At 43.5% G+C, this 144,179-nt stretch overlaps 1 protein-coding gene across 1 annotated transcript; it reads left to right on the forward strand.

Annotated features, from left to right (window-relative positions):
* Positions 1 to 56,434: 56,434 nt before the first annotated feature.
* BARX2 (BARX homeobox 2) lies at positions 56,435 to 107,521 on the forward strand. Its single transcript, XM_032229831.1, is given in 5 exon segments — positions 56,435 to 56,473; positions 56,476 to 56,623; positions 93,632 to 93,929; positions 104,683 to 104,767; positions 106,404 to 107,521. Coding segments are annotated over 5 exon segments (819 nt in total). The 3' UTR covers positions 106,653 to 107,521.
* Positions 107,522 to 144,179: the final 36,658 nt, after the last annotated feature.

Consider the following 144,179-nt stretch of genomic DNA (forward strand, 5'->3'; position numbering starts at 1 on the left):
GATTCCGCCATCCCTGATATCCTTCTGGGAGTCCCTTAAAACAGGGGTCTCCAACAGAGATGGTATTCAGCAGGTTCTGACCAGTTCCGGTAGTGGGAATTTGGAGTAGTTCAGAGAACCGGTAAATACCACCTCTGACTGGCCCCGTTGGCGCTCAGCCTTTCTTATGGTCCAACTTTCACAGCCATACAGTGCAACTGGCAAAACCATAACCTTGACTATACGCACTTTTGTGTGCAGGGCGATGGTATGCTGTCTAGATTTGCCATAGCTTTCCTCCCCAGGAGCAAGTGTCTTAATTTCTTGGCCGGACATAACTTAGCAAACTGAAATACATTGTATAATGAGAATAGAATATGGCTATTTTAAAGTAGAATAAAATATGGATTTGTATCCTTGATAAGACGCTGAGCGCCAATGAATGGAGGCCTTTGAACTATGGTGCTGGAGAAGACTTATGTGAGTCCTTTGGACTGCAAGGCAATCAAACCAGTCAGTCCTAGAGGAGATCAACCCTGGCTGCTCTTTAGAAGGCCAGATCCTGAAGATGAAACTCAAATACTTTGGCCACCTAATGGGAAGTAAGGACTCACTGGAGAAGAGCCTCATGCTGGGAACGATTGAGGGCAAAAGAAGAAGGGGATGGCAGAGAAGGAGATAGCTTGATGGAGTCACCGAAGCAGTCGGTGTGAACTTAAATGGACTCCAGAGGATGGTAGAAGACAGGAAGGCATGGAGGAATGTTGTCCATGGGGTTGCGATGGGTCGGACACGACTTCACAACAACAACTTGCACACATTTTATGCATTTAATCCTCTTACTTTCCTGCAAGATTTCCGGGATATCAAATATGAAATAGCCATATTTTATTTTCATTGTACTCTGTATTTCAGGTTGCTAAGTTATATCAGGACTTTGCCCCAGAAGCCGAAATAATAGGCCTGACATTCCTGTGGCTTTTCTTTTGTGTTTCTGCTAACACCAGTTCTGGATAAGGCCAAGGAAATATTTGGCACTGGTTCGCCAATACTGAGTTTTCAAATCAATTGAGGCAAACTGCTGTATACATCCACTGAACTATGAAGGGAAACATGAAGGCTCCTTCTAGTGTAATATCTTCATTTCCGTCCCTATTATAACTCTTGATGGGTTTCGCTACAGCTTGACTTAATGCTCTTCCTACAGCAACTTTGGAGACAGGTTCAACAAAATTCCATATGTATTTTTTACAGAGGCTTTGCTGCTTTGAATTAGGAGAAAATTGAATGTTTTTGCTAGGCCTATCTAAGCCAAAAACTGCTTTGGCTGCTTTTGAAAATAAAAATGCTTAGTCAATCAGAGGAATTGTGCTTTAGAGAAGACCCAGATCCCACATTTACCTACTGAGTCGCCAAATCACGCTACTTAGCAACAAGGGCGCACCATCAAAAAGGCACCATTGTAGGACAAGAAGATGACTAATCTGGATTTATTTATAACCGAGTCTGTATTAAAAAGACAAAGTTTATGTCTCTGCAAGGCTGTCTGATTTTGATCTATGACTAGAATAGTTTTGCTGCTGATTATGAGCATTCCTCTCTCTCTCTCTCTCTCTCTCTCTCTCTCTCTCTCTCAACAATCAGCCTGTGGTGGAAGTTGGGCTAAGAGAAAATGAGAATGCAGAGTAACAGAGCTGGAAGGGACCTTGGAGGTCTTCTAGTCCAACCCCCTGCTCAGGCAGGAAACCCTATAAACCATTTCAGACAGTTGGTTGTCTAATCCCTTCTTAAAAGCTTCCAGTGTTGGAGCATTTACAGCTTCTGTTGTGAATGAGAAATGCTAATACAATGGGTGATGTTGTGGCCCGCAAACAGCCAGCAGAGCTGGCAGCGGATTCGGAGGAGGTTGGGGAGGAACATGGGCCAGTCCTGGAGTCTGGGGAAGGCTCTGATGAGGGCTCTGTGTCGGAGGCAGAGAGGGGGCCAGAGCCATATGCCAGTTATCAGCTGCCTTCAGAGTCAGAGATCAGTGAGGCAGATGAACAGCTGGAGCCTGTTCCCAGTGTGCACATGCACAGAGTTGCCAGACGAAGGGAACAGCTAAGGAACAGGGGTTGGCTTGGGAGTAAGGCCACAGGTGGACAATTAATGGCCCCTCCCAGAGGAAATAAAAGAGGAGCGAAAGGGGAGTGGAGTTTGCAGGAGACAATTAATTTGCTTAATTGATTTGTGTACTCGCTGAGACTCCTTGCCAAGTTTTGCAGATGCTGGCAGCTCTCCAAGCCAGAGAAGGTCTGTGAGTGTAAATCCTCCCTTGAAAGACTTTGCTGGATGTGAATGAGCAGAATTCACAGTCAATTAATAAAAGGGGTTTTTGTCGAGACAAGGAGTTCGCTTCATGCTCTTGGGAAGCCCAGGTCAGAACAGGTGAAAGTAGACTTGAACCTGGGTCTTCCCAAACCTAGTCCATCATTCCAACCGCCACATCATACAGGTAAGTTCTTGACTTATGTCCAGTTTGCTTTCTTGAAGACTACCTACCGTGATTCACCCATGTTTGGGAATCTAGATAGGGGAAGATGAGGTCTTAGAATTGAGCTCAACTGGGACGATATGGACATTGGTTTTTCCCCCCAAGTCCAATACTCTATGAATAGAAGAATAGAATATAACTTTATTATGATTATAGACCAGCAATAGACATCATTTTTTTACAATATATGAAAAAAAAATAGTACTGACATTAATAGTGGATAATAACATCCCTATTAAGAAAATATATGTTCTCAAACTATTTGAGTCACCCCTTAGCTTACCTGAGTGAATAGCTGACAAATATGTGAGTAAATATAATGTTCCAAAAATTGTTAGCAATACGTCCAAAAAATTGGTACAAGTTGACAGCTATAATTCTGTAATCAATTTTTTTTCTTGTTGATGTTGCAATATCACCAGTTCTAACCTCTTCTATAGAAGAGGTTCCACAAATCTACAGTGCCATTTAGAACCGATTCCAGCTCCCTCCCCCCGCCCATCCGCACATCATCAAGATGAAGAGCGAGAATAGGAATTCTGGGAGCTGACATCCACAAGTCTGAAAGCTGTCAAGTTTGAACACCCCTGGGGGTTTTATTCTAAAGGGTTAGGGGTGCAAGAGTCTTGTAACTTGACTATTCAATTAATGCCTGTTGAATGTTTCAACAGCACTGAAAAAAGTGTCCTTACAATTGTCACAGCACTTTACCACGTTATAATGCCTTGTGTAAGGCCACACTTGGAATACTGCATTCAGTTTTGGTTGCCACAATGTAAAAAAAGATGTTGAGACTCTAGAAAGGGTGCAGAGAAGAGCAACAAAGAGGATTAGGGGACTGGAGGATAAAACATACGAAGAATGGTTGTAGGAACTGGGTATGTCTAGTTTGGTGAAAAGAAGGACCAGGGGAGACGTAATAGCAGTCTTCCTATATCTTAGGGGCTGCCCCAAACAAGAGGGAATCAAGCTATTCTCCAAGGTACCTGAAGATAGAACAATAAGCAGTGGGTGGAAACTAATCAAGGAGAGAAACAACTTAGAACTAAGGAGGAATTTCCGGACAGAACAATTACTCAGTGGAACAACTTGCCTCCAGAAGTTGTGAATGCCCCAACACTGGAAGTCTTTAAGAAGATGTTGGATAGCCATTTGTCTGAAACAGTATAGGGTTTCCTGCTTAGGCAGGGGGTTGGGCTAGAAGACCTCCAAGATCCCTTCCTACTCTGTTATTCTATTACTCTATTTCCCCCCACCCCAAAGTCATCTAATCAAAATTTGTTCACTTGGCAAATGGCATGTATTTTAAATCCCTGGGCTCATGTAATCACCATTTGTGACTTTCCCAACTGGCTTCCAACAAGTCAATGGGGAAAGACAGATTTGCTTAACAATTGCAATGATTCATTTAACAGGCATAGCAAAAGGAGTGGGTGGGGTATAATATCAAGGACATAACCACCAGGCTTAGCAATGGAAATTCTGCTCCCAATTGTGGTCATAAATCAAGGAATTTTTTTTGTTTCTTTTTTAAAAAATTTTTAAAAACACAAATAATACAAACAGTACATATACAACTGAATGCCAAAAAAAAAAAAAGACAAAAGAAAAAATCTACATATTACAAACCTACCCCCACCCCCTGGAGACCTTTCTCGCCTTATGTCTCTGAGATATACAATATATTCCAATTGTGCCCTTATACCTTCCAAAACAACATATATTCTTGAGTAGGTTTATTCCCTTTGCCTTCCATCTACACTGATTTTATAAAATCTCCCCATATTTCATTATAATTGTTTGCTTTAGTCATCCCTTTTTAAACTTTAATTTCTGTTGTTAATTTATTATTTGTTGCCATACCCCAAATTTCATCATACCACTCATTTCTTTGAATAACTCAATTTTGTCCCCAATATTTAGCCATCACTAATCTTGCTGCCTTTATCAAATTTACAATCAATTCCCTTTTTCTTTCATTTATATCCCGTTTTTGCACCAGCAACAAGAATGCAACCCTTGGTGACATCTCTAGATTTACATTCAACAGTGTTCTGATTTCTCTCAACACGATGTCCCATAATCCCACCACATATGTTTATATGTTCCAACCTCTTTCTTGCACTTCCAACAAATATTTGTATATTTACCATCTATTTGATTTAATTTACGTGGTGTTTTGTTGGAAGAAACGTCCTTCTGGTTTCAGTTCCAAGTGGGGAAAAAGACACTGGAAACATGGAGGCTGCTTGGTTTAATGGTGGACAGGATCACATGGCTTGAGCTCCTGAACAGAAAAGGGGGATCACAGGCTTCCAGATGTTGGGTGAAGAAGAAAAAGAGAGCGAGATGTTGAAAGTTCCTGGCTTTATGTCCTCTCTGGCCTTTAATCTTGATCTTGTATTCTGATTGGTCGTCACATTCCCTTGGGACCATGCAGGGGCAACTCTGTAGGCTGTGTTTTAAGTTGAAGTTTGGTTGAGCATTGCTTCTTCCCAGGTGCCCTGTGGTGAGATGGGTAAAGGGCTAATACTATCATGCCTTAATCCCATCACCCTGGGGGGGAGGTGTTTGTTATGTAGAATAGACTGGCTCAGGCCTTTTAATGGTCCATTGACAAAGGTGGGGGCTATTAACAGCGATTCTGTTTCCTGCCTAAAAACATGTTTCTCCATTTCTTATCCTGGGAAATATAATATTCTGCCTTTTCAATATTTCCCAGGATATTTCATTTTTTCTAAGAGAAGGGTGGGTTTTAACTTCCTACAGTTAGGTACCACCTCCGTATCAAGGATTAGAGGCAAATCCTCCATTTTGATGCTTCGGTGTGCCCAGCTAAGGAATGCTGACAATTTTTTTTGTCATAGGTTTTAGCAATAGCAATAGCAGTTAGACTCTTATATACAGCTTCATGGGGCTTTCAGCCCTCTCTAAGCGGTTTGCAGAGTCAGCATATCGCCTCCCACAGTCTGGGTCCTCATTCACCCACCTCGGAAGGATGGAAGGCTGAGTCAACCTTGAGCCGGTGAGATTTGAACCGCTGAACTGCAGATAGCAGTTCAGCTGAAGTGGCCTGCTGTACTGCACTATAACCACTGCGCCACCTCGGTTTTGAAGCCCTGTATTCTCTCCCTGCAACTCGGATCTCAAAAGCCCTTGGCTCTGCTTTATCAAGTGTCCTTTCACACTTATGGAGCTGTCAGATAAATTTAAATGAGATGTGGACATCCTTAAACAGAGGCTTTAAGTGCCTGGCTGAGTGTCCCTCTAAATAACAATCAGAAACTTTCAATTCCTTTCTTAATAACTGTTCCAAGCCAAAACAGATAGAAATGCTGACTGCGATTGTTGGCAATGTTCAGAGCCAAAGCTTAGTGTATTGAAAAAGCTTTGATTGGAAACATATTTTATCTGTTGATGCATTGCTACCAGGTCACTTAATATTCGGAATAAACTGTGGGGGTATGTCCGTTTCTCTATTTTTATTTTTATTTTTTTTAAATGCTCCATCCCTTGCAGGAGAGGCTTGCTCCACAGCCAGGGAAGATTTCTGCTGCTGTCATCAGATTTCATAATGGCCACCAATTTAGCCTTAAAAAAACAGGATTCTGTCGATAGCTGATCATCGAGCAATCAGTGGCTTTTAATCTTAACACCTGTTTATTACCTGCTAATTCCCAGGCGCTGTATCTTAAGTCCCAATTACTGGGGACTGATAGTGGAAGGGGGCGATTGCTTGTGAATGCCCTGATTGCATCTCACCAGCCATCAAAAGGACCCAGAATTCTGGACTAGATAAGTCCTTGGCCTTATCAGAGTTCTGCTTTCATTCATCAATCTGTAAGGCGTGCTGCATTTTTTTTTAAAAGCACGTTTTGAGAGCAAGGTCTGATTCTCTTCTCTTCTGCGAGCTTATTTTGTTTATGACTAGAAAAAAATCCACCAGGCATTTACACATTCCAGATGTTCCTTCCCAATAATAGCTGCCGATGCTTGTATGGACTTGAAAGACCAAGTGATTTATGGCTGTCGTGTCTTCTTTCACAGACGTAGCTGCTTGTCTTATCAGATGGCAGGACACGCAAAGCTGCAATAGCAATAGCAATAGCCCTATGGAACAATCTACCCCCTGACATCCGGACCCTCCCTACTCTCTCGGCCTTCCGAAAGCCTGTTAAGACCTGGCTGTTCCGGCAGGCCTGGGGCTGCTGATCTCTGATTGAGCTTCAGCCCCATTAACATCGAGTGTATGTTGTGTCCTTTTTTTTAATCCGCTGTTTTGTATTTTAACATTTTTAACATTTTGTTTTTAAACTGTTTTTATGTAAGCCGTCCGGAGTCCTTCGGGATTGGGCGGCATACAAATCTATTAAAACTAAACTAAACTAACGAAACAATAGCAGTTAGACTGATATACCGCTTCATAGGGCTTTCAGCCCTCTCTAAGCAGTTTACAGAGTCAGCCTCTTGCCCCCAACAACAATCTGGGTCCTCATTTTACCCACCTCGGAAGGATGGAAGGCTGAGTCAACCTTGAGCCGGTGAGATTTGAACCGCCAAACTGCAGCTAACAGTCAGCTGAAGTGGCCTGCAGTGCTGCACTCTCACCACTGCGCCACCTTGGCTCTTAATTTTGCAATAATTATTTCTGCAATAATTTTAGGTGCGAGGCTGACACACTCGTGTAAAATAAATGCGTGGACATGTAAAATAAAACGGAAGCTTTGTAAAGCATGAGAGATGTCACTTGTGTGACTCCCATCACGACCTGAGGACAGGGTGGTTCTGCCTGTAACATCGTGCTTAAGGATGCAGAATACTAGATTGACTAGATCACTGCAGTTGTAAAGTGAATCGGGGGGTCTCCAACCATGGCAACTCTTAAGAGTTGTGGACTTCAGCTCCCAGAATTCCTCAGCCAACAAAGCTGGCTGAAGAATTCTGGGAGTTCACAAGTCTTAAAGTTGCAAAGGTTGGAGACTCCTGAAGTAAATCATGCGGTCATTAAGTAAATCCGGCTTCCCCCATTGAATTTGCTTGTCGGAAGCCAGCTGCGAAGGTCACAAATGGGGATCATGTTACCCTAGGGTGCAGAAATCAGTGGTCAATCCACGCCTGTGGCTAAGCACCTGAATTTTGATCATATGATAGGGGGGACACTGAGAAAATCACAAGGGAGAAGTACTGGCCTAAATTCCTCCTTTCTTCAGCGCTTCAAATGGATGCTAAATGAATGATGCTACATTGAGAACTACCTGTAGTAGTTCAGACATCTATCATAGGTGATAAATGATTACTTCTGTGTTTAAAGGCTCATGGAGTACAGATATAAAGGCTATAAATGAACTAATTGTCTCCTGCAAAATCCACTTCCTTTCCCTCCTCTTTTATTCCCTAAGGGAGGGGCCATTCACCGTCCACCTGTGGCCTTACTCCCAAGTCAACCCCTGTTCTTTAGCTGTTCCCTTCATCTGGCAACTCTGTGCATGTGCACACTGGGAACAGGCTCCAGCTGTTTGTCTGCCTCACTGATGTCTGACTCCGAAGGCAGCTGATAACTGTCAGACGGCCCTGGTCCCTTCTCTGCCTCTGACACAGAGCCCTCATCAGAGCCTTCCCCAGCCTCCAGGACTGGCCCATGTTCCTCCCCAACCTCCTCACTGTCTGAATCTGCTGCTCCACTTTGCTGGTGGGTCACAACAGACTACCTGTATTAATTTCCTGCTACTAATTTCAAATACGTTTTTTTAAAAAAAGCATTGGTTATGAATTGACTTGCTTTCTGATTTATTCTGGACTCCGGAGTGTCATTTTCCACCGCCTCCATTCCAGAAAAAGCTTCTTCTCAAAAGACTTTTTTCGTAATTCCAAAGAGGAAAGAAAGGCCTTTTCTCTCTGTTCCCAACCCCCCTCTGGCAAATTGAGATAATTCTCCTAATCTACAAGAAGGAGCAACCACGGAGTGTAATAGTCAAAAGATAAAAGGAAACTGTGCAAATCCTTCAGTCCCGCACCTTTCAGGATGTCAGAAACTATTTTAATTTACGGGACTGCCGTCGGCAGCCAGACTTGGCTGTAAGACCAATAAAGACACATATTCTCTCTTTCTCTTCCGTGATCTTGGAGGGAAGAGCCGCAGTGACAGAGGGAAGCTTGCTGTGTGTTTCTGTGATGCCGGAGAAACTCGGAGAAAATAGCTAACACAGCCCTAACACTCAAAGAAAGCAGCAGCTTTATGCATCAGTGATCAGAGGGAGTGCATAACCCGGACCATTAAGAAAGATGGAGTTAATAAATAATTCCACATCAAATTGGCATAATGGGGTCTATTGTCTGGAGGAGCAGGAGAGGAAATGGAAGCTCCGTGGCTGTATTCTCTTTTTCTTCTTAACCGTTTCAAATTCATTTCCAGATTCATTTTGGACAGAAGATAAAGAAATTTACAAATCTGTTTGATGCAGAATAGGATAGAATAGAATAGAATAATATAGCGAGCTAGCTGATAACCCGGCATTGCCGACATATTTATTTATAGGGGGAAATGTCTGGACCAAACGTAATTTCTAATGTTGGATTTTCCCCCTTACTAGAGGGAGCCCCCTTGTGGAGTACTGTGAAGCCGTTACCATGGCAATTGCACTGCGCTGCACAGTAGAAGTCATTTTACGGCAGTACAGCAGAAGCCCTTTTAAGGCACAACAGGCTGTATCTTAACAGAACACCCCCCCCCCCGAAGGGTGTTAGGGGTGTCTTACCCCCACAGTATTTTTTTCCAGACAGTAAGTCATCTATGCACCAGGTTTGGTTGAAATTGCTTGAGACCTCTTTTCAGACTTCACTGCAGGGAACTTGCTTATGAATAGAGCTATCTATCTCTTTATCTCTTAAGTGCTGGCATCTGCTGTGGGCTTTTAAAAAAGGTGGGGACTGCTTTCTGAGAGCATCTTCTTCCATTTCCCATCCAGGGAAATATAATATTCTGCCTTTTTCATATTTCTCAAAATATTTCATTCTTCTAGGAGAGGGGCAGGTGCTAGCTTTCTACAACAGGGGACTTCACTCCGCGTCAGGCATGTTCAAAAAACCCGAAAGCATTTAAAAAGTTTTGTTTGTGATTAAGACTCTGATAGCCCCCAGTGAGTTAATACCTCTTGAAATGTATACCTTGGTGTGATCATCCCTTGGCAAACCTCCTGCATTGGTGATCTTCCCAAAGTAAACATTTCTATAGGTTCACATATACATTCACGTCCAACTGCAGCGTCGTCCAAACTCAGCATCTTCACGTGATGATGGGCCCTTCTTTCTCATCGCTGAAAGCCAAGGGCCTGATTCCAAACAGCTGTTTCCAAGTCTTTTTTGGAAGATCGAGCTCCCGATGTTTAGCCAAGCAAGAATTTTCCATCCCCTGGAAAATTTTGTGCGGAATATTTTGGACCCATTTTAACAACAAATTGGATCGTATGGTCCTCCATTTCTAATGCCCGTGATAGATACATCCAGTTTTATTGTTTCATTTTTTAAAAACCTGTCCTTTCAGATTCTGTTTTGTCTGTTTTTTTGGCAAAGAACAGTCCAGTCAGCTGAGAAAATGCTCCTAGTGCATATTCTCTCCCCCCCCCCCCATGCAAACTCACTGGGATCTCCGAGTAAGATTTGTAATTCAAAGAAACCAGAGAGTACTGAATTTTTTTACTTGCTCATTCTGTGAGGGCTTCTGGAAATAGTTTTTTTTTTAAAAAAATCTAGAACTGTGGGTGTAGAGATGAGGTTTTTTTTTTTTTTTCATTTTATTTATATGCCGCCCTATTCCCTGCGGGACTCAGGGCGGCGCACAAACCCAAGGAGGGGAAGGGAAAAACACAAAAACTACAAAAATACAGGGCATTTAAAAACAACCAACAGCCACACGATTCGAGAGGGGAAGGGAACTCATCGACCCCAGGCTTGCCAACACAGCCAGGTTTTAACGGCTTTTCGGAAGGCCTGGAGAGAGGTGAGGGTCCGAATCTCTGCGGGGAGCTCGTTCCAAGGGCCGGAGCCGCCACTGAGAAGGCCCTCCCCCGGGTAGTAGCCAGATGACATTGGCTGGTAGACGGAACCGGAGGAGGCCTGCTCTGTGTGATCTAATGGGTCTTTGGGAGGTAATTGGCAGCAGGCGGTCTCTCAAGTACCCAGGTCCAATACCATGAAGGGCTTTATAAGTGACGACTAGCACCTTGAAGTGTATCCGGAGACCAATCGGTAACCAGTGCAGCTCGTGGAGGATAGGTGTAACGTGGGTGTACCAAGGTGCACCCACAATCGCTTGCGCGGCTGCATTCTGGACAGGTATAGGTTCTCCTCGCACATATTTGCTAGCTGTTCCCAACTCTAGGGGGCGATGCTCATCTCCGTTTCAAAGCTGAAGAGCCAGCCCTGTCCGAAGACATCTCCATGGTCATGTGGCTGGCATGACTAAACACCGAAGGCGCCCAGAATGCTGTTACCTTCCCACCAAAGGTGGTTCTTATTTTTCTACTTGCATTTTTTTACATGCTTTCGAACTGCTAAGTTGGCAGAAGCTGGAACAAGTAAGGGGAGCTCACTCTGTTATGCGGCACCGCCGAACTGCTGACCTTTCCGATCGACAAGCTCAGCGTCTTAGCCACTGAGCCACCACGTCCCTGAGGTATGGGTAGGGGAGTGGAATTAATTTCATTTCTTTCATTTTTTTTAATTCAGCTGTAATCAAGATTTGGGAGGAGGAGTATTTTTTATTATTATTATTCTTACAATGGATGATCCAGCCAGACTCCTATTGTTGCCTTTTATCTTTCTGTCCAATGTGGATTGAAATTCGCAGGCGTTCTCTTTCCCCTCCCGGCTTCCAGATCTGCCAAATTTCAGGCACATTGGACAAAGAGCTTGTCCTGTAGATAAGAGTAAAAATTCCTCCAAGTGTTTGAGAGTCTCCCAAGCGGCCCCATTTCTCTTTCTTCCTCTGCCTCTGAGAACTAAGCCCGCTTTAACTAAAGAAAGAAAAAGGAGAGGTGAAAAATAAAACTTCTCTGAATGCAAACAATGAGATAAATGGATTGCATAAAGCAAGAAAGTCCACAGGGTATGGATCCCAAAAGTGATGGCCAAAGAGTGCCATGAAAACCCCACTTAGGTTTTATGTGCATTGCATGTTGCAATGCACATAAAGATTAAGGAAAACTTCAGTCCCGCCATTGGAGCCTCTCTCTTTGTCTTTCCCTGCAGACACCTCTGCAATAAAGTCTACTTTTCATCCATTTATCAAATGGGGGTGCTTGATTGGCTTCCTGCTGACTCTGAAGCAGGGGTGAGTTCCTGCCAGTTCTAAGCTCTTTTATAGAAGAGGTTCCACAAATCTACAGTGCCGTTTAGAACCGGTTCCAGCTCCCTCCCCCCGCCCGTCCTCACATCACCAAGATGAAGAGCGAGAGAAGGAATTCTGGGAGTTGAAGTCCACAAGTCTTAAAGCTGTCAAGTTTGAACACCCCTGGGGTTTTTTTCTAAAGGGTTAGGGGTGCAAGGGTCTTGACAGCTTTAAGACTTGCGTGCTTCAATGCCAGAGTTCCTGAGCCAACATTTTGGTTGCTAAGCAAGAGCGTTGTTAAGTGAGTTTCACCACATTTTACAAGTTGGCCACACCCACCCAGTCACATGGCTGGCAAGCCACTCCCACCTGGTCACATGGCTGGCAAGCCACTCCCACAAAGCAGGCCACACCTATAGAAGAAGTTCTAAAAATTTTTGAAAGCCACCACTGGGCCACACCTCACACGACAGCCAATCTGACCCTAGGCGAATCAGTTGTTAAATTATTTGAATCCCACCACTGCATATGTCCATTGCCCATGCCGGCTGTGGAGGATGAGAATCAGAACTCTGGTGAACTCTCTGATTTGAGATGGACTTTTGTATCTGATTTGAGATGGACGTTTGTGAGATTGACTCAGTCAATCTCTCTACATGCCTCAAATTGCTCCTGACAAGTAGCAGCCTGAAACAGCTGATGATTGGGTGGCTTGCTTAAACTGAAAATGAAACTTGCCGTTTGTTCCAGGAGGCAAATTGCTGGGAGGCAGAGGCAGATTTTTTTCTCTCGTGCTAATCAGGCTGTTTGCTGCAAGAAAGTAAGTCAATAACTATAAATGCCTATAGAATGTGTTCAAATTATTAGACATCTTTTAAAGATAAATTTTATTTATTTAAAGACTGTTCTAGGCATCTTAACAAAATGAAGAAGCTTTTTAAAATAAATGCTTGACCTGAAGAGTACTATTGTATCTTCTTTTAAATAGCAGAGAATAACGTATACTTCCAGAAAGCACATCAATGTTAACAGCCTCTGTACAAGTATAGTGTGAAATGTGACCCTACAAACAGTGCATATTGTCTGTACTGTTTGCTGTTTGTTGCAAGGAGGCAAATTGCTGTGAGGCAGAAGCAGATTTTTCCCCTTGTTTTCCTCCTCAAAAGCTAGGTGTGTCTTATACTTTGGAGCGTCTTATACTCTGAAAAATACAGTTGTTTATCCATCATGATGGCCGTTCATCACATTGTGTTCAAGAGTCTGCATGAGGTTCTCTCTCCATCTTCCCAGCATTGCTCATATCAATACAATGGGGTTCCTATCCCTACATTTTTGTGGTTGTTGGCTTGGGCCAATTGGAAATAGACTTCTCTCTTTCTCCTGGCTGCCACCCATAACGTTCTAATATTTCCTGCTGCAGCTGCAGAATCTATAAACTTCTCTGCGTCCTAACGTGAACTATTAAGGCACGGTGGGATTTGTTATGTGGCTATTTATCCCTGCTCTCCCCACCACCACCACCACCACTCCTCCCCAGCCGGTTTTCCATTCTCCCCCAAATGTACGGTGGAAACAATTGTGACGAAGTTATTTTTTGCCAACTCAGGACTAACGTATCTTTCAATATTCCTGAACTTGTTTTGCTTTTTGAAAACATCTTAGACAAGCTGGTCTGAAAAGAGATCTTATTCTCTTTGGTGAAACTTTGCAGAGATTCTCAGTCATCCAGGTCATGGTTGTCCCAAAGGTGCTTTTTCAGGAGGCAACTGGACTTCCTTGTTTTTTCTTTGAAGCTTCTTCAGCTCTGACCGGATAGTGGCGAATGGAAAGATTTGTATTCCTTGCAGATAGCTGGTCATTTGCATCCTTTTAGAGCAGCAATGATGAACCTTTTAGGTACAGGGTGCCCAAACTGAAAGGCACATGGGTGCCAGAGTGCCAGAAACCCGACAGGAAGAAAGAAAGAAAAAATTGGGAGGGAGGGAGGAAGGAAGGAAAAAGAAGCAGAGAGAGATAGAAGGGAGGGAGGAAGAGAAGGAAGGGAGGGAGGAAGAGAGGGAGAGAAGGAAGGAAGGAAAAAGAGGAGGGAGGGAGAGAAGGGAGGGAGGGACGAAGGAAGGAAAAAGAAGGAGGGGAGGGAGAGAAGGGAGGGAGGGAAGGAGGGGGAGGGAGAGAAGGAAGGAAGGAAGAAAGAAAAAATTGGGAGGGACTCTGAGAGTTGAAGTCCACAGGTCTTAAAGTTGCCAAGGTTGGAGACCACTGCTTTAGATGACCTATATAAGTGAACTGAACCAATCTCTAAAGAAGAACTTCTGGCTTTGCCCCATGATTGGTGCCATCCTCCTTAACATCCCACCCTATCCCAGAAAGCACTCCGTCCAAAATCAAAGTAATTCTGTCTGTGTGACCGCCCATTCACCTTCGCTTTCTGTATCCCAATCTCAACTAGTCTTGACCTGCTCAATGGGGCAGGAAGGATTCCAAATTAAGGACTAGTTAACCGAGGCATTTTAAAAAGCAACTGCTTTTGCTGTTATTTTTCTTTCTTTTTAACCAAAGCAGCTATGAATAAAAATAATAAAGATGCATATAAATGATCGCCGGCAATAAAAAACGGGGACACATTTTAGCTTCGGAGCCAAGCACCGAAGCAAGAGACAACCTCCTCCGAGAATAATTTCAAACGCTCAAACGCCTGGCGTCTGCCTCGTGTTGTGTACTCATATTTAATTGAAATGCTGCCTCGATTCCTTCTTCGCCTGCAATCAAAGGGTGGCTCTGACTTCAAGATGGTGCAGTCGGCGTAGAGAAGGAGATGCCCGTGTTGACGGGTCTTTGGGAAATTCGGAGTGCCTGTTTTTGAAATGGGGAAGAATTCCCATCTGGTTTAACGGATAGGCAGAAACCCACACGCACATCATCTGTTAAAAACGAAGAGGCTTTGCTCCTTTGCAAACCTCGGTTCTTTTTGGCCCCAATCTGAAAAACAAAACATCGGTTAACATCATAATAAGAAATGTAACTTTGATATTCCACAACTCTCGGTGAAACATCTCGTTTTTCATCTGCGTCCTATTTCAATTTCAGTTAAGGATTCTAGGCCATTAAGCAAACACACACACACACACACACAGACAGACAGAGAGACAGAAAGAGAGAGAGACACACACAGAGTACAGAGACACACACAGAGAGAGAGACAGAGAGACAGAAAGAAAGAGAGTCAGAAAGAGAGAGAAAAAGACAGACAGATAGACAGACAGAGAAACAGAGACAGGGACAGAGACAGGGACAGAGAGAGAGAGAGAGAGAGAGAGACAGAGACAGAGAGACACACAAACACACAGAGACACAGAGACACAGAAAGAGAGAGAGACAGAAAGAAAGAAAGAAAGAAAGATAGAAAGAAAGAAAGAAAGACAGTCAGACAGACAGACCGAAAGAGACAGACAGACAGACAAAGAGACAGAGAGAAAGAGAAACAGAGAAAGAGATAGAGACAGAAAGAAAAAAAGAGAGAGAGAGACAGAGACACACACATACACACACACACACAGACAGAAAGAAAGAGAGACAGAAAGAGACAGACAGACAGACAAAGAGAGAGAGAGAGAGAAAAACAGAGAAAGAGATAGAGACAGAAAGAAAGAAAGAGAGAGACAGAGACACACACATACACACACACAGAGAGAGACAGAAGGAAAGAGAGACAGAAAGAGACAGACAGACAGACAGACAGACAGAGACAGAGAGAGAGAGCGAAAGAGAGAGAAAGAGAAACAGAGAAAGAGATAGTGACAGAAAGAGAGAGAGAGAGACTATATATATAGACACACCATAAGCAGCTAAACAAAGAATTCCATGTGATTTTTATTTTATTTTATTATAACTTCAGGAAAATTGAATCAAAGCCCCAGATAATCTTGCTCCTGGAATTCATGCAACCCAAAAGGCCTGGGCTTTTTAATTCATGAATAAAAAAAGGCTCTCCTCCTTCTTCTAACTTGTTTGTTGAGAATTGCATCACAGGGTGAGGTCCTTTCCCAGGTCCAAGAAGGGAGCCTTGAGTGACAGGGGGAGAGAGGGAGAGAGAGGGAGAGAGACTCACAAGGGTGAGGGAGAATATGAAGGAGGAAGAACAGAGGGAATTAGTCCTGCTTTATGAACCAGGCCATGGACCTGCGTTGCTTATTTCCCTGGTTACAGCCCTCCAGGTCCAAAGGATGTGGACCAGCCTACTAATCAGCTCCGTGGGCAGCACAGCTTGCTTCCCCTTAGACGCTTCCTTTTTCTGCCGAAAGAAAGGGCAAAAACACCAGGGCTGTTCTCACCTGGCAGAGAAGAAAAAGCTGAGTCACTCTCAACTACCCTCACAGTGACTCAATAGCTGTGGCTGCACCGGCTTAGAAACGATGAACCGGAGGAGGAAGGCTGACAGGCCTTCAGCTTCACCTAATTTCAAAAGGGATGGAGGAAGGAAGGAAGGAAAGAAAAATTGGGAGGGAAGGAAGGAAAAAGAAGGAGGGGGAGGGAGAGAAGGAAGGGAGGGAGGGAGGGAGAGAAGGAAAAATTGGAAGGGTAGGAAGAAAAGGGTAGGAAGAAAAAAGGAGGAGGAAAGGAGGGAAAGAAGGGATGGAGGGGGGAAGGAAAAAAAGGAGGGGGAGGGAGAGAAGGGAGGGAGGAAAGGAGGGAGAGGGAGAGAAGGAAGGAAGGAAGAAAGAAAAAATTGGGAGGGAGGGAGGGAAGAAGGAAGGAAAAAGAAGCAGGGAGAGAGAGAAGGGAGGAAGGGAGAGAAGGAAGGGAGGGAGGAAGGAAGGAAAAAGAAGGAGGGAGAGGGAGAGAAGGAAGGAAGAAAGAAAGAAAAAATTGGGAGGGAGGGAGGAAGGAAGGAAAAAGAAGCAGAGAGAGAGAGAAGGGAGGGACGGAGAGAAGGAAGGGAGGGAGGAAGAGAGGGAGAGAAGGAAGGAAGGAAAAAGAGGAGGGAGGGAGAGAAGGGAGGGAGGGAAGAAGGGGGAGGGAGAGAAGGAAGGAAGGAAGAAAGAAAAAATTGGGAGGGAGGGAGGAAGGAAGGAAAAAGAAGCAGGGAGAGAGAGAAGGAAGGGAGGGAGGAAGAGAAGGAGAGAAGGAAATAAGGAAAAATTGGAAGGGTAGGAATGAAAAAGGAGGAGGGAGGGAGGGAAAAGAAGGAGGGGGAGGGAGAAAAGGAAGGGAGGAAGGAAGAGAAGGAGAGAAGGAAGGAAAGAAACATTGGAAGGATAGGAAGGAAAAAGGAGGAGGGAGGGAGGGAAAGAAGGGAGCGAGGGAGGAAGGAAAAAGGAGGGGAGGGAGAGAAGGGAGGGAGGAAGAAAGAAAGAAAAAAATTGGGAGAGAGGGAGGAAGGAAGGAAAAAGAAGCAGGGAGAGAGAGAAGGGAGGGAGGGGGAGGAAGGAAGGAAGGAAAAATTGGGAGGGAAGGAAAAATGACATTTTTTGTAAAGGAATCTTCCTGGATTCTTTGCAATGTCTGTTTTTGCTTCCTATCTTCAGCATTTCAATTAAATCTGAGTACACAATGGGTCAGTCATGAAGAGCTGATTGCAGGGTCCAGGGGAGCAGAATGTCCTCTGCCTTCACTCCTGGGTCAATCACCAGGATGACTTGCTCTTACGTCTAATGGACTCTCCCCTCCACCCATTTTCGAAATTCAGCCTCAGCAAACAACCCATTAATTTACCACCGATAAATTAGGAAGGAATACCGCTAGAAAAAGTTGAAAGGACCACGTACCTCGGTTCTAATTTACATGAAAGTTGAGAAACAACCCCTGAATTAAAGACAAGGATAGAGAAAGCCTGAAGAGTGTTCTTCAAAATGAAAAAGGTCTTCTACAGTCACGATTTAAGCCTAAGACTGAAAACCAAGCTTGTCAGATGTTAGATCTTTTCTATCCTGCTCTACGGAGTGGAGAATTGGTCTTGACGGAAAACCACTTGAAGAAACTAGAAGCATTGGAAATGTGGATTTACAGGTGGCTGTTGACAAAATCATGAATGAGGACATGATAAGTCTCCTGGGAAAGCCAAGGGAAATCATCAAAACCACAAAAAAATGCGAAAGTTAGAATATTTCGGACATGGGATGTGACACCCAGAAAAATGCGGCATACCTCACTTAACCCTCCTGGGAAAGATTGAAGGCAAATGAGGTCCAGGCAGAAGAGGAACATCATTGTTCTGACCTAAGCTTCCTGAGACAATAAAAATCACACGCTTAGTCCCAAAAGCCTTCTTTTTATTTAAACGGCTGTGAATTATGTTCATTCGCAGCCAGTAATGAGTCACAAACAGTTTGTGAAGTCTGACAGAAGTCTGCCACAGTCTTTCAGGGTACGGCTGATAAGCACCCACCTTTATCTCCCTTGAAACGCTGCCGAAGACCTAATTGCCAATTAGTTTTGCAAGGCCAAACGGACAGAGCACAGAGTTCAAACAGAGCATCAGAGTTTAAACCGACCAGAATGAACAAAATTGCTTCCTGCAAAGGCTCACGTCCCATTTGCTCCTCCTTTATGTCTTATGGGAGGGGCCAATCATCTCCAAGCCTTACTCCCAAATTGCCCCTTTTGTCTTAACTGTTTCTGGCACTTCTGCTCATGTTAAGATTAAGATTTAATTTATTTGTATGCCGCCCTTCTCCGGGAGGGACTCAGGGCGGCGTACAACTCAAAAGGGGAAAGGGGATACAAACACAATACACGTAATTAAAATACACAAGAGTCATACAGCCATACAAGTCGAGAGGGGAGGGGAACTCATCAACCCCAGGCCTGCCGGCACAGCCAGGTTTTGATGGCTTTCCGGAAGGCCTGGAGAGAGGTGAGGGTCCGAATCTCCATGGGGAGTTCATTCCAAAGGGCCGGAGCTGCAACAGAGAAGGCCCTCCCCCGGGTAGTAGCCAGATGGCATTGGCTGGTAGACGGAACCCGGAGGAGGCCGACCCTGTGCGATCTAATGGGTCTGTGGGAGGTAATTGGCAGCAGGTGGTCTCTCAAGTACCCAGGTCCAATACCATGAAGGGCTTTATAAGTTACGACTAGCACTTTGAAGCGTATCCGGAGACCAATCGGTAGCCAGTGCAGCTCGCGGAGGATAGGTGTAATGTGGGTGTTCCTCTGCCTCGCTGATGTCAGACTCTGGAGGCTCCGGAGGCAGCACACTACCAGATGGCCCTGGCCCCCTCTCTGCCTCTGATGCAGAGCCCTTGTCTGAGCCTTCCCCAGACTCCAGGACTCGCCTATGATCCTCCCTAACCTCCTCACTGTCCGACTCTGCTGCCAGCTCCACAGACCACCATGGCTTCAAAATCTAAGGGATTGGTTTGGACAAAACTCAGCAGCCCTTTTTCATGCGTCTGTTGATCAAAATAGGATTGCCAACATGATCGCCAACGTCTGATGATGTGGCACAACAACAACAAGAAGAAGAAGCCTCAGACAGCTGGCTATTCCAATTCCCACTGTTGAAGGATCCAGACGTTTGCCATGTAGGTTGCCTCCAGTCGTGACCCATCAAAACCGCGCTCAACTAAGCCGCGCCCGATTAAACCGCGTCGCTGACGTCATCAACAGGGCAACAACAGCCAGCGCGGAGAAAGAAGGGCGCTTTAAATAGCGCTTTGAAAGCAAGCCGATTCAACTTAAGGTAAGGGTTAGGTTAAGGGTTAGGGTTAGGGTTAGGGTTAGGTTAAGGGTTAGGGTTAGGGTTAGGGTTAGGGTTAGGGTTAGGGTTAGGGTTAGGGTTAGGGTTAGGGTTAGGGTTAGGGTTAGGGTTAGGGTTAGGGTTAGGTTAAGGGTTAGGGTTAGGGTTAGGGTTAGGGTTAGGGTTAGGGTTAGGGTTAGGGTTAGGTTAAGGGTTAGGTTTAGGGTTAGGTTTAGGGTTAGGTTTAGGGTTAGGTTTAGGGTTAGGGTTAGGTTTAGGGTTAGGTTTAGGGGGGTTAGGTTTAGGTTTAGGGGTTAATTTTAGGTTTAGCGTTTACAGCATGCTTCTGTCTCCATGCTGTTGTCGCCCTGTTGATGACATCAGCTGCGCGGTTTAGTGGTGGAACCACCTCCAGTTTAAAAAACAAACCCTTCTCATTTTCCTATTCTCTGGTAGCTTTACAGATATCCAGCCCTTGCAAATTGGTGGCAGTTTCCAAATCCTCGTTGCTAGTCGGCATGCCAGTACAAGTAATATGAGGTCAACACATCTACCTCCACTTTCCTCCAAGGAGATGAGATGAGCTAACTTTTCTCGGTTCTACTCTATATTCTAATCCCCACTTCTACTACCCCCTTCTCGTGATTATCATCATAAAGCCTTAAATCAACTATCAAGGCCTCATAATTATAGCTGGAGGACATTTTGACTTCAGCAACTTAAGTCTCTGTAGAGCAGTGTTTCTCAACCTTGACAACTTGAAGTCCTGTGGACTTCAACTCCCAGAATTCCCCAGCCAGCTATGCTGGCTGGGGGATTCTGGGAGTTGAAGTCCACAGGACTTCAAGTTGCCAAGGTTGAGAAACACTGCTGTAGAGGCTTCTTAGTTCCCTTGAAGGATTCCTCTTATTATTGGCCAACACATCTATCCTTTTCCCAGGCTCCAAAAAATTCTTCCATTGTTATACTGCCATCTGGTGGTTGGGAAACAACTTCACAGGCTGCAGCACTTCTGAGAAGAAAAAAAAACCATTTGTTCCTGCAGGGGGCAGAAAGGTAATTTGTCTCTATATACTCAACTTGTGAAGACAGGAAGAAGGTGTAATTTGTCTCTCACGCAAAAGTGTGCATACCATTTCAGGACTTCCTCAGAAAGGCCAGATGTAGCTTCCCTAACTCCTGCCTCTGAGCATACGAAGCATCCATTTTTGACAATTTCTAGCTCCGTGTTGCTACTGAGGATTATAGGGTGTGAGTAGAAGATTTGTGTTCTGACCTAGGCTTCCCAAGAGCAGGAAGCAAACTCATTGTCCCAACAAAAACCTCTTATTAATTTACTGTGAATTCTGCTTATTCACACCCAGCAAAGTCTTTCAAGGGAGGATTTACAGTCACAGACCTTATCTGGCTTGGGGAGCTGCCAGGCCGATATCTGCAAAACTTGGCAAGGAGTCTCGGAGAGTCACGAACCAATTAAGCAAACTAATTGTCTCCTGAAAACCCCACTCCCCTTTTGCTCCTCTTTTATTTCCTCTTGGAGGGCCCGTTCATCAGCCACCTGTGACCTTACTCCCAAGTCAACCCCTGTTCTTTAGCTGTTCCCTTCGTCTGGCAACTCTGCGCATGCGCACACTGGGAACAGGCTCCAGCTGTTCCTCTGCCTCACTGATGTCTGCCTCTGAATGCAGCTGATAACTGTCGGACTGTCCTGGCCCCATTTCTGCCTCTGACTCAGAGCCCTCATCAGAGCCTTCCCCAGACTCCAGGACTGGCCCATGTTCCTCCCCAACCTCCTCACTGTCCGAATCTGCTGCCAGATCTGCCACAACAAGTTGGTTCTTTGTAATCTATTCACCCATCTCATCTGAGCAACTGGGCAGCTCATGACAAACTGGTTGCTAATTCAGTTGACTTCTATACACAGAACTGAGGCTGGATGTTCAGCAGGATTATTAATTACACAATGATGGAGAAACCTTGGAACAACCCCAATACAGGAATATTGTAAAGATGGCAGAATTAGCAAAAATGACAAAAATGACCTGTCTGGTTAACACAAAAAGTATTTTTTGCAAAAGACTGGCAACCTTTTATGGACTTTTGTGAAAAAGTCACATGACAATTCCTGGATGGATTGACTGAGAAAAAGGTTAAATATGGGGTAGAAGGAACTTCTATTATATTATTTTAAAATAAGAGAAGGGATAATCCTCCGCGAGCTGCACTGGCTGCCTATTGGTCTCCGGATACGCTTCAAGGCGCTAGTCGTCACTTATAAACCCCTTCATGGTATTGGACCTGGGTACTTGAGAGACCGCCTGCTGCCAATTACCTCCACCAGACCGATTAGATCCCACAGAGTAGGCCTCCTCTGAATTCCATCCGCTGGCCAGTGTCGACTGGCGACTACCCGGAGGAGGGCCTTCTCTGTGGCTGCTCCGACCCTCTGGAACGAACTCCCCGTGGAGATTCGCACCCTCACCACCCTCCAGGCCTTCCGCAAAGCCCTTAAAACCTGGCTGTTCCGACAGGCCTGGGGCTAAACAACCGTTGCCCCTATCTCGAATGGTATGATTGTTGCGCTTTTAAATTATGTATTGTTTTGTGTTGGTGTCAAACTGTCTGTATCCCCTTTCCCTTGCTCAACTTGTGAGCCGCCCTGAGTCCCCCTCGGGGAAAAGGGCGGCATACAAATGAAATAAATGAATGAAAATGAATGAATAATACATTTGCTTGTAACAGCTGTAAATAGGATCAGGGGTTGTATCTTTAATGGTTCACTGACAAAAGGGCGAATGACAAAACTGCGCCAGACTAAACCGCAGTGACAAAACCGCGTGTTCTAAAGCGCTCCGACGAATGAGCGCTGAATCGCTCTGACAACAGCACGGCGACAGAAGCGTGCTGTAAAACTAAACCTAACCCTAATCCTAAACCTAATCCTAACCCTAACCCTAACCCTAACCCTAACCCTAACCCTAACCCTAACCCTAAACCTAACCCTAAACCTAACCCTAAACCTAACCCTAAACCTAACCCTAAACTTAATGCTAACCCTAACCCTAAATGAAACGCTAACCCTAACCCTAAACATAACGCTAAACATAACACTAACCCTAAAACTAACCCTAACCCTAAACCTAACCCTAACCCTAACCCTAACCCTAAACCTAAACCTAAACCTAAACCTAAACCTAAACCTAAACCTAAACCTAACCCTAAACCTAACCCTTACCTTAAGTTAAATCGGCTTTCTGTCGACGCGCTGTTGTAAAGTGCCCTTCTGTCTCCGCGCTGTTGTCACCGCACTGTTGTCGGCGCGTTGATGATGTCGTGGTTTTAGCAACGTGGTTTAGTCGGGCACGGATTTGTCGTTCGCCCTTTTGTTGGGTCACGATCTTTAATTATCTTTCATTTTTTTAATTTGCTTTCTGCAGTTTTTCTTTTATCTTGTTCCTTCCTCTAACTTTTTAAATATATTTTTTTACATTTATCTTTTATCTATGTAGAGTCACTTTGGGTAGTGAGATATGTGGCATACGAATTTAATAAGTAAAAAAGAAGCAAACAGACAGACACATCAGTGGTGGGATTCAATTTTTTTTACAACCGGTTCTGTGGGCGTGGCTTGGTGGGCGTGGCATGAAGAATACTGCAAAATCCCCATTCCCTCCCAATCAGCTGGGACTTGGGAGGCAGATAATAGATGGGGGCGGGACCAGTTAGAGGTGGTATTTACCGGTCAGGGGTGGGTTCCTGCCAGTTCTAACCTCTTCTATAGAAGAGGTTCCACAAATCTACTGTGCCATTTAGAACCGGTTCCAGCTCTCTCCCTCCACCCATCCGCACATCATCAAGATAAAGAGCGAGAGGAGGAATTCTGGGAGTTGAAGCCCACAAGTCTTAAAGCTGTCAAGTTTGAACACCCCTGGGTTTTTTTCTAAAGGGTTAGGGGTGCAAGGGTCTTGTAACTTGACAACTTTAAGACTTGCATGCTTCAAATGTCAGAGTTTCTGAGCCAACATTTTGGTTGCTAAGCAAGAGCTTTGTTAAGTGAGTTTCACCACATTTTACAAGTTGGCCACACCCACCCAGTCACATGGCTGCCAAGCCACTCCCACCCACTCCCACCTGGTCACATGTCCAGCAAGCCACTCCCACAAAGCAGGCCACACCTACAGAAGAGGTTCTAAAAAGTTTTGAAACCCACTACTGTTACCGGTTCTCCAAACTACTCCAAATTTCCACTACCGGTTCTCCAGAACTGTTCAGAACCTGTTAAATACCACCTCTGAGATATAATATATATTATATACATACACATACATACGTGTATGTGTGTGTGTGTTGATATTACACACACACATACATATAATTGAAGCTGGAGGCATTGTGTTTTATGCCTGAGGAAAACAATTTGTTTCAACATCATGAATCTCTTCCACCTCCATGAAATTAATGTTAGGAAATCAGTGAAGAAATCAAACAGAAATGAGATTGGGCTTGACTATTAAGAATCACACTTTTTGTAAATTCAAGTTTTGGTGACATTTTCTTTCCAGAACACAATGCGGCTGTTTAACCATTAAATCAGCAGAGGGAGCTATGACTCTATTTCAATTGCAGAATGGACCCCTCTGTTTGTGCAGAAATTCAGGGCGCTTTCCACTTTCCCATGAATGTGTGCACATATCTGTGAATAAGGCAGTTCCAGCTGTGCTCACCACCATAGTGAGTGGGCATTTCTTAGATGTTCTACTGCCCTGTGGAACTCAGTTTCAAAGCTTTGATTTAAAGTTGAATTACAGTAATGACTTTGTCTGTTCGAAATGGAATCTTCCAACAGACTCAAACCAGCCCAAGACAGGTGGTTTTTGGCACATACCAGACCATACTTTTGTTGAACTAATGGAATTGATCGAACATTTGACTTGCCCCTTGAAAGTAAATTGCAAATTCAAATCCAACCAACAATTTCAGTCTAATTGCAAATTCAAATTATATCTTGCTTGAACTTCCATAATACACAAATGAAGATATATTTCATGCTTATCTGCATCAGTCCGTTGCAATGTATGGCTGTGAAAGTTGGACTATAAGAAAAGCTAAGCGCCAAAGAACTGAGGCCTATGAACTCTGGTGCTGGAGAAGACTCCTGCGAGTCCCTTGGACAGCAAGATGATCAAACCAGTCAGTCCTAGAGGAGATCAACCCTGACTGCTCTTTAGAAGGCCAGATCGTGAAGAGGAAACTCAAATACTTTGGCCACCTAATGAGAAGGAAGGACTTCCTGGAGAAGAGCCTCATGCTGGGAAAGACAGAGGGCAAAAGAAGAAGGGGACGACAGAGAAGGAGGTGGATGGATGGAGTCACCGAAGCGGTAGGCGTGAGCTTAAATGGACTCCAGAGGATGGTAGAGGACAGGAAGGCCTGGAGGAATGTTGTCTATGAGGTCATCATGGGTTGGACACGACTTCACAACTAACAACAACAATGGCAAATTAAAAAACCACTTTCCAGGGCTACAGAAGAGAGTCTGAAGTGAGTGTGGATGAGCCATTATAGCATCAACTGCTTTTTAAAGGTGTCGCTTAACACATGGGGTTAACCAAGTCATTGAAAACCACAATTTGCAACTTATCGTCTCTTAGAATCCTAACTATTGTGGTTAACTCAACAAACCAGGATTAGATCACATCTTGGTTTACAGAATGTGTGGACCAAGGCTGCACAGAATTGAAAATTCTGACATTCAGTATAATTGTCATTCTTGGCTAAGTGTCTCCAACCTTAATCTGCAGTTAGGTGCAAATCCATTTGTAAGATAATTACAAGTGCAAATCCACTTGTACAAGTGTTTACAAAGTAGTTTTCCTACCTCCGCAAGAAATTAGATCACTGCAAATCCTCCAAGGATTTGCGTTGCTTTGACCAAACCTTCAGCAATGCTGATCTTCCTCTGCCAACCAAAGAAAATCCTATAAAATATTATTTATTGCATGTAAAATATGTTCCCTCCCCCCACTCCTTCCTGTATACAATTAAAATAATCTGCTTCTCTGACAGATGTAACTTCAGAAAGAATTAAGGATGCAGAGAAATGTGAAGGGGAGGGGAGAGGAGAGAGGGATGGGGAAGAGAGGAGAGGAAGGGAATAGAGAGAGAGAGGAGAGAGGGATGGGGAAGAGAGGGGAGGAGAGAGAGTAATAGAAGGGGAAAAGAGGAAAAGGAAAGGATCTTTCTGATTAGCCAGGAGAGGAATGAAAAGCAGAAGTTGGGCAGTTCTTAAGAGCTTTAGTAGATTATATACTTTTGAGTAGGATCTTAATCTCTATCTCTATCTCTATCTCTATCTCTATCTCTATCTCTATCTCTCTATCTCTATCTCTATCTCTATCTCTATCTCTATCTCTATCTCTATCTCTATCTCTATCTATCTATCTATCCATCCATCCATCCATCCATCCATCCATCCATCCATCCATCCATCCATCCATCTATCTATCTATCTATCTATCTATCTATCTATCTATCTATCTATCTATCTATCCTATCAACCCAACAGTAAACCAAATACGATGAATTAAAAACACTTTCATTTCCCTTCAAGTCCAAAGTGAAACAGAGCTTTGTATTTCTGTTTTTGATAGTAACTCTGAATCACAATAAAACAAAACCATTTAATCTCGTGTATGTTTAGTCATATGCCATATTATTTTGTTGTGATGTTTATAACTTGTTTTTTTATTTATTGAGTCATATAGTTGAACAAACAAACAAACAAAACCTTTCCTGAACTCCTTTCTGATTCATTCAAGAATTTTCGTAACAATACATGAAAAAATATATCTCCAGAGTTGTGGCCCTGAGGGGAACAAGTGTGTCCTTGGAGAGCAAATGATGGGGTTGTCCCTCATTCCCGAACTCTGCTAAGTCATAAACCAGGGATTACAAAGGGCTTGTACAACACACGAAGGCAAAACAACCTCCATTGTGGATTACCAACGAACTCAGCATTTGTGATTTGACAACAGTGACGGTAATGTAATTTTATTATAATTTTGCTCAATGAATGATCTTATTTTGACCCCTTTTGTTAATAAAAAAGTTTTTTTATTTTTCATTTTTCAACATATAAACATTTCATCTTTGCTTAAACAGTGTGTCATAAGGGTACAAATCAGAGGTGGTATTCAGCAGGTTCTGGCCACTTCTGGAGAACCGGTAGCAGAAATTTTGAGTAGTTCAGAGAACCAGTAAATTCCACCTCTGACTGGTCCCGCCCCTATCGATTCTCAGCCTCCCGAGTCCCAGCTGATCGGGAGGGAATGGAGATTTTACAGTATCCTTCCCCTGCCACGCCCACCAAGCCACGCCCATAGAACAGGTAGTAAAAAAAAAATTGAATCCCACCACTGGTACAAATATCTCAACAGCTTTCAGCTTTTACAACATCATTCACATTAATATTAATTCTCTCCTTAAAATTGCAGTATATTAAATAATTGAAGATTTATTAACCTATTCTCTTAACATATCTTCTAATAAAAATACAATAATAACATTAAGCATAATTATCTTCCTCATCATAAAACTGACAGTTATCCTTATTTATACCTCTACCTTCACATGCTTTCTGTTCTTCTTTAATCTCCTTCTTTTATTTCCAATTTCCGTATTTTTTCTTCTAACCATCGATAAAATACTTCCCATACCATATAATATTCAGTTTGTTCTTTCTCTTTAATTATTAGTGTTAATCCATTCATTTCTGCGCATTGTAATATTTTCCTTATTTTGATCCCTAAAGCAAGAGTTTACCATTAACTGGTATTATTCTCTGCCTATTGCACAAGGGAACCAACTGGGAGAAATTAAAGCCATGTAGGAGGTTTGTGGAGAAGCTGAGAGTCACAGCAGAGACCTGATTCATAATAGGATCAAGTTTTTTATTCACTCCTTTAGAAAGTTATAACCCACCCCTCTCCTAGAAAAATGAAATACCCTGGGACATATTGAAAAAGCAGAATATTATATTTCCCTGGATAAGAAATGGAGAAACGTGTTTTTAGGCAGGAAACAGACTCACTGTTAATAGCCCCCACCTTTGTCAATGGACCATTAAAAGGCCTGAGCCAGTCTATTTTATATAACAAAGATCTCCCCACTTCAGCTCCAGGGTAATGGGATTAAGGCATGATAGCATTAGCTCTTTACCCATCTCTCCACAGGGCACTTGGGAAGAAGCAATGCTCAACCAAACTTGGACTCAAAACACAGCCTAGAGAGTTGCCCCTGCATGGTCCCATGGGAGTCTGACAACCAATCAGAATACAAGATCAAGATCAAAGCCCAGAGAGGGCATAAAACCAGCACCTCTGGTTCTTTTTCTTTTTCACCCAACATCTGGAAGCATGTGATTCCCCTTTTCTGTTCAGGAGCTCAAGCCATGTGATCGTGTCCACCATTAAACCATCTTTCCAAGCAGTCTCCATGTTTCCATGGCTTAGGACCCGGATATCTACGAGACCATCTTCTGCCACATACCTCCCAGCGTCCGGTAAGATCACACAGGATGGGCCTTCTCCAGGTGCCGTCGACTAGACAATGTCGTCTGGCGGCTCCTCGGAGGAGGGCCTTCTCTGTAGCTGCCCCGGCCCTATGGAACTATCTACCCCCAGAGATCCGGACCCTGCCCACTCTCTCAGCCTTCCGTAAGTCTACTAAGATCTGGCTATTCCGGCAGGCCTGGGGCTGTTGACCTCATGACTGAGGTCCAGCCCCTCTAAGACTGAGTGCATGATGTGTTTTTAACTTGCTTTCTTCTCTATTTTATATTTTTTGTATTCTTTTAGAGTTGATTTTATGTAAGCTGCCCGGAGTCCTTCGGGATTGGGCAGCATGTAAATTTACAATTTACAATTTAATTCCAGTGTCTTTTTCCCGAACTTGAACCCAGAAGGACATTTCTTCCAACAATTTGACACCCAAAGAAATATAATATTCTGCCTTTTCAATATTTCCCAGGATATTTCATTTTTCTAGGAGTGGGGTGGGTTTTAACTTCCTACGCTCCCTAACTCATTTATATGTTTGGGTACTTGAGAGACCGCCTGCTGCCAATTACCTCCCATAGACCCGTTAGATCGCACAGGGTCGGCCTTCTCCGGGTTCCGTCTACCAGCCAATGCCATGTGGCTACCACCCGGGGGAGGGCCTTCTCTGTAGCAGCTCCGGCCCTTTGGAATGAACTCCCCGTGGAGATTCGGACCCTCACCTCTCTCCAGGCCTTCTGGAAAGCCGTCAAAACCTGGCTGTGCCGGCAGGCCTGGGGTTGATGACTTCCCCTCCCCCCTCGACTTGTATGGCTGTATGACTCTTGTGTATTTTAATCACGTGTATTGTGTTTGTATCCCCTTTTCCCCTTTTGAGTTGTTCGCTGCCCTGAGTCCCTCCCGGAGAAGGGCGGCATACAAATAAACTAAATCTTAAATCTTATCTATCTGCCTCTTCCTTCTATCACTGTCTCTGATCCCAACAGCAGCACTCCAGCTCAAATGCAATGGAAACATTTACTAATGCATGAGCCTTCATTGCAACCATTACAAGGAAATGCTTAATTCACAGTAGCCATCGGATAACTGGGTTTAATTAATAAATCTGGGTGGCGTCTCCTAAACCACGGGAAAGGATTACCGGGATTAATGCATCTGTCTGCTGGATTTTTAGGCAACAGTTTTCGCTGCCTGCCTCTCCGTAATGAAAAATTGGCACTCCCCATTTTAACAAATGGGGGCAGGGGAGTCAGCTGGAAATGAAAGCACAGGATGTCCTTTGAAATATTTTAATTTGGGCTCTGCGGAGTATTAAGGGATAGGAAAGGCCAGGAATAAGGCAGATTTCCTGACTCGTCAAACAGAATATGGTCAACGCTTGTTCAGATAGATACAGCTTTATTCCTTAAATAATAGTAGGGGTTGTAATTTTTTTTTAAGTATTCAACAAATCCATCATTTTAAATGTCTTTTTCCTGATTCAGCGCATATTGGAATGGACTAGAGTAGAGTAGACTAGACAAGACTAGACTAGGGAATGGAATGGAATAGATTAGAATGGAATGGAATGGAATGGAATGGAATAGAATAGAATAGAATAGACTATACAATGGAATGGAATAGAATAGAAAAGAAAATGGACTAGACTAGACTAGACAGTGGAATGGAAGGGAAGGGAACAGAACAAAAAATAGACTAGACTAAACTAGGCTAGACTAGGGAATAGAATAGAATAGAATAGAATAGAATAGAATAGAATAGAATAGAATAGCTTTATCTTTGTGAAGGGGTTACTAAAACGATTTAAAACATGTATCCTGTAAATGGTGTTTGCTTGTAATTCCATTTGATAACTGTCTTAGAAAATGAATCCAGAAAAACCAAATCAATTGAGACTGAATCCTTTTAATAAGTATTTTATAAGAATGTTCAATAAATCACAAATCTTCCCAGGTAATTAAACCATGGCTTAGTGCTATTTTGCAGGACAAAAGCCACGAGCAAAAAAATAAATAAATAAAAGCATTTCCCAATCTGGTAACCTATATTATCAGAAGCTACTATACGTTACTCAGGAAGGTTTCTGATAGGCAAATCTCTTTCCTTTCATGCGGAGGTTACTGCTAGAAATTACTCTGGAACGGTTCACCAACAAATGCGTGCACGACAAAAGCGTGCTGACAAAACCGCGGCGAGAAAACAGCGAGGTTGAAATCGCGCCCACAACAGCGCGCCGACAACAGTGCGCCGACAAAAGCGCGCCATCAACAAACAACATGAAAACAAGTTATAACCCTAACCTCAACCCCAACCCCAACCCCAACCCTAACCCTAACCCTAACCCTAACCTTAACCCTAATCGCGCTGTTGTCGGCGCTCTGTTGTCGACGCGCTGTTATGGGCGTGATTTCAACCTCGCTGTTCTCGCCACGGTTTTGTCAGCGCGCTTTTGTCGGGCGTATTTGTCAGGTCATGCTCTGGAACTACTGGCTGAAAACATTCCAGGGTGGGCATTCGATGGGCATCAATACATATGTGCTTGTGCCTGAGAATTAAATCTATTGTGGTGTCATTTCGACCTCAGGAAGGTGGGCCTTCCAATCAGAGCATCCAAGGGAGAAGGGATAGTGGTTACTTAGCAACCCAGAGCTCAGAAGGGCAGCCAAAAAAAACCCCTCATTTTTCCAGGTTAAAGAGGGCTGTTTAACACCAGAAGAAGCCTTGTGCTCCTCTTTTCCTCTGCTTGAATTCCATTTGCGGCGGGTGGGGGGGGGATTGTTCTGTGGGACAGCAGTTTGTCTGCACTTGTTCCCATTCCTTTTGCTTTTAAACTGTGGGAGTAAAATATAGGCAGGGTCAAGGAGAATGGTTCTTGCAAATGTTGCTTCCCTCTAATATCTACCTGTTTTCTACAGCTGCTTGCTACCATTGGTTGACCTGATAAAGGCATACGTTAAACCTTCAGAATCTGGCGTTATTAACAGCAGTTCCGGATATCATGAAGTCTGTGTGTGTGTGTGTGTGTGTGTGTGTGTGTGTGTGTGTGTAAAAGGTGATTTGTTTTTTTTAAAAAAAATATTGCACCAATCCATTGACTAGACCAGGGCTTGGCAAACCTAAACACTCAAAGAGCCATTTGGACCCATTTCCCACGGCAAAGAAAACACCGGGAGCCCCAAAGGTCCTAACCGGAAGCCCCCTGTTCAATTCTGGAGCTGACCGGAAGTTCAGTTCCCCCACCATAGAGTCTCCTCCTAGCGCGGCGTACTTTTTCCTCTACCTGTCGTAACCGAAAGCCCTATCAATTGTGGAGACAACTGGAAAACCCTCCCCTTGCCATAGAGTCTTCTCCTGGCACTTCTCCTGCTTCTCTCCCGCTCCCAACCCGCTGGAAGCTCCTCTCAAAATTCTGGTGCCGACCGGTGACGGAGCCGCAGCAGAGGCAAGAAAGAGCCACATGCGGCTCCAGAGCCGCAGTTTGCTGACCCCTGGCCTAGTTGATGAGCATCCAAAGTTCATCTGACGGTTGACTCTAAAATGTATTCATATACAAACATTGGCTGTTTTCAGTGCTTTAAAAGCGGGATGGTGAATCTATGGCACGCGTGCCGGAGGTAGCATGCAGAGCCCTCTCTGTGGGCACATATGCCATCACCAGCTGCTCTTCTGCACCAAGTGCCCAAACCAGAACGCCCGTGTGTGACGGAGTCTTGGAAGTTTGAAGACCAGCTGGCCGGTGCACATGCACACACCAGAAACCAGAGGACCAGGTGGCATCACACCAGCCAACTAGTCTTTGAGCTTCCAGGGTCCGGCTTGTGCATACCAGTGGTAGGATTCAAATTGTTTTACTAGCGGTTCCGTGGGCATGGCTTGGTGGGCATAGCTTGGTGGGCGTGGCTTGGTGGGCATGGCAGGGGAAGGTTACTGCAAAATCCCCATTCCCTCCTGGGATTCAAGAGGCAGAGAATAGATAGGGGCGGGGCCAGCCATAGATGGTATTTACCGGTTCTCCAAACTTCTCAAGATTTCCGCTACCGGTTCTCCAGAACTGATCAAAACCTGCTGAATCCCACCTCTGGTGCACATTCTTGTTTGGGCACTTGGTGCCAAAAAGGTTCACCATCATTGCTTTACAATAACAATCATTTTCAAATTCATGAGAACTGCGTTTCTGTGGAGTTTTACGACTGGATAAAATTGTAAATTCAAGAGAAATTGAAATTCACTATAGCAAAGAGCCCCATAATGCTTCCAGCTGTGCCCATTCAGTGCCAACTCTCTGCAATATGCATGAGCTGAGGAACTGATGAGTCTGCTTCTTTGCTACGCAGATGTGCAAAGACTTAAAAACCATTCCGTTAACACTGCATCTTTTGCAGCTTGGAAAATATCGTCTTTTTTTTTTTTACTTTGGCCCGTTCTATCAAGAAGACAGTCAAGGACTGACCCTGAACTGAGAAGAAACCAAGGATGTCCCTTAAAAAAATGAGGGGGAGCTTAGACAGTTGTTGAAAGCAATTCTGAGGGGTTATCTCAGAGTTATGCAGCAGAAGCTTCCAGGCTTAACCATTGGCACCAGAGCTCAAATCAGAGTCTTTACATCCCCATGTGTTTTTGGTTTCCTAATTATTCACAGGGTTGATTTAATTCCTTTTCTCCCTCCCTCCCTCCCTCTCCGACAATGAACATTCCTCCTCTGAAAGATCATGGAGCGAGTGAGACAGGGAAAGTCATGGAGGGAGGTTTCGAATTGACATTTTAAGAAACGAAACCGTCAGAGGTCAGATGGTTGATACTTCACTATTTGTGGGGACAGAGGTGAGCAGAAGTTAGTTAAAGAGCCAAGGTAGCGCAGTGGTTAGGGTGCAGTACTGCAGGCCACTTCAGCTGACTGTTTCCGAGGTGGGTGAAATGAGGACCCAGACTGTGGGGGCGATATGCTGACTCTGTAAACCGTTTAGAGAGGGCTGAAAGCCCTATGAAGCGGTATATAAGTCTAACTGCTATTGCTATTGCTATTCGTTGAGAGACCACGAAGACTTGAACGCTGTGGCTACTATAAGACTAATGGCTGAGAGTGGCAGGAATCCAGAGCGAAAGGAGTGTGAAACTTTTAACAGGCAGCGCAAACTGGTGGGTGTAGCCTGTTACTGAGCGTGCCTGCAAAGGTAAGTAGAACAGTGAGGGCGGAAATCCTCTGTGCAACCCGATTTAGATTAGCTAGAAAGCAGGACATCAGACAATTCTAGCTAACATCAATTGTGTGTCACAGCTGATCATCGGAAATACCAGTTCACCCAAACCGGTAGCAATTTTTTTACTACTGGTTCGGGCAAACCGGTAGCATTTTTTTTTACTACCGGTTCAGGCAAACTAGTAGCATTTCTTTTACTACTGGTTCGGGCAAACCAGTAGCATTTTTTTTACTACCGGTTCGGGCAAACCAGTAGCATTTTTTACTACTGGTTCGGGCAAACCGGTAGCATTTTTTTTACTACTGGTTCGGGCAAACTGGTAGCATATTTTTTAATTACTGGTTCAGGCAAACCAGTAGCATTTTTTTTACTACTGGTTCGGGCAAACTGGTAGCAAACCAGTAGCAATTCCCTCCTGCATATGACCTTTGTTGCATCCCCAAATTTTGATCAAAATTCAAATATTTGGCAACTGGTTTGTACTTATGACTGTTGCTGTGTCCCAAGGTCATAGGATCACCTTTTGCAATCTTCTGACAACCAAAATCAATGGGGAATCCAGATTCACTTAACAACCAGGTTACTAACTTATCAACCGCAGGGATTCATCTACAACTGTGGCAAGAAAGGTTGTAAAATGAGGTAAAACTCACTTAACAAATGTCTCGTTTCACAAGAAGTGTTTGACTAAATTGTAGTGCCAAGTCTAAAATTCCCTGTGTTGAGTTACATAAAATATTTGAGAAGTCTGAAGTAGGAGGAGGAATATGAGATGAAGGACCATATGACTGTTTCTCTGGTGACCTCACTCCTCCTTCCAGGGTCCAGGGAGTTCAATTCTACTTCCTAACTATCTAGAAATCCATCAATAAAGGTCCACCACGGTTTGGTTCCTCTGCTAGCTTAATTGTCTGAAAAGATGTGAGAACACATTTAGATACAGATGGGAACTGTTGGCTTGGAAATATCACATGTTGTGCAGATCAGGGTTAAAATAATGGGAAAACCAACCCAGAAGTTTACATCCTTGGACTAATAATAGAGCCTCCCATAGACACCAACTTTTCTTTTGCCATCCTGTCAAGTTTTTATTCACATGTTGCATCCAACCTCCTCTTCTGTATTGCTAATTTTGTGCGCTGAGATTCATAACTTTCCCATGTCATATCAGCAATTTACAAATAGAGCTTGATCATATCTCTCTCTCCACTTACATGGAGAATAAGCTTAATTTACTCCTGCCTCCAAAATGATAAAGAGATTATTTGTCACTCATAGGAAGCTGTACGATTGCAAAGCATTAATTAGCCTAATTAGATTGCACAAATCGGCTTCCAAATGGCCATGTGTCGCCTCTTTCCACTCTCTGATATGATGAGAAATAAAATTTGCAACGTAAGAGATCATGGTGCACATAGAGAAACCAAAGAAATTATATGGTGGTCAGTATGGGCAACCTGCCAGAATATCTATGAGCTGATTTCAAAATGAACTGCAAACTTTATTAAATCCAAAACTGTTAATATAATAATATAATAAACTGTTGCTTCACTCCAGTCTTCCTTCCAGCTGCCATAACTTCATCCTGTCCTTAGAGGTAATGTAGAATAATGCTTATGCTCTTCAACTGACTCTAGTGCAGCACAGATTGAAGTCTCTTTTCAACTACAAAAGCTCATGGGGTGACTTGATCCATTCATTCTCTCTCCATCTCCCATCTCTATCATTATCTCTCTATCATCTCTCTCTCTCCCTCCGTCCCTCCCTAAGAAGAAGCAGAAGGAAAAGGAGAAGAGGAGGAGGAGGAGGAGGAGGAGGAGGAGATGAAATAGAAGACTGAAAAGAAGAAGAAATAGAAATAAAAATAGAAGAAGAAGTAAAAGAAAAAAGATGATGAAGAAGAAATAGAAGAAGAAGAAATAGAAGAAGAAATAGAATTAAAAATAAAAATAGAAGAACAGAAGAAGAAAGAGAAGAAAGAAGAAAAAAGATGATGAAGAAGAAATAGAAGAAGAAATAGAAAAAGGAGAAATAGAAATAGAAGAAGAAATAGAAATAAAAATAGAAGAAGAAATAGAAAAAGAAAGAAGAAAAAAGATGATGAAGAAGAAATAGAAGAAGAAATAGAAAAAGGAGAAATAGAAATAGAAGAAGAAATAGAATAAAAATAGAAGAAGAAATAGAAGAAGAAAGAAGAAAGAATATGATGAAGAAGAAATAGAAATAAAAGAAGAAATAGAAGTGAAAGAAGAAGAAATAGAAATAAAAATAGAAGAAATAGAAATAAAAATAGAAGAAATAGAAATAAAGAAGAAGAAATAGAAGAAGAAAGTAGAAGAAAGTAGAAGAAAGAAGAAGAAAGGTGATGATGATGATGATGATGATGATGATGATGATGATGATTGTGAGGAACAACAAGAAGAAGAAGAAGAAGAAGAAGAAGAAGAAGAAGAGGAGGAGGAGGAGGAGGAGATGAAGTGCTATCTTTGCTGCATTGAACTTCTGAAGAAATGTGGGATATAAATCTAATAAATAAAGTAAACAATTTAAAGATGTCTTGAAGGTGATAAAGAGTCTTCGATCATAGCTACTACCCACTTAACCGTTTGTGTGTGTTTAATTACCAAACCAATGAACTCATGGAGATAGTTGCTCTGCATGGTTTTCCCTATCTTTTTATTGTAATGTTATTTCAGAGACAGCTGGGAGAGGTTTCCTTGCCTCTTGCAATTGCTCGGTATTTGTGAATGGAACATCTTGGCAGATCTTCTCCAAAAACCTCCTGCGTGATTCTATGGAAAACTAAAAGAATTGGATGTCAGTAATCCTGCTTAAAGCAGAGGTTGAACAACTCGCCTCCAGTTGAGCAATCCGTATTAATGTTTTAAGGGATGATATTTCCAGGGGCCATAGGGAATATAATAGTGATTTACTGCCATCATTGGAAGAGGGCTAAATTGAAAACGTTGGCCTTTTTAAGTTGTTGCTAAATAAAGAGGACATGAAGTGTGAGAGAGGATAATTATTGGAGGTCTTGATGTATCCTTTTCTTTTTTTAAGGAAGAAAGGCTCCACTAAAACCAATGAATAGTGTGAACCTGGGATGCTTTTGAAGATGCAAATGTGGATTTGGAAAATGTGTGTTGGATCTACAAGTTGCCTATGAATTTAAAAACTGAATGCCACCAGGTTAAGCAAGGACACCTCTTTGACTGAGTTGAGTCATGGGGGACAATCAAAGCTGTTGTTGTAGTTGCGAAGTCGTGTCTGACCCATTGTGACCCCATGTCAGCGTTCCAAGTATCATCTAGAATTAAATCAGAGTCCAGGCAAAATGATCCTTTTTGTTCCAATTTAATAAAGCAGACATCTTAGGCACATCTGTGTTAATCCCAATACTGGAAATGACATCAGAATTCCACCCAGTTAAAAGTTCATGATCTTGTCCCCACACCCACAATCCATCACATGGTCCAATCTTCTTCTTCCACACTGGCATCCACACCCAGCTGCTTCCGGTCAGGTGTACTGATGCGAGACAAAGGATGATCTTGGCTTCTAGTAAAGAATTAAAACAATACATTCCACAATCTCACTCCTGTCTATTCCCCCCTCCCATCAACTATACTAAAGAAACAGCATAATGAAATAAGAGAAAGTGTGGCAGGCCAAAATTCTAAAAGGAATATAATTGCAGGCCTGACACCCCATGGACAACGTTCCTCCAGGCCTTCCTGTCCTCTACCATCCTCTGGAGTCCATTGAAGCTCACGCCTACTGCTTCAGTGACTCCATCCAGCCACCTCATTCTCTGTCGTCCCCTTCTTCTTTTGCCCTCCATCATTCCCAGCATGAGGCTCTTCTCCAGGGAGTCCTTCCTTCTCATTAGGTGGCCAACATACTTGGGTTTCATCTTCAGGTTCTAGCCTTCTAAAGAACAGTCGGGGTTGATCTCCTCTAGGGCTGACCGGTTGGATTGCCTTGCAGTCCAAGGGACTCGCAGGAGTCTTCTTCTCCAGCAACAGAGTTCAAAGGCCTCCATTCTTTGGCGCACAGCCGTCCTTATGGTCCAACTTTCACAGTCATACATTGAACTGGGAAAACCATAGCCTTGACTATACAATTATAGCTATAGTTAATTAAAGTTAGGTGCTCTATAAAGTTTAATCTGTTTTTCCACCATTTTCTTACAAAGTGTTCCACAATTGCCTTCCTAGATAATTAGCGTAGTATGACCAGGTTTCATCAACCAGTTGCTCTCTGTATCCCACTGAATCTCTTTGAAGACACCAGTCAATGAAAGATCTACCGGAATTATAGCTTGAGCAGAAAGGAAACCAGTAGACCTGAGAAGATTTTGAAAGATGTTTCCGGAGCACCACGCCTTCTCTGCTGAGTCCTGCAAAGACACCCAACATATTGTTTGACTCTCTGCAGGAAAGGCAATTTCCTTTGGCAAAGTGCAAATTGGACTTTTTCTCACACTGCGGATGGTGAGGAGTTCTAGCTAGAAAAAACAAACACAAAGGCAAATACTTTCATAGAGATTTAGGAATTAGGGTACATAAAGGGATTTGTTATGAGAGAGAAACATAAGCACCACATCACTCTGAGTAGTTGCCTCCGTATAAAATGCAAGGCATTTTGCTATCTGCCCTCTTGCCAACCCCCACCCCCCCACCCCCCCGGCCATGTTAAAGTATGAGATATTGACTCTGCAATACACAGGCATAAATCCACCTTTCACCTTTAGATATTTTAATCTGGAATAAGCAAATCAAAAGGGCGATTTGGTCTTGATAAGGTCTTCTTCCTTCCTTCCTTTCCTTCCTTCTTTCCTTCCTTCTTTATCAGATTTTATTGGCTGCCTCCCTCCCTACCTCCCTTCTTTATTAAAGTTATTGGATGTCCATCTTACTACAGGATGACCCTTCCTTCCTTCCTTCCTTCCTTCCTTCCTTCCTTCTTCCTTCCTTCCTTCCTTCAATCCTTCCTTCCTTCCTTCCTTCTTATCATATTATTGGCTACCTTCCTTCCTTCCTTGCTCGCTCACTCGCTCCCTCCTCCTCCTCCTCCCTCTCTCCCCTCTTCTTTATCAAAGTTATTGGCTGTCTATCTTACCACAGGATGACCCTCCTTTCCTTCCTTCCTACCTCCTTCCTTCCTTCCTTCTTTCCTTCCTTCCTTCCTCCTTCCTTCCTCCTTCCTTATTTATCAGATTTATTGGCTCCCTTCCTTCCTTCCTCGCTCGCTCACTCGCTCGCTCCCTCCATCCTCCTCCTCCTCCCTCTCTCCCTCTCTTCTTTATCAAAATTATTGGCTGCCTATCTTACCCCAGGATGACCCTCCTTTCCTTCCTTCCTTCCTTCCTTCCTTCTTTCCTTGCTTCCTTGCTTCCTCCCTCCCTCCCAAAAGATTCCATCATGGAAGTCTCTTGAAATCGGATATCTTTTATCTCCAAGGTTGCTCCTTCATGTGCCTTGTATGGTAGCCCAGGCTGACATATGTTTATTTGTTTGTATGTCATAATCAACACGAGCACAAATAAGCAAATACCTTTTGAAGGAGTTAAGCCTTCCAGAAAAAAAAGGGGAGGGGGGGTAATTGTTGGTACATTTGTGTCAATTTGTGCCTTCTACAGCGGGATCTTCCCCAGTTCTGCCTAGGGGAAGTTGCATAACCAGTTTTGGGGAGCTTAGTTTTGAGAGAAACCACTGCAACGAAAGCACTTTCCCATCCCTTGGAGGTGTTTCACCTTTCTTTGCTTGCAGGTGAGAGCAACCTGGATCGTTAGTGTGCATTTTATTGACACATTTTGAAGCTGTCTCTGAATATATGGGAGCGTCATCTCCAGAATCTTTCAAGAAGAGACTGGACTGCCACCTGTCAGAACTGGTGTAGGGTCTCCTGCGTAGGTGGGGTTGGGGTTGGACTAGATGGACCTACAAGGTCCCTTCTAACTCTGCTAACCTGTTAATATCTTCTGATCACACCCTATGGATATGCACAGCTTAAGAAAGGCAGCCCTATAATCTTTGACAATTTATTGGCCTGTGACTTCAATATTTTTAAAGATGATCTTCTGGCCTGCCAGTGGCCAGGAAAGCTGGCAGCAGTTTCAGACAGTGAGGAGGTTGGGGAGGGACATCGGCCAGTTCCTGGAGTCTGGGGAAGGTTCTGATGAGGACTCTGTGTCGGAGGCAGAGAGGGGGCCAGAGCCGTATGCCAGTTATCAGCTGCCTTCCGAGTCAGACATCAGTGAGGCAGAGGAACAGCTGGAGCCTGTTGCCAATGTGCAAATGCACAGAGTTGCCAGGCGAAGGGAACAGCTAAAGAACAGGGGTCCACTTGTGAGTAAGGCCACAGGTGGATGATGAATGGACCCTCACCAGAGACAATAAAAGAGGAGTGAAAGGGGAGTGGAGTTTGCAGGAGACAATTACTTTCCTTAATTGGTTTATTACTCTTCGAGACCCTTGCCAAGTTTTGCAATATCAGCCTGTCAGCTCTCCAAGCCAGATAAGTTCTGTGACTGTAAATCCTCCCTTGAAAGACTTTGCTGGATGTGAATGAGCAGAATCCACAGTAAATTAATAAAAGAGTTTTTTGTTGGGACAAGGAGCTTCCTTCATGTTCTTGGGAGCCTAGGTCAGAACAGGTTGGTGGAAATCATCCTGCCGTTTGTCTTCTGTGGAAAGACTCACTGAAGTCAAATGTAGTTGCCAACCCAAAATGATTTTTGTCCTTAGATATGATTTGTTCCTTAGATACATTTTGATCCTGCCAAGAACTCAAGGAACACAGCATCCCCTCTTCCAATTTATCCCATCTCATCAAGCTGGCATGTTGATGAAATGACTGGCCCAGGGGCACCCAGGTAGCTTGCAGGGCTAAAATGATACTTGAATATGGGTTTCCCCACTCTTTGTGCAGCTAATTCTGGGAACAATATAAAGGTAAAGGTTCTCCTCGCATGTATGTGCTACTCGTTCCCGACTGTAGGGGTGATGCTCATCTTGTTTCAAAGCTGAAGAGCCAGCACTGTCCGAAGATGTCTCTGTGATCATGTGGCCGGCATGACTAAATGCCAAAGGCACATGGAACACTGTTACCTTCCCACCAAAGGTGGTTCCTATTTTTCTACTTGCATTTTTGCATGCTTTCGAACTGCTAGGTTGGCAGAAGCTGGGAAAAGTAATGAGAGCTCACTCTGTTATGAAGCACTCGGGATTCAAACCGCTGAACTGCTGACCTTTCTGATCAACACGCTCAGCCACTTAGCCACTGAGCCACTGCATTCCTGGGGAATAATATAGTGCCTGGGAATTGTGCCTCTCTCTGGAAAACAGAGATGGATCTGCCACGCACCTAAGGAACCTTTTGGTGGGAATTCATCCCACTGTAATAAAATGAGAGAGAGAAAAATTGTGGTCCTGTGACTTTTTATTCTTGTCTGTGGCAAGTACAATTCTTATTCATTTAATTTAATTCGTAAAATTCATAATTTAATGAGCTTATATGCCGCCCAATCCCGGAGGACTCTGGGCGTCTTACAAATACGAGATAAAATAAAAATAACAGATAGGGGGAGGAAAACGAAACAGTTTTAAAAAACACAACATACATTTGACTTAGCTGGGGGTTGGACCTGACTTATAGATCAACAACCCCAAGCCTGCCGGAACAGCCACGTTTTGGTGGCTTTTTGGAAGGCCGCGAGAGTGGGAAGGGTCCGGATCTCTGCGGGCAGATCGTTCCACAGAGCCAGAGCAGCTACAGAAAAGGCTCTCCCCTGAGTAGACGCCAGCCGGCATTGTCCGGTTGACGGTACCCGGAGGAGGCCTAGCCTGTGAGTTCTTATCGGCTGTTGGGAGGTATGCAGCAGGAGGCGGTCTCTCAGATATCCAGGTGATTTTTGTCCCACCTTTGTCACTTTATAAGTAACTCAAGATGGCAATCATACACAGCACTCCTTCCTCCTCCTCCTTTTCCCACAACAACAAAAAAACACCCCTATGAGGTGGATTTGGGCTGAGAGAGAGTGGCCCAAAGTCTCCCAGCTGGCTTTCATACACACAGCAGAATTAGATAGAACTCACCATCTCCTGGTTTCTAAGCTAGCATCTATACCACCAAACTGGCAAATTTGGGGGGGTGAGTTTGACGGAAGGTTGTGTTTTGCCTCCTCCCTTGCTAAGCACTTTCACTTTTATGTTCCCCCAGATTTGACGTTTCTGAATAAATGCAGGAATGGGGTGAATTATTATTTTTTTAACCAGAACTCTGGAGGGGGTGTGTGTTGGGTGAATCTGACAGCTGTAAGGGGAGGGATTGAGCCCATGAAGCAGATGTTTGCCATTGAAGCCACTTCATTACTGGGTTAGAAACAAAACCCCTGATTCTTCCTGACCAAAGAGGCTGCCTTTGATTGACAGCTAGCGTGTGCTTCATATGACAAGACCCTGAACACTGTCTCTCTCTCTCTCTCTCTCTCTCTCATACAACAAAACCAATTTGTTGGTATAACCAATTTCATTGTATTATTTTGTACAATGACAATAAAGACTATACTATATTACAAACTCGTTCTCTCTGTGTCTCTGACTTGCTCTCTGCATCTCTCTCTCTCCACATCCTCTTTCTTTTCATTTCTTTCTTTCTTTCTTCTTCTTCTTTCTTTTTTCTTCTTTCTTTCTTTTGTCTCCCTCTCTCTATTTTCTCTTCTACTCTGTGTGTCTCTCTTTCTCTGTCTATCACTTCTAACTCTGTTAATCTGTTAGAAATCTTTCTCTGTCTCTCTTTCTCTTCTCCTCATCTCTCTCTCAAAGAATCCAACTCTTTACTGAACGTTTCCTTGGCATTTTTTTTTTCACGGAACACTAAGGATGCTTGCACTCATTGTGCCCAGCTGTGTATTTCGTTCACCCATTTAATCTTTCCCTTTCTGGCACGCTGGAGTAAGACTCCCAGACCAACTGTACGAGCCCCCGATTGAAAGATTAACATGTGTCTTTCCTCCAAATCAGTCTCTTTCTCTTGTTTAATTTCTGAAAGTTCGCAACGTCACATCTAATGGATGGATGGGAGGCTCACCCCAATCCCCGACTCCAGATGGGCAAGGATGGATAAGAAAACACTTCACAGGGGCTGAATTATGGAGGAAAAGGATAAGGGAGCTTTGCTTAAATTTACAAGCTGTATCCTTCACAGCCTTTAGTTCTGGTGATGATTGATGACCTCTTAAAGTGGCCAATAATTGCAATGTTGGGTAGTGTCAAATCATTTAAATCACTTTGCTTAAAACATACAGCAATATAGGAACAGATAATCGGGAGAAAATGATCTATGCAATGGCATAAAGACTTGATGGCCCAATCAATCAAACCCTCACATTTAACACAGCCACAGTAGGAAAGCGTTAAAGAGCAACCACAGAATGAACAAAGGCATAATATGGCATAAATAGCTCTAGACCAGGCAGACTCTAAAAACATTTTTTTTCTTAAACAGATCACAAAAGCAACAAAGAAGAGGTAAGGGGGTGGAGGGTTATTTTTAAAATTCTTTTATAATCGGTTTTTATTGTTTGTAAGTTGCTCAGAGTCACTGAGATGAGTGGTTGGCAAAGAAAGAAAGAAAGCAAGAAAGAAAGGAAGGAAGGAAGGAAGGTGGGATTGGAAGTGGAGGGATTGAGAAGGAAGAGGAAAGAGGGGAGAAAGAAGAAGGAGAGAGAAGGAGAGAGAGAGAGAGAGGAAAAAAGAATGATGAATGAGAAAGAAAGAAAGAAAGAAAGGAGGGGGGAAGGAGGAGAAGAAGAAGAAGAAGGGAGGGAAAGGAGGGAGAGAGAGAAAGAAGAAAAAAGGGAAAGAAAGAAAGAAAAAGAAAAAAAGAAAGAAAAGAAAAGAAAAAGAAAGAAAAGAAAGAAGAAAGAAAAGAAAAGCCAATGGAGCATGGATTTTGAAAATTGTCTAGTCTCTTTAACTAATAGTGCCCTTTGGAGGTGTTTGTATTTATATCTGTGTAATTTATTTCAGTTTTGTGTCTCTTCCTTTCCAAATTCTAATCAATTGCAAAGAATAAAAAAAATATCCTCACCTGATTTTGAAGGGACCCCAATGTGGACTCTAGGAAAGATTTTTTCTGGTGAGGGAGTTCCTAGAATCCAACTCTGAATGCTTTTCTTTAAAATGGCCAATCATCTGACTTCCTTAGAGTGCGGATTTCTCGAGAAAATCTAAGTCCAGGTAATTAATTTTGGAAAAGTTGCTTATTTACTTCATTTGTTGAGTTACGCTCCACTCTCTCACTGTAGCCATTCTGGATGGTAACAACAGGTTGATTGATTGATTTAATAATGTATACTATGCTCATCTCATCAACAGAGCAATAGCATTTAGATTAATACTGCTTCACAGTGCTTTACAGCCCTCTTTAAGCGGTGTTACAGAGTTAGCATCAGAGGAGGCATCAGCAGGCTTTGACCAGTTCTGGAGACCCTGTAGCAGAAACTTTTGCGTAGTTCGGAGAACCGGTAAATACCACTTCTGACTGGCCCCGCCCCCATATTCTCTGCCTCCCGAGTCCCAGCTGATTGGGAGAAAATGGGGATTTTCCCCTGGAGTGGGGAGCGAATGGAGATTTTACAGTACCCTTCCACTGCCACACCCATCAAACCACACCACAGAACCGGTAGTAAAAAAAAATTGAGTCCCACCACTGGTTAGCATAATTGCCCACAACAACGTGGGTCCTAATTTTACCTATCTTGGAAGGACGGAAGCAGTGATGCAATTCAGCCAGTTCTATTCAGTTCGGGCGAACCAGTAGTGGCGGCAGCGGGAGGCTCCGCCCACCCACCTGGACATCATCACATTCCATTTTTGACGCTCTGCGTATGCACGGAAGGTCCTGCGCACGCTCTCATTTGCAAATGAGTAGTGAAGGTAGGTTGATTTAACCCTGGATGGAAGGCTGAGTCAACCTTGAGCCTGGTGAGATTCGATCTGCCAAACTGCTCGCAGCAGAAGTAGTCTGCAGTACTGCACTCTAACCACTGGGGACACCATGGCTTCTTATCCATGATTCTGGGCAGCCCGCAAGTAGAATAAAACCATTTTTTTTTCATTTAATAAAACAAAAATAACGTAAACATAGCAGCCAAGAAGACTCATAACCTAGTCCAGCTAACCATTATATGGGCTCATCTATTCCAAGAGGTTACCCCAATGCTTGATGGCAAAGCCAGGTTTTTAAACCAGTCAAAGTCCAGCAGAGTTGGTGCAAGTCTAATTTTTGGGGGAGAGAGGGAGGATTTCCCAGTGGATGCCATGATAGAAAAATCTGAAAGATGACACTGATTTGCAGATGGGACCCAGAACATGCTTCTCCTGCCTGATCTCACCAGATACAGAGACACCACTTGGGAGTGACATCTCTTTAAGCAACCCAGCCCCTAGATGTAAAAACACAATCCAAATACCTACCTAATGTATGCAGCATTGCAGGCTAATTCTGCTGAGTGCCCTAAGTTCGATTCTCACTGGCTCAAGGTTGAATTCAGCCTTCCACCCTTCTGAGGGGGTAAAACGAGGACCCGGATTGTTGGGGGCAAGAGGCTGACGCTGTAAACCACTTAGAGAGGACTGTAAAGCACTGAGAAGTGGTATATAAGTCTAAGTGCTTTTGCTATCTTCCTTCCTCTCTCCCTCCCTCCCTCCCAGTGGTTAGAATGCAGTATTGCGTCCTAATTCTGCCAGCAGTTCGATACTGACTGGCTCAAGATTGACTCAGCCTTCCAACCTTCTGAGGTCGATAAAATGGGAACCCGGATTGTTGGGGGCAAGAGGCTGGCTCTGTAAACCACTTAGAGAGGGCTGGAAAGCTCTGTGAAGTGATATGTCTAAGTGCCACTGCTATCTTCTTTCCTTCCCTCCCTCCCTCCCTCCCAGTGGTTAGAATGCAGTTTCGCAGGGTAATTCTGCCAGCAGTTCAATCCCGATCGGCTCAAGGTTGACTCAGCCTTCCATCCTTCCAAGGTTGGTAAAATGAGGACCCGGATTGTTGGGGATAATATGCTGACTCTGTGAACCGCTTAGAGGGGGCTGTAAAACACTGCGAAGCGGTATATAAAGTCTAAATGCCATTGCTATTGCTAATCAACATTAGGAAAAGATAGTTGTGGTCAAAACACACTTTATTATAAATTCAACCAGAACCACCTGGGATCCAACTAACTACCTGGTGGCCCAAAGACAGGAAGAGCTACAATGGCCCCAGACTGTCTCGGGGAAACAAGCAGCTGTGAGGCTTCGGGCTGGCTTATCACTTTCTCCCACCCCAAGCTTATATGCAATCCCTACAAGCTGTCAGAAGCTGTTACCAAGTTATAATTTCGAATACAACACCAAGCAATGAGTTAAATATCTGAATGGAGCATCGGCTGTCTCGCCTACCCAATTTGCATCGCATCTGAGTGTAACTGAAATCAAATAATAGAATCCTAATTTTTGGCTCAAGTCCTGTCCATTGTGCTTTGGTGCAGGGCGCCTTAGTAAGCAACTGGAGGATTGGATGTGATTGTTGGCTGGAAAAAAGTTTGCCGTTCCCGACTTTAGAGTTTAATGCCAGCAATTGAGGTCTGGAAACCACCTGGCAATCACTGTAGATGACAGAATGACCTAATACCAATCAATCAAATAAGGTACCCTTGTGGAAAAACCAGCCCAAATTTTCAGACCATGTTTAAATGCAGCCCCTTGAAAAACACATAAAGGAGTGTGGGTTTTGGTTTGCCTCACTGGCATAGCTCCTTATTTTCAGAGAGAGGGAGGGGGAGAGGGAGGGGAGGAAAGGAGGGAGGGAGAGAAGAAACCACAAGAGAGAAATAAAGATTAAAAGTTCCACTTCATTCTTTTGTGTCTTCAGCCTTTCTCACAACTTTTTTACTTTTATACAACAGGTGTACAACGTGATTTAAAAGCAACTGCAAAAATGTTAAGCAAGTAATTATAAGACATCTTAAAATATTACTGCTGATCTTTATAATATTACTATAATTATTACTATCTATTTATCAATACTGAATCAATGCAATTGCAGCTACTTTATTGCAGATCTGTGAAGGTTAAAATGTGCCCTGCAGGATACTAATGATTCCAGCAATGTGTAAAATTATCAGAAAAAAGATGTGTTAGATAGTCCAAAGTAACTTTATTTAATATTTTTAAAAAGGATAAGTAGAATTTATGAATGGAATAAATGAGTCAGATTTGTAAACATTTTATACTGATTGCAGGTTATAAAAGGTATTTTATAAATGTTTGCTCTTCATTTTCCTGAAACTAAAAATTAAATTTAAAAGTGCACCCATGAGTTTGGATATGTTTTCTACCCTCAACCTGAATCCGCAAGTTGTTTCCCAGTAGCAAAATATTTATGTTTATTTGTGCCAGTAAAATTATACTGTAATTGGTTCACTTTTGATTGGGGAATACTCCATACATTTTTTTTAAAAAAAATCTTAACAGTTGCTGGGATACTTATGTATACATAGATGCACACAAACGTCAAAGCATATCAAATGAACAGTGATCCACAAAGTTTGTGACTTTATTCCAGTTGTTTTGATCACACAGAAAGAAAATGTCATTGATAGATGGCTGAAAATTGGACTCATTAAAGCAAGTGACGGCATTCTCCAATGAACCTTTTAGATGGGAAAGGGTTTGAAATAGAAAAAGAAACATTATTTTATCAATGGTTAGAGAATAAACATGGAATATGGAAATAAAAGGAGATTAAAGAAGAGTAGAAAATATTATGTTAAGATAGAGATGTAAACAATATGATAATTGCTAGTATTATGATTATAAGGATTATTATGCTTAATGTTATTATCATATTCTTATTAAAAGATACATTAAGAGGGAAAGATGAACAGGTTTAATATGCTTGGTTGTTTAATACATATATAATTGCAAGATTAGAGAATTAATATCAATGTAGTGAATGATGTTGTAAATTCTGATGGTTAGTGCACAAATATTTGTACCAAGATGACACACTGTTTAAGAAAAGATGGAATGTTCATATTTTTAAAAAAAGAAATAGAAATAGAAACAACTTTATTTAAAACACATGAAAAGGGGGGGGGATTTAGGCAGAAATCCTTCCAATTACATTCTCCTTCTGTCTGATAATGTTGGTTTTCCACACACCCTCCCCGTCTCTAGTTTTCTCCGTGCTCAACAGCTTTATTGTATCAGAGAAGGAAGAGTATAGAAAGGAAGCTTGCGCTGTACACAGACAGGAAAAACAATGGGGGTGAAATAACCCCCATCAAACTGTAGCCAAATGGAAGGGGTGGCTTGATCGTTTGTTTCTCTTGCATCTCTGATTAAAAAATTAAGCAAAAATTAATTTCTAATTAAAAACAATTTAAAAAATAAAAAATAAAATTAAAAATAATAAAAAATAAAATTAAAAAACAATTTAAAAATAAGAAAATAAAAAACCCAACGTGCCTTCTAAGCAAGCTCAAAATCACACACACACACATGCACGCACGCACACACACGCACACACACACAAAGTCGGAGAAAGTTTGCTTGGAAGGAACGGGGATTTAACACGCCCTATATTTTCAGGAGAATGAAGTCGGGGGAATGACCCCGGTGAACGAGAGAAGGATTTGGCGCTGAGCCTCCGTCCTCCGCATCTTTGATCAAGTTGCCCGCAGGGCGAAGAAGACTTTCAGCACAACTCCAAGAAGAAGAAAAATCCCCTTGCACACACTCCCTGCGCCTCGTTTCTCCAGTCTTCTTGCTCCGTTTCACGAAATCTCAAATCCGAGGAGCCCAGCTGTCACTCCAAAAAATACCAGCGCTTCTTTAGTAAGCGCCCTTTCTGTTGTCCTAAGTATTATTATTCTTGCAGAAATTCTAATTTCCCCGTTCGGATCCCGCCCCCCCCCTGCCCCCAAATCTCCGTTTGGGCTTCCCAAGTTCAGTCTTTTTTATTATTATTATTCTCTTCCTCGAAAGAAGCAAGCAGGCCAACTATCACTATCATACGAGTCTTGTCTAATTCTCCTTCGTTTGTTTGGAGTCAGCAGAAAAACCAATATTTTCCAGCAGAACCAGCAGAAAAACCAATATTTTCTGGCGTCCCCTTTTTATTGGAAAATCCGTGGTGGTTTCCTTGAGAAGAATCAGAAAAGCAGGGAACTGGATGGAGGAAAAAATCATCGCAGTCCTGGCGTTCGATCCTTAACCTTAACATAGGATCTTATCCCTTTCTCTCTCAAGCATCTACTGCGGCTTTAGGATGGCACTCTACCCTCACTCATTGAACAGCGCCGGTTTCAAAGAATCTGCGGTTAAAAGAGGAACTGGATTTTTTTTTACACGTACGTTATGAATCCCGCTTTGTTAACTGTTGGCCGCAGGTTGGAAGACAGAGATTCTTTCAAAGCGGATCCGACTGACTGAGCTGCGGGTGACCGGCCTGAAATAAAGAGGCCAGAGGGGGGGGAGGGGGAATCCTCAGCGGCTGCTTCTGAAGTAAGGGATTGCGCGCACTTGCGCGCTTTCCCAGGAACCCATCCCATTGAGGTCAATGGGAGTTACTCTCGAAGAATTTTGCAATTCGTTTTTCCCCCCCTACTTTTCTCGCTGTGTTGGGTCTTTTTCCACCGTCGTTGCTGAATTTGCACACCGGCAAAGCGGACACAAATACATACACACAAGGGCCACTCGGTCTTCGCTATGTGGCTTTGGGTTGGTGAATTTGTGTCTCGAAGGTTTGCGCCTTTTTCTCTCTTTCCGATATTCAGTTGGGCGGGGGTGTCGTTTGGCTTGTCTTAAAGTACACACAGTCTCACACAACCTTGGGAGAAACAAGATCCATTTGATTGTTCCTCTTTGGCGCTTCTTCCCGTTTTTTTAATCGACTTCAGACGTTATTCCTAACTGCCTTAAATGGCTAGACTATTATTACTGTTGTTGTTGCGTGGTTAATCTTTGGTGAGATTCACAACCTTTGGGGGGTTGGTAGCTCAACAGCTCGAGTCCTAACCAAGGACCTAGGAACAGTTAAGGTAACGTCGAAGGATATAAGCTGTTCCAAGTAGGGTGGTTTTTTGTAGAATCAGAATGTTCAAGTCTGATAAATTTAAAATTTCCAAATAGCGAGGTAGCCCTTTGGGTATTGCTCCAAGGGCTCCAATTACAATCGGGACAACGCACGATTTCTTTTTCCACAGTCGCTCAACTTCAATTTGCAAGTCCCCACGGAACTTTGTGATTTTTTTTTCTTGCTGTTTATCTTCAATTCGTGCATCTTCAGGTATTGCAATGTCAATGAACCATACTTTCTCTTTTCAACTATTGTTATGTCAGGTGTGTTGTGGGCCAAGTGCCTGTCAGTCTGGATTCTGAAGTCCCACAAGATCTTGACTTTCTCATTCTCCAAAACCTTCTCAACCTGATGGTCCCAGTGGTTTTTGCTGTACTCAAATCCAAACTTTTGGCACAATTTCCAGTGAATGATCTTAGCAACGCGGTGGTCATGGCGTTGTAAGTAGTCAGTTTGTGAAATTTTGCCCAAGTGGTCGACTGTCTCGTTTTTCTCATTACAGAGCCAAGGTGGCGCAGTGGTTAAATGCAGCACTGCAGGCTACTGCTAGATCAGCAGTTCAGCGGTTCAAATCTCACCGGCTCAGGGTTGACTCAGCCATCCTTCCGAGGTGGGTAAAATGAGGACCCAGATTGTTGGGGGCAATATGCTGACTCTCTGTAAACCTCTTAGAGAGGCCTGAAAGGCCTATGAAGCGGTATAAGTCTACTGCTAAGTCTACTGCTATTTGCTGTTGGTGGTAACATGTTGAATTTTTGCTTTCATGTAGTTTGTGGCTAAGGCTTGTTCTTGAGCTGTCAAAATAAAGCCTTCTGTTTCTTTTTCAGTGCTCCTGATCTTAACCAGTTCTAAGTTAGCTTTTGGTCAGCTTTGCCTTCAATACTTTTCAAGTATTGGCCATGCATAGCTTTGTTTTTCCAATTTTCAGCTCGCTTCTCTATTATTATACAATTGTATCACAGCGGCCAGTTGTTTCGCTGGATTTGGCATCGGTTATTATTATTATTATTATTATTATTATTATCATCATCATTATCATTATCATTAATCATCATCATCATCATCATCATCTCATCATCATCATCATCCTCATTATCATCATCATCATCATCATCATCATCATCACTTTTATTCATTAAACATGAAACTCAGTTAACTGAACATTTAAAATGTATCACAAATTGACAGACGCTGATGGTTGATTCTGCTTGCGCCAGCATCCTATGAACAACAACACAGCAGCAGCAACAATAATTTCATCTTCAATTCGAATCACAGTCTGGGACTGTTAAAAACTTAACAATTCAAGTCCTAACCAAGGACTCAAGAGCTGTTAAAGTAACGTCTGAATATATACGCAGTTCTGAGTAAGGTGGCTCTTTGCAAAGTCAGAAAATTCAGGTCTGGTATGTTCACAATTTCCACGTATCTAGGCAACCCTTTGGGTATTGCTCCTTACTATTGGTACAACCGTTTATTTCTTCCCCACAATCGCTCAACTTCAATTTATAAATCGCGATATTTTGTTATTGTTTTCTAGCTGTTTCTCTTCAGTTCGTGCATTGCCTGGTATTGCAATATCAATCAACCAGATTTCTTTTCTTTCTTTTCCACAATAGTCATGTCAGTCGTGTTGTGGGCCAGAAGTCTGTCTATTTGGATCGGAAAGTTATTATTCGTGTTGTATCTCCCCTTCTGCTTAAATTGTATGAAAGTTTATAAACTTAATCCCTTCGTGCCCGGATTCCAAATTCAGTAAACAAAGGCAGGACTGGACTGGAAGGAGCAGAATTACATAAGTGATAAAATAAGAAGCGAACAGGCAGCTATCCCTCCGGTTCAGCAAGAAACTAAGAAAAGGAGGGGGGGAGGCGCCCGGCTTCCTTGCCCTTCGCCCAAGCGCAGAGCCAGGTCTACGGTTAGTGACTCCATCGCGAAAGATACGGAATTGCTCCCTAAATGTGGGTTCTTGCAGGATTTGCCACGGGGAAATCAAATGAACTATAGATATATACATAGATATATGTATTATTGATATATACAGGTAGAAACCTCTAGATATGGAAATATGCGGACATGCTGGAGATGTTATAAGATAGGAAAGCTTAATTTGTTTTTAGTTTTTTAAATCCACACGGAATAAAATACTATTCACCCAGTCACCTATCCACCCTGGAAGGAGACATTTAAACACCACACACACACCACACACACACACACACACACATACACACACAGACTCGTTTGCTTGGTTTTTAGTCCCAGAAAACGGAGGGCCATTTTTCTGATGGGGAGGTGGGCTTGTTTTTGACAGTTCTCGATCGAAAAAATGCGACGGGAAGGAAGGGCGGCCAAGCCTGGAGGGTGCTAAGCAGGATCAAAGAAGAGGGAACTTGTTCCTTGAATGGGTGCGGAAGAAGGGGTGGGAGTGAGGGGGAAACATTCAAGACAAGAGGAACCGCTGAAAAAGCTCCGTCTTCTGGTGCAAAAGGGTTTGGGAAAATACTCGAGCGGAGCGCGAGAAATCTGGGATTTAGGGATTTTTCTCCGTGGCCGTGGTGGGAAGGTGGTTGGGTGCGAGTTGCGGGGAAGTCCGCGGGCTTCTACTCGGAGGAGATGGATGAGAGATAGAAGAGGAATCGCTCCGTTCATAAAACTCCAGGGGATTCTCCAAGACGGGTAAAATTGTCCCTGACCACATTTGATGGGGGATCTGTCCAAAGCGGACCCCATAAGTGTACCTGATTTCATCCAAGCCAGTGCAATCTGACCGCGAAAACAGCCCTGGAATAATTGGAAGAATGGTCAGGTTTTCGCGATTATCGGACTATTTACCTTGCGGTCATATATAGGCGAGCGGGGGAAGAATTCCTGGTCCGGGGTGCTACGTGAGGGAGATGCCCTTAAAGAACCTTCCGTCCCAGGATTGGGGACGTTTGCAAAAGTCCCGGAGCCGAAGCTCCTGCGGGAGGGAAGAGGCGCGCTCCCCGAGGCTCGCTGTCAAAAGCCAATCCGCGCAGGCGGCCGAGAGCGAGGAAAGGAACGAAAACTGGAGGCTGTCAGGGGTTTGGCTTCACCTGCCTGCAGCTCCTGAAGTGGAGAAGGTTTGATGTTGACTGGATCGGCTACTGGGGGCTCTTTCCCCAAAGGAAGGCGCTTTTTTTTTTTTTTTTTTTTTTTTTTTTTTGCGGGAGCTGCCTGCGCGCGAAAGCGAGCGAGAGCGGCGTCGGTTCACTTTTCACGTCGCTTTTGCAGCTCGCAGCTCCCGCGTGGATATTGAAAATCCAGGAAAAGAACGCTGACAATGTACATAAGCCTAAACCGATAAAGCCAATAGAGATAGATAGATAGATAGATAGATAGATAGATAGATAGATAGATAGATAGATAGATAGAGAGAGAGAGAGAGAGAGAGAAAGAGAGATAGATAGATAGATAGATAGATAGATATATAGATAGATAGATAGATAGATAGATAGATAGATAGATAGATAGATAGATACAGAGAGAGAGGAGAAAGAGAGAGAAGAGAAAGAAAAGAAGAGAAAGAAAAAGAGAAATAGAGAGAGAGAAATAGAGGGAAATATATAGCTAGAGGAAAGAGAGAGAGAGTGATGAGATAAGAGGGAGTGAGGAAGGGAAAGATAGGATAGATAGAGATAGATAGATAGATAGATAGATCGATAGATAGTAGATAGATAGATACAGAGAGAGAGGAGAAAGAGAGAGAAAGAGAAAGAGAGAAAGAGAAAGAAAAGAGAAATAGAGAGAGAGAAATAGAGGGAAATTATATAGCTAGAGAGAAAGAGAGAGAGTGATGAGATAAGAGGAGTGAGGAAGGGAAAGATAGATAGATAGATAGATAGATAGATAGATAGATAGATAGATAGATAGATAGATAGATAGATAGACAGACAGACAGACAGACAGACAGACAGATAGATAGACAGAGAGAGAGAGAGAGAGAGAGATAGAGAGGGAAATATATATAGCTAGAGAGAAAGAGAGAGAGTGATGAGATAAGAGGGAGTGAGGAAGGGAAAGATAGATAGATAGATAGATAGATAGATAGATAGATAGATAGATAGATAGATAGATAGATAGATAGATACAGAGAGAGGAGAAGAGAGAGAAAGAGAAAGAGGAAAGAAAAAGAGAAAAGAGAGAGAGAAATAGAGGGAAATATATAGCTAGAGAGAAAGAGAGAGAGTGATGAGATAAGAGGGAGTGAGGAAGGGAAAGATAGATAGATAGATAGATAGATAGATAGATAGATAGATAGATAGATAGATAGATAGATAGATACAGAGAGAGAGGAGAAAGAGAGAGAAAGAGAAAGAGAGAAAGAAAAAGAGAATAGAGAGAGAGAAATAGAGGGAAATATATATAGCTAGAGAGAAAGAGAGAGAGTGATGAGATAAGAGGGAGTGAGGAAGGGAAGATAGTAGATAGATAGATAGATAGAGATAGATAGATAGATAGATAGATAGATAGATAGATACAGAGAGAGAGAGAAAGAGAGAGAAAGAGAAAGAGAGAAAGAAAAAGAGAAATAGAGAGAGAGAAATAGAGGGAAATATATATAGCTAGAGAGAAAGAGAGAGAGTGATGAGATAAGAGAGAGTGGGAAGGGAAGAGATAGATAGATAGATAGATAGATAGATAGATAGATAGATAGATAGATAGATATAGATAGATAGATAGATAGCAGGCAGGCAGGCAGGCAGGCAGACAGACAGATACAGAGAGGAGAAAGAGAAAGAGAGAAAGAAAATAGAGAGAGGAGAAATAGAGAGGGAAATATATATAGCTAGAGAGAAGAGAGAGAGAGTGATGAGATAAGAGAGAGTGAGGAAGGGAAAGATAGATAGATAGATAGATAGATAGTTAGATAGATAGATAGATAGATAGATAGAGAGAGAGAGAGAGATTGAAAGAAAGGGAAAGAAAAAGAAAGGAATTCCAGTTGCGATCCTCGGGAACTAGTAGTGAGAAGGAAATCTCCAGGTAGCCGAATAAAATTCCAAGCTGGTTTTGCAAATTTTCGGGACTTGATCGCGGCTGACTGGAGTACACATTCAGCATACTGAATCGGCAAAGAGTTGGGTCCTTGGATCAGTCAGTGGGTGGGAAAAACTTTCTCGTTTCTTTTCGGCGTCCGCATCTATAAAGTGCCCTTCCAAGCTCAGTAAGGCTTAGCAGACAGGTGTAGGATTGCGCCTGGGCGCATCCTCAGCCTTGTTGGCCTCCCTTGAGATTAGAATCTTTTAGAATCACAGTCTCCCTCTCCCTCTCTCCCTCCCTCCCCCGCTCTCTCTATGTACAATGCTACAAAGTACTATAGTTATTTGGTAGGATATCCCTAAGAGCAAAGAATGGGATGCTTTCATTACAAACACAACTTTCATATACTCAAAGACCACCGGATGCTCCGGCTAAGATTATCCCTTTTTTAAGCGGACTCCGCCGAAGACTTTCCGCCAGAACGCCCTTCCCAACGATTCCTGCAAAGTCTTCCATCCCTTGGTGACTTGTGCGCGTTTGCTGGCAAGCAAAGATTAACCGACCCACCCAAAAGGCACTGAAACGAGACCGGATCACTGTCAGGGCACCTGTTGACGCCCTGGGCGTTATATTGATCTCGGTTAGGCCAGGACCCCGTGTTGAACTTCACCTGAGGGTAGGATCCCTCTGCTCTTCCCTTGGGGGAGCAGGGGTGTCCACCAGAAGGCAGAAGGAGGGGTGCTAACAGTGCTATAGACTTGAGCCTATTTGTGTCATGGCATAATTCGGATTCTGCTTCCCTTTGGGACCAACTACTGAGTCCATTTGACTGCAAGACGATCCAACCGGTCAGTCCTAGAGGAGATCAACCCTGCCTGCTCTTTAGAAGGCCAGATCCTGAAGAGGAAACTCAAATACTTTGGCCACCTAATGAGAAGGAAGGACTCCCTGGAGAAGAGCCTCATGCTGGGAACGATGGAGGGCAAAAGAAGAAGGGGACGGCAGAGAATGGGGTGGCTGGATGGAGAGCCGAGGTGGCGCAGTGGTTAAATGCAGCACTGCAGGCTACTTCAGCTGACTGCAGTTCTGCAGTTCGGCTGTTCAAATCTCACCGGCTCAAGGTTGACTCAGCCTTCCATCCTTCCGAGGTGGATAAAATGAGGACCCGGATTGTTGTTGGGGGCAATATGCTGACTCTGTAAACCGCTTAGAGAGGGCTGAAAGCCCTATGAAGCGGTATATAAGTCTAACTGCTATTGCTATTGCTATGGAGTCACCAAAGCAGTCGGCTTGAGCTTAAATGGACTCCAGAGGAAGATAGAGGACAGGAAGGCCTGGAGGAACGTTGTCCTAATCAGACGCCACTTCGCAACTAACAACAACCGAAATCCACCAGGGCTTTTTTCCCTTTTCGTCTCCAAAGGAGACTTTAAAAGTTCGGGTTTTTTTGTCTTTCTTCCAACTTCTCTGCTTCAAAAGCGGGAGGGAGGATGCAAAGAAGAGGCGGGGAAGTGACTCCTCTTACACCCATACTCACAGGCGCGCGCGCGCGCGCACACACACACACACACTCAGGCGCAGCCAAGCCTAACCCCAACCCCTGGGCCTCCTTCCAGCTGGAAGAGGGAAGCCAATCCAATCCACACCTCGGATTCTTAAAATAGAGCAGTGACTCGCCCTCCCGCACAGCCCAGCGGTCGAACAATGGGGTCGCTGCGGATGATAGGCGCTCCTTGATTGACAGATGGGTTGGGAGCAGGGCTGGGTGCGTGGCTCTCTCCGAGGCTTATATAGAGGCGGGAGGTGGGGAAGGCAGGAGGAGAGCGCGGCGGGCAGGCAGGCAGGCAAAGCAGTAAGCAAGCAAGGCAGGGAGTGAATCGACGAGAGAGGCAGGCAGGCAGGCAGGATCAGTGGATCCCGGCGACCGCCTGTTGCTGATCGCTACGCCTCGCCGCCTTTTGCTGGGGGTTTCTTCTCCTTCGTTCGCCCCCCGAGGTTCGGCGGTCCCTCCGGGCTGATATCTCCCCCCGCATGCACTGCCAAGGCGGGCTCCGGCTGCCTTCCCCGGGCAGCAGCTGAAAGCAGCCAGGCGGCGCTACAAGACCTTCATGATCGACGAGATCCTCTCCAAGGAGACCTGCGATTACTTCGAGAAACTCTCGCTCTACTCCGTCCGGCCCTTCTCTGGTCGTCCGGCCCAAAGCTTGCACTCCTGCACCGGTAAGAGGCCTCGCGGACGCCCTTGGCTTTCCTCCTCTCGGGAAGGACGAAGCCTTTTGGGGGGGGAGGGTTGGGGGGAACAGCCCTGCTTGCGGGGCTTTCATCCTGCCACGGAGTCCAGGCAAAGAAGCTTAAGGATGGATGGAGACCACTCCTCTCCCCTTCTCACCCCTTCTTTCTCCTGTCTCCTTCCTTCCTTTCCTTCCTTCCTTCCTTCCTTCCTTCCTTCCTTCCTTCCTCTCCTCTCCTCTCCTCTCCTCTCCTCCCCTTATTTCTCCTTCTCTTTCCTTCCTTCCCCTATCCACTCCTCTTTCCAATTTCCTTCTTTTTCCCTTCCTTTCCTTTCTCCCAATTTCCTTTCCTTTCTCCTTCCTTTCCTTCTTTTTCCTTTCTCCTTCCTTCCTTCTGTTCTCTCTCTCCTCTCTCCCTCCCTCCCTTCCTGCCTCCCTGCCTCCCTCCCTCTCTCTCCCCCCCCCCCAATTGTCTGCCAAAGAAGCCGCAAAACTCTTCCTTGAAAATACGTTTTTCGGCGCACTGTTGTTATTGAATGTCAACGCTTCTGGTCTTTAAAGCAATGGAGCTTTTGAATGGAAAGTGGTATACGCAACACTTGCCATATCACTTGTCCCGCTGTAAACCACGGAGAACCAAACCAGGGTTGTGGGGGGCACAGACTTACCTGAACCTAATATTCAGTTCGCTTTGATTTTACCAGAGCAAAGAGAGTTACACAACACACACACACACACACACACACACACACACACACACACAGACACAGACACCATACACACACACAATTAAGAGTAATCTCTCTCAAGTGGGATTTAAGATTATTACCAAGGATTTGGGATCACAACTGGAGAGATTATCTGTGTTTCAGAGAAAGTTTCAGTTCTCCCCCCCCCCGCCCCCCCAGTCCCGAACTACGATCCGAGGGTGAGAAGGAAACTTTAGAAATCAGGCCTCTGAATAGGGCCAGATCAATCAAGCAAATAATTCCCGATAAGGCTGTTTCTCGAATGCTCGGCAAGCAAATGTTTCCCAATTGTCACTTGCCCTGTTATACCCCTATGACTTCAAAGGCACAAAAGTGGCAGCCGTTGGTGCCCTGCAACAGAAGTGATTCCTTCTTGCATTTGTCTTTCCATTTTGACAGGCGGCACTGTCCCCCCCGGATCTCAAAAAGGACCCAGAGATATCGCCAGGCGAAGGATTTAAAGGCAAGGAAGGTGAATTGGATAACCTTTCCAAGTGCTGTTAGGTGCTCAGAGCTTCAGATGGGCTGCTTACAATACATCGTAGTTCGTGCTTACTACACGCACTCGTCTTCCACCAAACTGAGTTCCTAAACTGAGCGGGCAGCCAAAAGTCCAGATGAAGTCACTCTGCTGTGTGATTATAAGCCGAACAGCAGATAGGATTGATTGTCAGTTGCGCATGTTGTGAGCTTGGGGGCTTTTTTGTAACAAAGTTGGAAGGGACCGGTTGCAGGTCATCTAGTCCAACCCCAATTGTTTTGTCTATGGAGTTTTTCAGTCATCCAGATCATTGTTGTCCCTAAGGTCCTTTTCCCAAAAGGCAAGTGGACGGGGTTTTTTTTTGGGGGGGGGGGGCTCCCTGAAGGCATTTTGCTTCTCATCCAAGAAGTTTCTTCGGTTCTGAACTGAAGAAGTGAAGGACGCTCTTGGATGAGAGCAAAACATCTCCAAGCAAACCAAGTGAAGTCCAGTTGCCTTTGCAAAAGCACCTTTGGAGAATTGTTTGTTTTCATTCCTTCCATAAACAAGTCAGCTTTCCCAGCAATTTTTTAACAGTTATAGAACTTGGCAAGAGAGATGAGACAGCTTTGTACTGGCCCAGAAGAGCCAGGAATGAGTTAGCACAGAGGTCTTCAAACTTGAAGCCCACGTGTCTTAAAGTTGCCAAGTTTGGGGGTCCCTAATTAGAGTTTTGGCTTAGTATGGTCCTCGTAGACAGATCTTCTTTCATTAAATCTTCTCTTTTCCAATCCTAAAGCATTTCCAAATCTCTTTCTGAGTGCTTCAGAAGTATGACCTCTAGCATGGTCCTCCTGTAGATATTTGCAAAGACCGGCTTATCTTGCTTTCAAAAGTCGATGCTCCAAATCCATTTCTTGCCATAATATTAATATTGCATAGTGGCTGGATTTTGTTCAGTGTGGGACACACTGAAATGCTCCCCCCCCCACCAGCTCTGAAACTTATTAGAATGACAAATCAATAAAACTCAAGTTCAGGGATCCTACCATTTTGCTAAATCAACCCCAAATTGTTGGGTTTAAGACATAAACTAAGATTTATACACCATGAGGGGTGGTCTCCCATATCCCTCCAAGCCAACATCAAGGAAAACACCCTAAATCTTAACATAATGTGTGAATTCAAACTTTCGCCCGGCTTAGTTTAATTTGCAGAGTTAACATCAGGTTAAAATATAAAGAAGTGCTTTGTTGCTTTGAAAGACGCGTGGGATTTCTATATAATAAATAAAGTGTCCCATTGTCTTCTAGGATGTAATTCAATTCCAAGTTGATTGCAACTTATTTCCTTGTTAGGAAATAAGATTAACTGAAATAGACACCGATTACTTACAATGATCTTGCAAGCATTAGGTGTAAAGATTGATCAGTTGACATGCCTATGATTTAAATGTAAAGTAAACTCACTAATACTTTATTCAAGTATCAAACAAGACTCAGTTCACTTAATTCTCTGGGGGCAAAATATTTTTTATTATGAAGTCAGCCAAGCCAATTTCTCCACACTTTTCTAAAATACTTCATTAGGAAATATTTTGCCCCTGAAAATCAGTGAGTATGTAATCAGAGAATCAGAAAATATTTTAATCCATTCACTCCCCCCCCCCCGGCTTTTGGGAAAAAATGAGAATGTGTTCAAAAAGTATATCAATTTTAATGGAACCAAGAATCAAATTAATCCCAATTTGATCAAAGGAGAATATTTTTTTAAATTGTTAGCCCACTAAGGTTGTGTTTAGAAATAATTTAACATTTACTGTGGCTCACGCAAAAGGTTTTCATACTGAGTCCCCCTAATGATTGTATAAATTTTACCCAAGTATCAAACAGAGCTGTTGTGTAATAAATATTTTAGGATGGGGAAAAGTTAATAATATATTTAGCCAATGAAGTGCAATAAGTTGGCACAGCGACTGTGACATTTTGAAATAAGCCCTGTTTTGCTTTGAACATCTAAAGTCACCTGTTCTACTTGTGTAAAACCAATGGCAAAACTCCGTCAGTAACTCTGATCAGTAAAATTACTATTTTTAAATCCCATTTTAATAAACAGGTGTTCTCCTACCTCTAAAAAGATTGTACTAACATTTAATGGTGTGTAGGTTCCTTCTAATAATAACATTTAAAATAAAATTGTGACATTTTCAAATTGTTCTTACTTTGATGCTTTTACTTGTGCTAAGAACCAAAATCATTAAATTTGTCTGGGGGGGGGGGGGAGGCAGCCAAGAATTGGAATTTTTTCAGGTGTGGTTACTTTATCCCACACGCTGTGTGTAGATTAAGTATGTTATTATTAATGCAGATCTCAAGAAACTGCATCGATCATAACATGAGCGGCAAAGCATTTTCATGACAAATAATGTTTAAAACAAAAGCAGAAAGTTATTGGACAGGGATTCTTCCGGAAGGCGTATCTCTTTGGGCTTTAATTTAAATCTATCTATTCCCATCTGATAAGGAAATTTTGTTTATAAAATACTCTTATATTTCAATCACATATATTAAAAAGAGGTACGGTAAGTCCCACCAATTGCTCTCTGCCAGATTCCTATCTTTTGGGAATCACCAATTTCATTCTCTAAAAAATAATTGGATTCCTTATAACTCAGTCTGGGAAAACATGCCACGTAGGAACACAATGTACATTAATTGAAATGTTAGGGAAGTGCTTAAAGGCATTGACAAATTCCACTTTACAATTGCCTTATTACAATTATATTGTCATTCATATTTTAGATCAATTTCCCCCTCATTTTTCATTCAAGCCAAGAATTTCTAAGCAAGAATTGCTCATTAAGAAACCCACAGGCAAGTCTCCCTATTCATTTGCATTTGCTAACATCCTGATCTTTGAGAGAGGCCATAAAATGAAATGCAGTCGGATATAAAATAAAAGTCCCATCAAAATAGATCAGTAATCTGATAGAAGTCACAAGTTAAATCACATTCATCAGTCTCCAACTCCTTGCATGCAAGTAATTAAACTTAACAAGAATTCAAAGCTCTTTGAAAGTTGTAGTTTTTCAGATGTTTTGTTGGGATTGGCTACTGAACGCAGAAATATTTATTTTTGAGTAAATTGGACTATGGAAATACCTCTCATTCAGTATTGTATGAAAAATCGGTACATAGAAATATTTTTCAAAAAGAAAAAATACTTCGCTCAGAGTCAGTTGGAGTCTATGTATCCAGTAAAAAATTTTTTTAAGATATTTTAATTTGCTGCTACTTTTCTTGTAAACTTCCAGTGAATCAGCATATTTAACAGCAGAATGATATGGGAATGTGAAATTAATTTAAAAAGGTATTTTCCTATTTCAAAGGCTTATCTTGATTATTGTTAACTCATGTGTTGGAAAAAATATTAACAAATGGCTGCAGGCTGTTCTCTTTAATTTTTCAAATGGCTCATAACCAAATATGGGTGATTCAGTAGCTATTCATAGATCATTCAGTTGCAAAAACTTGTATACAATATTTACACACAGGGCTAAATCAGAATTCCTCAACAGTTGCTCTTGCAATCTCAATTATTTTATCCAGACAGTTACTCTGGATTGTGATAACAGATTGACTTATGGTGGGAATATAATTATTTCTGTTTTTATGAGTCTTTTTAAAAAAAATCAAATAGGAACAACAGATAACAAAGTGGTTTTCTTTCCTTGTCCTGAATTTAATAGCTGAAACTATTAAGTTTCAGCGTGAGTAGCACAACTACTCAGGAAGGAAGTCAGCTACTGGATTAAGAATATGAAATTGATATATAAATATGAGTGCAATATATACAACCTTTTGTAACTACAGCCAAGTTGCCGATTTAAACATTGCCTTGTTCAGTGTTTTCCAACCCCAATGCCACGGTAAGAAGCCGGGTGCATTGAGAAATTCAGCATGAAGGAAACTATTGATAATAATACATGACATTAATAACAATACGCTCTTAAGACGAACAACTTATATGGTTTCCTCCCGGCTTCCAATTGAACCTACTTGTTTTAAAACCTTTCAATCCGTGAAAGAGAGAGAGGGCAAAGGAAGACAGTGCCGCATTACTGTCTTTAAGCATGACTGCTCTTAATTGAAACCATGTAAAATTTACCCAGATATTATACCCAAGGCAGTTTTCTAAAGGCTTGGAATAATAATCTTCATGATGAATTGCTTCATCTTCACAGCTGTCCTAAAGGACAGACTTTTCTCATGTTGGCAGTCAAATTTCTGAGTATTTGTGTTGGCTGGAACTTGCCAACAATCTTTGTTTCATCTTAGACTAGCACATGGCTGTTAAGCAAAATACAACTTTCAATGTACTGTAACTATCGGATCTTTACAGAGTTACCTCTAAGATACAGAACAGTCCAGCGATGTCCTTTTTCTGAGTCAACTGATCTCGGAATACAGATGACCAAGTTCAGACAATTTCACCCCCCACAACTGATTCTTCCCGTTCTCATGCTTTCTCTTCCATGTTCATCGGGACAAAGGAATGCCATCAAGCTCACAGTTAAATGGACTGGTAATAAATACTGTCCTACTCATGCTTCTGGCTTAAAGAGACTAAATCAGGCAAAAGAAATGCAGACTGTAGGAGTTGAAGGAAGGAGGGGAAATTCACGTAAAGGTCAAAAATAGGCTAAATTGTGTTTTATCATTTAATTTAATAACCCATTCTTAAAACAGGCAGAAATGCATCAATGCCGTGGGTTTGTATGTCCATATAGAACATTGGGAACAATTTCTGTAAGTAAGTTGGTTGGTCCCTTCCGATGTTGATTTATCAGTGACAAAAGCAGTTCTAACTTGGCCGCTGAAAAGTTCCAATGTTCAACTCAAAGAAAGTTGGTTAATCCAGAAAATGAACAATTTGACAGATTTTGGTGGAAGGAGAAATGCACAAGTTGTTCGCTAAGAAGTGGTCATTTTGGGTTCTCACCCCACGTAAGAGATCGGTTATCGCAAACTTCTTTTTCCTTGAAATCGATCTATTGAAGGCCTGAGTTATGTAAGTTATCGTAACCGGTTTATTTTTTTTTCAAATAATATAATAACTAAATACTTGAGATTGTCTTAATGATGACAAACCAGGAGAGGAAATGTACATATTCAAATGAATTACTCATAAGATTATGCATGCTTGCCTACAGTAAACAGCATTTTATTGGTTTTAAAGGCTTGCATGTACAAGAAAGAAAGGCAGGGGAATGAATTACAGTAGGAGGCTTCAGATAATAAATAAATTCTCCCTTTTTGTCTCATTTGTTCGATATTTTAGCTTTTCCAACATATTGGTAGCAATTGGAATGCATGAACTGCACAACTGCGCCTATCACAACATTCCTTGTTCTAGGCAAATGACTTTTTAGAATGTCAGGTGTTGTGACAACCAACTTTTTTTTTTTTTTAAAAAGGTTGATTATGTAAGAATTGCATGAGTTTCTTCTGAGCCACATGATAAGAATCCTTACTCCAACCCAGAGAGAATGTTTTATTTTTATTTTTCAGCAGGGAGGGATTGTTGTCGCGCTGTTGTTGTTTTTAACAAGAACAATATAGCAAAGTGAGAGCTGTTGAGGCAAGTTCATTCAAAACAGTGGAATCTTTTCTGTACGGATGAATTTATGAGATCCAAATATCAATAGCAAGATTTCCTGATTTGCACTGATAGCTTAATTAGAACATCCTTCTAAACAACTTAGAGATTGTACTAACCAAATTCATCACCAGCAGAGGTGGGTTGCTCCCAGTTTGGCCGGTTCAGCCGAACTGGTAGTGGCAGTGGGGGGGGCTCCGCCCACCTGCTGGGACACTTCTGTGCATACGCAGAAGTAATGCGAGCGAATGCACACACGAGCACGAGCAAACCGGTAGTAAACTGGTTAGCAACCCACCACTGATCACCAGGTTAGGTTTCAAACTCTGAATATTATTTTGGAACCATGTTGACCCCAATTGTTGTCACTTTGTTAAAAGCCAACTGGTTTAACATCATACTTTCATAATTTTGGCTTCCTTTTGCTATTAATTTGATGCTGATTTTGTGAAACAGCTTTTTCGTTGTGGATTTTATCCCAATCTTTCAACAAAGGAGGGACACTTTAACTATATATATATATATAAAATACTAGCCGATAACCCAGAGTTGCCTGGGTATTTATTTATAGGGGGAAAATGTCCGGACCAAATGTAATTTCTAATGTTGGGCTTTCCCCCTTACCAGAAGGAGCCCCCTTGTGGAATACCGTGAATCTGTTACATGGCAACTCCACTGTGCTGCACAGTAGAAGCCATTTTATGGCAGTACAGTAGAACTCATTTTAAGGCACAACAGGCTGTATCCTAACAGAACACACGGCCAAGGTTTTAGTTGTGTCTTACCCCACAGTATTTGTTTTCAAAGAGTAAGTCATCTGAGTACCAAGTTTAGTTGAAATTGCTCAAGGGGTTCCAGAGTTATGCAGACACACACACACACACATTATGGATTAGGACGCATGTTGGCAAAGCTTAGAATACTCCTTTGTTCTGCATAATCAAAAATCCACCATGCTGTTCCTTAATTCATATTGGATGTACCCTGGCTTGCAATTGCCAATAGCAGGGGATGTTGAGAGATGTAGTTTACACATGAAATACCCATGATAATTATAAATAAAGACCTAATTACCCCAGAACTGTAATACCATCTATCTCAGAACCAGAAGCTTCTCAGAGCTACCTGTTGACCCTGAAAGCATTGAAGGCTGCACCCCAAATTGCCACACAATGGAGGATTTTAATAACTTTTAATAATTTAATAAATGCGTGGGAAGTAGTTTTACTTCCTGCAGTTGTATTTATTGCCACTTTAATTACATGTCACTTAAACCATTTAAAATTACATTTTCTTCCTGCACACACCCACTTTTTGGCAGGTCGGTTCGAAGATTATCTTAGGGCCCTAAGAAAAGTTGCACACTCCAGATATAATAATAGGATCGACACTCTAATGCTATCTCTCTTATCGGCTACAAATTGCCATGTAACCTCGGATCTGGAGAGGTGGTTGAGTGAAATCACTGCATTGGGAAACTCATGTGCAATGCTTGTTCATGTATAGGGAGTAGATAACCCTTAGGTGACTTGCATCTATATATACATATATAAGCGGCTGTGTGTGTCTCTGTGTGTGTGTTCTAGCATAACTCTGGAACGCCTTGAGCAATTTCAACCAAACTTGGTACACAGATGACTTACTCTCTGGAAACAAATACTCTGGGGGTAAGATACCCTTAACACCCATCAGGGTGTGTGTGTCTTGGCATGCAGTGGCACGCAGAGCCCTCTCTGTGAGCCATCGCCCAGCTCAGCTTCACTGCACATACGGGGGGTGAGAGGGTCGTATGTGTATGTGGGGGTTGCGGGGGGAGCACAGGGGTGTGTGGCATGAGGCCCCCCTGTCTGTTTTTGCTCCCAGGAGGCTGCAGGGAGGCCTACTAGGCCCAAAACAAGGCAGGGAGGGGTCATGCACGCATGTGTGGGGCATAGGAGGAGCCCAGGGGCATATTGTGTAAAACTATAGATATAATTCATTACCTTTCCTGTCTAATGCAAGATTAGGATAAATAAATACCTGGCCAACGGCAGGTTATCAGCTATTTATCTCGTATAAATCAATTAGGCATTATTTCCTATTACGTTTGCAATGATTGGGATCCCTTTTGTCAAACTGAGTCTCATACTAAGAAAGGTCAATATATTTTTCATGAGGACTAGGCAGATAGTTAACATTTTTAAGGGTGGAGAAGGTGGAAGGAAAGGGAAGAAGGGAACGATCAATGGCCTATTATCAATCAGTGTGGTGCCTGTGGCCCTTGACTTACGACCATTTGTTTAATAATCGTTCAGCCATTACGACAGCAGGAGCTTCTCTGCACGCACAAAAGCTGTTCTCTGTATGGCACATCTGTTGACTGAAGTTCAGTGACGTTCACTCCCATAATACTTGTCAGCCATTCCTGAAATCGAAGGTATAGTCTTCTTGGGCTTTTGGATTCATGTTGGATCCCATCCTCAGGGAACTTCTCTTTGTGGTTGTCGGAGAATCAAGAATAGTAAAAGGTAACTTTCTAAGCTGAAGAGCCAGAGCTGTCCGAAGACGTCTCCATGGTTGCACAGAACGCGGTTACCTTCCCACCAAAGGTGATTCCTATTTTTCTCTTTGCATTTTTTACATGCTTTCGAACTGCTAGGTGGGTAGAAGCTGGGACAAGTAACAGGAACTCACTCTCACTAAGGATTTGAACCGCTGAACTGCCAACCTTCCGATCGACAAGCTCAGCATCTTAGCCACTGCACCACTGCATCCGTCTCCAAATCTGAAGCTGGAGGCGCACCCATGTCATTTCCGTCCATCCAATTTCCTACACAATGAAATGTCTGCACTTCACACAAAGCTCTTCCAAATTAGGCAGAGAGTAAATAGTGAGTGAAAAGATTTCCGATGACCAGGCTGTCCAAAGTTGCAATGGTTTAACATTCCATGTGCAATCCACACAGCCTTTGAAGGACGCAGAGAAGCCCTTTAGAAATTACTAAGTTGTACCACGGAAATCCAAAGGGTCCATCCGGAGCGTTGAAGCCAGCCTCATCAACTCTGGAAGCTTAGAGAAGCAGAAGATTTATGACATATTATAAAACGATCCAGTTGTTATATCGGTGACCCCAGGAGCTCGCATGGAACGGAGAAGGTCAGCAAAAAGTCCCAGCGTGGAATTGTTTTAAATTTGATCTGGGACACACTTCAAAATCCGCATGGAAACTGTTTCTGCTGAGCCCCACTTTCCCCGTTTAATTGAATGGATAGTGTTACAGCATTCCTGAGGTATGGCCGAGAGCTGTGGGAAAGGGAGCAAGACAGGATGAGTACAGTGTGTGCGGATTCTTTTTCACCCTAAACCTTATTATCGGCCCTGTAACAGCTGTATTAATTCACTTAAATAAAACAAACATGGCATTGTAGGTAATACTGTTTATCAATCTCATTTACACCTAGAGCTAGAGGGAGTTTGCATTCTGGCAATGATATATAGGCCACAGGAATGGGATAGGCTCTCTTATTTGCAGAAATCTTTCCATCTAGAAGGATTATAGCAGTGGTGGGTTTCAAAACTTTTTAGAACCTCTTCTGTAGGTGTGGCCTGCTTTGTGGGAGTGGCTTGCCAACCATGTGACTGGGTGGGAGTGGTTTGCCAGCCAAGTGACTGGGTGTGCGTGGCCAACTTGTAAAATGTGGTGAAACTCATTTAACAACGCTCTTGCTTAGCAACCAAAATGTTGGTTCAGAAACTCTGGCATTTGAAGCACGCAAGTCTTAAAGTTGTCAAGTTACAAGACCCTTGCACCTCTAAACCCTTTAGAAAAAAAATCCAGGGGTGTTAAAACTTGACAGCTTTAAGACTTGTGGACTTCAGCTCCCAGAATTCCAGTCATGTTAGCTCAGAAACTCTGGCATTTGAAGCACGCAAGTCTTAAAGCTGTCAAGTTACAAGATCCTTGCACCCCTAACCCTTTAGAAAAAAAATCCAGGGGTGTTCAAACTTGACAGCTTTAAGACTTGTGGACTTCAACTCCCAGAATTCCTCCTCTCTCTTCATCTTGATGATGTGCGGATGGGACAGGGGAGGAGCTGGAACGGTTCTAAACGGCACTGTAGATTTGTGGAACCTCTTCTATAGAAGAGGTTAGAACTGGCAGGAACCCACCCCTGGATTATAGGTTGGATGAGGCCATGCCTGGAATGCTCATAAATATTTTAACCTTCATTTAGGCTGGCGGCAATGTCCTTTCTGGTTTGCCACAGAACATCACAATTTGCCCAGTGGAAATACAAGGCAACCAAAAATAATTATCAGATTCTCAGTAACAATTACGATGAGGAAGATAAAATAGGCCAACAAAAGTAATTGCTGCTATGCAATTGTGAAAAAGGGACAAGGTGGCTCAGGGGCTAAGACGCTGAGCTTGTCAATCAGAAAGGTCGGCAGTTCGGCAGTTCAAATCCCTAGCGCGCGTAACGGAGTGACCTCCAGTTACTTGTCCCAGCTTCTTCTAACCTAGCAGTTCGAAAGCACATAAAAATGCAAGTAGAAAAATAGGGACCAACTTTGGTGGGAAGGTAACAGCGTTTCATCTGCCTTCGGTGTTGAGTCATGCCGGCCACATGACCAGTGAGATGTCTTCAGACAGCGCTGGCTCTTTGGCTTTGAAGAGTCGGAATGACTGGCACATATGTGCAAGGGGAACCTTTACCTTAAAGTAATTGCTGTTATGCCATTGTGATAACTCTTTGTCACAGAGAATTGGTGCAGCTGTAGAATAGGTATGAATGCAGGACATGGGGCTCTCCAGATGTTTTTGGAATATTTCTCAGCATCCCAGCTGTCAGGACTTGATAGTGAAGGATGCTGGCTGTCATACTTCTTCCACATCTGGCAAGCTATTTTTTGTTCTCCTTGGGAATACCAACGCATCCTTCAGCAAGCTTTGAAATGTGAAATGAATTTTTTAACTTAAACGAAGATCAGGCGAGACCATCTGGTTTGCCTGAGTGTGTCTATAACCAGGCTGGAAACCAGGTGACTGTGATTTCTAGTTTCCACTTTAAGCATGCCAACTGGCTGGGTGACTTTGGGCCAGTCCCTCTCTTTCTCCGCCCAACTCACTTCGTAGGGTTATTGTAGTGGGAGGAGGAAGGGGTGTTGAATTTGTTCATCACCTTGAGTTATCTGTAAAAAAAATAAAAATAAATTTTTGGTACGCCCCAAATGTGGGAGGGAGCATACTGCTTCCCTTTTGCCTGTTATAAATATAACAGAGTACAAATACATAAATGTGTGTATGTATATGTATATATGCTTACATATGTACATATGTACTTATATAAATATATTTATATTTACAAATATAACCGGATACAAATACACAAATAAGAAGAATGGAGCGGAGAGCTCCTTTGTGAATTGAGTTTTGCAGTGATGCTTATTTCTTATAAACAGGCTGCTCTAAAAATCTGCTCTGGTGGAAAGCCAGCCTAGAAGACAGAAATAGAAATAACAGATATAAATGGCCACCAAATCAGCAAAATACAGACAAAAAAAAAATTCTGGAAAAGAGTTCTAACTGTGCTTGGGTAGTGGCAGTGGGTAAAATACCCTGTTGTAAACAGAACTTTTTCACAGGGGCTAAACATTTGCTATTAAAATTGTGTTGCCATGCTATTAAAATTGTGTTACCTTGCTATTAAAATTGTGTTACACTGCAAGAGAATTTTGCACACTCTCTTGCAGTGTGTAGCCTATTCTTTCCGTGCTGTTTTTTTCAGTGCTGCTCTGAGTTTTCTCTGCTAAATTCAGCCCTTGATGATAGCCCACAATGCAGATTTTTGCAAAGTCCATAAACGGATGCTAATCCAGAGCTGCATGAATGGCTGTATTATTCCATCTTGCTCCTTTTCCTCTTAGCAATTGTCTTCATCTTCCTCCTCTGCCTTTACCCGATTTCTTTTTCTCTCTCCTCTTCCTCCCTCCCTCCCTCCCCCCCCCTCTCTCCTTTTTTGACATTAATCCACTGGTGCACAATGCCTGCTTTATTCTCTCACAAAGTCAAGGAATCCATCCACTCTGAGGATTACAGGATTTCTTACAAAAGAATTGAGAAGAACCCAGGCATTGTGGTTGTGGTTTAAGACGATTAAGCCTTCTATGACATTACTAGAAGTGAATAACAGTTGCTCCACCTGCACTGTGAAAAATCCAGCATAAATGCTGAGTGATTAGGGCTGCCCCCCCTCCCTTCCACCTTTCAAACCACTAAAATGATTGCAGTGAAAATAAATGGCCTGGATGTGTTGATTCACAATACTTTCAAAAGGTGCTGTTAGGCTTGGGCTGATGTCGGTTTAGGTAGCATGACATGCAGTAAACAGTCTTTAGATCCTAAGTACACTTACAGCCAAGCATCTGAAAAGAGAATGAATACAAGAAGGAAATGTCAATGCATTTGACATACATATACATCAGTGGTGGGTTTCAAAAATTGTTCGAACCTACTCTATGGGTGTGGCCTCCTTTGTGGGAGTGGCTTGCTGCCCATGTGACTGAATGGGAGTGGCTTACCACCCATGTGACCGGATATGAAGATGCCGATGACACCTGTCAGAATCACCTTAAATTACCTCACACACAGCAGCATGCATAAGAATAGGATGTAAACTTGTTTTTTTTAAAGGCATCTTTGGTTTGCGTTAAAACAACTTCAACACACGCAATGTTCTGATTGCACCACAAACGCAGTAGTCATCCTTACCTTTCACAGAGGCACTGATTTTATAAATATGAGCATGATAGTGTAGAATAATCCTATCCAAGGACCAGTGGTGGGTTTCAAAAAATTTTGGAACCTCTTCTGTAGGTGTGGCCTGCTTTCCGGGTCCACTGGTGGAACCTCTTCTAACCGGTTCGGTAGATTTGACGAACTGGTTCTACCGAATAGGTGCGAACTGGTAGGAACCCACCTTTGATATACATGCTACGGGGGCACATGTCTCTGATTAGTTTTCTCAGGGGGGTGGAATACTAATTTTCTTAAAATAGCACTCATGGATTTCCAATGCAGGATAACGTGATTGCTCAGATTCCCGACAGAAGTTGGGCTCACATGCTGCAATAAACCATCATTTTCTTGGGTTCTGCTGAGCATGGATTTAGTAAGAGGTTTTAAACCAGCACAGACCGCTTCAATGCTGGTTTGATGGGATTGAATCATTACTTTTATTCCACTTTTATTATTTTATCCATATCCCAAGGCAGCAGAGCGTACCTAATCCTCTTTCCTCCTCCTATTTCCCCCACAACCACAACTCTGGTGGAGCTGAGAGAGAGTGACTCGACTAAGATCAGCCAGCTGGCTTTCATGCCTAAGGTGGGACTAGAACTCACAGTCTCCTGGTGGCTGGCCCAAAGTCACCCGGCTGGCATTCGTGCCTAAGGTGGGTCTAGAACTCACCATCTCCTACTGATTAGCCCAAAGTCACCCAGCTGGCGTTCATACCTAAGGTGGGACTAGAACTCACCATCTCCTACTGATTGGTCCAACGTCATCCAACTGGCTTTTATGCCTAAGGTGGGACTAGAACTCACCAGCTCCTGGTTTCTAGCTTAATGCCTTAACCACAAGGCATTTCACAAACAACATATGAACAAAATACGCAACATAGCACAATATAGGAACCTAAACGAACAGTATTACAGATTGCACGGAGCAGATCTTAGCATTCTGTAGCCCAATATTTTGCTTTGCCAAATCGACCTAAATATTATGTTCCAAACCATTATATTTTCAGCAGTCCCAGTGAAGGACTCCCAAATCTTATGCAATATAGTGAAGCTTCCTTCTAGACCTTAAAATTCCAGCCAGGGGAAAAGTCCAAGGCTACATTCTTGATTTATCTAGAGAAATCAGGGCATCTGTTCTTACCAACTGTAAATCCATAAGATTGTTGTGGACCTTTGTTTTAAAGGTTGTAGCATTTCTGCATTTTTTTTTAAAGAGTAAGTGCTAAATAGTTCTGTTAATCACAGCAGTTGTGATACTTGGCTGATGATGGTGTTCTTGACAAGCTAAACAGGTTTAGATCTGGTTAGTCTTTGGCTGGGAGACTGGAATTTACAGAGTACAAGAAAACAATCTAGTACGAAAAAGCTGTGAAGAATACAACGTGGCGTAGCGCTGGTTATTCAGGAGATTATGTGTCTCCATAGTTTCTGCCAGCTTTTCAACCGGGCAGAGTTGACACGCTTTCTACTTTATGCGCATGCATACTGATAAAGAGGTGGGGACTTGATTTTGTGATTGTGACGAACATCTTAAATCTTTGATATCCAGAAAGATGAGTGTGCCTTCACAGTCACACTACCTACTTTCTGGAATGTCATCTCTGCTGGGTTTATTTGTCCCACCCTGAATCTTGAAAACTTGAGTTAAGGCAAGCAGGTTTTGTCTTTTTAATTATTTGTCAAGTTCTGTCTATTTTCTATTATTAGAATAGTTCTAGAGTTCTTGTGTGTAGATGTATCTTGCATTCTAATATATATTCCATTATATGCTTTTCAGAGTCACTATGGCCAGCACTTATCCATTTATTTTAACAAACACATTTCAATAAATATTGAATATGTCTAGTCTTATGAAAGAAGGAATAGGGGTGACATGATAGCAGTGTTCCAATATCTCAGGGGCTGCCCCAAAGAAGAGGGAGTCAAGCTATTCTCCAAAGCACCTGAAGGCAGGGCAAGAAGCAATGGGTGGAAACTAATCAAGGAGAGAAGCAACATAGAACTAAGGAGAAATTTTCCTGACCGTGAGAACAAATAATCAGTGGAACAACTTGCTCCAGAAGTTGTGAATGCTCCAACGCTGGATGTTTTTAAGAAGAGATTGGATACCCATTTGTCTGAAGTGGTGTAGGGTTTCCTGCCTAAGCTGGAGGTTGGACTAGAAGACCTCCAAGGTCCCTTCCAACTCTGTAACTTAATTATAATATCCCAAAGGTTCTTTTCAAGAGGCAACTGGACTTTCTGTTGTTTGTTTGTTTCAGAAAAAAGAGTTTTATTCTTTTAAAAACACAAATATTTCATTATTTGTCAATCATAAAACATTGAAGTACAATTTTTTTTTGTATGCCCCTCCCTTCCCCTCCACCCTCCCCCCCAGCCCCCCTCCTCCTTCCCCCCCCCCCCCGACTTCCCAGAACCCGTACACGGTATGGATTTTTAACTAACACAGTCTAAATCTATTGAGAAAAAAAGAAATAAAGAAATTAATGACATTCTACATTGACCTTAGCTTCTTCTTACTGAACTAACTTTAAACAGTTAAAATCATTTCTGATCTTAAGCATAGGCTAACTGGAATTTCTTGGTCCGTATTTATTTTGTATATAGTCCAATCCATTTTTTCCAGTCTCGTTATATCTCTCATTGAGTGATCTTTAAGATATGCCGATATTTAGCCATCTCAGCTAAGTTTGTGACTTTCAATGTCCATTCTTGGATTGTAGGCAAGTCTTCCTTCTTCCAGTATTGCGCCACCAACAGTCTTGCTGCAGTTATTAGGTGCAGAATCAAGTTAGTCTCTACCACTGTTTGTTTGTTTTTGAAGACGTTTCACTTCTCATCTAAGAAGCTTCATCAGCTTCTCATCTGAGAAGCTTCTAGAGCTGAAGAAGCTTCTTGGATGAGAAGCGAAACGCCTTCAAAGAAAAACCAGAAAGTCCAGTTGCCTCTTGGGGAAAAAAAGCAGCTTTGGGACAACTGTGACCTGGATGACTGAGAATCTCCATAGACGTTTCATTAAATATATCACAGAAGTCAACGGGAATGGAATTCAACTGAAAGAAAACTTAACCTACAGCCGAAGAGAGCAGACATCTTCGTAGAGCAGGCAGGCAGGGCTTGGAAATATATAGTTGACAGTTGTATCGGAGCCCCCTGGGGTCTAAATATTGTACCAACTAGTATTAAAATAGAAACATGCTGGCGATCAGCTTGATTTATGTGTCTGGCGTGGAATTGGCCAAACAGTTACACGTTGACCTGCGTCCAGCATGCCTTCCACCTTCAGTCGAGTTTTGCAACCCTATGAAAATGGCAGACAAATTCCCAGTGATTATAATGGAGAAGTGGCCTTTGTCTTGCCTTGGTTCGGTGTTTGTCATTTAAGCCTCCTGCATTTTTTCAAGTCAGACATATCTTACATCCATTTGGGGAATGGCATGTTTTTAATAGGAAACCTTATACAAGCAAGACTAATTGTTTGTCTCATCCAGAGATGTGTAACCCAGGTCTCTGAGGCCAACTTCATCTCAACTGTTCTTTTGCAACCTCGCCTTTGGCCGTGCTGCAAACTTCAGGACTAACTTCAGCAGAAACCTGGCGGGGTGGTAGTGTTCCTTCTGACACTTTTTTTTGCATTGAAATAATACTGTTCTGTTCCACAATTTACACATTTAAAGAAACACAGAGGGTTGCTATTAAAAACAACAACAACCGGAGAAAAATAAAAGAAAAATACTTCAAGTGCATGGTCCAGTTTGAACAGAGAATCTTACAATTTTTATCACTGGACTGATAGGGTGTGTAGCCCATGAGATGGGTATAAAACTCAACTTTCAGTAGCTAAAAGCAAGGTGGAGGCCCTGTGCTTCTGCAGCGTGGCTGCTAACCTCAAACCATTCTTCTACAATGAAGAGAAGGTGGCACCCACACAGGAAGGAGATCAGGGGTGGGTTCCTGCCAGTTCTAACCTCTTCTATAGAAGAGGTTCCACAAATCTACAGTGCCGTTTAGAACCGGTTCCAGCTCCCTCCCCCCACCCGTCCGCCCGTCATCAAGATAAAGAGCGAGAGGAGGAATTCTGGGAATTGAAGTCCACAGGTCTTAAAGCTGTCAGTTTGAACACCCCTGGGGGTTTTTTTTTCTAAAGGGTTAGGGGTGCAAGGGTCTTGTAACCTGACAGCTTTAAGACTTGTGTGCTTCAAATGCCAGAATTTCTGAGCCAACATTTTGGTTGCTAAGCAAGAGAGTTGTTAAGTGAGTTTCACCACATTTCACAAGTTGGCCATGCCCACCTAATCACATGGCTGTCAAGCCACTCCCACCTGGTCACATGGCCAGCAAGCCACTCCCACAAAGCAGGCCACACCTACAGAAGAGGTACTAAAATTTTTGAAACCCACCACTGAAGGAGATGGTTTGGAAGACTCTTGGAATTTTAGGAGTAGACATTCCAGACAAAGGTGAGTTGCTCTTGGTTTTACTACTGGTTCGCTTCACATGCGCGCACCAGACATGCACTGTGTGCGCATGCACACTTCAATGTAAATTGTTCTTCACGCATGCACAGAACAATTTACACTGAACTGCGGATGCACGCACACTACTAAACAACAGTGGTGACCGAGGAACTGGTTCGGGGGCAGGGCCAGCCTGGGTAGCTGCTGGTTCTGCGACCCAGGCCAAAATACCATACTGGTTTGGCCGAACTGGGCCAAACTGGGAGCAACCCACCTCTGCTTTCAGTTAGATAATACTAACCGATAACTTGGTGTTGCCCAGGTTTTTATTTATAGGGGGAAAATGTCGGGACCAAATGTGATTTCTGAAGGTGAATTTTCCCCATTTACCAGAGGGAGCCTCCTTATGGAGTACTGTGAAGCCGTTACCTACATTGCACTGTACAGTAGAAGCCACTTAATGGCAGTACAGCCATTTTAAGGCATAACAAGCTGTATCTTAACAGAACACATGCCCTGGAGGGTTTGAGGGGTGTCTTAACCCCACAATATTTGTTTCCAAAGACTAAGCCATATGTATACCAAGTTTGGTTCAGGTCACAATGATGTCCACATTAATGATGGAAAAAATGGAAATTTTGTAATCCATGCCCAGAATCCTTGAGAGAGCATCTTTTCCCATCTTTTTTACTTTCAGAGCAAATTCCCAGGAGATGGAATCTATCATACTGGGAATTTTAGCTATGATAGTTCAAATACTTTTAGGGAAGACTCATTCGTTTCTTTCTTTTTCTTTCTAAAGATACACTTGTCATACATCTGTTATATTGGAAGACAGTTAGTGCATTCTCTGTTATCAAAGTTCATTTGTAACCTGTGCATGCATGACTGTTGATAATTATGCTCAATTTACCATAGATTAGATTTCTGTCCCCAGTGAACCTATGTGTCAAATGGACTTTCGCCTATTAAATTTCTTTCAGTTTTTATAATTCATTACAAAGAGGATTATATTTCCTATGAGGGCATCCAAAAGCATGCGTGAAATTTAAACTGTTTGCATCATTCTCTGTAATGTAGAATTGATTTCGGTTAGGAGTGAAGAAAGAGTTGGGAAATTGTTTGTAATATTTTTATATTGATTGTATCATCCTCAGAAATTCATTCGAAAGAAGGGTTTGTGTAAATGCTAAATCTCTGCATATAAAACATCTCATCCGATAAAATATATGGAAACTCAGCAGTCTGTCTAAATTCCAAGGGAGTAGAGACTCTCTTTTTAAAAGAAAGATAAATTCATTGTAGCAGGAAACCAGTGTTAGTCTACGATAGCAGGAGTCTATGATAGTCGGGTTAGAGTTAGGGTTAGGATAGTCTATGATGGCACATGGAAATCAGGAGGTTAGTGGCACCTTTTACAACTAACTAATTGTATTAAAAAGTGTAAACTTTCCTGAACTGCAACTGTAACCCACATAAGGTAAAGGTTCCCCTCACACATATGTGCCAGTCGTTCCTGACTCTAGGGGGTAGTGATCATCTCCGTTTCAAAACCGAAGAGCCAGCTCTGTCCGAAGACATCTCCATGGTCATGTGGCTGGCATGACTAAATGCCAAAGGTGCACGGAATGCTGTTACCTTCTCACCAAAGGTGGTTCCTATTTTTCTACTTGCATTTTTACATGCTTTCGAACTGCTAGGTTGGCAGAAGCTGGGACAAGTAATGGGAGCTCACCACATTACGCAGCACTAGGGATTCGAACCGCCGAAATGCTGACCTTTCTGATCGACAAGCTTAATGTCTTAGCCGCTTAACTACCGTGTCCCTGTAACCCACTTAAAATGGGGAAAGCTTGAGATTAGTCCCAACTCTATTGGCCTTTTCTATGGCCTTGAAGATCTGGTTCTGTGTCCAGGCCTGGAACCCCAAGTGTGTGAAGGGCCCCATAAGAGTTTAGGATGTTAGGGGTCCCTCTTTGAGGAAAATGTGAAAAAATAAATAAAATAAACAAAAATAGCAGACATGGAGACTCATGGCCATGAATAGCCTGTTCTGTTTTAAAAGTGTCTATATTGATAAAATCTTCTCTACAATAGCAGCAACTCAGTGGTGGGTTTCCAATTTTTTTACTACCAGTTTGTTCGTGCGTATGTGTGCATGCGTGCAACGCTTCTGTGCATGCTCAGAAGCATCCGGGTGGGTGGGCGAAGTCTCCCGCCACCCCAACCCAGGCCAGAACCGGGAGCAACTCACCTCTGCAACAACCCCTACAGTTTAACTATAGATTAAGTAAGTTTTGCTCCCCTCTTTCTCAGCGGTGAAGGAAGATGTTTCATTATAGATGTGCCTCAGTTGCAAATCGCCTGTGTAGTATTGAAATATTGCCATTGTTTGGTTTCTAAGCAGCTGGGTGGCAGTTAGCTAGTCCCTGCTGCTTCATTAATATAATTCACAACTCGAATCCAAGAACAACAGAGAACTTTCTTATAAATAGGAGATATTTATGCCATGTCATTCACTGTTGCTTTTCACTTGCCAGGGAAGTCATACCATGTCCTACCGTCTTTCTCTCCTATGCAAGGAGAAACAAATTTGGAGGCCGCTCACTAAGCAAAGAATGTAAGTCATCCTGATCCACAAATCAGTTAAGCTGTGTTGTTTGCCCTGGAACAAATTTAGTTACAATTAATTCCCCAGGCTTGCCTTTAAGATATGCTTTGCCTTAACTGGTTAGACAGATGGAGTGGTGCACCTGTAAACTGAGCTCTGCCAGCATCCTGATTTGTTATCATACAATTGTTTCTCTCACTTGTTTTATTTTTATTCTCTCTCCCCCCCCCCCGACAGATATTTGAACGATTATTTTCTAAAAAGGGCTCAGAACAAAATGTTGCAACGGGGAGGGTTTTTGTTCGCCGTTCAACTCATTCAGCCATGCTCTTCTGTTGGGTATTCCATTCCATCTCTTCTCTACCTTCTGTCTTTCTTTCTCACCCTTCCCACAAGGCGTACTCTGAACCCACATTTTTTTTTAATCCACTGAGAACGTTCAGTCCACAAGAATCTGGGAGCATTCATTCATTCATTATCAAATGAATGTTGGTACCTGTAGAGGATTGTGGAGCTAGTCTTGAAGAAGTTGCATTAACAGAGGGATACAATCAAGATCAAGTGAGGTACTAATACCACTCTATAAAGCCCCAGTAAGACCACACTTAGAATACTGCATCCAATTTTGGTCACCACACTATAAAAAGATGTTGAGACTCTAGAAAAAGTGGAGAGAAGAGCAACCAGGATGACTAGGGGACTGGAGACTAAAACATACGATGAACGGTTGCAGGAACTGGGCATGGCTAGTCTAGTGAAGAGAAGGACCAGGGGAGACATGATACCAGTCTTCCAATATTTGAAAGACTGCAACAGAGAAGAGGGGGTCAAGCTGTTTTCCAAAGCACCTGAAGGCCAGAGAAAGAATAATGGATGGAAACTGATCAAGGAGAGATTCAACCTCGAAACAAGGAGGAACTTTCTGACAGTGAGAACAATCAACCAATGGAACAGAAGTTGTGGGAGCTTCATCACTTGAGACATTCAAGAAGAGATTGGATTGCCATTTGTCAGAAATGGTGTAGGGTCTCCTGCTTGAGCGGGAGATTGGACGAGATGACCTACAATGTCCCTTCCAACTCTGTTAATCTGTTAAGGATTCAGTGCCTGTTAGGTAGACACCAGCTGAGCCTCAGAAAGGAAGAGAGGGTGAGAAAGAAACTCAAGACAGGCCCAACTTGATTATCTTGTATATAAGGAAGGGGAGAGAGAATCTCCATCAGGCTTCCAAGATTCTGTGATTATACCTTACAACAAGAAAGTAGAGTTGAAGACTACCAGACAGGCTTTTATAAAGACCATGTTGTCCTTCTGCATAGGATGCTTTCCTCTTGTGCATGTAGAGTGACCATTTGACTATGTGAAGAGTTGAAACTTGCCTATGTGATCGGTTTCTTCATGCTGACTCTGTAAACCGCTTAGAGAGGGCTGAAAGCCCTATGAAGCGGTATATAAGTCTACTGCTATTGCTATTGCTATTTATTCCAACTAAATACTTCCTTTTAGCTCTTAAAGCAGGCCAGAAACTGTGGGGAAGATTGTTAGCATCTTAATGTGAATGGGAGATATGTCTTTGATGAGCTGCACTCTGTCTATGAGTATTTCTGTATCTTCTTCCAACCACAAAAGGATTTAAGCAGCTGCTCCTGTGGCTGAATTATACAATACTGTCCATCTGTTGAGGGCATTGGACTATTTTAGAAGAACCGTGTATCAAAAATGGTCAAGCCCACATAGGCTCATTCCCAAGCCATTTGGCCTGAGGTCTAAAATTTAAATATCCACCGCACACTGTAGTATAATTTGGAGCCAGACTGTTCTCCCGCAAATCATCAGAGCAAGGAAATCATGATGGTAAATTGGACACCATGACACATGTATCTTCCTCTTGTTCTGTCATTGACAAAGGTGCCCATTATTTTATGGTAGGGCCGGTTCAGAGAATACCTGAAGTTATCTTATATTTCATGGAAAAAAAGAGGTGTGTTGGCTAAAATATGTGAGCTACTGAATCCAAATTTAGCAGTTTCAGAATGTGTGTTGACAGGTAGAAATGAGATTCCGAGCTTTCCTCTGGTTTAAGCAATAGATTAAGCAATTAGGAATGTAGTCAGTTTACAGGAAAAGAATCTCTCTGAATGGCAACTTGCTCGTTCTACTGACATATGGGGTACTTATTTACTTGTGGAGAAGATTTCCTTCCAACATATTTCCATAACGGGAAGGATAAAGGATGCATTGAAAAAGATCCCTCCTTCGTTAGAAAGAGAGCAAGGTGGTATTCAGCAGGTTCTGGCCAGTTCTGGAGAACCAGTAGCAGAAATTTTGAGTAGTTCAGAGAACCGGTAAATACCACCTCTGACTGGCCCTGCCTCCATCGATTCTCTGCCTCCCGAGTGCCAGCTGATCGGGAGGAAATGGGATTTTTGCAGTAACTTTCCCCTGCCATGCTCCCACCAAGCCACACCCACCAAGCCACCCCACGCCCACCAAGCCATACCCACAGAACTGGCAGTAAAAAAAAATTGAATCCCACCACTGACACCAATGTCTGACCCAATGGATCTTTTGGTGGGTCCATACCCGTTCACCCCATCTTCAACACCTCCGTCACTCTTTTAAGTCCTCAGATGTTGGTATTAAGACATCGCTCAACCTCTAAGCGCATTTTTTGTTTTATTAAATAAATATTGCATAGGCTTGTACCAAAGTTGCTTTTTTTCAAGAGGAACTGAACCTTTTGGTTTTCTCTTGGAGATGTTTTGCTTCTCATCCAAGAAGCTTCTTCAGCTCAGAAGGCGAAGCTGAAAAAGCTGAAGGATTCTTCTTGGGTGAGAAGCGAAACGTCTTCAAAGAAAAACCAGGAAGTCCAGTAGCCTCTTGAAAAAAAGCATCTTTGGTGCAACCATGACTTGGATGATTGAGAATCTCCATGGACATTGCACAGGCTTGTATTTTCTTTGGTTCTTTACTACATTTATTGCCCAGTTTGCATCTTGTGGTTCTGACATTTTCATTTCACGTCAACCCTGGAAGGTAACGTTAGGTTGAGAGGTAATGACTAGCTCCCAAACTGTATGATTGGGTCAGTGGTGGGATTCAGCCAGTTCGCACCTATTCGGGAGAACCGGTTGGTAACTTTCTAAGTAGTTCCGTGAACCGATTGTTGGGAAAAAAAATCTCCTTTTGTTTTTTTCCACTCTACAGGGCTAATCCTGTAAGGAAGGCAGGAAGGAAACATTCTGGTGTTGTTTCTAGCCTCATCTTTATTGACCTGCTTACAGAAACTGCCTCTCCGGTTAACCCTCATTACATTGTAGCAGCTAAGCGCCCATCGACGTGAGTGACGTTGAGTTGGCCACACCCACCCAGTCACATGACCACCGAGCCCCACCTACCCAGATGGTCATTAGGGCAGAGAACTGGTTGTTAAATTATTTGAATCTCACCACTGGATTGGGTACAGTGGTGGGATTCAAAAAAATTTTTAAATAATTTTTATTGAACGTTTTAATCTTTAAACACAGAAAGAAAAACACCACAAGAAAAAAAACAAAACACAAAACACGCATAACACTATAAAGTAATTATACAGCCTTCTGTATCGGTTTTCCTGTTTAGCCTTTATAATTCTCCATTCTGCATGTCTTCCTATTGCTTTTACCTTGTCCTATAATATAAGAACAGTAGAGAATAACAGAAAACAGAGAATGTAAATTATATGGCGGTATAAATAATCAATATTATTATAAGTGTTAGCACTACCAGGATTCAAATTTTTTAACTACCGGTTCTGTGGGCATGGCTTGGTGGGTGTGGCATTGTTTGGTGGATGTGGCTTGGTGGGCATGGTAGCGGAAGGTTACTGCAAAATCCCCATTTCCTCCCAATCACCCATTTGGTGATCCATGAGATTCTCAGGAGATTTCTTCCAAATCAAAGTTTAAAAGTCCAATTTCTTACTTCCTTAAAGTATCACAGGGAAGAGCTTATCTCTGGGACTTGGGAGGCAGCGAATAGATGGGGGAAGACCCAATCAGACGTGGTATTTACCAGTTCTCTGAACTACTCAAAATTTCTGCTACCGGTTCTCCTGAACTGAATACCACCTCTGATTGGTTGGAAATAAAGCCCTGCACCTTAATCCAATGCTATCTGCTAATGCTATATAAAGTGTTAGGGTTTGAAAGATGCTAATATATTTTACAGTAATAAGTTATCTCCCCATGTCTATTAAAAGCCGATCGTTAATCAAACAACACTACTTGGTCCTATCATAATCCCTGTTGGAAATGAGACGGTGGGATTAAAAAAAAAAAAGACAGGCACCAGCCAAAGGGGGCATTTTCCTCCATTTCTGGCTGTCCTGTTCTATATCTGGGTCTTTTTAATTGTTTCTTTTTTCAGGGGTTTCTTGGAAAAGAGAGCGTCTAACATTCTTAATTTGTCTGGGCCACTTCTCTGCCTGTTACCCACGCAGGACAGCTAATTGTCGGAAAACAAAGGTTCCGCAGACAGACAGCAAACTTGATCATGTGTCGTGATGCATTCTTCTAAATGGCATTGTTTGTGCAGCTGTTCCACAGAGCTGGCTCCATGGTTTATTTTTGGTCCATTGAGGGGAGGTGGGGGGGAAGGCCAAGGGTGTTCTTTCGATTGTGACACGGATGATACCAAAGAATGAAAATAACAGAGCTCGGGAGATCTAAGGAAGCTTCCTGCAGAAGTCATCTTGCGACAAATGCCAGAGGTAGAGAAAGTTTTGGGACAATTCGAATAATAGGAGAACTCCACTGAAGTGTCAGCACATGGTTAGTACACATGCTGGAGCGATATTTCACTTGCATTATTGAGGGAAAGAAAAGGGCAATTATAATGTTTCTTTCTTAATAAATTTTATTGATTGATTGATTTATTAGACTTATATACCGCTTCATAGGGCTTTCAGCCCTCTCTAAGCGGTTTACAAATTTTTTAGCAAATTGAGTCAGCAACTTGCCCCCCCACAGTCCGGGTCCTCATTTCACCCACCTCAGAAGGCTGAGTCGACCTTGAGCCGGTGAGATTTGAACCGCTGAACTGCAGATCACAGTCAGCTAAAGTGGCCTGCAGTACTGCACCCTAACCACTGCGCCACCTCGGCTCTAATGCCATAAATGAAGACAATCGCTATAAGGAAAGATATGGATCACATTGAGAGGTTAAGATTAAATACCAGCTAATTAGATTAGACCAAGCTAATGACAGCTAATGACAGCAGGTGCAGCAACTACCCTTATAATAAAAATATTAGTGGGTAGCTTTTAGCAATAGCACTTAGACTTATAAACCACTTCATAGAGCTTTTACAGCCCTCTCTAAGCAGTTTAGAGAGTCAGCATATTGTCCCCAACAATCTGAACCAGCCATAACGTTAGCTACGGGTTCTCCCGAACCTGGGCGAACGCCGTGGCAGCCCATCCCTGCCCCAAGGTCCCTTCCAACTCTGTTATTCTGTTCTGTTCTATCTTCCCTGTGCCTGAGATGTCATTCACCTAAGAAATATTACCTCGGTGAGAAATGTATTTCCCAAAAGTTGGCACAGCCCTGAATTAAAGCAGGTCTTATTTTGCAAATAATTAAGTTCCCTCTTTTCCCCTCCTGTGTCATTCATCAAATTGTTTTGCATGTTGGAAGCAGGAAAAGACGGTGGCATTTACAGCTACTGCTTTCTTGGCAGCCAGCAGAAGGATGGGCTTGTGAAACCCGAAGCATCCTTTGTGAGCCATGTTGAGTCAGCAGCCATAATTCATGCTTGCTTATGGATATTGCACTAATTAACAAAGGAGCAAGCCAGCGACCGATTGATTTATATCTAGGCATGCCTTCATTCAAATGCCGATATGCTAAGTTAATAATGTGCCTTTTGAATACAGAGGTGGATTTGCAACCGGATCTCGTACGTGTTTTAGTTCAATGGGGCTAAACATGTTTATGTTTGCAGCCACCGCCTGGGAGCTTTGTGAAGCTGCTATTTAACCTGTCAGAATGGGATCCACTCTTCTTGATGAATCAATTTTTAATGTCACCTGGGGAGAGTCTGTGTGAATGGGAAGCAGCCAAGACTAAGGAAGGAAACCTGCACCATTTCCTAGCTTGTGTGGTAGAAAACATGCCAACAACTGAATAGGACCCGACAGTCATTTTACTTTCTAAAAGCTAGCAGGTTACGATGAATAACTGATCCCTTATGCCTTGATGAGCAACAGCCTGCAAATTGCATCCACCTTATATATAATGCTGATCAAAAATAGATTGAAAACACTAGCAGAAGATCCCAAATGAAGGAAGAGCAGCGGCTGAACTAGAATATTCATAGCTCAGGTTGAACTGGGAGGTCCTTGGTGCTCTCTGAGCTTGGGTGTTTTCTTGCAGACGTTTCATTGCCCAACTGAATAACATCATCAGTGCTGGAAGGGAGTGGGGTTTGTGCTCTGTTTACATTCAAGAAGAGACAATCAAAAAGCCAAAAAGGGTTTCCAGTTAGCCTATGCTTAAGATCAGAAATGATTTAAATTGTTTAAAGTTAGTTCAGCAAGAAGAAGCTAAGGTCAATGTAGAATGTTATTAATTTCTTTATTTCTTTTTTTCTCAATAGATTTTAGACTGTGTTTGTTAGAAATCCATACCGTGTACGGGTTCTAGGAAGTCGGAGGGGGGGGGAAGGAGGAGGGGGGTTGGGGGGGAGGGTGGAGGGAGGGAGGGGTATATATTAGGCTAGGCAAGAATTTGGTGGTAAACTAGAATTATTTTGACATACAAAAAATTGTACTTCGATGTCTTACTGATTGAGGAATGATGAAATGTTTGTCTTAAAAGAAATAAAACTTTTGAACACAAAAAAAGCCAAAAAGGGTGTGTGTGTGTGTGTGTGTGTGTGTGTGTGTGTGTGTGTGTGTGTGCCAGCCAGGTTTTGAATTGCTACTCTAACAGGCTAGCCCTGTATTTACTGCAGAAGGAAGGAGACAGATAAAGAATCAGCATTACACATCCTTCAATCAGCAGCCTCTGTGAAAAAGCATAAATTCTGTGGGTATTTAAATATCTTGGCACAGTTATAAAATTGCTTCACTACAGAACCGTACCAGAAATAAACCCAAAGGCAGATAAACCATATTTTGGCTGCACACAAGATTATAGAGAACTATCATCAATGTAGCATCTTGTACAAAATCCAGGCAAGGGTAGCTGATTCAGCCAGCCAGGACTAAACAAACCATGATTTAGCTCCAGGTCTCTGCCCTACAATATTCTAGCTGTCAGAGAAGTGTATGATTATGGCTGATAAACGAATCTGACAGCTATGGGTGGAGTTGTTATAATACATGTTAAATTAGGTTTAAACATTACTTTTCAGGGCTGCCTTCATTTCCAAAAGTTGCAGATTGTCAAATATTTTACAGCTAATTAGTTACTGTCAGAGCATTTGCCTTGAAGATATGTATAGTAGTATTTTTAAACTGTCATCTTAGTCTGTTAATTATCTTCCCTGATTAGGAACTGGATTTTTGTTTGTTTTTTTGTTGTTGTGTGTATTTTTTCTTTTCCTCTAACCTCCAAACACCTTAAGGCAGGAAAGCTTTAAGTCAGACTGCAGTCAAATTCATTCATTACCATTATTATGCCCAATTAAACAGCCAAGTTGAGTATGAAAGGCTGCTTTGAAAATGCAAAAATGGGCTCTGCGGAATACTACTTACAGGGCAGAAGTAAATCAAAAAGGAAGGTTTGAAATGAATGGGAATCTGAGATTTAAAGAAGTAGGAACGGAACAGAGCTTGCTAGAGGTTTTAAAAACACAATGAAGACATCCTTGATGTTCTCTTTTTAACAGAAGTTTGGCTAATTAGTTAATTAATTTGTCAAATTTGAATTTAATTACATTGTTCATTGCAACTGAAGTTTTTCTTGGAAGACTGAAGGCTCAAAGCAGTGGCATAAAACACCTTACCTTCCGGTTGTTGTTGTTGTTGTTGTTAGTTGTAAAGTCATGTCCGACCCATCACAACCCCATGGACAACGTTACTCCAGGCCTTCCTGTCCTCTGCCATCCTCTGGAGTCCATTTAAGCTCATGCCTACTGATTCGGTGACTCCATCCAGCCACCTCCTTCTCTGCTGTCCCTTTCTTCTTTTGCCCTCCATCTTTCCCAGCATGAGGCTCTTCTCCAGTGAGTCCTTCCTTCTCATTAGGGGGCCAAAGTATTTGAGTTTCCTCTTCAGGATCTGGCCCTCTAAAGAGCAGTCAGGGTTGATCTCCTCTAGCACTGACCGATTGGATCACCTTGCAGTCCAAGGGACTCGCAGGAGTCTTCTCCAGCACCCTAGTTCAAAGGCCTCCATTCTTTGGCACTCAGCCTTTCTTATGGTCCAACCTTCGCAGCCTTCAGATAGCATGACTTTATCAAATAAGAGAGTTGGAAGGGACCATGGAGGTCTTCTAGTCCAACTGCTTGCTGATGCAAGAAACCTTACACCATTTCAGACAAATGGTTGTTCAGTCTCTTCTTAAAAACCTCCTGTGTTGGAGCACCCATACTTCTCGAAGCAAGTTGTTCCACTGATTAATTGTTTTAAGTACCAGAACAATTTAGACTGTTCTGAACGATTAGGCTAACTAGCAACTGTTAGGTTCAATTGGGTTCAGTGTGTTTTTGGAACCACTCAACCAATGTCTTAACATGCATGAACGGAAGATGATCTATTGGCCAGGGAAAGAATGGAAATGATGAGTAGTTGCTCTTACTCTGGAGTAGCATCAGTGGTAGATCAGTAAAATATGTACAGAGTTTACATTATTTTTTTCCATGGATTGGAGATGGTCACTTATTCATTTTTCTCCGGTGTGCCTACATTTAAATACAACTGACTTATGGTGGAGTTGTGACTCAAAAATCCAAGCCAGCTTTAATCTCTCCTTTGACTTGTAACATAAGAGTGAACTGGTAGTAACACTAAGCTATTATCTCGCAGCACAAGTTTCCAAATTGCATTGGGATAATGCAGTGAACAGGTGTTTGTGGTACAATACTCTCTCTCAGTCCAGCTTGCAATGCGGAGGTGAAAACCATAGATTAAATGGAAGACATGTTCCTTTCATTTCAGCACACGAACCCTTTTTTAAAAAAAAGAGAGAACAGGGAGCTTAATAAGACTACCCCTGCGCAGTTGCCATAAATTACCTAAAATCTAATTTGCAGCGTTGAGAAGAATTCATTTTGCATTCTGAACAGCAGGTTAAATTTTTAAAAGAAGGACTATTTCACATTAAACAAGCAAATGCACATAAAATTTAGTCCATTAGTTCTGGATTGGTGAAGGATCCATTTTCTAGAATGAATGGAGGGAGGGGGGGATGGAGGCAATGGCAATCAGGAATTAGGAATCTGCGCATACCTGCATCCAGAAATGTGGAGGGGGAAGTTGTTTCTATCTTTTTGTTTTGTTTTGACTGTCTCCAGCCAGCAGGGAAGAGTTCTTCCATTGCCAGCTCATTCGTTTTTTTTTCTTATTACTTATTTTTCTTCCTCCATCATCTTAGACAGTGTTCACTCAGCCAAGATCTCATTTCTGCCTCCCAGCGAAGCTGACATGCCAGCAAGCCGCCAAGCCATAAATCTTTCCTTGTCTTTACTTTTGTTCCAAAAAAAGATTTAGCCAAGTTTTGCCTGGAACAAAAACTTGGCCTGACATGGCTAATTGTATTTGTCTGTCTGTCTGTCTGTCTGTCTGTCTATCTATCTATCTATCTATCTATCTATCTATCTATCTATCTATCTATCTATCTATCTATCTATCTATCTATCTATCTACCTACCTACCTACCTACCTACCTACCTACCTACCTACCTACCTACCTACCTATCTACCTATCTACCTATATCTCTCTCTCTCTATCTCTATCATCTATCTATCTATCTATCTATCTATCTATCTATCTATCTATCTATCTATCTATCTATCTATCTCTCTATATCTATCTATCTATCTATCTATCTATCTATCTATCTATCTATCTATCTATCTATCTATCTACCTACCTACCTACCTACCTACCTACCTACCTACCTATTTACCTATCTACCTATCTACCTATCTACCTATCTACCTATCTACCTCTATCTCTATCTCTATCTCTATCATCTCTCTCTCTCTCTCTCTCTCTCTCTCTCTCTCTCTCTCTCTTTATCTATCTATCTGTCTGTCATCTAAAAATAAAGTTACAACACAAGAATAAGCAACTCTTTCCCCCTCCCCCCAATGAACATATCAAATGTCAAACAGATTTCTAAATTTATCTTAGGGGGGAAAATAAATGATTCTCTAACATTATAAAATCTCTGCTACAGGAAAATAGGTTGGGTCAATTTGGATTCTCAGCTAGCATTGCTTTTTCAGCCACAAATGAGTCATGCGTCTCTTGAATCCAATTGTTAATATTATTACTTTTCCCGTTTCTGAAAATTATTTTCTACTGTTCTCAACAAAACGACTTCTTATTGGCACTCATACTACGCACTGTAGTGTGAGTATGGGTCCTACTCATGTTATTCTTCTTTAATACATTGTGTTACGCCCAGTTAGTGTTAATGATAGATTCTTCTACCAGGAAGTTTACCTTTCAAATCTCATCCTAACCATGAATTCACTTAAGTGGGCTTTGGCCAACCAATTTATTTATTCCCTTGGAGACATTCAAGAAAGCTACCGATGGAAGGAATTGGGGGGGATCCTTGTAAATCTTGTTCTTTCCACCCCCAGTCTTGTCCTGTTGATAGAACAGATCTGATTACCGTCTTCTCATTGCAAAACAGTATGACTCACATGAGCTTCTTTTGGTTACGCAGAACTTCTGCTCCTATAAATCATCCTTCCCGGAGTTCAAGAAACCGATTACACTTTCTTGCAAGGCTCCCCTATAACTGCACAGGGAGACCTGAATGGAAGGAGGAAGGCTGGAAACCCCCCCTGTCTCCCCACCCTTTAAAATGAATTTTTAGTTGTTTCTTTCATCGTACAAAAAGAAAAAAAAAACAACTCATGTTGAAAGAGAGAATTAAAAATCCCCCTGATAGGATGACAGCCGTAACCTGCTTTTCAGGGCTGGTTGTCAAAATTGCTGAGAATAGTCTACAGGTAGTCCTTAACTTATAACCATTCATGTAGCGACCAGTCGAAGTCACAATGGTACCGAAAAAGTGAGTTACCACCAATTCTTGCCCTTGCAACCATCACGGTATCCTTGCAATGGTCAAAATCTGGGTGCTTGACAAACATGTGTTTATGGCAACTGCAGGATGACAAAGTCATGTGATCATCATTGTGACCTTCCCAGCTGGATTCTGAAAGGCAAAGGCAAATGGGGAGGGGAGGGGAGGGGGGCACCAGGCCATTTAACAACCGTGTGATTCTTTCACAACGGTGGCCAAAAGAGATCATAAAATTGGGTGTGGCTGACTTAATAGCAGCCTTGCTTAGCACCAGAAATTCTGGCCTCCAATGTGGCAATAAATTGAGGTTCATCTGTACAGCGATGAACATTGATGACAACAATGATTTTTTCCCCCCAATTAATGGGATTTGTTTGCAAGTCGGCATTTTGAGGAGTGGGATGCCAGAAAATGAAATGGAGATGGGGAAGGAAAGTGACTTGTTAAAGGTCACGCCATGAGTCAGAACTCAGAATAGAACCTGGGTCGTCTGAGTTTATGGCCAACATCTTATCTGCCGAGCTTGGTTAATTGTTTAGCTTTTTAAAAAAATAAATAAATAACACAGCCCGTTTTCCTTTTAACTTGAAAAGGCAACCCTATGGTTCCCCCCCCCTTTTTTGTTTATGAGTTTAAAAACACAGAAAAGTGAAATGACTTTAAATCGCTTAGAAACACGAGTCCTTCTAATTTAGGTTTGGTAAACAGCTAGCTGGATTTTCAATCTGGGGATTCTCTGGGGATTCTGGGAAGGGCTGAATGAAGAACATTCATTCTACAAAGAGAGGGGTGGCGCAGTGGTTAGAGTGCAGTACTATAGCCATTTCAGCTGACTGTTAGCTGCAGTTTGGTGGTTCAAATCTCACCAGCTCAAGGTTGACTCAGCCTTCTATACTTCTGAGGTGGGTAAAATGAGGACCCAGACTGTGGGAGCAATATGCTGATTCTGTAAACTGCTTAGAGAGGGCTGAAAGTCCTATGAAGCGGTATATAAATCTAACTGCTATTGCTATTGTTAGTTGTCCACCCAAGGGCGGTATTGACTTAACTTCCCTACCACTTTGCCTTCCACACATGCGCTGTAGAGCCAGGGGGGGTGGGCAGGGCCTCTCACGATTTCCGGTCAGAACTGTCAGAATACCACCTCTGCGATCCCCCAAATATGCTGACTTTCAAGCTAGAACCGATTCAGTAAAGAGAAAACTTTACGAACAAATGCAATCAGATCAGAAGTGGTTGCACTGCACTAGAATGTGACCTTCTCCTAAAGAAGGAAAGAATAAAAATGGAAAATAAGAAAGAGTGCAGAAAAGAGCAACAAAGGCAAGAGGTGTGGAGGCTAAAGTGTACCGTAAACAGTTAAGAGAACTAGATCTGTTTAGCCATTCATAGAAAAGGATTAGGGGGAGTGTATTGTATTTGTATTTGTATTTATTTGTCCTGTATGCCTCCCACTCCTGAAGGACTCCGGGCGGCTCACAATAGACAAGGGAAGGGGAAAACTGGACAAAGACAACACTTTAAAAACAAAAACCGCAACATTCACAATTTCCGTGGGGCTGGATGTTTCACAAGCCCCCCCGGCCTGCTGGAGCAGCCAGGACTTGGTGGCTTTGCGGAAGGCCGGGAGGGTAGTAAGGGTCCGGATCTCAACGGGGAGATCATTCCAGAGGGCTGGAGCTGCAACAGAGAAAGCTCTCCCCCGGGGGGTCGCCAGCCGACATTGGCTGGTGGATGGAATCCGGAGGAGACCTAACCTGTGAGATCTAATCGGTCTATGGGAGGTAATCGGCAGGAGGCGGTCTCTCAGGAGTGGGGGTCTCTCAGGAGTGGGGGACATCATAGCTGTCTTCCAGTATTTGAGGGGCTGTCATAAGGAGAAAGGTTTTGATTTATTCTCCAAAGCACCTTAGGGCAGGATAAGAAGTAATGGGTGGAAACTTGTTAAAGAAAGATCCAACTTAGAAGCAAGGAGAAAGTTTGTGACAGTCAAAACAATCAATGAAATAGCTTGCCTCCCAGAGTTTGGGTGCTCTTATCACTGGAGCTTTTCAAAAAAATAAGCCACTTGACTGGGATGTTTATAAGATTTCCTGCCTTGGCAGGGGATTGGATGAGAACAGGGGTCACCAACCTTTTGAACCTCAGAGACCACTAAATTCATAATTTTAAATCCCTTGGACCACTAATATGAATTTGTGACGGGATGGGGTCCTTCAGGCACTTAGCTTGGCCGCCTGTTAGTGGAGAGAAGCACCTGGGGTCAACCCTATGATTACTGTCCATTGCAGCTAGGAATCTCAAATATGGCCAAGAATGAACGTCTTGTAGCTAGCCCGGGCACTAGATCGCCCCACTGCAAACTCTGTTTTTTGAGGAGCCCGGCCAAACTTTCACGCAGTGCTCACTGAAGCGCCTGAACTCCCAGGGAGGGAGGGAGGGAGGGGTTGCAGCTACTAAACAGATGACCAAGTTAGGAATGCATCCCATCAGCAAGCAGGATTAATTGCTTCGGTGGGCTGTATCCGGCCCAGGGGTCGTAGTTTGAGGATCCCTGATTTAGTGCAATATCAAGAATGCAAAAATGCAAAGATTTTTCTGTGAACCACCAAACCTTTCTCACAGACCACCAGTTGGTGACCACTGGACTAGAGGACCTCAAAGGTTCCTTCCATCTTTATCATTATGTTCTAAAGAGAAATGTAGCTGAAGAAGAGTCTTCTCATTCATGGCTATCCATGCCTTGTTCCCAAGGCAATGATAGGACAAGGATATGCCCCATGTACCGCTCTGCCAATGACTTCATCACTCATCATATCACTGACAGCACACTATCTTTTTCTCAGAAGTTCTTTAGAAGTTTCTTCTCCACCCTCCCCGGCCCTGCTGCGGTTTCAGTTACACTCCCCACCCTAAAGGATGAGACGCAACGAATTCCTCCTTACTACCAGCTGAACTATTCAGATTTACAACCAAAGCAGAAGAAGTTCTGGAAACCATAATCTTCCAAACCACGGAGAAAACATCTCCAAGGTGGTACCAAAACTGATTGATAAAACCATGACGTTGGAAGAGATTGGGACAGGGAGACAGAGAGTTCAGATTTCAGTTTTAACATGGCAACTGGCTGCCCGTTGATTTGAGCAATGTTGCACTCCAGGTGTGGCAACTTCATCAAAATGGTTCTTATCCTTGGGAGCCCCTCCCCCACAAAAATAAAAGCAGAAGCACTTCCTTTTTCATAAAATTAAAAGATGAAGGTTAGGAAAAACCAGTTACGAAAAATAAAAAGATTTATTTTTTTGACCCAACATAACTTTTTACCAAAGGGCTTAGTGGCTAAGATGCTTGTTGATCAGAAATGTTGGCGGTTCGAATACCTAGCGCTGCATAATGGAGTGAGGTCCCTTTACTTGTCCCAGCTTCTGCCAACCTAGCAATTCGAAAGCATGTAAAAAATGCAAGGAGAAAAATAGGGACCACCTTTGGTGGGAAGGTGACAGTGCTCCGTGCGCCTTTGGCATTTAGTCATGCCAGCCACAAGACCATGGAGACGTCTTTGGACAGTGCTAGCTCTTCGGCTTTGGAATGGAGATGAGCACCACCCCTTAGAGTCGGGAACGACTAGCTTATATGTGCGAGGGGAACCTTTACCTTTTAGTAACTTTTTACATGTGTCGGCTAAATGTTATTTCATATTTTTAATTTCCCTGTGAGATAATGGTGATGTTTCCACCACCTTCCCTGGAAGTTGTGTTGACTCTCCCAAACTTCAGTCACCCATGGCATTCTTGTCCTTGAACCCCACCCAAATAGAAAAAGCACCATTAGCCCAACAACTTTAATATGCTAAGAAGAAAAACCTTGCTAAACAAAAAAAAAATGCTTCCCTGTAATGATTATAATCTTTCAGACTGTTTGTGTGTGAGTGTATTTGAATATAGATTTTGAGTGTCACTGATTTATTACTTTTTAATGGCTTTTGTGGTTTCCTTGGCGCCTCAGCTGAAAACTATGGAAGAATCATGATAGCAAGACAGTTGTTAAGGGAGCTATGCTGTTTTTCTGCTATGTTGTTTGCAGAAAAAAATGATTTTGCTACCATGTTTTCTTCTTCAACAGAAATGTTTCACTTATTTACAAGCATCGGTGCTCAAGTAAAGTGGAAAGTGTACCAGTGTACCAGGGGTGGGTTTCAACCGGTTCGCGGCGGTCCCCGCGAACCGGTTAGTCGGCGAACCCGGAAGTAAGTAACTTCCGGGAACGGCGAAGGGCCCACCTGCCTGCCTGCGCTCCTTACCGGTCTTTGAAGGCTTCTGCGCTTCCACGCAGGCGCATGGCACATACAGCGCCTGCGTGAGTCTCCGCGAGCAGCTGGAGCATTGCGCAGGTGCTAAGACACATGCGTGAACTGCGCGCGTGCACGAGGACGCCGCCAGCCCCATTCCAACCGAAGCAGTTGGACCGGGATTAGCAACCCACCCCTGCAGTGTACATATGTACAAACACACACTGGTGAATTTATTTGGCTTGTGTTTTTAAACACATTGACTTGGTTCCCACTCATAGCTCTAAGTACCTGGGCCAAAACCATTCTGCCATGGGTTTTTATTCTCCTCTTATTCAGAAAACCTACCCACAGTCATTAAAGGTAGATATTCCAGAATGAAAGAGCATTCCAAATTACGGAAGTATTTTAAGTATCAAATGTACAAAAGGTGAGAAGGGCAAACAACAATAATGCCCATATAATATCATGCTTAAGAAAGGCTGAAATTTTCAGCGAACACACGGCAAACAAGTCCAGACAAAAAAATAAATTGATTTGTCCAGTGATCATAAGTTGATCTGTCCAATGACCAATGGAGACAAGCCCTCTTACACTTCTATAAACAATTGCAGCTTTTTCTCTAGCACTACGTACTCTGTATTAATCAAATCTTGATCGAAGTAGAGCTGGGAGTAAAGAATGAAGCGATCTCTCTAGCCAACCTCTCTTGGTAATGCCTCTGCTTCTGATGCTTCTTTCCCAGGCTCCTCTTCTCTACGGGCTTATCCGCTCATCTCTGTCATCACCAGGCAGCCTTCAGCAGTCTCTCACTTCATTCCTGCAGTGAGCACCTCTCGAGTTCTCTCACCGCTCCCACCTTCGGGAAACACCTGTTCAGAGACCCACGCCAATGAAACCCATGGAAGCAGTGAATCCGAGACCGAGCAGCCCAGCCTCCCTTTGAAAAAGCCTCGCCGCAGCCGGACCATCTTCACAGAGTTGCAGCTGATGGGACTAGAGAAGAAATTCCAAAAGCAGAAGTATCTCTCCACCCCAGACAGGTTGGTCGAGTAGAGATCGGGTTGGGTGGGCGAAAGAACAAACCAGCGGGTTAGTGGTTAGAGAAGACACTGGTGCCTTGATGGGCAACCTGGTGCTTTTAAAATGTCTCGGAGCTTCTACTCCCATCGGCCTCAGCCAGCATGGGCAAGTGGCAAGGGAACATGGGACTTAGCATCTGGAGGTCATTTAGGGGTTGATTTCTGCACTAGCATGGTTCTAAGAGCAAGTTGCTATTGGGAATGATATCCTGGCGTCAAATTCCATGTTAGGAATTCACCACCAATCACTTATGCAGTCTTAGGGACGCAATTCTCCGGACGCAATTCAAGGTGCTGGTTATCACCTTTAAAGCCCTACATGGCCTAGGACCCAGATACCTGTGGGACCGTCTTCTGCCACATACTTCCCAACGACCGATTAGATCGCACAGGGAAGGCCTGCTCCGGGTACCGTCAACCAGACAATGTCGGCTGGCAACTACCCAGGGGAGGGCCTTCTCTGTTGCCGCTCTGACCCTCTGGAATAAACTGCCCCCAGAGATCCGGACCCTACCCACTCTCATGGCCTTCTGTAAGGCTCTTAAGACCTGGATATTCCGGCAGGCCCCGGGCTGTTGAACTCATGTTTGAGTTCCAGCCCCGATTAGACTGGGTGTATGTTGTGATCTTTTTTTACTATGTTTTTCTGTGTTTTTTAACTTCTATTTTAATTGTATTGTTGTAAGCCGCCCGGAGTCCTCCGGGATTGGGCGGCCTATAAATTTATTAAACATTAAACAAACAAACATTAGCATGATAGCAATAGCAATAGCACTTAGACTTATATACCGCTTCATAGTGCTTTGCAGCCCTCTCTAAGCGGTTTACAGAGTCAGCATCTTGCCCCCAACAATCTGGCTCCTCATTTTACCCGCTTCAGGAGGATGGAAGGTTGAATCAACCTTGAGCCTGGTGAGAACCAAACTGCCAAATTGCAGGCAGCAGAAGTCCCCTGCAGTACTGCACTCTAACCATTGCGCCACTCTGGCCCTTGATAAAATTGTCTTCTGAAGACTCCAGCTTTGGAGAATCTTTGAAAGTGGGCTGAACTCAAGGCTGAGTCACACCCTGAGGGCTAGCCGGTATGGTTACATTGGACACCAATATTAGAAGAGGCCCTATCAGTTTTCTCTTTATGAAGTGAGACTTAGTGGCCTTTAAGAAGGCAGCAGAAACCCTGCATGAGCCAAGTTGTTATTATAATATGGAGCTTTGACTATGATAGATCATTCAACATAGTGGCTGGGTGAAGACTAAATCGTGATTGTAGAAATGAAAGATCCCTTAATCCCTGTACAAAATCTAAGAAAATTGGAGGAAAAGGAAGTGGAGAAACACTTAGAAACAACTATTCCTAGGGATTTATCCCATTTCTCTCTAGAAGTAGGAGTTTCCCTCTAGATGTAGAAGTATTATCAGTACTTGACTGATGATTTTGAGTTAGTTACCCCTCAAAGCAGGGTTGTCAAACTCAAGGTCCAGGGGTACTGCAGGGTGCTTAGACCTGGTCCATGGGGCCACCTTGGAAACAGCCAAGGACCAGCCCATGGTGCCTCTGTCAGCAAAAACAGCCCTCCCAAGCTCCATTTTTGCTGGCAGTTGGCTGCAAGAGCCTGTTACAGCTGAAAATGGAGCTCAGGAGCCCGTTTTCTCTTGCAGAGCATTCCCCCCACCAGGCGCCCCTGACACGAGTGACGTCGAGCTGGCCATGCCCACCCCAGCCCCCAAAGGTCAAACACAACCCTGATGTGGCCCTCAATGAAATCGAGTTTGACACCCCTGCCTCAAAGTCTCATAAAGAAGAGCCAGAGTTTGCAAAATGAGAATGATCTTTAACTTTCTTGTATGCTCATGTAATCCACAAATCATGGGGCTGTTCAAAACGGTGGCCATCGATGTCTTAAACCTTCCTATGAACACTGATCAGGATCCTGTCTTTCTTATTCCAATTGCATATATAGCTCTCTTCTCAAAGGCAGGAGATTGGATAGGCAGCTGAGCCTGCAGCCTTTAATTTCTGTTATCTGTGAAGGTTGCCCCAAATGCCTAATGGGTAGAGCCAGCTCCATGAGACATGTGGGTGAACAATTAGTGAACAACTAACATAGAAGGAGAAGGTCTTTTTGTCTCTTTTCCATTTTTATCAGGTTAAAGGAGGTGGGGGGATATCTTCAGTGGTGGGATGCAACTATTTTAACAACTGGTTCAGTGAGTGCGTGCTTTGCGTGCAGCATTTAAAAAAAAGACTTTATTAAGTTTCAAAATTTACCTTCTACGTCAGCGCCTGTGAGTAAAACAGCTGATGCGCGGCAATCCACTGTGCCATGCAAATCAGTAAGGTTAAAAAAAACCAGGGAAATATAGGACAGGAAAGCGCAGGGGTGTGTGGGCGGGGCCAAATGCTCACTCAAACCAGTCCGAACCAGCTGAATTCCACTCCTGAATATCTTCCACATTTACTGTTTGAAAAAAAGGCATTTGGAAGTTCTAGTTTTAGATTAATTCAAGCGGAGCAATGTATACTGGCAGGAATACTGATATGCGCTTGAAGGATGGCGAGACGGAACTTTATTCCAATCCTCGACCAATAAGTATGCAATCAATAAAATGACCAATAAATAGAAAACCAATAAAAATGACCAAATAAAAACGAACCACACAAAATTATTGCCTAACAACAACGCTTAGCAGCCTTGAAGGACAGAATTGGGCTATTTTATGTGCTACAGAGGGGAGAAAAGACTAACCAGGCAGATGCTTTAAAATACAAAAGACCTAGCTTTAATCTTCTAAGATCATGCAGCATTTGAACCTCATCGTCTCACCACTTCAGAAAGGAAATCCTCTGCGGGATTTAAGTCTGTTTCTCGAGTAAGCATGGAAGACGAGGCCATCTTTCCAGCCACAACAGAGTGAGGTCCCTTAGCCCTGCTGCTCTCAGCTGTTCAGGTGCTGAGTGGACCATGATGCCTTCTAAGCATGTGAAGATGAGTCTGCTCTTGTCTGAAGGCTCGGACACATAACCGGATCGAATTTCAAAGCACCCTTCCCTTAGAATCAAAGGCTACATGAATAGATCATATCAGTGGAAAATACATACCAGGCTGTGAGTGTGCTAGATACGCGCATACTTGCCAGGATGGATTTATGGGCAGTGATACTTAGAAGCTTGCTTCCTATGAAAGGCAGCATCAAATTATTTCCACTAGCTGAGAGCAAATATGAAGTCAGGGCAGAGCAAATAGGAGTTGCTAGAGAAGGAAACCAACTCTGCCTGGGAATTGTTTTAATATTCATTACATAATAAGAACCACGGAATGAATGACTGAATGAATGGACTCGACAATTGAATTAAAAGTGTTCTAGGTTTTTTTTAGAGTTTTGTTCTAGAGTTGTTTCTACGTTTTGTTCTAGATTGGGTTCTGGGTGCTGAAATTTAGGACAGGAAGGGTTTAACCAGGGGTGAAATGCTACCGATTCGGACTAGTAGTAAAAAATGCTACCAGTTCAGGTGAACCGATATTTCCAAGGATCAGCTGTGACGTCACAGCTGATTGTTGGAAATATCGGTTCACCTGAACCGGTAGCAGGATTTCCTGCTTTCTAGCTTTCTAGGATTTCCTGCTTTCTAGCTAATCTAAGTCACGTGGCACAGCAGATTCCCTCCCCCTCGTTGTTCACTTACCTTTGCAGGCATGCTCGGTAGTAGGCTCTGCCAACCCACTTGGACGTCATCACGTCCATTTTTTACACTTTGCGCATGCATGGAGGGTGGGTCCTGCACATGCGCGGAGGTAGTGCGTGCGAGCGCTCACATTTGCGAACCAGTAACAGAGGTAAGTAGATTTCCACCCCTGGATTTAACCCATTGCCCGGGGTGAAGGGGAGCTCTCTAAACGGAGCATAATTTTAATTCGTTTTAAAGAAGAATCAACTGTATCAAAGAAGGAAGGCAATTCATCCAGTTTGTACAGATAATAGTAGTGCCATAGTTTGCCATTGGGAAACTCCCAGCTAGCAAGGAGGAGGGGTTAAGATGCCTGGTGGCTCAGTGGCTAAACTGCAGTATTTCAGGCTAACTCTGTCCACAGTCAAAAGTTCAGTCCAACAAGGTTGTCTCAGCCTTCCATACTTCTAAGGTCGGTAACATGAGGACCCAGATTGTTGGGGGCAATATGTTGATATTGTAAACCACCCAGAGAGTGCTGTAAAAGCGTGATGGGGCAGTGTATAAGTCGAAATGCTATTGCTATTAACTGGAAACTAACCTTAAATCCTTGCAAAGCCACAAGAAGCATAAGCCTGATCTTCTGCTGAAGTTCCAGGAACCTGATCTGCTTGCTCCCAAGGAGATTCTTGTAATATAGGTAGACAATAATAAAATAGTCAACTTTAGTCTTTCCTGCGTAGGTGGGGTTGCTTGCCCCTGACAATATCTTAACTAGCAATAGCACTTAGACTTATATACCGCTTCCCAGTGCTTTAACAGCCCTCTCTAAGCAGTTTACAGAGTCAGCTTATTGCCCCCAACAACCTGGGTCCTTGTTTTACCCACCTCGGAAGGATGGAAGGTTGAGTCAACCTTGAACTTGGTGAGATTCGAACTGCCAAATTGCAGTCAGTTGGCAGTCAGCAGAATTAGCCTGCAGTACTGCACTCTAACCACTGTGCCACCGTGGCTTGTTCAACTATCCCTGAATCTTTGCCTGGCCTTAAACATTCTAGGTCAGGGGTGTCAAACTCGTGGCCCGTGGGCCAGCTGCGTCACACCCTGGCCATGCCTACCCCCAGTTTAGCGAAGAGGGGAGGGGGGGAAAGGTGTGATTCATCATGTGATGATGACATGACAACGCAAGGTTGACACCCCTAGTATAGGTGAAGAAGTACATTCTTTTTAGATCTTGTTGAACTCTAATTCCCAAGTTCCTTGTAATTCTCAAGAGCCTATAAGCCATGGTCCCTTTGATCGGTTCCACCACAAAACCGTGCTCGACTAAACCGTGTCCGACTAAACCGCGTAGCTGACGTCATCAACAGGGCGACAACAGTGCGGAGACAGAAGCACGCTGTAAACCCTAAACCTAAAATTAACCCCTAAACCTAAACCTAACCCCCCTAAACCTAACCCTTAACCTAACCCTAAACCTAATCCTAACCCTTAACCTAACCCTAAACCTAACCCTAAAGCTAACCCTAAACCTAACCCTTACCTTAAGTTGAATCGGCTTGCTTTCAAAGCGCTATTTAAAGCGCCCTTCTTTCTCCACGCTGGCTGTTGTCGCCCTGTTGATGACGTCAGCGACGCGGTTTAATCGGGCGCGGCTTAGTCGAGTGCGGTTTTGACGGGTCACGCCTTTCATCATATTCTCAGGCTATTGCTGGTCTCTGAATTGGCTGGTGTTAATATTGCTCGGCATCGTACATGACTAAGCCCGATGAGCAAGGGCAATTTTGTGGTTTTTTGCCTCACTCTTGGTGTTTGTTGCTTCCGTTTCCTAGGCAGCCATCAATAGTTTTCCACAAGCCAGCAACCAATCCGAAAGGGTTACAGGTAATCTAGCCATGATAGGCATGTGTTATCTGGCACGAGAAGATTGATCTGATACTTTTCCCTTTGCCTAATGAATGGGAAGACTCGCCCATAATAGGTGATACCTTGGGAATCCATCTATTATCTACTGTGTTTCCCCGAAAATAAGACAGGGTCTTTCTTATTTTCTTTTGACCCCCGAAATAAGCACTTGGACTTATTTTTGGGGAGGTCTTATTATTTTTGAGGTGCAGGAGGTGGCGAGTATGGTCACCTCATGGCTGCTGCTGTGTGCTAATATTTTCAGGGAGGGCTTATTTTCAGGGGAGGGCTTATTTTAGTGTATGCACTAAAAAGCCCGTTTGGGCTTATTATCCAGGGAGGTCTTATTTTGGGGAAGACAGGGTATTTATTTGATAAGTAAAGGACACAGGCACTTTCTCATCAGGCCTCTCCTTTCCACAGTAAAAGGGAGAATACATTGTGTAATCCAATTTCTCAGAATATTTTCTGAGCAATGTTTATGGTTTGGAGATTTGGAAGATGCCAACCTGATCAATCTCACTTGTCCTATGATACAGGATTAGGGTTTGCTAGCATAGGGGACTTTAAACAAGGATTGCATGAACATTCATGGATAAGGAGAAAATTGTGGTGAGCCCTAGGAGATTCATACAATCATACCAGCCTGGGGTTTTCTGCTTCATAGAGAAGTTAAAAATAAGAATAGTAAGCTTCTGATAGATGACACTACTGTTTCTTCTCTATGTCCCCTGCAGCTCTGGATAGCTGAAAAACAAAATAAATACTGTTTGAAGGTGTACTTTCGGTTGTGGACGATATACCACAATCTCTAGCCATTGCTTGTAATGCTAGGTTGATGAAGCCCCAAAGAGCTGAAAGGTTTTTAGATTCCTTGGCCAAACTGGTTGAGACCCTCTTCTAGTTCAATGTAAATGACTTCCCATCCCATTGCATTTGTGTCAGAAGCACCAAGGTGCTTTTGGTTTGAAAGGATTAGCCGGTGACATCACCATTACCCAGACAGTTAGGGAGTCCTTTTCATGTCCTTGGCAGTAGCTGGAGTGAAGGACAAAAGCTCACCTTGTCCCATGGCAGCACGTGGGTCTTGAACGTGGGCTTGTTAACTTTGCCAGCCATGCTAGCTCCACTGTATTCCTAGCAACTTCCCATGATCCTATCTCTTACAAGATTTTTCAGTTGGGTTTATCCAATTTGTTCTATTAGAGTGAATGTGTTTGATGGTCTCTGTTTATCAAGGTATGGGAGCCCACCATTGTCTTAGCATGTTGAATGAACTGGGTCATCACATCTCTCTATATAAAAGTGAAATACCACTCACGCATCATCACAAACTCTCCAGAACCATAAAGCCTACAAACTTGAAATTTGGCATGTATATTCCTCTTGGCTTCTAGGTGCTCACTAAGAAAGGATTTTTTGAAATGACCATCAGATCATTAGTATTTCTTATATTATTATTAAAATGCTCTGATGCTAAGGAGTTAGATGTTCTACTCCCCCTCCCCACCTGAAAAGAGCTCTGTTCCAACTGCCACTTGGGTGTGGGCGTGGCCAGTGGGTGACTCATTCATCCTGCAGGCTGGGAGTTTAGACATTCTACTCCCCCTCCCCATCTGAAAGGGAGAGAAGGAGAGGCTTCTATAGAGCCAGCCTGAGGAAGAGAAGGGGATAAGATAGGAGAAGCCTCTGTGGGGCACGCCTGAGGGAGAAAAGGGGAGAGGAGAGGCCGATCATAACTACTCATTAAGGTTCAAAATTTATCAAGCCCGATCAAATAGTTCCGTAGCGGAGCATGGGTATTCAACCAACTAGTTTAGCTATAATATGATGCCTTTGTTTGGATGTAGCCTATTAAGTGAGGAGCCTTACACTGTGTTTTGTTAACCCAGTATGCTAAATTGTATGAACTCAGCCTATATACGTCACTACTTGTTTCCAAACAAAGTACAAATGCTTTTGCCACCCTTCTACAACTGCAACCAAGGGACGGAACGTATTGTTTACGCTGGGAAGGACATCTCAAGAGAAAAATTGGTTGGGAAATTTTAGACTAATTCACAACCATTCGTTATGCAACTGCTGGTGCATGAAACAAGACAAGGTGCATCATGTTTGTTTATTTTTCCTCTGCACCGTTTGTGTTCCAGTTCACTAATATTAATCATGGAAAAGGCATAGCTCACGAGCAGCACCGGCAAGTTTCATTCAAGCGCCTTTGTTTAGTGAGTTTCATGAGCTTCACTCTGACGTTCCAGCTCTGAAGGTTGATTAAGTCAACACAGTTCTGATATTAGGGAAATGCCCTCTGCTATCTGATGGGTTAGAGAAGACCATGTTGGGCTTAAAATCAGTCAAAAGCAGGGAAAGGCAGAAAGTACTTGCTCTTTACCACCATCGATAGATCAGCCAGGACATCCTATTCCAATAGTTTTATTTTGGCAAAATAAAATTTTAAAAATCTTCTGCCATAACTTTTCTTGCTTTAACATTTCTCAGCCACACTAGTTTCCTATCTCTAAAAAGAAATGCTTACTTGGCTGCCCTTAGCCAGATCTTCAAGAGACAGTAGATCAGGGGTGTGTGTGTGTGTGTGTGTGTGTGTGTGTGTGTGTGAGTGTGACATTCAGCAGGTTCTGACAGGTTCTGGAGAACCGGTAGCGGAAATTTTGAGTAGTTCAGAGAACCAGTAAATACCACCTCTGGCTGGCCGCGCCCCCATCTGTTCTCTGCCTCCTGAGTCCCAGCTGATTGGGAGGGAATGGGGATTTTGTAGTAACCTTCCCCTGGAGTGGGGAAGGAATGGAGATTTTGCAGTATCCTTCCCCTGCCAAGCCCAACAATCTATGCCCATAGAACCGGTAGTAAAAAAAAAAAAAAATGAATTTCACCACTGCAGTAAATCATATGTTTTAATCCCTAGTTTCTCACAACTGGGATGAACATTTTTCCTGTTAAGGCAGCTCATCTAATTTGTGAATGCATAACTTTACTTTGTCCACCAAGTTTACATTTAATTTGGCCGCTACTATCCAGCTTTCTTTTCTTTTTTTGGTGGATAGCAATAGACTTATTACATACCGCTTTACAATATTTTATAGCCCTCTCCAAGTGGTTTATAGAGTCAGAATATTGCACCCAAAAATTTGGGTCCTCATTCTACTGATCTTGGAAGGATGGAAGGCTGAGTCAACCCTGAGCCTGGTGAGATTTCGAACTGCCAAATTGCAGTCACGTAGCAGAAGTAGCCTGCAGTACTAAACTCTAACCACTGCTGCACCATCACAGCTCATAATATCATGTAATACTGCAATTGGTCCAGCAGGAAAACATTTTTTTTGCTATTTTTACCCTAAGGTTTTTTTTACTTGTAAATGTGTTTTTATTTTCCATTTTCATTTCGTACAGTCACATATATACTGTGCATAACCGGGGCCATATAACATTAAACAATAAACACAGCCATTCCTCTTGTCAACAATACCCCCCAAAATAGAAACCCAATCTACCTCTTTGACCCTCCATACACCCTTTCTTTCACCCCCCTCCAACTTTCCATCTTCCCTCCAAAATTCCCCTCTACCCTACTTCCCCTCCCCCTCTACCACTCCCCTCTCCCGGTACACTCCCTCCCTTCCTTCTCACCCTCCCTCCCATCCTCTCTCCCACCCTCTCTACCCCTCTTTCTTCTATCCCTCTACTCCTCCCTTCGGTGTATTTCTACTATCTATTAATATATTCAGCTTGTCCTATTTTTACAGTGAAATTAAAGAGCAACAGTATACAAGTGCAGTCGCATTACTTTAAAATCTAACACATACTATATATCCCCCCTCCCCCCTCTAACCCCCCACCTCCCTTCCCCCCCCCCCCGACTTCCCAGAGCCCGTACACGGTATAGGTTTTTAACAAATACAGTCTAAAATCTATTAAGACAAAGGAAATAAAAAAAGAAGTTAATAACATCTCTGCATTAAACTCAGCTTCTTCCTGTTGCACTGTAATACTGCAATTGGTCCAGCAGGAAAACATTTTTTTTGCTATTTTTACCCTAAGGTTTTTTTTAATGGAGATAAACATGTTTAAAATGGCAATCTCACCTACCAGATTGTATGGCTTCTTGCAGCAGATAACAGCAACAAAAAAAAACCCCAGACCTCAGTTGCCTTCCCCCAGAAGCCAGTAGAACAGCTCAAATCAAAAAATAGGACTGTCTTTGAAAATTTTGACAGGTTGACCGGAATTAAGGGGAAAAATAAGTGACAAATATCTTTTCGTTGCTTCAAATATCATTTCAAACTCCTGATATCCTCTTCAGGATGGACTCTGGCTTCATCCAGTTCTGCAGTTCTCAGGATGCCCCATAGCATCCACTGAGCCTTGGTGGTGCAGTGATTAAAATGCAGTACTGCAGGCTTCTTCTGCTGCCTGCAATTTGGCAGTTCGAATCTGACCAGGCTCAAGGTTGACTCAGCTTTCCATCCTTCGGAGGTGGGTAAAATGAGGACTCAAGATTGTTGCGGGCAATATGCTGCCATTGTAAACCGCTTAGAGAAGGCTGTGAAGCACTGTGAAGTGGTATACAAGTCTAAGCGCTGTTGCTATTGCTAGTGCAGCTTCTGAACCAGAGGAAGCGACCTATTCCATTTTTACAGAGTCATTCTTAATTAAACCATTCTTTTAAAAAAGAAATTACGAATCAGCACAACTCAATTGACGTTGTGTAATCTGAAAACAGAACTAGTAGAAAGGGTACAAGGCATCCCTGCTGAGAAGTAAATCCAAGACTTAGAACAGTTCAGTTAATACAGTCCTAAGCAAATCAAAATGTTTGCTTTTTAAAAAAAAGCAAATTTAGAGCACAGGTCTTTGTTTGCTTTCTTAAACTAACTTCCTATTGAGTTTGGTGTATCTTGCTTAGAAACCCTACAATGACCAATATTGTGGTCATTGCTCTTGTTTGATCATCAGCCATTGGCCTTCTCTAATAATTAGTCACGTCCGATTAAGCAGCCGGTCTCTTGATCCACACAATAGTGCATGAACCATTTGTTCCCTTTCAGTAAGATGCAGTGTAATCAGGTCTTGGCAATGAATGATGATGCCTTCTTGGTTCATTAATCTGGATAGTTTCTCTTCCAGGCTGGATCTTGCTCAATCACTGGGCCTTACTCAACTCCAAGTGAAAACCTGGTATCAAAATCGCAGGATGAAATGGAAAAAAATGGTAAGCATTTAATGAATTTGGAAAGAGCACTAATGGTTAGATTGACTGTCAGTTGAGTGACATCAACAGGAATGGATCTGACCCTGAGGAACATATCCGTTGATTTCAGGGTGTCTCTAAAACAATAATTTAAGCCTATCCACCCCACAAAACATAAAGGACCCCAGTATTCTTTACAAGGTATGGTCAAACAATGGCCACAAACCTCAAAATGGTGCAATTGAAGTTCTTTTGGTAAAACACACATAAAAAATGGATTGAGTTTTTGAGTGTGCCATCTTAATTTTGTAACCATAACCTGAGTTATCAGGTTATCTTAACCTGAGATCCTGAAGAGGAAACTCAAATACTTTGGCCACCTAATGAGAAGGAAGGAATAACTGGAGAAGAGCCTCATGCTGGGAACGACTGAGGGCAAAAGAAGAACGGGACGACAGAGAATGAGGTGGCTGGATGGAGTCACTGAAGCGGTAGCTGTGAGCTTAAATGGACTCCAGTGGATGGTAGAGGACAGGAAGGCCTGGAGGAACGTTGTCCATGGGATCGTGATGGGTTGGACACGACTTCACAACTAGCAACAACAAACCGGAGTATTGCAAATATTTGTGTGTATTGGTTCATCAGTTTTTGGTTTTTCGCAAGGACTATTTTTACAGTTTTTATCCTATGGATATTTAGCCTTTGACAAAGAAATCTTTATTTTGTCCACAACATAAAACAATAACACATTTAATTCATGCCCGGTTACATATGAAGTTTTGTCTTGTGCACTGGTGTGATTTTTTCCCCCCTCTAGTTTTTAAAAAATGTCTAGTGATTTTTACTCTAGTTTTTGTTTGTTGTCTCCAAATGATAAAATTGGATGGGATGGCATGATGGGACGGAGATGGGAGGTATAGAAATGGGAAGGATGAATAAATCAATAAATGGAAAATAGTAAGCTGCCTGGAGCACCAATGACTAGTGTTCAGGATATGGGAAAAATATTTTCTACTTGCTTCTAATTGCATATCTGACTCACCTCTCAAACAGCATATATTAAAACTCTTCTCCGAATTTAGCCATGAGTTGCTCCTGCCCAAAAACAAAGAGGCATTAAAATAATGCCTAAAATGCATGAATCAGTGAAAATAACAGGCGAGCATGTAATAAATTAGGGGACATGGCTTGGCAAATGTATAAATTAGGCAAAAATGCACAAAATGTTAACAACGGAGCGGGGGGGGGGGAGAGTTTCTTAATGCCAATCAATGTAGGGCATTGATCAAAATAAATTTAAGATGGAGATGACACAAAGAAGCAAAAATCAGTCTATTCTCCTCTTTGTAACTTGGACAACAGAATCAGAGTGTATGTAGCACTAGCAAAAGCACTTACACATATATGGCTTCATAGTGCTTTTACAGCCCTGTGTAAGTGGTTTACAGAGTAAGCACATTATCCCCAACAATCTGGGTCCTCATTTTACCCCCCTCAGAAGGATGGAAGGCTGAATCAACCTTGAGCCTAGTGAGATTTGAACTGCCAAATTGCAGTGAGCCAGCAGTCAGCAGAAGTAGCCTGCAGTACTGCACTCTGACCACTGCGCCACCATGGCTCTATATGGTCATAACAGCTTCATTATTTTTTATTCCAGGTCCTGAAGGGAGGACAGGAGGCCCCCACAAAACCCAAAGGCCGCCCAAAGAAGAATTCCATTCCCACCTCAGAGGAAATCGAAGCAGAAGAAAAGTTGAACAACCAAACTCAGCCAGAGGTCTCAAAGGAAAGCCAAGCAGAAGAAGACTGTGGGTTGACCAAGGAGCATTTGAGCTCCTCTTCAGATACCGACGGATCTCTTAAACACATAGCAGAGGCATCTCCAGGGCTGGCAACCTCAACTTAAGAGCCAACTCAAAGCTCCCCTCAAGGGACAAGGCATAAACTGGATTTCCCCGCACCTTGTGCCTTAAGAAATCGATTAGTGTGATAAGCGACGGTTGGATGAGGAGATCCTACGTTAACCAGGATGATTTCTTGACTCCCAGGGTCAAATATACACTTTCTCTACACATATCCTGGGATCTGAGTAATTCTGCAAATAAACTACATGCTTAGAGATTGGCGCTTCCGAAACACCACAAGCGAATCAACTCCTCATGTTTCCACGAGGAGAAGCATTTTAAGGACTTCAGCATGCTGAAGATACTGGTTCTTTATCTTGCCATAACTGATGTTGTTGTTGTTGTTGTTATTATTATTATAATTATTATTCAGAATGCTTTAAATTGGATTCTAAGGGCAACTACCAAAGACAGAGAGAACAGGATTCCCACTGCATTTTGTAAAAGTGCTAATGCAAAATATTTTTCAGGGGGTCATTCAAAATAGGGGGATGTCCCTGGTCCCCCCATTATGCTGGCCAGAGAGTGATCTTGGCGGCAGTGAAGCAAAATATTAATTATATTCTTGGATTGTGAGTCTCAGGTGAGCTAATTTCCTAAAAGATCATTTAAGCCACCAGGAAAGAGGAAAGAAGCAAATATCCTAGGAAGAGCTGCCTTGACAGCCAATATATTGATTTGATCAACAATGATCAGGGGCTGGTTTTAGCCACTCAGTAGGCTGAAGTTGCAATCCAGAACTATGGCTGATACACATAGCTCCGCACTGGCTACTCTTTGTCCCCATTGCACTGTAAGTAAACTATATTGTCCCATACAGTGGTGGGTTCCTACCGGTTCGGACCAGTTCAGCCAAACTGATAGTGGCTTGGCGGCCTGGATCACTGGAACGGGCAGCAACTGAGGCCTGCCACGCCCCTGAACTGGTTCCCAGGGTGGCGCCGGCACCATCTTGTTTTTCAGTTCTGCGCATGTGCAGAGCAATTTTAATTTTGAAGCATGCACACAAGCGAACCAGCAGTAGTGCCTGCCAGAACCCACCCCTGGTTCCATAGCAGAATCAACATCGGAGGTTGGAATTTTGAGGAGCACATCAAGGCTCTAAGTCTCTGGGGATGATCAGTGGCAAATGGATATGGCCAGCCCAACTTTGCTACTCACTCAACTTGCATTTCTGATTAGGAAGGCAATAACAAGAGGGAGGTGACATAATAGCAATCTCCAGTCCCCTTGTATGCTCTATTTGACACAGAGGTGTCAAACTCAAATTCATTGAGGGCCGCATCACGGTTGTGGTTGATCTTGTGGGTAGGTGTGGCCAACTGGTTGGCCGTGGCCAGCTTGACGCCATTCCCCAAATTGCTGGCATGTTTCCTCTTCACATTAGGTAGACCGAGTCGAAGCCACACTGGTCTGATCTTTCCTCATTGTAATGGCTAGATCACGACAGCCTCGTGAGCCAGCTCTAACCACCTCACGAGCTGGCCCTGGCCCACAAGCCTTGAGTTTGACACCCCTGATCTAGACTGTGGTCCGGATATAACTTAGTAGAAGAAGGCTTGTGTGGAGGTACTGGAGACAGAGAAGGGATCCACTCGGGCATAAGTGTACCCTGAAAAGATCTTGCACAAGAGTCTTCCACTACTGGATCACTGCCAGGCTGACACATTTCTTCTGGAGAACCCCTGAGTCAATGCATACAGCAGAATGCCAGTGCAGGAAATTTAATGGCTTCTTTTAGTACAGAGAACATTCTTGGACCTCTAAAACAAGTCTTCCCTTTAATCATCTGGAATATTGTATTACCCTGGAAATGAAGCGGAAGTTAATAGAAGAGCAAGCAAAACACTAACATATAGTATTTTCCCCCCAGGGTATCTGTGCAATGAATTGTTAGGAGTATAAGCTGCCATAATCAAAAGCCAGTTTACCCTTTATGTGCTCGCCTCTGGACAGTTTATATAAAGGAGGAGCAGTTTAGGAGTTCCCTTTAGCCTCTGTTGCTATCTCCTTTGTACGCTTCTTCCATTTTAAAAGACATGAAATCATTTTAAACAACGCACCCAAAGCGTGCATCAAAATGGTATTTGAAAGCTTGTTTTTTTTAAAAAAAGAAAATGTTATTTGCTCCTACTCACCGTTTGTATTTTTAAATGTTTGTTCCCTCAAGGTTAAGGGTTTGCAAATATTTTTGATGCCTTTGTGCCAAGAATTGTATTAAAATTTTGGTGAGGGCAGGAGTTACTGAATTATTATAATTTTTTAAATCTCTTTGCAAAACGAACGAAACAAAGATCAGGCCAGTTCACTGGATCTGAAATTTGTCAGTGTAGTTGTTCCTGGAAACAGCCCACTCTCACAAGCCTCCCTCTTTGCATAAGAATCAGGCTTCCTTGGAAAATGTCATCACTTATTCAATTAACTATATCGTTCTGAGTAATGAGTTTCCAGCAAATAGATACACTGCTGTGGTGCAATCCAGTTTTTAAAGACGAAATACCTGCGAAACAGACTGAGGATTCTTGGAATTGTCAGAAGAACCAAGAGGGCTCTCACAACTGCCTGGTTGGTGCATTTCCTTTACCAGGTTGCTCATCTGATACACATAAGTTAAGAGCAGGCCTTTGATCCAGTCACTGAGGTTGATGTTCTTCACCCCTTGGTGGATGGCCCTGGACCAGTGGTGGGATTCAGCCAGTTCGCACCTATTCGGGAGAACCAGTTGGTAACTTTCTAAGCAGTTCAGAGAACCGGTTGTTGGAAGAAATCTCCTTTTGTTTTTTTCCACTTTACAGGGCTAATCCTGTAAGGAAGGCAGGAAGGAAACATTCTGGTGTTGTTTCTAGCCTAATCTTTATTGCCCTGCTTACAGAAACTGCCTCTCCGGTTAACCCTTATTACCATTGTAACAACTAAGGCGAAGTGCCCATCGACCTGAGTGGCATTGACTTGGCCATGCCCACATGATCACCGAGCCCCGCCTACCCAGCTGGTCATTAGGGCAGAGAACTGGTTGGTAAATTATTTGAATCCCACCACTGCCCTGGACCTAGGGGGTGGGCTGCTTTGGGTTTGTCCAGGTTCAGTAGAACCCATAGCTAATGTTATGGCCAGTTTGGAGAACCTCCAAATCCCACCCTGGCTGGCCTCGCCCACCCCTGCCCCTCCCAGGAGTGTCCACGTGGCCTGTTTTGGATGCGAGGCGAGTGCCCGTGTGGAGGCTCAGGAAGGGGGGGAAACAGGCCGCCCGGAAGTTCCAGAAGGCTGGAAACTGGACTGTTTCTGGACTCCAGAGGGCCTCCGGAGCCCAGGGGAGGCAGATTTTGCCCTCCTGGAGACTCAAGGAAAGCTTCCAGTTCCCAGAAAGGGGAAAGTACCCCCCCTCCTGTAACACAGGAGGCTGGCTAGGCCACACCCACTATGGCCACACCTACCCAGCACCTGGCAGAGAACCTGTTGCTGAAATTTTTGAAGCCCACCCCTGCCTGGGCCATTTCTAACAATGTAGACCTGGGGTGTCCAACTTTGGCAACTTTTCAGACCTGCGGACGTCAACTCCCAGAATCCTCTACTCCAGGGCTATTTCCCACCTGGGAACTGTTCCCCCTGTTTAGTAATGCAGGGGAGGAGCACTGAACCGTCCATCCTGGGTACCTGCAGGGAAGCAAGTCCTGAACCTGAGAAGAAAATTACGCAGGAGAGGGATTGCATTTTATTTTCCAGTCCTGTGTGCCAAAGTTTAGATAACCATCTTGTTTCCTACATTCTTGTTAAAGGGTGCAATTTTTTTTTGCCCAGATGCTGCAAAGAACTGTATCAAGATAACCTTTATTTTTTAATTAAAAAAAATAAAATGTGTAAATAAAGGAGTCAATGGAATCTCTCTCTCTCTCTCTCTCTCCCTCTCTCCCTCTCTCCCTCTCTCTCTCTCTCTCTCTCTCTCTCTCCCTTAACATCCAAGCTTTCATGAAGGAGAAGTTCCTTTGCACATTACTTTGATATGTGGTGATGGTCAGGGATGGGATTAAAAAAAAATTAGTAGCCAGTTCTCTGTCCGGTTGCTGGGTGGGTGTGGCCATGATGGGCGTGGTCTACTCCACCTCCTGGACCACGGTGACGCAGGCTTTCCTCGAGCCTCCAGGAGGATAAAATGGCATCCCCCGGCCCTCCAGAAGCCCTCCAGAAGTCAGAAACGAGCCCATTTCTGGACTTCCGGAACTTCAGGGAGGCCTGTTTTTTACCCTCCCAGAGCCTCCGTGCAGGCCCTGCACTTACCTGGCATCCAAAATGGGCCAGGTGGAGACTCCTGGGAGGGGCAGGGTGGGTGCGGCCAGCCAGTCCTTGCAACTACCGGTTCAGCAAACCAGATGTAAAATTAGCACCTGGTTCGCCCAAACTGGTCTGAACCGGCTGAATCCCACCCCTGCTGATGGCTATCAATTTAGCTAGCTTTAGAAAAGGTTGGACCATTTCCTGGAGGTCTTAGGGATCAATAACTATTGGCTTTGGTGGCAGTGGATTGCCTCTGAAGGTCATCTGTTGTCAGCTTCCTTGTACAGTTGGTTGACACTATGAGAAAAAAACTGGTAAACTAGATGGGTCCGAGGTCTCATTCAGCAGATGAGTTTTGAGTAGTTTGTTCTCATGTATTTATGTCCCTTCCAGTCCTATGATTCTACGACTTAACAGTTACAGTGAGACAATAGCCTGCATTCCCATGTACCTGAAAAGCATATTACAGCTTGCTAGATAACTCCAGACAATGATAATGGTATCAGATAAAGCCTTGGATAGCATAGAGTTGCACAAAGTATATGTCAACATGGATAAGAATCTTAGAGCTTGTCCTATACTGGAAGAAAAATCTCCATGGAAGGTCATAATCATGGATCATACAGACATTAAGATTACAATCTTCTATCAATCAACCTGGAAGTAATCCCCATGGAATTAAATGGAGGCTACCTTTAAGTAGTCATATACCGGACTGCAAGGAAGACTTCTCTTTGCAGCCATCTGATGTCCCCTGGTCATTTCTAATCTGGTCTTCTTGGTGCTACAATTCCTGTCCCTGAGTGTGATCCTTTATGAAACAACTTTTTTGTTAAACTGTTAGTGACGGTTGTTGTGATGGATGCTGAAGTATTGCATGTTATTAAAGGAAGCTTAGATCTTTTCCTTTAACTCTGATATTAATCCTTGGTTCAGGTGGTCCCAAAGGTGCTTTTTTTCAAAAGGCAACTGGACTTCGTTTTTTTCTTTGAAGGCATTTCACTTCTCATCCAAGAAGCTTCTTCAGCTCTAAGCTGAAGTCCAGTTGCCTCTTGAAAAAGCACCTTTGGGACAACCATGATCTGGGTGACTGAGAATCTCTAGAGACCTTGGTTCAGGTCTCCCTTCTCTCCAAATCATCTCAAAATGGAAAGAGTTTGGCAGGTGAAAAAACTTGCCTCCAGAAGTTGTGAATGCTCCAACACTGGAAGTTTTAAAGAAGATGTTGGAGAACCATTTGTCTGAAGTGGTGTAGGGTTTCCTGCCAAAGAAGGGGGTTGGACTAGAAGACCTCCAAGGTCCCTTCCAACTCTGTTATTCTATTCTAAAATACTAGAATCCACAGGGGGGGGCTAGCCCCTTCATTCTTATTCACCACTGCGTCTTGAGAAAAAATGAACATCTCTATCATCACTAACATCTAGTAATTGACAATCCACATTCTCATTGACTGTTCAGACAAACAGGATGGGAAAAATGTGCACATTATGTGCCTATGCGTGGGTGTGGGTGAACGGGTGTATATATATATGTCTGTGCATTTGGCTCCAAACCTTCTTTTTAAAAAAAAAAAAAAAAAGTAATCATTCCATCTGAGGCAGAAGATGTTGAGCCTGTGAGTATGATGGATTTGAATTAACTCTCAGTCACAACCCAGTACGCAAACTATTCACCACTTAACTGAATGACAGAAGTAATTACATTTTTGTTCCATAGCACTCGGGGTGAATTCAGGCTTGCCTTGGCTGATGAAATCTGTCAATGATGCCAAAAGAGAAAGGTGTGCTCTTCGGAGGCTGGCAAACAAGGTGAGCTAACCCCTCCATCTGTTCTAACATGTCCATTATCTGGTGGAAACACTGAAGCTATTGTTTCCATGAACGGTCTCGAGAGAGGAGGCGGCCCCAACGTTCCTGGGTAGGCATTTGCAAGATCCTCCCAGGCTCAAGGGGGCATTACGGTAGTCTCACCTTCTTTGCCAGTTTTTGTAAAACAACCCATTAGGAAAAGACATTCCCTCAGAGGGAAGGTGTTCTTTTCAAGGGCAAGCCGGTAGCATGTATGCATGTATTTGCATAATTCCAAAGAAAACAACACCTAGTAGACAAAACAAGAGAACGGATCTGAATGTATGTTGGGTCTCCTTAACAGGCAAACAACATTATGGTGCCTTCATAATTTTGTGAAGCTTCTTCTCCGATAAAATTGTACTGCAAACTAGGGCATACGAAACCTTTGCCAGACCAATTCTGGAATACAGCTCGTCTGCCTGGAAGCCACATTGTTTATTGGACATTAATACAATTGAGCGGGTCCAGAGATATTTCACGAGAAGAGTCCTCCACTCCTCTGCTCACAATAGAATCCCTTAGGCCACCAGGTTTGAAATTTTGGGCTTGGACAACCTAGAACTATGCCAACTAATGTCTGACCTAAGCATAGTTCACAAAATTGTCTGCTACAACATCCTACCTGTCAACGACTACTTCCGTTTCAGCCGCAATAATGCACGGACAAACAATAGATACAAAGCAGAGGTGGGTTCCTACCAGTTTGCACCTATTCGGTAGAACCGGTTCGTCAAATCTACCGAACCGGTTAGAAGAGGTTCCACCAGGGGACCCGGAAAGCAGGCCACACCTACAGAAGAGGTTCCAAAATTTTTTGAAACCCACCACTGGATAGAGGGAATGAGCGACAGACAGAGACACAGAGGGAGGGAGGAGAGAGATACACACAGAGAGAGAGACAGACACAGAGAGAGAATCACATAGAGAGACACAGAGAGAGGGAGGGAGGGAGAGGCAAAGAGCCACACACAGAGCCACACACACAGAGAGACAGACAGACAGACTCACACAGAGAGGGAAAGAGAAAGGAAGAAAGAAATAAAAAGGAAGGAAAAAGAGTGAGAGAGAGATGAAAGAAAAAAAGAAAAAAGGGACAGAGAGACAAAAGGAAGGAGAGAGAGAGAGAGAGAGAAAACACATGGCTGGCAAGCCACTCCCACCAGGTCACATGGCTGGCAAGCCACTCCCACAAATGAAGCCACACCCACAGAAGAGGTTCCAAAATTTTTGAAACCCACCACTGGATAGAGGGAATGAGCAACAGACACAGAGGGAAGGAGGAGAGAGACACACACACAGAGAGGCAGACACAGAGAGAGAATCACATAGAGAGACACAGAGGGAGGGAGGGAGGGAGGGAGGGAGGGAGGGAGGGAGGGGCAAAGAGCCACACACAGACACACACACACACACAGAGACAGACTCACACAGAGAGAGAAAGAGAAAGAAAGGAAGAAAGAAATTAAAAAAGAAAAAAAGGAAGGAAAAAGAGTGAGACAGAGATGAAAGAAAAAAAGAAAAAAGGGGCAGAGAAACAAAAGGAAGGAAAGAGAGAGAGAGAGAGAGAACACATGGCTGGCAAGCCACTCCCACCAGGTCACATGGCTGGCAAGCCACTCCCACAAAGGAAGCCACACCCACAGAGTAGGTTCCAAAAATTTTTGAAACCCACCACTGATACAAAGTCAAGATAAACCGCTCCAAACTCGATTGCAAAAAATACGACTTCAGCAACAGAGTGGTCAACGCCTGGAATGCTCTACCTGACTCCGTTGTTACATCCTCAGACCCCCATAACTTTAACCTTAAACTGTCTAGCATGGACCTCACCTCTTTCCTAAGAGATCTGTAGGGAGCATGCATAAGCACACCAGCGTGCCTACCGTCCCTGTCTCGTTGTCCCCATTTATTCGTACCCATTTCCTGTGTTCATGTCTATGTTTATACTTATACCTGTTATCTCGTACATGTTTGACAAACTAAAGAAAGAAAGGAAGAAATAAATAATGTGGGGAGGGGGAATAGGCTAATGGCTTCAACGGCTACAAGGCAAAAGTAGGTGAAGCTAACTGTCAAATTGTTAAACTGGGTTAGGCTTTTTCGCCATCGTTTGTTTGTTCCTTCCACCCATCCATGTGGAAAGACACTTCATCTCATCTACTGTAGTTGTGACCATCAGAGTTGAAGCTAAAGACCCCAAGAAAGAAAAATGTGGATGCTACCCATGGCTCTGGAGACAGACTTATTCGCTCTGCTTTAGGACAATCTTGTGCGAACTCAACCCTTCGGATTTACAAAGCATGATTAATTAATTATATTAATATTAATTGCTCTTATTATGCATCGCTCCAGGTAGTTTACAGGAGAAACAATTCAATAAAAATTAATCTAAATCAGACAGGAACCACAATAATAATTCTAACAATTATTCATCATGTAAAACCTTCAAAATGAGAATTACTGTAATAGTTAAAAATCAAGACATACTAACACATCATTTTTAAATTCTATTATTATAAGAAACGCGATAAGCCCTAGACCTCTTGATATTTCAAATAGTATATAAGGTTAAGATTAACATCACAATACCATTGCACCTGTGCTGTCATTCTTTGTGTTCTTGTGGATGGATGGATGGATGGATGGATGGATGGATGGATGGATGGATGGCAGGCATGCTATGGGCACTCTTCTTTATTATCTCACTACTTTAACTGATTACTATGGGGAATTAATTCCATATGTTTGAAAAAGACCAGGATTGAGAAGGCTGAAGTAGAATAAATTTGAGAATGATGTGTGTGATAGTGGAGCCATCCATCCATTCATCCATCCATCCATCCATCCATCCATCCATCCATCCATCCATCCATCCATATCTATGATAGGTAAAGGTTCCCCTCGCACATATGTGCTACTCATTCCAGACTCTAGGTGGTGGTGCTCATCTCTGTTTCTAAGCTGAAGACATGTGGCCGGTATGACTAAATGCTGAAGGCGCTTGGAATGCTGTTACCTTCCCACCAAAGGTGGTCCTTATTTTTCTACTTGCACTTTTATGTCTTTTCGTACTGCTAGATTGGCAGAAGCTGGGACAAGGAACGGGAGCTTACCCTGTTACACAGTGCTAGGGATTCGAATCGGCGAACTGGCGACCTTTCTGATGAACAAGCTTAGCATCTTAGCCACTGAGCCACTGAGTTGTATAACTAAGATAGGATAAGAATAAATCATATGAAGGGCCCTAAAACTTCTTTAAATGCGAACAGTCACACACAAATTTGACATCCAACTTTTTAAAACATCCATTGTTTTAGACATGAAGTTATATTTTCTGATCTTTATCCTTTAAATCATAAGACATCTATTTTACATTTCTTAAAACCATCACCCATCGATTAGATTGTCAAATTCTGTGTTCCACAGTTCAGGTACGTTAACTAACACTCATCTTCATTCTATTTTTAAATAAATTCCATACAGCATATAATTCAGTTGTTGGTTTGTTTTTAAGCACTGGGGAGTCTTAGAATTCATGAATCAATTTCTCTTGACCCTTCCGAGCACTTTCCCCCTCCTCTCTTTCTCTGTTTGTTTTGCTTGCAGATTGATCAGGCTTACAATTAGGCCCCCGCTATGTTTTTACAAAACTGTCATCACTGGCACTTTATTAACTGGATAATTTTCTGACAAACTATTTGAACAGCAAAAGGAAGAAGCTGCGGATAAAGGGAGGAAGAATTTACTGCCTCGGGTCAATGAGAAGGCCAAGATCAACCGAAAACTCAGTCAACTGTGCCTTAAATATAAGAATCATGCAATTAGGAACATCCCAGCTTTTTTTAAAAAAACAATGCACTCTGGTATCAGGGTTATTGTCAGGTTAACTGAGAGTGTTTGGACTCCAGATTGTTTTTTCTGTTTCTGGCCTCAAGCAACTCAGAGAAAAAATAACAATAACCGAAAGCTGGGGATAAAAAAAGGGTAATCATCCACCTGCTAATGAAGTATGTGATTTATCTAAGATCTGCCATGGAAAGACACTTGATGGATATTGTAATGTTCATCCCTGAGAGAAGAAAAGATCCTTTCTGTGATGCTTGGCTGAAATCTACACAAATTAGCAATGGGAGACATCTAAATTCAAGGTAGAATGACATGACACTTTGAGAAAAAAAAACACCTTGGGCTTGCAAAAATAGCATTCCCTTGATGAGTAATATCACTCGAATGGGTTTAATGTATCTCGTAACCAAATGATATTTCAGTGGGTGTTTTCTTGGCCTTTGTCGGAGACAGTTGCCTCTGCTTGGGATGAAGAAATTTGCATCATATAACCCCAGGAAAAGATATACAAAGTACCATGATTCTTTAACAGATTGGAAGGTCATCTAGCTCAACCCACCACTCAAGCAGGAGACCTACACCATTTCTGACAGATGGCAGTCCAATCTGAGTTTGAGTTTGAGTTTGAGTTTTATTTCATTTGTATGCCGCCCTTTTCCCTGAGGGGACTCAGGGCGGCTCACAGCTCAAAAAGGGAAGGGGGGATACAAACAGTTTAACAACAACACAGAACAATACATAGTTAAAAAAGCACAACAATCATACCATTCGAGATAGGGGGCAGCGAATCTTTAGCCCCAGGCCTAAGGGCCAGGTTTTAAGGGCTATGCGGAAGGCATGGAGGGTGGGGAGGGTATGAATCTCCACGGGGAGCTCGTTCCAGAGGGTCGGAGCAGCCACAGAGAAGGCTCTCCTCCGGGTAGTCGCCAGTCGACACTGGCCAGCGGATGGAATTCGGAGGAGGCCTAGTCTGTGGGATCTAATTAGTCTAGTGGAGGTAATTGGCAATCTCTTCTTGAAATCCTCACGTGATGAAACTCCCACAACTTCTGAAGGCAACTTCTGTTCAAATGCCATCTATAAAACATTTCATAGAGGTTTTCTTCGTAAGCTACTGCCGTTGAAAATTTATAATTTATTTCCCATAGTTTATCCCATTTTTCTAACTCTATATTATGGCCAAAATTTCTTCCCCAGCTAATCATCGTCTCCTTTACCATCTCTTCCTCCATTTTATATCTTAAAATTATATAATCTAGTAATCATTTTTCCTCCTGTTCCTAATAATATTTTATCCAATTCCATTTGTTTCTCGTGTATTCCGTATTGTTCCCAATCTTTTTAAAATCTTGTTTTAATTTGTAAATAGGGCCACCATTCCATATTTATTCCTCGTGTTTTCAGATCTTGTACTGATTTTAGTTCTCCTTTTTCATCTAAGAGTTCTGCCTAACTTACCATTTTACTGAGATCTATAGTATTTGGATATGTCATTGCCTCCATCGTTGATAACCAGATTGGGATTTTCACGTAATGTTTTTATTTTTTATTTTTCCCCACACCTAAACAGGGCATCCCTTACTATGTGTCTCTGGAAGTAGGAATGAGATTTATTCTTTCCCTCCCAGAGGAAGCCTAGTTGGAGATCGTGGCCTTCTAGCATAAGCATTCTTTTATTTTTTAGTTGAATCCAGTTCTTGAGCCATGTGTGGTCTTACTAGGGGCTTTATAGAGTGGTATCAGTATCTCACTTGATCTTGATTGTATCCCTCTGTTAATGCAATTTAGTTGCATTGGTTTTTTTCGGCTGCCTCTGCACACCTTGAATAAAACAAATCAAGTCTGGTGACTTTCACCACTCACCTTATAAAAAATACAGGTGAAGAATTTGACTTCTCCCAAAGTTCTTCTCTGGTTTGGTTTTTATTTTCAGCTACCATCTACTCTGATCACCCCATCCTGGCAATGCAAAAAAAAAAAATGACTTTCAGGCCCATAAGTGCTGTAAACAACAGATAAGGTGGTGGAAAAGCAATTTTCATCAGGATAAAACTGGGGAAAAAGAAAAATCTATGATGAAAATCTCAGTCCCCCCAGTTACAGACATAAAAATTTCCATGGAGATTCTGTCATTGAGGTCATGGTTGCCCCAAACCAGTGGTGGGATTCAGCCAATTCGCACCTATTTGGGAGAACCGGTTGGTAACTTTCTAAGCAGTTCGGAGAACCGGTTGTTGGAAGAAATCTCCTTTTGTTTTTTTCCCACTTTACAGGGCTAATCCTGTAAGGAAGGCAGGAAGGAAACATTCTGGTGTTGTTTCTAGCCTAATCTTTATTGCCCTGCTTACAGAAACTGCCTCTCCAGTTAACCCTTATTACCATTGTAACAACTAAGGTGAAGTGCCCATCGACCTGAGGGACATTGACCTGGCCACGCCCACATGATCACATGACCACCAAGCCCCGCCTACCCAGCTGGTCATTAGGGCAGAGAACTGGTTGGTAAATTATTTGAATCCCACCACTGCCCCACAGGTACTTTTTCAAAGGCAACTGGACGTTCTTTGTTTTTTTCCTAGAAAACACTTTTCTTCAATTCCGAACTGAAGAAGCTTCTCGGATGAGAAGGAAGATGTCTTCAAGGGGGGAAAAAAATCCAGTTGCCTTTTGAAAAAGCACCTTTGGGACATTCTTGTATAAAACTGACATAGAAGTGGGAATAATTTGGGTGGCTGGGATCCCATCAACATTTCTGGAAGAGAAGAAAAAAATTATAGAATCGTTCTCACTCCATCTTCTCGAAGACATTAAATCCTGGCTAATGAAAAGCGCCACCATTTTTTTTTTCTCCAGTGAAAACTTTCTTTTCACCTGACCCTAGAGTTATTGCCCAGCTTAAAGCTCATTATATGTGGAGGATCAAATTGTACTACAAAGTTGAGCAAATTGTCAATTTCGTCTCAGTTTTCTTCCCTTGAAATTCCAAATCACTGCGCAAAGCTCCTTGGCTAATCCTGCCGGAGCTTCCTTGCATGCTATGTTTGCACAAAGGTATTTGAGGTATTTGTAAGGAAACTATTAACACCATTAATAAGACTGTCCTCCTTCATATGCTTTCAAAACAAGAATAGACGTGGGAAGTGAAAAATCAGAGTTCTTTTTTTTTTTAAAAAAATCATTTCCATTTTGGTCCTAAATTGTGTAAAATGTGCTGGAGTAACTGGTCCAAGTGCATGCTGAGCTGTAAAAATAGATGGCTTTGGTTCAGTGACTCACTCAACAAAAATACTTAGATGGGTTTGGTTATGATGAAGGGAGAGAATGAAAGGAGATTCTCTCATAAGCCTTCTTTAGTTCCTACAGAGAAGACTTGATATAAATCTTATTAGCAAACTAGCTGGATAACCGTGCTTCGTGATGAAACTATGTGATTGGGCTATGCAGGAGAAATTTGCTTCACAATCCGTTGGCTCAGTGGTGGTCAATGACTGAAACACATACGGGAATATTGCTCCCGCCGCCTTGAGTCTGGCAGCAGTTTCATAGGTAGAAGGCGTAGACATTTTGGTGTGGAACTGAACATTTCATGATGAGTGAGTGGTACTTGGCTTTTATATATATATATATTCAGACCTGGGTACCTGAGAGACCGCCTCCTGCCAATTACCTCCCAAAGACCGATTCGATCTCACAGGCTTGGCCTTCTCCGGGTTCCATCAGCCAGCCAATGTCGGCTGGCAACCCCCCGGGGGAGAGCCTTCTCTGTTGCTGCTCCGGCCCTCTGGAATGAGCTCCCCATGGAGATCCGGACCCTTACTACCCTCCCGGCCTTCCGTAAAGCTACCAAGTCCTGGCTGTTCCGACAGGCTGGGGGCTGTTGAAATATCCAGCCCCGCCTCAATTGTGAATGTTGTGCATTTTTAAATTGTTTGTATTGTCTTATTTATTTCCCTTTCCCTGTTTATTGTGAGCCGCCCGGAGTCCTTCGGGAGTGGGCGGCATACAAAACTAATAAACAACAACAACAACATTTAGTACTGTAAGGAGCCCCAGGTGGCTCCTGAGTGAAGGAGTGGAATGTCTGCCAGTTTGAACTGAGGTAACGGAATGTGAGGCAACTGGCAGTTGGAACAGAGTTCTTTTCAGGAGGGGAGGGGGAGTGGAACTCCTTAGCATCAGAGCGTGTTAATTACTGTATAAGAAATACTAATGATCTGATGATCATTTCAAAAAATCCTTTCTTAGCGAGCACCTAGAAGCCAAGAGGAACATACGTGCCAAATTTCAAGTTTGTAGGCTTTACTGTTCTGGAGATTTCATGATGAGTGAGTGGTACTTGGCTTTTATATATATATATTCAGGTAGTCCTTGACTTATGGCCACAACTAAGATCAGAATTTCTTTCTTTTTTTAACAGTTTATTTATATATTTTTCTTAACATACATGTGTTTTATGAACAGCATATTCTCTGGGTCAATTTGCTTATGTAATAGTATATAATATAACAATATATTAAACATAAGACCTACTTAATAGCATTTTTCCAATTTCTAATTTCTATGGCCCAACCATTGATAAAATAAGTCCCTTGTTTGAAAATATTCTATATCTTCCTTATCTTTTATCTTTAACGTCAACATATCTATTTCTGCACAAACAGTGGTGGGTTGCAGGCGGTACGCCCCGGTATGGGCGTACTGGAGCCTGCCCGGAGCACCGGGTACCATTCCGGTACGGTGCTCCGGAGAGCCCACCTGCCCGCCCGAGTTCCTTACCTGTTCTTTAAGCCTTTGGTGCTTCCGCGCATGTGCATGGCACATATGGCACCTGTGTGATGCTCCGTTGAACAGCTGTAGCATCACGGAGCCTTGCAGAAGCGTCACAGGCAAGTATGACGCATGCGCGCGCTGCACGCATCCATGTGGGTGACGCCAGGGCCATTACACCCATTCCGGTTGGAACGGAATCCGGAACCCACCACTGTGCACAATCTATTATTTTTTTTAATTATAGCTTCTTCTATGGGTGGTTCCCCGTTTTTCTAGTGCTGTGCATATACAATTTTTGCTGCCATCAAGATGTAATGTTTTCTCTTTATCATATTTTTTGGTACTATGCCTAACAGAAATATTTCTGGTTTATAATCTATGTGTTGCTTTAATATTTTTTTCTAACCATGTATGCATTTTTGCCCAGTATTTTTTTTTCCTTTACACCTTTTTCCTTTACATCAAGTTGCACCTGATTTTATGACCTGCTTTGCCATGGTTATTAAGAAAAATATTCCAGTGATTAAATGAATTGTGTAGTCACTAAGTGAATCCAGCTTCCCCCATTCACTTGGATTGTTGGAAGCCAGTTGGGAAGTCACAAATGGCTATCACATAATATGCTATTTCATACATACCAAGCCAAGCATAGACTCAGGGAGGGTGGAAACAGGCCTATTGGAGGAAGTCCAGCAATGGGCCAGAAACGGGCCTGCTTCCACAGCCTGGGGGAAGCAGTTTTCGCCCTCCCAGAGGCTCGAGAAAAGCCTCTGCAACCTGGGGAGGGTAAAAAATGCCCCCTGCCATGGCGCAGGAGGCTGCATAGGCCACCCCTCATCATGGCCATGCCCATCCAGCAATGGGGCAGCAAATTTTTGAAGCCCACTCCTGAGGTAAGCTAGTATAATATTATTTTAAAGAAAAATTGGCAAGTTATAAATTAGGTTCTATTTCTATCCATCCACACATGTGCAAAAGAAGCTTTGCGTGCTCGGCCGCCACTTCTTCAGCCCAGTTCCCAATGGGTCATGGACCAATCCCGGTCCACTGCCTGGAGATTGGAGCTCCCTGATTTATAGAACAGAACAGAGCAGGGCAAAGCAGAATACATTATTAGCCAAGTGTGATTAGACACACAAGGAATTTGTCTCAAGTGCAGAAGCTCTCGGTGTATATGCAAAAAACAGCAAAGTAATAATTTCTCCGATGGATTTCTCCGATGGATTGGAAGTGTGAGGTTGAGACTCAAAGTCTTCCCCAGATTTCCACAAAGTGTTCCAGAAAGCACCAAGTGAACTCTCCTCAACCATTCCCTAATTCTGCTCATTCTATTTATAAAAACAAAATTGTTCTGCAAGGCATGCTGGGTAGGACAGTTGCCCTGCTCTTGCCAGGGCAGGATTACTCCTTAATTGCATTGCAGTAATGCCATTGGTGGCCAGCTGAGAACGTTTGCCCATGCACGATGCCAACAATTGAAAGAGAAGCAAGAGTTGGCAAACTCTGATCTAGCAACACTCACAGTATAGCTAAATGATATTTTGAGTGAGGTCTACATCCAGGATAAACGCCACTACAGACAGGCAAATTGTGTAATCCAGCAATAGCTGCGCTGGGTTGGACTTTTGAAAAACACAAAGCTCAGGATTATAAAGTTATGTTTTGCGTAAAAAGGTAAAGGTTCCCCTCGCGGTGCTCATCTTTGTTTCAAAGCCGAAGAGCCAGTCCTGTCCGAAGACGTCTCTGTGGTCATGTGGCCAGCATGACTAAATGCCGAAGGCGCACGGAACACTGTTACCTTCCCACCAAAGGTGGTTCCTATTTTTCTACTTGCATTTTCTGCGTGCTTTCGAACTGCTAGGTTGGCAGAAGCTGGGACAAGTAACGGGAGCTCAGTCCGTTACGCAGTGCTAGGGATTCGAACCGCCGAACTGCTGACCTTCTGATCAACAAGCTCAGCATCTCAGCCACTGAGTCACCCTGTTTTGTGTAAGAGGTCATAATTGACTTTTTTTTTTGCAAGTGAGGCTGCACAAACTACTCAAAACTATTATTATTATGATGATTACATTGCCTTTCCAAAGACCTCAGAAATTATTGTGATGTGATCCTAGGGCAGGGTTTTCCAACCTTGGCAACTTTTTAAACCCATGGACTTCAATTCCCAGAATTCCTTGACCTGCATGGCTGTGGAATTCTGGGAATTGAAGTCCATAGGTTGGGAAAGCCTGTTCCAAGGGCTAGGGATGGGGTTATTAAACTGATGAAAGCAGCGTCACAATAGAAGCCTCACCCCTTTAGGGCATGCTTACCTAAAATTATATTCTTATCAAACTTACTGAATGGGTTAACAATGGGTTGTGGGCATGTATTCCCCCCTCTCTTTCTTTCTCTCTCTCTCCTTCTCTCTCTCTTTCTTTCTCTCTTTCTCTCTCTCTCATTCTCTTTCTTTCTTTCTTTCTTTCTTTCTTTCTCTCTCTCTCATTCTCTCTCTCTCTCTTTCTCTCTCTCATTCTCTCTCTCTCTCTAATTCTCTCTCTCTTTCTCTCTCTTTCTCTCTCTCCCTCCCTCCCTCTCTCTCTTAGTTAATGACATGATAATCCCAATCTAAAACAAACCAAATAAAGCACAGTTTGTACCTATGTCAAGCTGTCCTTTGTCCTGACAAAAACTGAGCTTAAAATAGAGCTTGTGAAAATAAACATGACCAGATCAAGCAAATATACAGGTTGAAACTGACAGGAGTTATACACAGTTCTGTATCAACAGCAACAATAGACCTTTATAATCCATTCAAATTAAATAATTTTCATACAACAGATGAATCCAGATGACAAAATAAGTACAGGATATATATCTTAGCCTGGTAGGTAGCCATGTAAAATAATTATTCTTACTGTGTTGAGAAGCCTTCTTCATCCCAGGTGTTTTCCAAATGTTGGCCGTCAATAGCTCAAATCCCTAGCTAGCCCAGCTATTGGTGTGGATTCTTAGAATTGAAATCAGCATAGCTTTGAAAATGTAGGTGGTGGGGAAGGTTGGTCCTCAGCAAATCTCTGTAGCAGGGGTGTCCAATTTTGGCCACTTTAAGACTTGTGGACTCTCAGAATTCCCCAGCTAATATGGCTGGTTGGAGAATTCTGGAAGTTGAAGTCTACAAATCTTAAAGCTGCCAAGGACACTGCTGATTTATAGGTTTAATCTCAGGTTTAGATGCTTCTTTTACAGTGATATGCGGTGAGGTTTATGGCTGGTGAGGCAGTCCTCTCACCTGACATCCCACTGTCTAAAGCGCTTTCTTTCTTTCGCCCGAAGTCAGGCTGGGCTAGTTGCTGCCAGAGTCCCCGATGGATTATTCTGCTTAACTGTTTAAAAAAGCCTCTAAAAAAACGCCCTCTACAGGAGGAGGCAAGAGAACCACGTGCCTCATCTACATAAGGAATTTTTCGGCTTTTAACCCTTGTTTAACTCTGCTTGAGTGATCATAAAGTCAGGTTAGGTGAGGCACATGGTTCTCCTGCCTCCTCCTGTAGAGGGCACTTTTTAAGAGGCTTTTTTAAACAGTTAAGCACTAAGCAGAGTCATCCACTGTGACTCTGGAAGCAACTAGCTCAGCCTTTTTCCTTTTACATTTTTCTTTTCTTTTCATGATGACAGTGGTGAGGCTCTGCCTCCCCTGCCTCCCCTGACTGCATGTCACTGTTCTTTTCAATATTCAATAACTTTAGCTTTGTGGTATCGCCAGTTGACAACTGACTAAGAAGATTTCTAGGCACATAGTTTATTTATTATTTTTCCACCTGAAAGGAGATAACTATGGAGGAAATATATTCAGAAGATGCACCATTTCACTCAGTTAAAGGTTACAGACACATGATTATACCACTTTAGACTTATATACCTCTTAGACATATACCACTTTACAGTGCTTTACAGCACTCTCTGAGCTGTTTACAGAGTCAGCATCTTGCCCCCAACAATCTAGGTCCTCATTTACTGATCTCAGAAGGATGGAAGGCTTAGTCCACCCTGAGCTCACCAGGATCGAACCCCAGACTGTGGGCAGAGTTAGTCTGCAATACTGCATTCTAACCACTGTGCCACCAGAGCTCCACCTGGCACATATGTAGCCACTTCATTGGCTGCCCTTTCTTTGAAATCCCCATAAATTCAAGAAAATTAACTAAATGTTTCTTTTTTTTCTCCAAACATTGTTTTCAGGTAAAATATTGTTCCAGAGTAGCCTCTTTAACTCTAACATTTTCTATTTCTCCTTCTGTGTCTCAGCTATCAGGTATTCCCTCTTTCCTTGGCACAGTGTCTCATTACTGGATTAACAGTTCACTCTTCTGCTTTTTAAGGAGTGAGTGGGTAGCTATTCCTGCCAATACCCAAATCAGAGTTCTATTTCACCAAGAGTGTTCTATCACATGGGGTGAATTGTCCACTTGACGTTGGTTTGAACCCATGATTCCTCAGCAAGTGCCCGTGTCGGAGTCACATTTTGTGAGATGAGCAACTATATAAATGTGGTGAAATCAATACGCAAGTGAATAGTTCTTATTAGAAAAATAAAAACACCTTCCAATAAATCACAAGAGGGAGGAGGAGCAGGAAGAGGATAGTTGGTGAAGGAGGAGGAGGAGGAGGAAGAAGAAGAAGAAAAGGAAGAGAAGGAGGAGGATAAGAAGAAGAAAATAGTTTTTACCTAGTTGGCGATGGAGGAGGAGGAGGAGGAGGAGGAGGAGGAGGAGGAGGAGGAGGAGGAGGAGGGGGAAGCAAAAGGAAAATGGGAAGAATGAGGAGGAGGAACAGGAGCAGAAGGAGATGGAGGAGGAGGAGAAATAGAAGGAGGAGGAGGAGGAGGAGGAAAAGGAAGAGAAGGAGGAAAAGGAAGAGAAGGAGGAGGATGAAAAAAAGAAGAAAATAGTTTTTACCTAGTTGGCGGAGGAGGAGGAGGAGGAGGAGCAGGAGGAGGAGAAGGAGGAGGAGGAGGAAAAGGAAGAGAAGGAGGAAAAGGAAGAGAAGGAGGAGGATGAGAAGAAGAAGAAAATAGTTTTACCTAGTTGGTGAATGAGGAAGAAGAGGAAGAGAAGGAGAAAGCAAAAGGAGAATGAGAAGAATGAGGAGGAGGAACAGGAACAGAAGGAGATGGAGGAGAAGGAGGAGGAGGAGGAGAAATAGAAGGAGAAGGAGAAGGAGAAGGAGGAGAAGGAGAAGGAGAAGGAGAAGAAGGAGAAGAAGAAGAAGAAGAAGGAGGAGAAGAAGAAGAAGAAGAAGAAGAAGAAGAAATAAGAGGAGAAGGAGAAGAAGAAGAAGAAGAAGAAGAAGGAGAAAAAGAAGGAGTTTTCATGTTTTAAAGATTTTTCATATCTCCCCCCTCAACAACAACACTTTCTTAACTGATAAAGAAAGTTGTGGCACATGGATTATGTTTCTGTTGAGAAACAGAAATAGAGACTGAGAGAATGTCTGCAATTCACCTTCTTTACAGTGTCCCCCCAAACACCTGGGGACACTCACTGGGAAACCCTGTTTGGCCACAGCTCATTATTGGATGTCTAGACCGTTTACATATTTTCTGCAGGAAACAGCTGTATATCACTGCAGTAGTCACATACAGTCACAGCAGGCGGCAGGGCAGGAGTGGAGGGGGAGGGTGATCCTAAGGCCAGCTGGACGTTTAGTGTTTTTTGAAAGAATGGGATACATTGCAATTATGGAAAAACTCTCCCCTCTGTGCAAAGTTTCAGCTTTCAAACAGCCTGGCAAATGTCTCACTTAAAAAAAAAAAGACACACACATACACACACAGTAGAATGCTGTTTCCATGCTACCTAGAGTTCAGTTGAGAAGTTGTGTGGTTGAGCCCACTGTTATTAAATGTGCGTTTTTTTCTTTCTTTTTTTTTAAAAAAAATATTGAACGTATTTCGTCACTTATTTCACATTTTCAATCCTCACAGCGCTCCAGTATCAGTATCACTCATAAGTACGTAACAGTTATTTCATTATTCTTCCTTTCCATTTATATACATCTATGTTCTAGCCCTACATGGCCTAGGACCCGGATATCTATGAGACCATCTTCTGCCGCACACCTCCCTAAGACCGATACGATCGCACAGGACGGGCCTTCTCCAGGTGCCATCAGCTGGACAATGCTGGCTGGCGACGCCTCGGAGTAGGGCCTTCTTTGTTGCTGCTCCGGCCCTATGGAACGAGCTACCCCCAGAGATCCAGACCCTACCCACTCTCATGGCCTTCCGAAGAGCTATTAAAACCTGGCTATTCTGGCAGGCCTGGGGCTGTTGACCTCTGGATTGAGGTCCAGCCCCGCTTAGATTGGGTGCATGTTGTGTCTTTTTTAAATTGTTGTGTTTTATTTGTTTTTAATCTTCCTAATTTTGTTTCTGTAAGCCGCCCGGAGTTCTCCGGGATTGGGCGGCCTATAAATTTAATAAACAGTAAACAGTATCAGCATTCATAAGTATGTATATTGCCTTTTAACCTTAATGTACCTCTTAAATTACCTTTATGTTTAATCTTTACTTCTATTCTCTAACCAATTATACCATGTGTCCCAAATCAAATAATATTCCGTTTCTCCTCTTTCTTTTAACGCCATAGTTAGCCTCTGCACAGTCTAGCAACTTTTTTATCACCATTCCGTTGGAGGGAATGTTGTCCTGTTTCCAGTTTTGCAAAACGTTTTTTCATTAGGCAGCTAGGGTCAGTGCAAGAAAGAATATTAGTACCATAGAGACAATGAATGGGAATCATCACATAAATGTACAGCAATAACCGAATTTTGCCGGCTTATGTGCAGCCCAAATTAAGGGACTGGACCAGAGGTGGGATTCAAATAATTTAACAACCGGTTCTCTGCCCTAATGATTTCTGCCAGCAATCAGTTCTCCAAACTGCTCAGAAGGTTAACAAGTGGTTCTCCCAAAGTGGTGCGAACTGGCTGAATCCCACCACTGGATTGGATCTCAGCTCAGATGTCATTTATCTACAGGAGGCAGAATGCTTAAACCAGTGGTAGTCAACCTGGTCCCTACTGCCCACTAGTGGGCATTCCAGCTTTCATGGTGGGCAGTGGGGGTTTCCTGTAACTCTGCTTTATGAATTTTATAAAGTAAAGTTACTTGCCTACTTTATAAATCACCATTACTGTGGAACCGGTGGGCGGTTAGAAAATTTTACTACTAACAGAAATACAAAAGTGGGTGGTAGGTATAAAAAGGTTGACTACCCCTGGCTTAAATAGACTTGCTAATAGATCTGCACATTTTCTGAAAAAGTCGTTAAAATTACAAAGGAGCATTTTTCAGTCTACAGCGAGTCGATACATTCACAAGAGATGTTACTGTATTTGCCTGTCAACACAGAAATCTATTTCTATGGAATAGTAACATAAACGCTACCAAAAAAAAAAAAAAAAAAAGCTCAGAACCATGAGGAGCATACAAACCAATATTGAAGTTTTGCTACTACTTACTAGAATGGTTAAGACTGATTGCTACAATGATTTGGATCTGCAATGCTCTCTAGCAAATCAACATGCTCAGGCCTTAGTGGGTTGTGGTGTGGGTTTGTAACTTTCTTAGCTTGTTTTTCTCACCATAGGTTAAACAAAGTAAGATTTGTGAGCCAGTGGTTAGCTACTGTACTTCTGCTGCCTGCCAGCTGCCTGCAATTCGGCAGTTCGAATCTCACCAGGCTCAAGGTTGGACTAAGCCTTCCATCCTTTCGAGGTGGGTAAAATGAGGACCCAGATTGTTGGGGGCAAGAGGCTCACTCTGTAAACCGCTTAGAGAGGACTGTAAAGCACTGTAAAGCGGTATATAAGTCTAAGTGCTATTGCTATTTTTCTCTGATGCAAACTTGTTGAAGCTTTGCTCATGGAGGGAGGGTCCTACCAGCTGTGCTTATATCACAAAGATGAAGCTAAGATCATCAAGACTGACCCATTTGAGGCTTAGCTTGAAACTAACCAGCGTGGTTATTTTCTCTTATGTGAGCCTGTGTTACTAAGTTAATTCAACAAAGCATGGTTCCTTTGATTAATGTGTGCTACTACAGTCAAAACCATTGGTTAAGTCATTGTGTCATTGGATCACTCCCCTGCTAGTAATACCATAGTAATTATAGTAATAATAGTAATATGTCTATTTAGGTTTTTTGGCAACCTTACAAAAATGTTTTACTTATATTTCATTAAGGTAAAAGAGCAGGAACCTTGCAACATACATATTTAAAATAGCCATTCCATTATTTATTTTGTAGTTAACAATTGTATGCCCAAAACAGATAAAAGAATAAGAAATAGTAACCTAAGGAAACTGCAGATGTGAGACAAGAAGAAGAAGAAAAAGAAGTAGTAGAAGAAGAAGAAGAAGAAGAAGAAGAAGAAGAAGAAGAAGAAGAAGAAGAAGAAGAGGAGGAGGAGGAGGAGGAGGAGGAGGAGGAGGAGGAGGAGGAGGAAGAAGAAGAAGAAGAATGAGGAGAAGGAGGAGGAGGAGGAGGAGGAGGAGGAGGAGGAGGAGGAGGAGGAAATATGGCTAATGAAAATTATTTCCTGCTTATCTTCCTTATATTTCATGACATCATTTTCCATAGGTCATGGTCATCACCAGATGGACCAATGGTTACATGGATGACCACCAGGGAAATCTAGAGCCATCAACTTGACTGCAAAGTTAAAGAAATATCCCAAAGGAAATCAAACTATTTCCTTATTGTTGCCAAAAATCCAACATGAACATGTTACTATAATGATGAGGAATCAAATTCAATTCAAGAGACTTTGTCCTGAACTATGCAATCAAGGGGTTTGGGACACGGGTGCCTTCACGCTGTTTACCATAGACTTCATATCTTTCAGTGTCTGCTTCCTTTCACCACTCATTCTGTTCTCCTATCACTTTAGGGCTACCAGTTCAGCCTTGAGTTTTGGTATCCCCCCATATTAAGTTCTACATTCCAAATCTGCACCGATCAAATTTCAAGTCAGACTCAAGCCAGAACTTCTCTCCCTTAGGCATAGAAACCCTGATTAAAAGGGCTAGTCTTGAATGGTTCATGAAAAACGCAACTCTTTTTTAATCAGTGTTCTGTCAGTCAAACGTTTCAGGATCATTAAGGAAAGAAACTGTTTAAAAGAGACGAGGGAAGAGCAATCAATCTCTCTTGGAGCCAAGAAAGATAGTGTTAAAAACACAAAGAAAGTGAGTGAAAGACCCCTTAATTTCTGATGAGCTCTTGAAACATCTGGAGAGAAAGTGAAGCCATGAAATTGTTTGTGATTCTATGATTCACATGGCTTTTTCTATGAATCACTGACCAATCAACTCCTTTAAAGCAACACAGCGGAAACCACAGGCCACTTAACACCAATTAAAATGTACGCCAAGATTTTGCTCCACATTATTTGCCTTATTACAGATCAGAGGTGCGTTAACCATGGATGAAACCTCCTTGTCCAAAGGTCTTTTCTGAGCTCCAAGTTTAAAGAGCACCAAGGACCCCTCATTTCATCCCTTAGCTACAAATATTCTCCTTTATTTAAGATAGCAATGGTGTTATTAAGCACCGTTAAAGTATTAAGCATGTATATTCTTTATAATATTTTTAAAATAGCCATTGAGTACGTGACCAGAAAGACTCCAAACAATTGTGTATTTTCCTCCATTCATGCTGCAGTTCAACCGTGGACATTTGGATATGCCAAATGCTGCCTCTCCTATATTGTATATTTCAAATCTAATTTGACTGGGATTTATATCTCATTTCAGCATTGCCCACTCTCCATAGGAAGGCATCTTTACCATACCCTAGACTAGAGATCGACAATCTATGCCAGTGTTCCCAAACTTGGCAACTTTAAGACTTGTGGACTTCAACTCTCAGAATTCTCCAGCCAGCAGAGCAGAGCTGGCTGGAGAATTCTGAGAGTTGAAGTCCACAAGTCTTAAAGTTGCCAAGTTTGGGAATCACTGATTTATGCCTTCCAACTATTTTGAAGCAAAACGCTAGATGGGATTAATCTGCACAACTACTAAAACTCTCATTTTTGCAACCTTTAACTGGGTAAAATGCTGTATTGTAAGACGATCATTTTTGACCCAAGATATCTTAAATGGGGCAAGAATGCATCCAAAATCCAAAATTTCCATGACTTCTATGGAATAGAAATTAGGTGAATTTTGTAAAACATTTTACGGCATAAAAGTGTCACAAAGCATTTTTATGACATAATGCAAAGAATCAACTGCGGTTGATTGAACTGCTTAATGAAAATTTTAACGAAAAGAAGGACTGGGGTGACATTCTAACAGTCTTCCAATATCTAAAGCCACGAAGGCAAACCTATGGCACCCATGCCTCAGGTGGCACATGGAGCCACTTGTTAGGGTATGCGAGACGTTGCCCTGTCAGCTCCAGAGCACACAGGCACACGCTGGCCAGCTGACTTCGGCCTTCTTTTAAGGCTGTTTTTCGTCCTCCGGAGGCTCCCCTGAAGCCTCAGAATGCACAGAAGAAAACAGACAGGAAGGAAGGAAGGAAGGAAGGAAGGAAGGAAGGAAGGAAGGAAGGAAGGAAGGAAGGAAAGAAGAAAGAAAGACAGACAGACAGACAAAAAACACGGAAAGACAAAAAGAAACAGAAAGACAGAAAGAGAAAGAAAAAGAGAGAAAGAGGGGAAAAAGAAAGAAATAGAGAAAGAAAGTGTAGAGAGACAGAAGAAATAAAGAAAGGAAGGAAGGAAAGGAAGGAAGAGAAAAAAGAAAGACAGACAGACAAAAAGAAACACAGAAAGACAGAAAGAGAAAGAGAGAGAAGGAGGGGAGAAAGAAAGAAAGAGAGAAAGAAAGTGTAGAGAGACAGAAGAAATAAAGGAAGGAAGGAAGGAAGGAAAGGCAGAAAGAAAGAAAGAAAGAAAGAAAGAAAGGAAGGAAGGAAGGAAGGAAGGAAGGAAGGAAGGAAGGAAGAAAGAAAGAGTGTACCATTTATGGCTTTCCATTTTTTTTTAACCTTCCTTTTCCAGACAATTTAAGCCAGCATGGCCAACAATGAATGGTGCTAGGAGTTGAATTTAGCAACATCTGGGCAGGAGATGTTGTATAGGTGTACAACCTATTATTTTGCAGATGTGTTAGTATTTGGCAGCAGTTGTTCCCCAGTCATTTAGAGCATTTAAAGTGGCTTTGGAAAATAGCTTTTTGAGATAAAGAGATTTCTTGTGAATATAATACAGAAGTTAGAGTTAAAATTCTTTCAGCAATGTCCCTCGCCTTGGGCCTCAGCTTCCTGTTCAGGTTTCCAAACTGAAATCAATTACTTGATTCATTAACTATTTTGAAGATGTGATTAATGTTTTAAGCACTATCAAGCACACATTGATTTAACAAAATATTCAGATATATGCGGCGGTTATTAATTCTGTTGTTTTTTCCCCCCTCAAAACATCTCACAATGGAGTTACTGAAACACTCTGATTTAATATAGTTCTTCTTTAAATATCTTTAAGGCCATTTGCAAAAGTTAAGATGTATTCAATTGGTCCCTGACTTAGTCGTACTTAGCATAAATCCATTGACATTGATGAAATTTAAATTAATCACAACTGGCTCAATGCCCATTAATTCAGATTTGATTATCTCTGGATCCAAACCAATAAAATATGTCATATTAAAAATCCAATCAAGATTCAGCACATCAGATTCTTGAAAGGATAGGTAGCTAACAAGAGCTAACATATCACCTTATATGGAAAGTCAATAAAATAAGAAATGGAACAAAATGGCTTTTTTAAAGACAACATACAGATGAATAACAAATAAGATCCATATGTTTTTTGAGGGAGATTTCTCAGACTCCTGTCTTTCATTCCCATCAATCCAGAGGTGGGTTGCTCCCACTTCAGCCCGATTCGGACGAATCAGTAGTGGCAGTGGCGGAAGGTCCGCCCACCCACCCGGATGCTTCTGTGCTTGCGCAGAAGTGTTATGCGTGCATGCGAGCATGAGCAAACCAGTAGTAAACCGATTAGAAACTCACCACTGCATCAATCTGATAGGAGAATCTTGGTTTATGTCCAAACTTGGGTGGATTCATGTTAGTAGAAGTGTTCTTTTAAACACTTCGTCCTAATTCTCAAAAATACTCTGCAGTTCAAAATCTACTTTCTAAACTGATTGTAGAAACATGAATAGTTCTCAACTTACAACCTGAGTTGTTATCTTATGACTACTGGATTCGTCTTCCTCAAAGATCCATGTGGAATGCAGTGCGTATGAGCCAGTGGTGGGATTCAAATAATTTAACAACTGGTTCTCTGCCCTAATGACCAGCTGGGTAGGCGGGGGCTCAATGGTCATGTGACTGGGTGGCTATGGCCAACTCAACATCACTTATGTCGATGGGATGTTCACCTTACCTGTTATAAGGTAAATAAGGGTTAACCAGAGAGGCAGGGCAATAAAGATTAGGCTACAAACAACACCAGAGTTTCCTTCCTGCCTTCCTTACAGGATTAGACCTGTAAAGGGAAAAAAACCAAAATAAGTTTTCTTCCAACAACCGGTTCTCTGAACCTCTTAGAAAGTTAAGAGCCGAGGTGGTGCAGTGGTTAAATGCAGCACTGCAGGCTACTTCAGCTGACTGCAGTTCTGCAGTTCTGCTGTTCGAATCTCACCGGCTCAGGGTTGACTCAGCTTTCCATTCTTCCGAGGTGGGTAAAATGAGGACCCAGATTGTTGTTGGGGGCAATATGCTGACTCTGTAAACCGCTTAGAGAGGGCTGAAAGCCCTATGAAGCGGTATATAAGTCTAACTGCTATTGCTATTGCTAGTTAAGAACCGGTTCTCCCGAATAGGTGCAAACTGGCTGGATCCCACCACAGAATATTGTGGAATTTTCCAGGGAGGTCACAAGTGGTGGACAATGGTAAGAAGCATCTCAAGCCAACCATATCTCTGTCTACAAACACAACACTTTGTCTATATATCAATAAAACTTTGCTAATTGATGTAAACAATGACTCCTAGCTTCTTCTTATGAATCACATAGCCCTTCAGTACGATATTCGAAGCTATTGTTGTTGTTGTTTTTATGCGTGAGCATGCAATTATGGATTACACATCTCTTCAATAGGACATGGTCTATATAAAAGGTATCAGGAATATTAGGGATCATTGGGAAGAGGAGATACATGGAAACCAATGAAGGCAAACCACAGGGCAAGATGAACTGCTAACTGTGGTGTATGGTTTCCTGCCTAAGCAGGGGGTTGGACTAGAAGACCTCCAAGGTCCCTTCCAACTCTGTTATTCTAAGAACTAAGGAGAAATTTCCTGACAGTGAGAACAATTAATCAGTGGAACGACTTACCACCAAAAGTTATGAATGCTCCAACACGGGACGTTTTTAAGAATTAATTGGAAAATCATTTGTCTGAAGTGGTGTAGGGTTTCCTGCTTGAGCAGGGAGTCAGACTAGAAGACCTCCAAGGCCCCTTCTAACTCTGTTATTCTATTCTATTCTATTCTCCCTCAGAATAAAAATAGCAAGTTAAATGAACAAATTGTGCATTGAGCAAATGGTTGGCATGTTCTTCTTTTCCAAAGCCTCTTCAGATTTTCTCACTCAGCCCCAGCCCCATGGCATCCAGTTTTCTTCATTTATTTTTAAGGACTCTAACTTGCAACACAAAGAGGAAGCAGCAAGAAGGATATGTATAAACCAGCTATTCATCAACACCCTGAATATTGAGGAATTTTCCTGGGTGCTCAACCCTCCTGGGGCACGATTCATTGTCACTCCATTTTCATTTAAGCTAGTTGCAAAAAATAATAATTAAAAAAAAAAGAGTCGAAAAGGGTGGGGCTTCCCTTTTCACCTCTTTGAATGTTCATCTGGAATCTCCTTAACAGGAATGAAGCCTATTAACTTGAGCAATGTTCCCCTGTTAAGTAATTGTACACTGGGAAGCTCCCCCAGGGCAGTTTCCACCAGGTGGGGAAACAGGCTGTCTCTCAGCGTGGCTGGCCCTTGCTTAGACAAGCACACAGGACATACTTCAGTCATTTATTTATTTTTAATCTCATGATTTAATGCAGCCGCATTGTGAAGGAAACTCCACCTCTCCTGCATAACCCAGTGTAGATCGGTGCTCATCTTGATCCCAATTTGTCCCTAATTTTGCCCTGAGGCCACTTCCATATCATGTGGCTTAGGCGTGCCCCTGAAAGATTTTTTTGTTCACAGGCCCTTAAAAGTGTGAATGTGACAGTAACATCTTCCTTCACCTCCAAACAGGAGCAGACAAACTTCCAAGCTTAGGAGCTATTCAACTGTTAGGCTATGGAACATGTGGGAGACGTTGGTCTGTTGGGTGTGAGATTTTAACTGTTGTAGACCGAAACATGGAGAGGCCAGTAGGTTGAACAATAGCAATAGCAATAGCAGTCAGACTTATATACTGCTTCATAGGGCTTTCAGCCCTCTCTAAGCAGTTTCCAGAGTCAGCATATTGCCCCCAACAACAATCCGGCTCCTCATTTTATCCACCTCGGAAGGATGGAAGGCTGAGTCAACCCTGAGCCGGTGAGATTTGAACAGCCGAACTGCAGAACTGCAGTCAGCTGAAGTATCCTGCAGTGCTGCACTTAACCACTGCGCCACCTCGGCTCTAAGCTATGCTCAGGGTGTCAAACTGGATTTCATTGAGGGCCAGATCAGCAGTGTAGTTCTCCTCCGTGGGACGGGGTGGGGAGATGGAACAACTGCTTCCTGCAGCACCCTGCCATCCAAAATGGGGCATGAGGAATTTGCACACAGCCCCCCCCCCCATGCCCAATGGCGAAATTCAAAATTTCTTACTATCAGTTCTGTGGGTATGGCTTGGTGGGCGTGGCAGGGGAAGGATACTGCAAAATCCCTATTCCCTTTCCACTCCTGGGGGAAGGATATTGCAACATCTCCATCCCCACCCCACTCTGGGGCCAGCCAGAGGTGGTATTTGCCAGTTCTCCAAACTACTCAAAATTTCTGCTACCGGTTCTCCAGAACTGGTCAGAACCTGCTGAATTTCACCCCTGTCCATGCCTCATTTTCGACCTCCACGGCCTCCTACTTCACTCCGCTGACAGAAAATTGGCTCCGTGTGGCCCGTTTTCAGGCTGTTTTTGGCCCCATATTTGGCTTGTTTTTGGGCCATTTTCAGCCAGCAGAGTGCTACAGAAAAGCAATGGAGGGTGAAAATGAGACACGGAGGGGGGCTGCATGTGGCCCGTTTTAACCGCCAGAGGCACTGTGGGCCGGTCCTTGATATTTCTAGGCAGGCCCCACAGGCCAGATTTAAGCACCCCATGGGCCTCAAGGTCTGTGGGCCTTGAGTTTGACACCCCTAAGCTATGCCCACTCATTGACCAAGGCAATCTGAAAGGAATTGATTAAGTGAAGCAGGAGAAATATGCATTTTTTTCCCTCACACTCTGGGACTGTCGCATCATCATTATTCATCCAGCTTATGTGGTACTCATAATGTGGGGTGACATGATAGCAGATCTAATATTTGAGGGCCTGCCACAAGGAAGAGGGGGTCATCCTATTTTTCCAAAGCATCAGAAAGTGAGACCAGAACAGTGGTGGGATTCAAATAATTTAACAACCGGTTCTCTGCCCTAATGACCAGCTGGGTAGATGGGGGTTCGGTGGTCATGTGACTGTGTGGGAATGGCCAACTCAACGTTCCTCAAGTCAATGAGTGCTTCGCCTTAGCTGTTACAATGTAATAAGGGTTAACCGGAGAGGCAGTTTCTGTAAGCAGGGCAATAAAGATTAGGCTAAAAACAACACCAGAATGTTTCCTTCCTGCCTTCCTTACAGGATTAGCCCTGTAAAGTGGAAAAAAACAAAATGAGATTTCTTCCAACAACCGGTTCTCCGAACTGCTTAGAAAATTAACAACCGTTTCTCCCTAATAGGTGCGAACTGGCTGAATCCCATCACTGGACCAGAAGCAATGGATGAGAACGAATCAAGGAGAGAAGCAATCTAGCCTTGAGGAGAAATCTCCTGACAATGAGGACAATTAACCAGTGGAATGGCTTGCCTTCAGAAGTTGTGGTTGCTCCATCACTGGAGGCTTTTAAAAGAAACTGGACATCTATTTGTCCAGTTAGACTAGAAGATCTCCAAGGTCCATTCTGTTGAATACTAGCGCGGGAAATACAAGCGCGCGAACAAGGACTCTTCCTGATTGGCTCCCGGGCAGAGCCGGCTCAATCCTCGCCCTGATTGGTCGAGCTACAAAGGACTCTTCCTGATTGGTTCCCGGGCAGAGCCGGTCCAATCCTCGCCCTGATTGGTCGAGCTACTCGACGCCCCATTGGTCCCTCGCTCAAACCTGGGGGTATAAATGTAGGGCGCGAAATACACCTCGTTGAATCGTTTCCACTATGAGCTGAATAAAAGTCACTTTCCTCATACTTCTTGTCGCGTCCTTCCCTTCGCTCCAAGATGTAAAACTGGCGACGAGGGTGGGATCCCGATTCCCGCGACCACGAAGAAGAACAGCCAGCTGCCACCGCGTCTGAACCAGCCAGAACGCTATCGTCAGACCGAGAACTCCGGCAGCGAACGCGAATTTTTCTTCGTCCTTCCTCTCCCCTCTCCGGCCCCACACCACGATGGCGTCATCGCTTCCTCCTTTCGCGCCATTCGGCGGGGCCACCGGAGAATCATGGGACGGATTCATGGAGCGGTTCGAGTGTTACCTGATCGCTTCGAAAAACCAGGCTCAGACCGATGAGGAGAAATGCAGCTTCTTCCTGTCCTGCTGTGAGCCGTCCATGTTCGCCTCTGCGAGAGCCCTGGCCGCCCCGAGGCCAGCATACAAACTTGGGTGGGCAGAGCTGATGTCCAGGCTGAGGAACCACTACGCTCCCTCACCCTCTTTATTTGCACGCCGTTTCGCTTTCCGCCGCCGAGTACAAAGGGCTAATGAATCCATTAGCCATTTTCTGGAGGCCTTGCGCACTGTGGCCGCCCAGTGCGATTTTGCAGACCTGGAGGAAAACCTTGCGGAGCAGTTTGTGTGCGGGGTCCGCGACGCACACTTACGCGGCCGATTGCTCCGGAATCACAAGATCACCCTGATGCAAGCCGTGGAAATAGCGAGAGCCGCCGAACTCTCCGAGCAATCCACGGCCGACATGGAACGCCTCCAGCTAAACCCCCCCGCACAAACCGTCGCGGGGCCGCTCGCCCAGACGAACCTCGTCGACGATCTCTCCCCTGCCGAAAACGAGGAGGAGGAGGAGGAGGAAATCGTCGGCCAGATGAGGCTGCAGCCCAAACGGAGGCCACCCCAGCAACCACCGGCACCCGTTCAGCCGGCCTCAAACGCACCTTGCCGCGGATGCGGCGGCCGCCACAGCCGCACAGCCTGCCCGTACCGTTCTGCCGTCTGCCGCCGTTGCCAAGGAGAAGGACACCTCGCCAGAGTATGCCGGGCTCCCCTGCCAGCCCCGTCGTTTATGCAGCCCAGCGACCAGCGCCCGGCACCATCACGCCGCCAGCAGCCACGTCCCGCGAGGCGCACTGAGGACTGCCACTCAACCTACCAGCCCCCCAGCGCCGACTGCGTGGTCTACCAGGCATCCCCCGTTCCCGCCGGCCACCGGAAAATAAGCACCACCGTCCGTCTCGAAGGTCAGCTTTGCCAAATGGAGGTGGACTCCGGTTCATCCCGTTCTCTCCTATCTTGGGCTTTGTTCTCCCGCCTTTGCCCCGGGGTCCCCCAGAGAAAGCTGCGCCCCGCCAGGGTCTCCCTCCTAGATTACCAAGGGAATGGGATTCCCACAGCTGGGTTATACCACATCCGGGTGGAATATGGAAATTTTAAAGGGAAACTCCCAGTCTTAGTCGTAAGGAACAACCTGCCCGCCCTCCTGGGGCTAGAATGGTTCTCCGCTTTGGGCCTCACCATAGAAGGGGTACACAGGGTAGTTTCCCTCCCCGTAGATAGCGTCCTAGACGAGTTCTCAGATGTGTTCGACGGGAAATTGGGTTGTTATAAGGGTACCCCCATTTCTCTCTGCCTCGATCCTCAGGTCGCCCCCGTTAGGCTAAAGGCACGCAGGGTCCCTTTCGCATTGAGAGCAAAGGTAGATGCGGAACTCGATAAGTTAATTGAACAAGGGGTACTCGAGCCCGTAGATCACGCCCGCTGGGAAACCCCCATAGTCCTCCCGGTCAAACCCGACGGATCGGTGAGAATATGTGCCGACTACAAGTCGACCATCAATTTGGCCCTACAGGCAAACCCGTATCCGGTTCCCGTAGTACAGCACCTACTCCACTCCTTAGGACAGGGCCGCGTTTTTGCTAAGCTAGACATGGCACAGGCCTACCAGCAGCTTCCCGTAGACGACGATGCGGCTACAGCCCAGACTATCGTCACCCACCGCGGAGCTTTCCGTTGCCGCCGTCTGCAATTCGGCGTCTCGGTCGCCCCTGGGATTTTCCAGAGCCTCATGGAGCGGTTGCTCCACGGGCTCCCAGGCGTCGTTCCCTACTTCGACGACGTCCTGGTCGCAGCCCCCAGCCACTCGGAACTCCTGAAAACGCTGCGGGAGGTCCTCACACGTTTCAGGGAGGCGGGACTGAAATTAAAGCGCAGCAAATGCGAAATTGCAGTTCCCAAAGTTGAATTCCTGGGGTTCCTCATTGATGCCCAAGGCATCCACCCCACTCCTTCCAAAGTTGCCGCCATCAAAAACGCACCCGCACCCACCTCTAGGGCGGAGTTACAAGCATTCCTGGGGCTCTTAAATTTCTACGCCCCTTTTATCCCCCACAAGGCGTCACTAGCTGAGCCGCTACACCGTCTACTTGACCGGTCAGCAGCCTGGAAATGGGGTAGCCGTGAAGCGCACGCGTTCGCGGCTATAAAGGATATTTTGACTTCATCGGCAGTCCTAATCCAGTACAGCGATAGGATGCCTCTAATTCTGACTTGCGATGCCTCCCCCTATGGCGTAGGGGCGGTGCTGAGCCACGTCCTCCCAAACGGCTCAGAAGCCCCCATAGCCTTCTATTCCCGGACACTCTCCTCCACGGAGCGGAACTACAGCCAAATCGATAAAGAAGCCCTGGCTGCAGTGTCCGGCATTAAGCGGTTCCATGACTACCTTTATGGTAGAAAGTTCACCCTAGTCACGGATCACAAGCCCCTCCTGGGGCTACTGGCGGGTGACAAGCCGACTCCCCCCATCTTGTCCCCCCGCATGACACGCTGGACAGAGTTCCTAACGGCGTACTCGTATACGCTGTTATACCGTCCGGGCAAACAGCTAGGACACGCAGACGCCCTGAGCCGCTGCCCCCTGCCAGAGACGGACACAGCCCACGTGCCCGCGCTCTCTGTTCTGTCCATTGCCGAATCCGACCTCCCCGTTTCTGCCACGGACGTGGCAGCCTGCACAAAGGCTGACCCCGTCCTATCTCAGGTCGCTTCATGGGTTTTGAGGGGGTGGCCCACGGAAAAGGTAGCGGAACACTTCCGCCCATTCAAAGTGCGACAGGCCGAACTCGCCCTTCACGGGGGTTGCCTTGTCTGGGGGGATAGGGTAGTGATCCCTACAGCCCTACGAGCACGAATCCTGCCCGCACTCCACAAAAACCACCCAGGCATAGCACGAATGAAAGCCTTAGCCCGTAGCTACGTATGGTGGCCCTTGTTAGACACAGAAATCGCAGACTACGTAGGCCGATGCAGGATCTGCCAAAACTCTAGGCCGAATCCCCCCATAGCCGCCCCTCGAGAGTGGGAGATCCCTAGAGGCCCATGGTCCCGTTTACACATCGACTTTGCCGGCCCCTTCCACGGCCGGAACTTCATGATAGTGGTCGATGCTTACTCCAAGTGGGTGGAGCTAGTAATCATGACCTCCACCACAGCAGAGAGTACAGTAAGGGCCCTCCGTAAGATGTTCGCTACCCATGGGTTACCGGATGTGATAGTCTCCGATAACGGGCCCCAGTTTACCTCCACCACGTTCCAAGAATTCCTGGCCGAACAGGGGATCAGACACGCGGCCACAGCCCCCTACCACCCAGCTAGCAACGGCCGGGCGGAGCGCGCAGTTCGCTCAGCAAAAGAAGCCTTGGGCCGCATGGACCAGGGCGACTGGCAAGAAAGAGTAGCGGCCTATCTCTTGAGCCAGCACTCCATACCCTGCCCAACGACCAACAAAAGTCCCGCGGAGCTCTTGATGGGTAGGAGATTGCGAACCCCCCTAGACAGGCTCCATCCACTTTACGCAGGAGATCCGCCAAGCAACCTGGGGGCCCTTCCGTCCCACGCGTTTAAGTTAGGGAATCCTGTATGGGCCCGTTCCTTTTCCGGGGATCCACGGTGGGTTCCCGCAACCATCACAGCTCTGACCGGCCCCTGTTCCTTCAGGGTCGGCCTGGCCGACGGGACACAATGGAAGCGACACGTGGACCAGTTAAGGCGTCGCCTTCCTGCGGAAAGAGACGGCCCCAGCTCCCCAGAAATCTGCTCTCAACAGGAGCCGCCCCCATTGACTCCTTTCCCCACGGACCGTTTCCACCCGGCGAACGGGGGTCAAGCCGTCGCGAACCTTCCGGGCAGGCGCACCCCAGCTGGCTACTCCTTTCCGCGGAGCCCTTCTCGAGACTCTGAACCTACACCCCAACCGGACTGCACGGGGCCCCTACCAGACACCCCGTTGGCCACAAAGACGCCACCCCAGGCGGACGGACATCGGGCACGGGACCCGGAGCCAATGCCCTCTCGCGGGGCCGCGCCGTCGGCTCAAGCCCCCACCACGGACACGCCTCCGCCAGCGGTTCCCCCCCCGTCGACGACCGCCGGGGAACCACGGAGATCGGGACGAGAACGCCACCGTCCCGCCTACCTACAAGACTATGTTTGCCCCTCCTAAAGGAACTCTATGACTGGGGGGGGAGGGGTGTTGAATACTAGCGCGGGAAATACAAGCGCGCGAACAAGGACTCTTCCTGATTGGCTCCCGGGCAGAGCCGGCTCAATCCTCGCCCTGATTGGTCGAGCTACAAAGGACTCTTCCTGATTGGTTCCCGGGCAGAGCCGGTCCAATCCTCGCCCTGATTGGTCGAGCTACTCGACGCCCCATTGGTCCCTCGCTCAAACCTGGGGGTATAAATGTAGGGCGCGAAATACACCTCGTTGAATCGTTTCCACTATGAGCTGAATAAAAGTCACTTTCCTCATACTTCTTGTCGCGTCCTTCCCTTCGCTCCAAGATGTAAAACATTCCAACTCTGTTATTCTGTTATCCAATCAGTATTATCCCGAGAAGTTCTTCAAGGCAACCCATCATGAGGCAGCCAAAGAGTAGGTACCTTAGCCATCTCCACATCCCTAACTCTGAGGGACACATATCAAGTGGCCAGCAAGGGAGGCAATTCACTCTAAAGTATCACATTTGTGCCACACACAATTTGCCCCGTGTTAAACAGCCTGCTTTAGTCTATGGTGTTGTAGGGCCAGGCCTGCTTTTAAAAATCTGCTCTTACTGTCAAGATGTTTCTGCTAAATCCAATCACAATCTACCCTGCTAATCATTAAGCCAACTATAAGCCAGCTATTCATCAACACCTTGAATATTTCAGGAATTTTCCTGAATGCTTAGTTCACCTAGGGCACAAATCACAGCCATTCAATTTTTACTGAAGATCACAGCAAAACATAAAATTGAACGTCTTCATTATAGCAATAGATTGCATGGCACTAGAGAGACACGGTGGCTCAGTGGCTAAGACAATATGTCATATTAAAAGTCCAATCAAGGATAAGCACATCAGATTCTTGAAAGGGTAGGTAGCTAACAAGAGCTAACATAGCACCTTATATGGAAAATCAATAAAATAAGAAATGGAACAAAATGATTTTTTTTAAGACAACATACAGATGAATAACAAATAAGATCCACATGTTTTTTGAGGGAGATTTTATTCCCACCAATCCAGCGGTGGGTTGCTCCCAGTTCAGCCTGGTTGGGGCGAACCAGTAGTGGCAGCGGAAAGAAAGGTTAGCAGTTCGGCGGTTCAAATCCCTACCGTCCCATAATGGGTTGAGCTCCCATTACTTGTCCCAGCTTCTGCCAACCTAGCAGTTTGAAAGCACGTAAAAAATGCGAGTAGAAAAATAGGAACCACCTTTGGCGGGAAGGTAACAGCGTTCCGTGTGCCTTCGGTGTTTAGTCATGCCGGCCACATGGCCACGGAGACGTCTTCGGTCAGCACTGGCTCTTCAGCTTTGAAACGAAGATGAACACCGCCCCCTAGAGTTGGGAAGGACTAACACATATGTGTGAGGGGAACCTTTACCTTTACCTTTAACATGGCACTCTTGCAACCTGGGGTTACTTTTCCAGTACAATGTCTGTCTGTCTGTCTGTCTGTCTGACTCTCTGTCTCTGTCTCTCTCTCTGTCTCTCTCTCTCTCACACACACACAGACACACACACAGACAAAACCACACACACACATGCACACATACATACACACACACGTATATGCATATTGATGCAGTTTCTCAACCTGCTTGGTTAGCTATGCCTAATTGAAAGCTTTAGTTTGTTGTAGAGCCTGTTGCTATCAACATTTCAGACATTTGCATAAGTATGTGACATTGTAAAGTTCCTGAAAGATTTATATCAGGTTGGTTTTGGCTGAGTGCTCGTAATTCAGAGAGAACTGCCAGGCAGC

The sequence above is a fragment of the Thamnophis elegans genome, chromosome 13 (assembly GCF_009769535.1).
Source record: "Thamnophis elegans isolate rThaEle1 chromosome 13, rThaEle1.pri, whole genome shotgun sequence".
Taxonomy (NCBI): Eukaryota; Metazoa; Chordata; class Lepidosauria; order Squamata; family Colubridae; genus Thamnophis; species Thamnophis elegans.